General features: G+C 40.3%; 5 protein-coding genes across 14 annotated transcripts; 2 read left to right on the top strand and 3 right to left on the bottom strand.

The window, feature by feature from the left end:
• Nucleotides 1-4,240: 4,240 nt before the first annotated feature.
• mark4b (MAP/microtubule affinity-regulating kinase 4b) lies at nucleotides 4,241-57,871 on the top strand. Of its 7 annotated transcripts, none has more exons than XM_044354798.1 (18): nucleotides 4,241-5,394; nucleotides 23,448-23,645; nucleotides 24,762-24,815; nucleotides 37,108-37,156; nucleotides 37,282-37,347; nucleotides 38,073-38,143; nucleotides 38,520-38,576; nucleotides 39,059-39,295; nucleotides 39,653-39,772; nucleotides 40,142-40,241; nucleotides 40,820-40,929; nucleotides 41,416-41,605; nucleotides 41,777-42,018; nucleotides 42,668-42,771; nucleotides 46,104-46,382; nucleotides 47,463-47,545; nucleotides 52,298-52,342; nucleotides 54,279-54,432. In XM_044354798.1, exons 1-18 carry the CDS (start codon nucleotides 5,347-5,349, stop codon nucleotides 54,341-54,343), a joined length of 2,118 nt encoding a protein of 705 aa, XP_044210733.1. In that variant the 5' UTR covers nucleotides 4,241-5,346; the 3' UTR covers nucleotides 54,344-54,432. The 7 variants fall into 7 exon arrangements, with proteins under 7 accessions (XP_044210733.1, XP_044210736.1, XP_044210731.1 ...); XM_044354800.1 differs by having other exon boundaries at nucleotides 4,244-5,394; nucleotides 41,798-42,018; XM_044354801.1 differs by lacking the exon at nucleotides 47,463-47,545 and having other exon boundaries at nucleotides 4,242-5,394; nucleotides 52,792-54,372.
• Nucleotides 57,872-58,107: 236 nt separating this feature from the next.
• On the bottom strand, nucleotides 58,108-63,537 carry ckmb (creatine kinase, muscle b). Its single transcript, XM_044354804.1, has 9 exons — nucleotides 63,431-63,537; nucleotides 61,703-61,815; nucleotides 61,381-61,477; nucleotides 60,871-61,025; nucleotides 60,372-60,504; nucleotides 60,086-60,257; nucleotides 59,196-59,319; nucleotides 58,877-59,066; nucleotides 58,108-58,647 (listed from the first exon to the last, which is right to left on the bottom strand). The coding sequence occupies exons 2-9, from the start codon at nucleotides 61,793-61,795 to the stop codon at nucleotides 58,469-58,471; spliced, it is 1,143 nt and encodes a 380-aa protein (XP_044210739.1). The 5' UTR covers nucleotides 61,796-61,815; nucleotides 63,431-63,537; the 3' UTR covers nucleotides 58,108-58,468.
• A 9,736-nt stretch (nucleotides 63,538-73,273) lies between these two features.
• On the top strand, nucleotides 73,274-95,742 carry klc3 (kinesin light chain 3). Of its 4 annotated transcripts, XM_044354522.1 has the most exons (17): nucleotides 73,274-73,357; nucleotides 76,984-77,087; nucleotides 77,846-77,931; nucleotides 81,182-81,430; nucleotides 82,571-82,636; nucleotides 83,059-83,223; nucleotides 84,464-84,539; nucleotides 85,308-85,453; nucleotides 85,565-85,647; nucleotides 85,962-86,049; nucleotides 86,391-86,492; nucleotides 87,565-87,738; nucleotides 87,998-88,097; nucleotides 88,907-89,066; nucleotides 89,519-89,585; nucleotides 89,820-89,889; nucleotides 94,346-95,742. In XM_044354522.1, the coding sequence occupies exons 4-17, from the start codon at nucleotides 81,221-81,223 to the stop codon at nucleotides 94,354-94,356; spliced, it is 1,518 nt and encodes a 505-aa protein (XP_044210457.1). In that variant the 5' UTR covers nucleotides 73,274-73,357; nucleotides 76,984-77,087; nucleotides 77,846-77,931; nucleotides 81,182-81,220; the 3' UTR covers nucleotides 94,357-95,742. The 4 variants fall into 4 exon arrangements, with proteins under 4 accessions (XP_044210457.1, XP_044210453.1, XP_044210454.1 ...); XM_044354518.1 differs by lacking the exon at nucleotides 94,346-95,742 and having other exon boundaries at nucleotides 89,820-93,988; XM_044354519.1 differs by lacking the exon at nucleotides 94,346-95,742 and having other exon boundaries at nucleotides 73,281-73,357; nucleotides 76,987-77,087; nucleotides 89,820-93,988.
• A 98-nt stretch (nucleotides 95,743-95,840) lies between these two features.
• On the bottom strand, nucleotides 95,841-106,909 carry ercc2 (excision repair cross-complementation group 2). Its single transcript, XM_044355052.1, has 23 exons — nucleotides 106,749-106,909; nucleotides 106,421-106,520; nucleotides 106,076-106,153; nucleotides 105,895-105,957; nucleotides 105,594-105,707; nucleotides 104,898-105,014; nucleotides 103,270-103,386; nucleotides 102,891-103,014; nucleotides 102,696-102,792; nucleotides 101,760-101,893; nucleotides 101,473-101,641; nucleotides 101,193-101,311; nucleotides 100,666-100,735; nucleotides 100,410-100,479; nucleotides 99,880-99,981; nucleotides 99,610-99,673; nucleotides 99,284-99,405; nucleotides 98,885-98,977; nucleotides 98,556-98,628; nucleotides 98,288-98,358; nucleotides 97,836-97,979; nucleotides 97,451-97,594; nucleotides 95,841-97,030 (listed from the first exon to the last, which is right to left on the bottom strand). Exons 1-23 carry the CDS (start codon nucleotides 106,751-106,753, stop codon nucleotides 96,938-96,940), a joined length of 2,283 nt encoding a protein of 760 aa, XP_044210987.1. The 5' UTR covers nucleotides 106,754-106,909; the 3' UTR covers nucleotides 95,841-96,937.
• Nucleotides 106,910-109,022: 2,113 nt separating this feature from the next.
• Nucleotides 109,023-119,300, bottom strand: zgc:154093 (uncharacterized protein LOC777623 homolog). Its single transcript, XM_044354743.1, has 2 exons — nucleotides 119,108-119,300; nucleotides 109,023-111,787 (listed from the first exon to the last, which is right to left on the bottom strand). Exon 2 carries the CDS (start codon nucleotides 111,216-111,218, stop codon nucleotides 110,280-110,282), a length of 939 nt encoding a protein of 312 aa, XP_044210678.1. The 5' UTR covers nucleotides 111,219-111,787; nucleotides 119,108-119,300; the 3' UTR covers nucleotides 109,023-110,279.
• Between the last annotated feature and the right edge of the window lie 2,596 nt (nucleotides 119,301-121,896).

Below are 121,896 nucleotides of genomic sequence, written 5' to 3'. Positions count from 1 at the left end.
AATAACACGTGATAAAATTACACAACCATTTTTAGTATAACATATAAAAGCGTGAGAAAAAATAGACTGTCCGTTTCTTTTTTGAAGGCCTAAACACAACTGGACTGTTTTAAACTCACAGAGAAATTGCAGCAGAGAGGTCAGTTGCTCGAAAATGTTAGAAAACATCAACATGGAAAATGCTATTTTAATAAGTTGAGAGTTAAAGCCTTGCAGTTCTTTAAAACATGAGTTTAAGATTATGGTTTAGTACAGAATTATAAAGGTAAAAGGCTCAAATGAGGTGTATGATAGTGAAGATATGAATGAATGAAGTTCTTACAAATATATAGTAATAGTAATATTGGTATACGTGTGTGAGTACGTGCTCTTGTACTTCTATACTTTTGAGGACATGCTATACTGAGCTATTTAAGGGTTAAGGCCCACTTTTAGGGTTTAGGTTGAAACTAGGTTGGGTTAACGTTTGGGTAAGGCTGGGGTTATGTATATAGTTGTGTTATGTTTTGGGCCGTGAGAAGACATTATGTCAGCGAGAGTCCTCACAAACATCAAAAGTACAAACATGTGTTTGTGTGCTCATGTCCTCAGGCTGGATCAATTCCTGCTGACGTGCTCAGAGCAGCACAAATCACTAACTGTTGCACACACACACACACACACACACACACACACACACACACACGCACAAACAAATGTGTGTGTTTTCCATAGGCTTTTAGATGTATTGACGATTCCACATCCAGTATTTTTTTCCTCTAATTGGTTTATGCACAGCTGACCGGACAGTGATGCTAATGATGCCAGTGTGGTCTGTAACACTGTGTTCAGTACAGGCTCTGCAATCCATGGAAATATGGACTGCTGCTCTTGGCTGTTCTTTCCAGCATCGATTCTCTCACAGTTTCAGTAGCGCTCTGTTCTCCCGCTAAAGGTTTGTCTCTTTTTCACTGCCTCCGTTCTCTGAGGGATGACAACGACTCTGCCGGCGTTTTGCTCACCTGCTCGTTCCGGTATCAGCCCCTCAAGTCTTTGAGGTTTCAGGTCACTGAAGGTCCCATCAGTCATAACCAGGAAGTAGGAGTGCGAGGGAAGGATGAGGCCCTGGGTTCGTTCCAACAGGTCCAGATCGGTTCAGGTAAGACTTGAGTTTCTGATTTGTGATGAGTCTGCTTTGGATTTTGAAGATAAATCCAACTACTCAAAGATGTTTATACCTGGGATTTTAAGCTTTTTTGGATACCCTGAAATCACAGTAAATAGTGAGTGTGACATAACATCATAATGGTTGCATCTGTGTGTGTGTGTGTGTCTGTTATAGGCTACTTTCAGGGACAAATTTCAGACTCAACACCAGTTAATTGGGGACAGCTTGTCCAACTGGGGACAAAAGCTGTGTCCCCAATTGGTAAAACGCTGAGTTTTGGGTCAGTGGTTAAGGTTAGGGTTAGGGTAAGTCTCCAGGAAATGAATGTAAGTCTATGTAATGTCCCCAGAAGTGACCTAGGACATTGTGTGTGTGTATCAGTTCAGACTCAGCAGACAAAGCTGCTTGACTATGAAAAACAGCTTTTATGTATTTTACAGGTTAAAGGTCAAGAGTTGCATTTACTTTTCATGTCAAGAACCCTAAAATGTCATAAAGTATATAAAGTCCATGTCTGTGATTGTAAACTGTACCTCTGCAGGTAAGGGTTTTGGTTTTGTTGGACAGAATATGTGATAGAAACATCACAACTACACCACAGCTTCTCCTCCACAGAGCAGAGGATCTCATTAGACTCTGAGTCTCTTTGCTGCATAAATGTGCATATTAATGAGGACAACAGATTTTCTCAGAGCTGTGTTATTTTCTTAAAAAGCTTTAAGATTTGGAACCTGTAAGTTACACAATGTCATGGCTTTTAATTCTGCTTTAAACCTTACATGAATGTGTTTGTCTATCTGCCTGAAACTTTCCTGATTATTTCCAATGTGTGTATGAGCTGATTAAGGCAAAATGTCAACACAAAATAATCTAAAAAAAATGGATAGAGTTCATGTTTTAATGCTTAAAAACATGGCAGCAAATATCAAAAAAATGAATGCAATAGTTTGTTTCATTAATGACAATTAATGTAGCACAAGTCTGGCAGTTCAAGTGCTTCTTCTTCATCTGTGTGATTGTGTGTGCGAGTGAATGTCTCTCACAGTGGGTCTGAACCTGAAGTTTAACAGTCAGGATGGTTTCCAGAGCAAATGATCTTTTAAATTATGAATTGATTACTATAATACACTGTGAGCCTACATGTTTTATAGTTGAGCAACTGTGCGCTATAAGCAGAATGTAGTCGAGGGTTCACATTTCATGGATCAGAATTTATAAACTGCACAGTCCATATGTGTAACATCAGAGCTGATAATAATAACATTTTAATTCACTGCACTTGATTGCAATAAAATGATCTTTTAAACAAAAGAAGAACCCAATATGGTGTTTGTAGGTTTAGTTTTTTTTCTTTTTAAATATGTATGGGACTTGAAAAGCCTTTAAACGTAAAAAAAAAAAAAATGGTAACAGGAGCAACAACATGAGATAAATGCCACTTAATGCTTACAATTGTGCTAAAAAGACCTGCTGTTTAATTACTCTTGTAAGTTGTGAATAAGTGCTGGTTGAATTGTCTTTAATATGCTTAATCGTAATCCTAAAACCAAGCAGAGACAGATTTCCTGGTAGGAGGTCTCAGAAAACTTCTGGTAACCTTAATGTCTCTCTCTCCCTCAAACACACACACACACACACACACACACACACACACACACACTGCTGCACTTCTGCATGAATGGGATGATTGTGCCTTTAAGAACATAGGGGGAAGGGTGGGTGAGGGATGCTGCGTTTTGAGGCTATTGGGAATATTGTGTTTTGTTTTATGTTTTTAATTTAAAAAAAACACACATAAAACATAAAAATAGATCTCTATTTATGACTCAAACTGTTCTGAGTTAACATATCAACATGTATGATGACCATCTTGCTACCTCATTCTAAATGACGAATGGAGAAAAGAAAAAAGCACCCAAAGGGGAATATCAAGTGCAAGTTTTAATAGCTTTTATGATTTTTGAGATGTAAAGTATTGAATGAAGTTCTTTTAAAACTCCTATTTCCCAGAAAAATAGCTGATGGAGAGATCACAGATGCTGCACATTTAAAAAACGAATAGTAAAAGTGATGTTTATTTTGAATATACTGTATATTCTGTTTTTACCAAGCTCTGTTCTATGTAATATTGATTCATTGTTCATTAAACTCATAATACTGTAAATAAAAGAATGATCAGTTTCTTTACTTTGCACAGGATACTGATCATTTGGCATATCCCCCCGTAGTTACACATATGGTTCATACACTCATTAGTCTCTACACATGTGTTTCTTCACAGGGTTCGGAGCTTAGGGCCAGTCACACTGCAGTTCCATATATGAAATACCAGCCAACTTCCTGTTGCTAATCTCACAGCTGGAATACACCTGCCTCTCAGAGCAGGGGATCAAACCAGCTACCTTGCTGTTTATTGGAAGAGCTTTATATTCCCATTTCAGAGGACGTGTCCTGGTGAAGGGACACAGTGGCCCCTAAAATTGGCCCGTCCTGCACCAGTGTCCTGCTTCTGTACAAGTGTGGCCTTTTAACTACTTAAGGCTAGAAGAAAGGACCTGGGCCTCCTCCGCCAAGTCTACAGAGGATTCTTCATAGCGCTTTTTTGAGTTCTTGCCAGTAGCCTGGCACTCCACTTTGGGATAGCTAAGATTGCAAATAATAAACTGGTGGTGTCCTTTAAATTTGGGCCAATAATAATAATAATAATAATAATAATAATAATAATAATAATAATAATAATGATAATAATAATAATCCCTTTTTTTGAAATAATGTTGAAATGTCACAATTTTGCCCCTGGGAAAATGAATAGATATAGATTTAGCCACCAGGAGGCGATAAAGATATTAGGAGAAAAAGACGTTGATAAAGACGTTGACCTCCAGAAGGTAAAACTCATGACATTTTGTCATGAAAATAATGAGAAATCTTTATTTATGATTATGTTTATGTACAAAATTTCTAAAAATTAAGTTAGAATTATGTTAATTGTGACTTAAATTCATAAGCAAGTGTTAGCTAAGACCCCCGAAGCTCAGAAGCCTGAGTTTATGAGGAGTACCTGAAGGCAGCATGACCAATAGAGGAGAGAAGCGCGCGTGTGTATATGCGCGTGCGCGGCCACCGACGCAGCAGCCCTGCCTATTATCGCCGCTGACGTCCGTCTGCCTCTTTCTCTTGTCACTGTGTTTTTCGGGAGGTGGAAGGGGGGGGGATCCCGTTTTCTTTCTTCCTTCTTTTACAGAAAACAAATGATATGTTTCCGACACGCAGCGGACAAATCTTCGTGTTCCGCCGCTGCTCCTCCGACGCCGGCGACTTTACGTTCACCGCGACAGCTCTTTCAACCAAACCGAATGAGAGGAGCTAAGGGCGGACTGGACTGAGAGGAAGAACCGGAGGCTGACTGGAAGGCTGTACATCCGCCGCTTTCTTCATAACACCCGCAGTTACCCATTGATTTATCTCCCGCGGCCCCGTTACATCTGTCGGTGTGTTGAAATGTTACCTCAGACGGTTCCTGCTTCTGTTTCCGTGACAGTTTCTCCGCGGGAGTCACCGTTTTGACGTTTGTCATCCAGAAGAAAAATCATATTAGCTAGCTAACAGAGAAACAGAAACTCCCCCCTTTTTTTTCCTCAACTCGACCCGTGGTGGTCGCAGGAGCCCTCGGCTGTGTGTTTTCTCTTTTTAGTCCCTTTCAGTCACTTCAATGGTCGCTTTCCTTTCTCCTCAGAAGACGTCGCAGCTCAAAGTCAATCGGTGACCACCGGGATTGTTTTGTTAACGTGTCCACCGAAATGGTACGGTAATGTCTGGAAAGTGAAAAGCCAAGTGGGGGGGGTTCAGTCTGGGCTATTGTTTTTTGTTTGTTTGTTTGTTTCTCTTGTTTTTTCTCAAATGAGGCCGGGCTGGTACAACATCAGAAAAGACATGAGGTGGATGTAGCTAACCAGTTTTTTTTTTTTTTTACGCATCAATTTAAGCTGGATCACTGTCTTGGGTGATCTGTGCTGCCTTCACGGACTATGACAATGAAGATTGTATGAGAAGAGAGGCTGTTTTTTTTTTCCTTCTCCCTGATACACAGAGTCTGGTGTGACTGACTGCCAGAAGGGGTTTAACCCAGTGTGTTCACACAAACCTACAGCCTGCTTATTGTTTTTCTCCTGGACAGCGAAGCGCACTCAGGGACAAACATGTCTTTACGCACGGCACTGCCTGGGAACGAGCGGAACCCGGACCATGTAAGTAAATAAAAAATTTAAAACAAAACAAAAACACAAGGCCTCTATTTGTCACCTCTAGCAGCAGAAATAGTTAACCAGTAGGTTTTATAGTGCTTTTGAAGAAAAATGGTAAATAATAATAAACCTTTAGGCCCAGAGATTAGTCTGCCATGTGCGAAGAGCAGCTGCAATCAAGCAAGGCCACACAGACAGGCTAATCTCTCCTGGCTCATTTGGGATGGGTTGTAATTGGACACACACACACACACATAGGCTGACCGGGATGGAGATGGGAAAACATGGATGAGAGATAGTGGGATGCAGAGTTGTGTATGTTAACATTCATTACACACTCATGCAAAAAAATGCACAATTTTATTAAAGGAGTTGCCTTAAAAATCCTCCTAGACTTTCACCTCCACCTCCATTAATTAAGGGATATCTTCAGTGCGCATGTTTGTCTGCTCCCAGCTGATCAATAATTAATGCATCTGATGCAAGGCCACCCAGCACTCCGCCCTGGCCTGCACCCATCCCTCCACTCCCTCCCACCCCCCCCTTTCCTCTGTCAGTCTATCACTCCTCCATCACCTTCCTTCTAGCTTTTTATCTTCTCTGTCCCCCCACCACTACCACCACCACCCTTCCACCCAGTCTAGTCTGTCCAGTTTCCCCTTTTAATGAAACTGTGTGACAGGCAGCTCAGTGGGCAGCACAATATTGCAAAATCTGCTGTGTCAGGCTAGCCCGGTTTGTCCTGCTGACGTTTTTCTGTGTCTGTGGCAGCGTCTGGGTTTTGTTATACGAGAGGGGACGGGGCTATGAGTTGATTGGTTTTCTGAAGCATTTTACAGAATTATTTTTATATGTATTGATGCTTCTCTACCAGCTTGTAAGGATGTGAGCTTCTGTCTAACATCCCCCCTTAACCACATATTGACATCAGCAATGCAGCTGTTCAGAGAGTCTCCACCTTTATCTCAAGGGCACCTAGCTTACAGCAAACCAAACACCCCGAAACATCACTGACTCCCTTTAGATTGGAAGTGTTCAATAAAAGATACAACTCACCAAATACAAAATACTTTCCTCCTTTTTATTAAAGGATAGATTGTCACTATCCCAATCCTTGAATGTTTGCTATTTAGATATCTTGCCAATATCTCCTGCCATCATGTGATGTCAGTGACAGCCACCGATAAGTGTTGTTTCACAGAAATTATCCAAAGATTAGCTGGTCTCCTTGGCGATCGCACTGACCTTAAACAGTGTATGGCACACTCTGTTTGGGACGCTCTACTTGAAAGATTGTTTCCCATCCTGACTGTAGACTGTAATAGGAATGGTAGCACGGGAAAATACATGCAATCATACATGAAGATTAGGTTCCTCTGTGCAGGGACATTCACTCTATACATGAGAGATGCCGCCAACCTGCCGTGCTCACTACAGATTGTTACAGATAGGTGTTTATTGCCTGTAGTCCATGCCGGGATCCAGAAGCACGTTTAGAGGTGGCAGAATCCAGGAGGTAGGCTAATTTAATATTTCCATATGAACCTGTTGTGGTTTGTTTGGATAGTTCTTGTCAGGCCACACCCAAATGTAGGACTCTTAAAGATGATGCTGCATTTAGATGTAGCCTTTTTATTCCAATAATAATAATAATAATAATAATAATAATCAGGTTTAAGAAGCTTTATCATAACAACGGTAAACTCACTTAGTCGCAGGAGTGATAAACCAGTTTCTTTCATACAAAGCAACCAATAATAGCGCCTGTTAAGTGTTTGCTACAGTTCCATGTTTGTCTAAAGTTTGCTTGTGGTCGAGTGTATTTGAGTACACATGTGGTGTCCAAGCTTGTAAAAGAGGAATCCTTTTTATAAAAGCAGCGCAAGGGTATAAACTATTTGGCTTTGAGGTGGAGCTAGCAGGATGATGCCTGCGCTCGTTCAGTCACAAGCCACTCTCGTTAGCAACCTTACCATGGCAACAGCGGGGGGTCTTCCATATCCCCATTTACCCCTCCCTGCTCCAAGCCCTCTTCACCCGCCCTTGTCCATTCCAACAAACACAAGTCCTTTTGCTCGCGTGCTTTCTCAGACGGTCTTTTAGTCTGTACTTAATCCATACTCTAACAGTCTCTTGTATTTATCAAAACATTAGCCACAATATAAGTTGTGACCTCCCTTTAGTGCTACTATTCCGCTTTCTGTCATTTCAACTTTTTGCCAAATTAAGACTGTTTGGCGTTAGAATGATGGCTTGTTGTGTTCACTCAAACTCTATATGCACTTTCATGATGCAACCTATAATGTAATATAAATGAATACAACTGCTTTGAACCATTTCCATCCATGAAACCACTTAACTCCTCTCTTATCATTAGCTTAAGAGCTGTTTCATGACCGTGTTTGACAAGAAACAAGCAAATATCTTTCAGATTCTTGTACCTTTGCTAATGGCTTCGCTAAAACTGAACACTGTCTGAAGCTTTGATGTCGATCTTGACATTGAACATCATCACTTCTTGCAGACAGCAATGTTTGCGAGCTGTGTAGAGGTCAGAAGAAAAGCTACCGTAGGAGTGGTATGTGTGACGGCACATAATTAGTTTTTGATGTATGTGTGTTTGTGGGCGTATATTTGTGTTTAAACATGTCTGCGCTTGTATGCGTGTACTATGCATGTGACACAGAAAGTGAATATATTGCTTTTTCATGCTGTTTCATAACCTCCTGCGGAGCGTAGACCATCATAAACACACCGTTACACAACTCGACCCGTGATATTCATCCTCCCGTGGCTTCGCTATCTTCTGAGATCATTATCACTGTGTTGAGTTAAAATTCAGTCACAGCATTCATGACGCGACAGCCAGCACTTTCACACCAGGGTCCACAATTTGCATGTTCGTACTCTCTGTTCCCTCCGTTGACTCACATCTGTTCAATCTTTCTCCTCTCTTCTCGAGTTACCCCACCTTTTTTACTTCTGTCTCCCATCAAGTCCTGGATCCAGAGTCCCTCCATCCTTCTCCTCTTTTCACCCGTTGGACCAGTAAAAATGTTCCAGTAATGATGGGATCCACCTGTGCTAGTGTTTTTTTGACCTTAAATGGAAGGATTACATTCTTCTTCATTGGCTGTAAAGGTGTTAAATCTTCTTTGCTAATAAAATTGTTCAACAGTCTCGTAGATAAAAAGAAAAATGTGTTGTTGTCAGACTAAAACAAACACACATTTTGAAGAAACCAGCTTCTCACCTCATGAGGAAACATTAAGTTTAACCTTTGTGACTTCATGTACAGATATCCAATATTGATTTGTCTACGCCTGTTTCTTTTGGCTTTCTAGCTAGCAAAGAAGCAGCTGAATCTGGCACAAGAAACATCACTGTTGAAACATAGAAACAGGGGGATGGACAGTTTATGTGTAGTTCTTTTAACATGGGTTGACTACTGACAAATGTCCTCATAAAGATATTCAGTCTTAATTAGGACAGCCTTGCCTCTATAAACAGAAATGTGTACCTTGAGTACATCATAGATGACCCACTTTTGCTTAAGAAGTTTTATTGTTTGTGCAAAGTAACATTTTTAGTGGTGTACTTTTCCTTCCTATGAATATTTCCATTCTCTAAGGACCTCGTCCACCTCATACATCGTCTCTTTCCCTCAACACCTTGTGACCTCTAACACATTTTGGTCCACATGAATTACATTAGTCTGGTTTATCTGGTGTTGCCTTGCAAAATAACGTCTTAAATCAACTTCGGATCAGCTGCAGGAATTGTGATAGCGTTTGTCTTCCTCTCTTGTTTCCTCGTTTCCACACAGACGATTACCTAACCTGCTAAACCTGCATCTGTTACAGGCCTGCAAGCGTTTGCATTTAAACTTCTGTTCTTGCTATTTTCTTCTCGGCGTCACATGCATATCAAAGGGGAAATGACCATTTAGGTTTAGGGTTATAGTTGTAGATTCCAATTTAGGTCAGTGTCAATGTGGTGGTGAAGTCCAGAGCTGGGATATAGTTAGCAAAGGTACTCACAAGTGTAATAAACAGGTATCCATTGTGTGTCTGCTGCACTGTGGGAATGGACAAACTATTTTGCTTGGGGCTAGTCATGTGGTTTTATCAGTGTGTGTTAGAGAGAGAAAAGGAAGTCATATAGTAGGTGTGGGTGAGTGCTTGTGCGCACATGTATAGCTGTGTGTGGTTCTCACAAAAAAAAAAAAAAAAAAAAGCCAACATGACTCCCTGTGTGCCACCGCGACGCAGAGCAGGGCTTTTGTGTTCCCTGGACAAGCGAAAGATTCATGAGCTCGCTGTCACGACTTGTTACCCAAAAGCTGGCACCCACTTCTGATTCCCCCCCCCCCCCCCGATGGCATTCATTTCACCTAGAAACACCCCAGATACAGTCATAAACAACTCCAGGCTTTTAATCATCTGGTCTGCTGAGGCCAACTGAACCATGTATGATCGGTATAAAATTAGGCAGGTTGATATTAGATGACCTATATTGGTCACAATGCCTCGCTCACGTGTGCTTTTTTGCACGCCGGCCAGCTAAACCCGACTGAAATGTGTTTCGAGTTACGGGCGCAACAGTAGCCCAAAGGTCAGAGAAGTGGGCCGGTTACAGGGAAACTTCCAGCTTAAACCCCAGAGAGATGATTGAGTTACCATCTGTGTAGTCTTAACAGCCACTACTGCGATGCCCATGAGCAAGTCGCCGCACTTCCAGATGCTCTGCTGACACTTGACAGCGGGCAGCAGCGGCAAACTGCGGTAGCACAGCTATGAAAGAAGTGTATGACTGTAGAAGCAGGGCAGTGCTGGGAAAAGAGCTTAAGTGCTTAGCGGACCTCGCTGTAAAAACGTCTCGCTCAAGAGAACATCAGTGGCAGGTTTTTAAGGGAAATTGGAGTATTCACTTTTCCCCTGCTCAGGATTAGTATTCCTTGCTCAAATATATTTTCTTGGAATTAGTTACCTTCCCTTCAACTTTCCACATTAATTTTCCGATCGATCCGCGCGGCCACTGCGGCGTCTTCTTCCTCGGAGTGTATGTGGATGACGTTTGGGTTTCTGTGGTGCTCATAACTTCCTTTTGTGCTGATCACGCCGACTACCGAGTTCTTTATTTATGCCAAATAAAAGCTGTTACAGCTGTTGGAAAACATTACTTGCTGTTCACCAGATACATTTTGTTTAGAGCAGTGAGTTTTTATTGTGTTGTATCAGTCAGGGATGAGAAGCTGACATTTATGACATTAATGAAAACGTTATTGATTGAATGTAAAAGCAACAAATGCAAATTCATTAAGACACAGCATGTATGATGGGAATATAGACTGTGTAAAATCTACTGTAATACAGTTAATCTGTCAGTAAGGCTTACATTGATGGCCCAACACATTTGTGAAATGAAAAGCATGCAGATACAATTAATTAAGTTAATTGCACGGTTGTGGATCGACACAGCCCCGCCCTCTGATCTTACATAATCTATCTTTAAGCAAGGCTGTTGTGTTTACACAGGTGTAGTATGTATACATGCATATGTGTGTAAAATTGTACTTTAGCAGTTCAGTTTCTAGGAATGTTAGATTTTTTAGCATATAATCCAAATGTGACTGCCATGGCTTTTTGCCATCCCGCCAGCTGTTATATAATTGTGTCATAGGGGTTAAAGTGCTTGTATACTCCACCAGAATTACTTGTCAGATGGTTCAGAAACCCCCCGCCCACCCACCCTCACGCCAGTCCAACATCAAGTTAAGTTGAAGTTTCGCTTCTCAGAAAGTAAACGTCTCTCCCAGCCTACGCAGAGGAGGATGTTTTGGGTAACCGTAGGTCGCAGAGAAGCTGACACGTATATATACACCCTCCGAATCTAAACAATGTGTACGAGAGCCTGACCTCAACCTCAAAACAAACAATGTGACATTCATCTTGCCGTGATTGGCCAGACACACGGAGGGAAGTGAGAAACTCTCTTTCAAGCCCTCCTTTTTTTTCATTCTTTACACAATGATTTTGAACAACTGAGAAACACATTTTATTTCTGACGAGGTTTAACAACGTGTACTTCCTGTCGAGCATAACCCGACTCTTAGTCCACCTGTGCTGAACAGGTGGCGTTTTCTGGAGATCAGATTTCTGTGTGAAGTGCGACACTGTTTGTAGAGTCTCTGTTAACTGTGAAACACACACACTCATGCAGACAAACATATCACACAGATACACACAATTACAAAAATATAGCAGCAAACATAGTAGACACTCTCAGTCACGTCTGTTGTGTTCATTGTGCAACGAGGCTCTTCTGCTGGTGGGCTTTCAGGTGTCGGCTTACCGACTGCCTCATTGTCCGCCCTCAGGCCTGAGCTGCATGCGGATACAATATCTGCTCTTCCTGTTCTCCTAAGTGTGTTTGCATCTGTAGTGTTGAGCTTTATGAAGCTCTACGCCTCGTATGGATTTGTCAGACAGAGATTTAGCATTTAATACAGGATAGATTACATCATTTTAACAGGCGTCGTCTGGGTTTTTCACAAATCTGAAGATGTAAACTTTTAAACTTGTAGTCCATGTGTCTGTATTTCCACACACATTTCCCCCCCCCCCCCCATTCATGCCACCCACGTGTTTCGCTTTCCAGTCACATAAGTAACAGAGTGACAAATCTATATCGTGCATTTTATAAATGTTCATCAGTTTTTTTTTTTTGCATAGTCACTACATGGAAGCTGAGTTGCTTGTGGTGCACTTCTACTTCATGTCTCATGTTGTTTACTCTGAGCTATACGTGATAAAGACCGTATCATCTGATCATCTGGTTTGTGTGTGTGTGTGTGTGTGTGTGTGTGTGTGTGTGTGTGTGTTGTAATGCTCTTGTTGTTAACCAGAGGAAATGCCGCTTTAGAAACAGCTGTCACTGTTTCTGTCCATTAGCTCCTGCAGACAGCAGCAGCTCTGCAACAAGAATATACTTTTAATTGTTGTTCGCAGAAGCACAGAACTTGTGAACAGTCGTTGTCACAATCATTGCATTTCCCCTTTTCAGTTTTTCCTTTTTAGGGTTTTTGGACATTTTTTTGCTTTTTTAAATGGGTAATAGCATTGTGGGTGCTGTATTACTGCTGCGTCATGAGTTCTTAAACAAATACATGAACAAAATCGTCTTGACCAACAGAATATTTCTGGTCTTGATAATTTTCTTTCAAACCAGATAAAAGCTAGTTTCAAACTTTTAAAAAAATACCTTAACTTTGAAATTCCTCGTTTCAACCAATTAGGATCTGCAGTCGTCATATCTGCAGATATTACGAAGCAGGTTATGTCTCTCTGTCTGTTTTGTTTTCACAAAGCTTGTCTCCCCCCCCCCCCCCCCATGGTTGGACTTTACAGATAAATTGCTTTTGGTATGAGTAAGAAGAAGAAGAAGAGTTATTGCGAGAGGTTGTGCAGACCACGTTGTTTTGTGTCAGACCGGAGCAGCAGAAACAACTGTAGAGAAAGGAAAGGGTGGAAGGTGCCTGAACATATGGCATTCAATGAAAAGTTCAGAGAGGATGTGACTCAGAGTTTACAGTCATACAATGTTAGACGGACGGGTATGTGTGAAAACATCAAAACAACTTTTTCAGGTTGACCGAAGTGAGCAACAAATGAAAATCCGGTGAAAGTGTGAAAACCAGCAACAGTAAATGTGTCGGAGGCTACCGGGTGTTTCCACCGATGATGCAGTCATGTGTAGAAACGATGCATGTAATATCCTTTAAAAGAAAAATATGCTGCATACAGTTTTTGTTTTTGTGGTTTCGGCCACCATTCTTCATGGTGATAGTCATAGTTTTACTCATCAAATTAATGGCAGAGATCTGGGAACATAGTGGCATTGCTAAATAGAAGTCTTAAGGGGGTAAAGAACACAAATAGTGATCTTATACACTGTATGCTTCAGCTTTGACCATACTTAGCATGGTTGTGTTTGTGCATATTTTGGTTTAAAGTGGTTTTGATAATCAGGCAAAACTATCAGCTTGTTTACAACCTGTTTCTTTCTTGCCCTGTCAGGCTTCATCTTTAAGAAAATCACATCTTTTTGCATTTGTAGAGACTTAAAAATGTATCTCAGAGCATCCTGCGACACAGGGCAGAGAACAGATCATCATAGACAGAAGAATCAGAGGTCTAGCCGAGGAGTGACTCAGCTCTTTAATCCGCTGGTGTCGATCCAAACAGAATAAATCTGACCCTTACTCGGCCCGGGTCTGATGATGATAACGGCGTTGTGGTGAATGATATGCTGAGTAATGTGGCAGATCTCCCAGAGGCGAACAGAAAGCATGTCTGTCTGTGTGTGTGTGAGCGTTTGCAATCCTGCACTGTACAGACTGAAGAATCCGGTTACACTTTGCATATCGGGGCCGATAATGTCACACAGAGGGAGGGAGGGGGGGGGAGGCCTTTAACCTACAATGCCGGGTATTCGTCCTCTTCATCTTTGTATTCTCTGTCTGATATCGGTTATTGGATTGAGATATCTCTCGGCACGTTAGCCGGAAAAGGTTCATATAATGTTGATGCTTTTAGAGAGAGTCTTTAAATTGGATGTTGAATAGCAGATAGAGCCTCACAGGGTAATTAATATCCTCTAAGTTTGCAGATTCAGGTTAATCTAATGATATATGAAGCCATTAAAACTGAGGAGAGAAGCCTTCATGATTGGTGCTGTCATGAAAAAACTTTACTGTTTCCTGACTCTGACTTTCATGTTTTGTGCCTGAGGACCCCCCCTCGAAAAACAAGATGCAGCATCTCAACGGGTTTTTATCCTTCTTCTAATTAAATTTTGAAATGAATGTACCTTTGCTACCGGTGCTGTATTTGACACACAGAACAGAAGCAATTCAGCCCGCACCAGGGGAAATATACAATAGTTCGTGTCAGAGAGGGGAGCCGTGCAGCCAAATTGGTCTGACTCATAGTCTGGCTAATGGTTATTGGTTGAAATTTGAATGAGTGTGGCAGGAGCCAAAGGATCTCTTATCAGCTATTAGGTTGCTTTTGTTGTCTGCAAATAAGGAAGAAGAAATGTAGGTGATGTTTTGTTTAATTAGCCTATCGGAAGTTGAGATTGTTTAAGAAGGGTGGACTCACATTTAGGTGGAATCATTTTGATTTTGACTCATAAGCTTTTGGGTTACAGTTTGTCGTTTGCCCTCTCTCTCTCTCTCTCTCTATCTCTTAAAGCACTCCTATTAGCAGCCTGTTCACTGTTACTCACGGACGTTTCGATCCAGCGTGACCTTCGTCTATTAAACAAGCACTTCTCTCCCACATTTCCTGCCGCTCTCTTCCGTCTGCTATCTAGTGTTGCCAAAATAGTCGAGAAAAAATACGCTATTGTCTGTTAACGATGATTTCCTGTGACGAAAGTGAAACAAACTCAACGAAAGTGGTTTTCACCGCTAGTGGAAGACTGGAATTATTGTGGTTTAGATCAAGGTTTTATGTGGTCAGTGCTGAAGTGGAAGAAAGCTGAGACATGAGAGCCGCTATCAGGTTTCTATGTGATGATGATGATGGTTTATGATCATGATGCTGGATAATAATAACGGGATAACTCAGTGTTTTCAGATTCATTGTAAGCAGATTTTCATCAGTCAGATTGAATCACAGGAAGAATTTTAGTGATTTTTTTTTTTAAAAACTGGTGCACGTTACTTGGAAAATCTTAAGAGCACACAAACTCTCAGCAGGGTCTCACAAAGCATGTGAAGATTTAATCAAGTAGTAGCGTCGGGCATGAAAACAAATCGATTTGCTTTGTAGATAAATAACATTAAGCTAATAGAATAAGTGTCTTCCAAAAGTAAATATCAACCATTAAAAGAGGAAAAAAGACAACTCAGACATTGGCTGCTATCTAAAGACATCTAATCATGGACATAATCCACATTCTTTTTGCCTAATGAGCAGTTAGTTTCTGCCAAAACGGATCCATTATTTGAAATGAAATGCTTCGTGTTTTAAAAGGGGAAAATCCGATCTGATAATAGTTAAAAGCCGAGCGAGGCCTCGGCCCCCCGAGTGTCAAGACAGCTTGTCTGTCATGGTCGCTGACATGTTTTTCTGGCAGCTCCCTCTTCCTTGTGGGGCCTGCCAGGAAACGCTCACTGCTGAGTGTCGAAGTCCGCTGTCATCACTCTGACATCTGTCTTCAGGACAGGAAGTGACGCAAGTGAAGTTCACGCAACTTTCTGCTGCTCTTGACTCATGACGGATGACTGAGAGATGTGCTTAGCTGTTGACAAATTAGAGATAAGATTTAGCAAAGATGGAAATGGATTATGTAAGGTTGAGAAAGAAAATATGTCAGATATCGGCTCTATTTAACATATATGAGGAGTTTTTTTTACAATCATAATTATATTTTTCATAGTTCAGTCAGACTTAAACCTCAGGTACTGTGGTTGCGTGAGATGAATCTACCAGTCTACTGCAATGCCTAAACTGATCCAGTGGTTTAGATTTTTAAAGAGATGTAATCATTGGCTGGTATGTGCAGTATGTGTAGGGCAGAGTTGTCAGTGTTAAGCCACCTTTTATGACACATTATTACAGGTCTTATCAGTGGTTTAGATACAGTAGGGCTCCATGTTCTTCAAATTAGACATGTTAACCTTTTGATTTGGATCTGCTTTTATCACTTAAACCTTCATATTTCCATATTATATAAGCAATATCAAAAATAACAACATTTCAGAGAGATTGCAACCTCCTTTTTCCCATTTTTACACACATTACCTTTTAGACTGGAAGAAACAATACATGTTGAACTCATGACATCTGAGTAACATGTCATGTAATGTCAACTGAGCCTCTTTTCCAACAGTGTTATCTCTTTGCCGTGTTCTGTTATGTTATGGCGACAGTTTGTCTGCTGTGGCGTGTGATAGAGGAGGTGTGTGTCAGGGCCGGTGACACACCAGTACGAGGCCACAAGGCCGCGAGCCACAGCGGCTAGAGAGAGGAAGAGGAAACTGGACTGTCAGTGCGAGCGCAGCACAGCACAGCACAGCACAGTGCATGTGCGTGTTAGCAAGGGGGCTGAGGACGGGCGGGATCAAGGTTACGCCATTTTTTTTTTTTTTTTCTCTGCTGGGGACCGACGTCACACATCCTGTCTTTACACAATACTTCCCTGCCGACACACAAACACTCAGACGTACTCAGACTAGACAGTGCATCCACACAGCAGCAACAGCAGCAACAGCAGGACACCTCCCTCAGGGCGTGGTCCATTGTTTGGTAACATGTTTGTGCTCATCACACTGTGAGTCTTGACATAGCAGTTATCTGCAGCCCCCCCCCACCCTCCCTTGCACCGCTCCTCCAGCTTCATCTAATACAATGATAACAGAGCGAGGAAGAAGGACAAAATCACATTTACATTATCAGCATCAGAGCTGACACGTGCAGAGTGAGAGCAATAACAGAATAAGCAAAATTGCCTAAATTACTATAAAAAAACTCATAACGACTGCAGATGACATGACGAATAACGACTGTAGCTTGAAATTGTTAATGTATGACAGAGAGGCAGCAAATTTGACAGAGTTTGTCCGCTTAAACGAAGATTATTGTGAGTTTATGACGTACAAAAGATGAGCGGTTCAGTCAAATTAAGCACATATTCAACAGAAGAGAGCCGGATCACAAGTGTTTCCATTCATATGCGTTTGGATTCAGCCGTACGCCCACACAGACCAGCACAGATGGAAGATAGCTGCTGTACTGTAGATTAGCTGAAGGAATGTCAGACATGCAAACATGCGTGCCACCGCAGTGCATGCCACCACATATTTTAGCCAACACTTATTCTTTTATACTCCGAACCGAAGGATGTTAAAAAAAAAAAAAAAAAAATTAAGAGCAGTCTTTCATGATTTGTAAGCGCTCCCTCATGATGTGTCTGTGATATGCCTCAGGGGGGGAGTTCACTTTTAGGGATGCAACTAACAGTTATTTTTATTGTTGGTTTAATATGCAGGTTAATTCTGTGATTAATCGGTTAATTGTTTGGTCAAATCAAACTGAATCAAAATGGAAATTGCTCACAATACTTGTGCACAATGTGACATCTCGATATGTCTGACAAACAGTCCAAAAGCCCCAAAATATCAAACGTAAAAGCAGCAGTTTGTCACATCTGAGAAGCTGGAGCCATAAAGTTTTGCAGATTCTCTGTGAAAATAGACTTGTCAAGTAAATTAAATATATCCCTGCACAGTCTGCTCAGAATCTGTGATGTTTCATACCCAAAAAAAAAAAACTAAACATTAGGGGGGGTCCCGGCTTTTTCCGGACGGAGCTCCGGTTCACTGCTGGTTTGGAGGAAGTTCAAGTTAAACTGTTCGAGAAGAGAAGCAGACACGCTGCACCTAACCGCTGCTTTAATGGCTCGGAGAGTCTTCTCACCTCTTGTACAAGTGTTAACTCTTTTAGAGGAAGTTGACACTCGATACAAAGTGGTTTTAACACAATGTGAACGTGTAAATTAATCGTGTTTAAAGTCGTGATGTGGAGATGATAATGCTGCTGTTGTTGTCAGACTGATTGTTGTCAGGGCCGATCTGACTGTCACACTCACATGTTTGGAGTATTGTTGTTGAAATGACATCAAGCTGTCATTTCTGTTAGTTTCACAAGAATTAAAGGGAATAATTGACTTTATTTAGTCAGTGACAGGAGACAGTTTGGTGTCAGAATTGCATTTATGACTTTAATAGCTTTTTTTATAAAACCACCACAAGTTAACTTGAACCTCCACCCTGGAATAAGCTCCTGCTATCGTTAGCATAATCATGCTAGCAGTAAGGGTCAAAAGAAAGCTGACAAACCTGATGTTTCAGGATAGTTTTGCTTCAAAAAGAACTGAAAATCCATTTTTATCATCCACACAAATCATCATAACAACATTAACCAGGAAATTTAAATTTATCAGGATTTATGTAAAGATTTTCATTAGACTGAGGGGGGGACGCAGCTCAAATAGCAACCAATATTAAAGACAACTTTGATTTTAGCATAATAGCACGGGTTAACTCTCTGTTTCACCAGCAGCAGACCGGCTCAGAGCAGAGAGTTTAGGACAAGAGCGCAAAGCGAGTTAGGAATGCAGGGCTTCGTCTCAAAGAATTGGATTTCTTTCACTTTGCAGGGACAAGGTGCAGCTTGTTTGCTGAATGTGCAAATCACACACACACACACACACACACACACACAACCATCCACCAGCCCTCCACCCATCCTCTATACCAAACGTCACCCTACATGTATATCACACCTCACTCTACCACACACACACACACACACACACACACACTCTGTGAGAGGCCTCCTCCTCCTGAATGAAACTGCGCGGTAATCAGAAGGAGTGGGTGAATCGATGGACCGCGCTCCTTGAAAGGAGAATGTGGGACGGGTGAGGGGGGGGATGGTGGGAGAGGGTGAAGCTCAAATTGATGCGAGGTCGCTGAAAATGAAGATAGCGGCGCGAGACAAAAGAGAGGGCGGGTCCAGGCGGTGGAGAGGAGAATAGAAGGAAGGGAGGCAAATTGATTTGTCTGGGGGATGGGATGAGCCAGGGGAGAGAGAGGAGAAGAAGAAGAAGAAGAAGGGGTGAATTAATGGGGGGGAAGGGTGAAGAGGAGATGAAAATGAAGGTGGAGGAACCTATTCTTCTGGGTGGCTTTAGCAACGCCTTACAGAATCTATGTAATGCACAAAACTCAGTAGAGTTTTAGTCAATAATGGAAAGCACTTCCTCTAAAATCCATGAAAGCCGCTGCGGCTGTCACTTTCAGTCTTATTGTTACGCTTGTGTTGTTCGGTCCGTGTTGCGTGGCGGCCGCTTTTGTGCTTCGTTTCCATTCGGAGCTCAGAAATCACCGAGGTTGGACCCTCGATGACTGACGTGTGTAGTTATCTTCATGTTGAGAGATGCATACTGTAGCTAAACAATGACTCAAACGTAAATATTTGTTACACGCCGTGTCTGGCTGCCAGTGTTGACTTGGTTGTAGTTAGTTTTAGCTCAGCTTTTGTTGGCATGTGTTTTGCACATTTTCCTTTCTAAATAAAATGCACTTTGATGTCACACTGGAGGCTTTTTTTTCTGTTTACTGGAACTTAACTTTACGATTCACGGGGCAACTCTGATGGGCAGTCGCTCCCCACAGAGACAGATTGTTTCCTCTGTCTCTCTGCTCGCCATCCTATAAATAATTTTTCTCACCGCTTACTTAAAATTGTTTAGGGTGTGTGTGTGTTTTGGCAATAGAAAAAGAGATGTAAGACTGAAGGACTGAAGAAGAGATCAAAGAAAGGAGGGGTGATTCCAGCCCTTTCTGTCCCAAATGATGCTGGGAGAGGATCTAGGGCTCGAAAGATGCAGACAGCCAATCAGAAGTCTCCTTGGCGATTGAATGAACGAATGGGAGGGAGGAGAGGATACAGGAGCAGGTCAATGGAGAAAGAGGGAGGGGGGGGGGGGTCATAATTTCACTTGTACAGATGTGTTTACTACTTGAGTTTTAACGTTAATAACATTAATGGTAGTTCTAGTGTTGGTAATATTAGTATTATACTATCAGTGGTCTTGAGTCTGTGTCCTTCTCTGTGTGTCTGTGCTGGAAAATCCTTTGATCTTGTGCTCTGACCTCAGTGTTTACCACATCGGGTGCATCTCAAGGTGATGTGGTTTTATCAGACGTCTGTTCTCTCTCTCTCTTTCTCAGTATTCGTGTAGCTCTCAGACTGTGGAAATAGAGAGTTGTTTGTGCTGAGGGCTTGTCATGAGTTGCACGAGTTTCTCTTAGAGCGCTGTATTTGCCTGTTTTTTTTCCACAATATTACAGTTTTTCACTCTACATGTTTTCACCTGGATACTGTATTAATCTATACGTATCACTATACTGCAACAGTATAATCCCACCGCTGCCTTAGTTTACATACTGATTGTATTGTGGTGAAGCAGGCGATTCCAGGTAACGTCCCTCAGGAATTCTTTCTTCTTTTTTCTTTTGGTTGATTCGGTCCAATGAAAACAATGCCAGTTCTTCTCAGGTTGCACCAAATAACCCAAACCCCAAATGCCACAAACAGGCATCTCTCAGTTCTCATCAGAGACGCAGTGGACTTTAATAGGACTCATTGGAAACCAACACCAAGAAACAACCACTAAATACAAGGTTTTTGAACAGAATATTCTTCTATTTAACAAATTACTCATGAGTCCAGGTACCGTTTACAACCTCGTGGTCACTTCTATTTTGGCAGCGTGAGCCAAAATGAAACTAAGACTTTCACATGTATCCCACAAGGTAAAAATAGTGCGAGTTGTAGAATGAATCTCGCTGACTGACAGCAGTTTTATCAGCCACAAAATACCAAAGTATCACTGCCACAACTCTAGCAGTTCTCAGTTTTAGCTCGCAAAAGTGGGTGGAAATTAAGGCTGCAACTAACGATTTTTTCAATTAGTTGATTATTTTTCTGATGAGTCGATTAATCCATTGGTTAACTTACAACTGAATAATAACGATAACTTCTACCATTAATCTTTCAACCTTTTATTCAAGCATTTTCTCATATAAAAACTTATTTTACAAATAAAAATTTCCCGACATAAAAACAGTAAGATCATATTTTAACATGAAATCTATGAACGAGGAAACCATTTCAAACTTTAACTTTTAACTAATGATATTATTCATCACAACAGTTCAGATTTATGCAGCCTAATTAGGAATGGTGTTGTTTACTTTATTCTGCTATTAATCACCGTAGATAATGTTAAGTATGATTTACTTTGATGGCTAGTGCTGATTGTAATCTGAAATGCACTTGTATTATTTATCTGCAAATGGTTGCTGACACAGACTTACAGCGTTACGTTAATGGAAATCTTCATCATTTAGTTTTATATGTGCATTAACAAACTGCTTACGACGTGAAAATACTCTGGAAAGCGGCGTTGCCACATTAGCCATTAACATCTGCTGTAGGGAGTCTTTGTTGAGTTCTTGTCTGAAACAGATAAGGACTCAACGATGACTCCCAGGTGCACTGGCTACTGACCAACTATCAGCAAAACTCACTGCAGTAGTCCAAATACTCACACTGCTGTCTCACATATAGCAGTTGTGCTGCTGTGGTAGGCCGTTTCAGTTTTACAAAACATGCAGAGCACCATTTTATTAGCTCTCTGTGCAAAGAATTCCCACACTTTTAAAAAATTGGGTCAGGCCTTTTTGGATTAAGTCTCATCCTCAGCATGTCCAGAAGTGGGAGTCGCTATATTTGGGAACGAACATAAACAGTGCGACGCATCGACACATACCACGCAAACTGACGTAATCGAGCCAACATGTGGTTCCAGCCTTTAGTGGGAATCAGCAACCCGAAAGCCAAGAACGGACATTTAAACGATACAGTTAATACAACTCATTTGTTTTAATGACAGTGAGACCCGAAGACGGGAACTGAAGTATGACTCAGATGCTTCTGGTGCTTCCTGTTCGTCCTCGTTTCCTCGCTCCTCATGTCATCCCCACTACAGATGAAAAGTTCAAGCTAGTTTCGTCTCTGTGGGACATTTCTTTTTCCGCTCGGGGGGCTCGCAGGAGTGCAGACGGAGCGATTAGAGTTTGATGTTTATGCTGCGAGACCTCAGAACACACTTGACGTAAAAACAGTTCAGGTGGGGTCAAGCTGAGTTTCTATTTTTGGAAAAAGTGGAGGGTTGAAGGGGGGAAAAAGTATGAAATAACTGTGTTAGTGTTGAAGTTTAATATGGAAACACACATTATTTCAGAAGCAGATTTTCTAATTAAGTAGTTTTTTTATTTGACTGAACTTCATTTCATCAGTGTAACATATTATAACTTGACTGCAGGATATTTGTTTCTCATTCTACCTTAAATATATCACAGATTTTTATTTATTTATTTTTTTTATTTCTCAGGCTTTCCCACTCATCTAGTAATACAGAAATCACTGAAAGCTGCATCCTTTCAGATTCATGGCATTAGGAATATTCATGCTTGTGTAAAACTGTGAATTTGGATGTGCCAGTGATGTAATATTTTAATTTTTCCTCCACTGTTTGTCATTTCTTATTTAAGCTTGTTAATCTGTCACTATCATCCCGATCACCTCTCTTTAGTAGTAAAGATACGGTGATGGTGATTCACAGACTGTTTATGCTCAGCTCCCGGTTAGCGTCGGTGTGAAACCGGAGCTTGTCGTGCGAATCGGTGTCGGGTGTTCCAGGGCAGATCAATGCGCTGCTGCCACCTCACCTTCGTCCGGTCACACCAACACGTGTCTTACAACCGGTGACCTCACTCACAGCCACACATGAATGTGAGGAATGCAGACTATGTGAGGTCAAACCAGATTTCATATGTGGCCTGGGTAACTTTTCACCTTCGGGTGTCTGGTACCAGGCTGCGATCACATGACTATAGGCATAGCATCGAGGTCACGTTGAGTTGTCGGTCACTCAAATTATGTTATATGACTAAGAGGAGGGTGTGCCTCTCTTTTACTCATAACTACCACTAAAACTAACAGATGATGCAACAATAACAACATGAACTTTCAAACTTTCAGTCCGTATCAAGAGTTAAATGATGTAGAGGAGGGACACCATTTGTTTATTTTAAGGGTAAAACTGCTATTATCTGTTTCGTCTATATACATAAGACACTACAGTTTCCTCTTGCTTTAAAATTTGGAGTGAGTGAGTCTTATAATTGCTTCAAGATTATCAGGTAGATATTCTAACTTCCTATAAACATTTTGCGGTTGAGTACGAAGGAAATGATGCGCTTAATTATAGATAATAACACATTTACAAAGGCCAACTAAAACAGACGATGGATGGAAAATGTCTTTATTAAAAAACGACAGGCGCAGTGTTCGGTTGGTTTTGTTATACTGACTCTTCATCTCTCTCTCTCTCTTTCTCTCTCTCCTCAGCATACCTCCCTGTCGGCCAGCCGCTCAGATAAGGGTACCGGCTGGTCAAGCCGCTCGCTCGGAGCCCGATGTCGTAACTCCATCGCCTTGTGTTCAGACGAGCATCCGCACATCGGAAACTACCGGCTGCTCAAAACCATCGGCAAAGGCAACTTTGCTAAGGTCAAACTGGCACGACACATACTGACCGGCAGAGAGGTGAGTGTAGTATACAGACGATGATGACCGCGGTGGTGGTGGTGGTGGTTTCCCCCTCAACATCTTCTACCGTGTTAAATGCAGAAATCTGTCTCTGCTTTTGGAAGCAAGCTAACTTTTCCACCATGAGCAGAGGAAAGTATCAGTAAAGTCCTGCGTACTGGGATTGATGAGGATGAATTTAAAAAAAAAAAAAAAAAGATGAAGTGGACTCCTCGGTGAATACCAGACTTTGGGAGGGAGAACAGAACAGGATCCTGTGACTCAGCCCTACAGATGGGGGTTTTTAAAGGGCTGTTCCACTGAATTCAGAGCACTTTCTGTTAACTTTTTTAGCTAGCCAAGTCTTTCTTGCTTCACAGCACATTGAGGGCCTTAAACCTTTTGAAGAGACACAATCATGTTTTTCTTTTGTGTGGGTTGTAAGTCTGTATTTTTATACACTGTATTCTTTCTTCTCATAAAACTCTGACCTACATCAACACTAGTTGAGTTGATAACTCCTTCGGCTTAGTAGAAACTTCTTGCGTCTGCCGCTGGCTCGGTCATGTGAGAGCTGTTGTGTTTCACCCACATGAAGCAGAAGACAGTCATATATTGGTGGTTTACAGTGTTAGTTTGACGCAGTCTTTGACCTGGTTACCACATCTTGTTAAGCCTATTATGAAGCCTTGTTGGTTTTTGAGGTGGATTTTAGCTTCTGTGCTGCAAAACACTGTATGTTGAACTTTTTGTCTTTTTCTCAGGCAACTTTTACTTAACAGGAAATTAGCACAGTCATGTTTACAGGTTGGATAAGGCTAATGCTAGTGCTAGAAATGAATTTTCTTGTAATACATGGTTTATAAAGTCCAGAAACTGGAGTCTGCACTAGTGCACATTGTTCAGCAGCCACCAACCTCTCTGATAAAGACGAGTTTGGAAACTGAAGTTCATAATAAACAAAACTAGAGCTGAAATGATTAGTTAGTTAATCTATTAAAAAATGAACAGGTGGTATTTTGATAATCAATTAATCATTTTAAGTCAGTTTTCAAGCAAAATTACCAAGATTGTTGCAATAAATTAGCCACTTTTAGTGCAAAATTAATATATTTTTCTATTGTTTCCTCACAGGTTGCAATAAAGATCATCGATAAAACACAACTCAACCCAACCAGCCTACAGAAGGTGAGTGACACATGGGACTGTGTGTGTGTGTGTGTGTGTGTGTGTGTGTGTGTGTGTGTGTGTGTGTGTAGACTTTGGTGTGTCTCAGTTGCAGGTGAATGTAGAAGATGAATACAAAGTTTGGATTTTTTATTTTTTTTTTTGGTTTCTTTTTTGTCATCATTGTGTTGACATCCCAGCTGATGGGATTTTCAGCCTAATTACATCAAACCAATGAGTTGATCCCCTAATTTTCTTTTAAGCAGAAATAAACTACCTACAAGTTTTTTTTTTCTTGCATTACAAAAGCAACATTATCTTACTTCTTTATTGTGCTTTATTACTTCTTTATCTACTTAACCTCTATAGCTGCTTGACCCCTGTAGATAAGACCTCAAAGATTAGGTGCGTTTATTTGCATTTGTGTTGCATCAGGACCGCACTCAGCCAGCACAGTAGCGTCTTCACGTGTTGTTTTGCCTCAGGTCGTAACTCTCAAATGACCCTCGCGTGCAGCGGCCGTCTGAACTTTGACCATTTAGTTGTTATGTGAAACTCAGTGTTGAGGAAGCGGTTACCAACAGCTGTAAAAAAAACTTGTCGGTTCAGTGAGGATTTAAGTGTTGAGACAACAAAACGTGTTAACTAGAAGTGGGTGCAGTGAAAATCCCTCTTATCAGCTTAGCGCTTCTGTTTGATAAAGGGCATTATGGTTTCATGCAGACAGTCCGGACATCTCCAGGAAGTGAAGTCACAGTTTTTCATTGTATGGCTTTGAATGAAGCATTGTATATAATATGACCAGCGTTTGTCCTCTGGAACTAACTAGGTTAAAGGGGTTAAGTTAACGTACGTCACTGTGTGCTTGTCTTATGAGATCTGGGGTCATGTATTAACTCCTGTCTGAACTTGGCCTGCTGAGGCTGTGTGTGTGTGTGTGTGTGTGTGTGTGTGTGTGTGTGTGTGTGTGTGTGTGTGTGTGTGTGTGTGTGTGTGTGTGTGTGTGTGTGTGTGTGTTCATTGAGAGTGATCTAATGAAACAAAATTGAGTGAGAAACATAGCCTCAGGCCTGCGGACTGTTTTCAAGTGTTTTTCCATCCAGCTTTGTCGGTTGGAATATTCACCTCCAGAAAAATAAATGCTTTAAAAAAAGTGTGAGAATATTCTGTGAAAATGAAAAAAAAAAAAAAATGACTGAAACTGTTTTCTCACAGGAAAAAAAACCACACATCTTACATCATTCACTGGAGAACACTGTAATGTCATTCAGTGTCACAGCAGCTTTGGTTCAGCCAGCGTTGACATGAAACATGGACGCTCGATCGGGTGTTGAGACTGAAATCTCCAGAACTCAAATGTTGTTTTTTTTTTTTAAAGAACAAAGCCAGATTTAGTCACTCTCACATTAGCTAAAAGACAGATCTGTGTGTGTGCAGAGTGAACGGTGTAGGAACTAAAACAGTTGAGACACAGCTGCACATGAAGCGCTTCAACATTTCTGTCAGTTCAGATATTGGTCACATCTTATGCATGATTATCAGAATGACAAATAATATATATAATATATTTTGCTAGCATGCTAAAACTCATATTTTGATTTCAAAAGAAACAGTCTTTCTGATCCAAGTAATATTCAAATCACTAATCTCTTAAATTTTGATAAATATTGAGTATTTAGCAAAAATAGGAGTAGAAATATGCAAAAAAATGTTATTTTCTGAGGCTACCAAAATCAGTTTTTTTGCACACATATGCTTCCATAACTCAATACTGACAAATCCGATTGACTCACAATAAAAAGTGTCATTTCTGGAACAAGCAGCTTCATTGGAAGAAACATCAAACAGCAAAAAAATATGATGAATTTTTTTAAATTTGACTCAGAAGTTGCAAGTGGGCGTAATAGGGAAGTTAACCATAATATTTTGTTCCTTTCATGGATAAAATGCTAATGATGTAATGTTGCCTTGTGAAATTTTTCACTTTTGTATCTCAGGTGGGATTTTTGGTACGAATGACATCATTTCTCTGACGTCTTTGCTCTTTGTCATTAGGGATAGTTCTTATCTAGTGTGTGTGTGTGTGTGTGTGTGTTAAGCTCCGCTCTCACAGTTCATACAAGTCGCCTCTTTGTTCAGAGTTTACTTTGTTTCAGAGTTTATCACCGTGCGCACACACACACACACACACACACACACACACACACACATACACACACACGCACGCACGCAGCCAGTCAGCCTATTGATGAATACTCAGCTGGTTAGCTAACCAGTCAGGGCTTGACTCTATTGATATCATAGAGTTGGGTTATTGATGGTGTCTGGCTCTGTGCGATAGTTGGTCCACCTGACCTAGATACAGAACAGGACAGCAGGTTTATCACTCCGCTGCTCTCACTGTTAACTTCAAAATAACAACAACAAAACACACTTTATTAGCCGAATCTTAATATCACAATGTAGTTTCTCATTCTGCTGTCAAAATCCCATTTCTTTTAGTTCCTGGTTTCACTTCTAACCCTTATCCACTTTAACAATTCTTAAGTCAGGCAAAGCATTGAGTCACTTCCCATAAACTACGTCTGTTATGGTCCATAGACTCTTTAAACTCCTCTGCTCTGTTTTATGACCCTTCCTGGCATCCTGTTTCACCTGGAAATAACATCAGATAACAGCGTGAACTCCACATTTCTGCGCAACAATTTTTAAACTTAATTTAGCCACAAAAGGAGTCGTTTTCCACCCCACCCTGTGTCATATTCATACGATGACGCACAGGGAGATTCTGGCACATATTTACTTAACGGGTCAGTTAAAAACCAGAAGATACAGAAGGAGAAACAAATATTTGATTATTTTGATTAAGGATTGGATAAATGTTCAGATTGCATCCAACAGCAGCTGTGAAATCTAAACTTATAACGTATTTAAGAATATTAAGTGTTCATTGCCAAAAGATTACATATAGCTTAAAGCAGCCGTTGAGCCATTAAGCATTTTGTATCTCAGAAAAACACATAAAACCAGGCTTTAAAGATGTCTTTATTGAGTCATCTTTTATAAAGTACCATCATAATGTCCCTGAAGTTATTTTGGAGTTAAAGTCTACAAAAACACACTTTTACAGCACAGTTAACATTCAGCCAGAGGGTTATCACCACCTGATAAACTATTGACTCTTTTTAACAGAGGTGAAACTGGGGTGATGGATGGTTTGTCGGTGTATTTGTGCATGCTTTGTGTGTGTGATTATCCTGCTGTGGGAACACAGACCTGCTTGTGCCAAACAGCAGCTGTGAGATTTACCTTTTTTTTTTTTTTGTCCCAGAGCATCATTTTCCGTCTGTTCCAACCGCGAGATGCCTACTTAACTACAACACCAATCAGCTCTTGATATCTTTAAGCTGAAACCTTGGTTTTAACAAGGCTGCTACAGTGCTGTATGTGTGTGTGTGTGTGTGTGTGTTCTGCAGCAGCAGCGTGGTAGTGGTCTAGTGCTGCATAGCGCAGGGCTGGGGCTGCCAGTTGCACCCTGTCCAGTCAGCATTTTGTTGTAGTTAGTGTAGGACACTGCACATGCTGCCAGGTGACACTTCCTGTCATTCACAAACCCTCTCTCTCCCCGTCTGTCTCTTTTTCCTGACGTCCTTCTCTATAATTTAGAAACTAGGGCTGAAGCTAATGTTTATATTTATTATTCATCAATTTCTCAATCATTTTTGGATTCGTCAGTTCTTTGTTTAGTCTATAAATCATCATAAGATGATTGAGACTTTCTGCCTCTTTTTATATGAGGAGTCAGTTTCCCAGTCATTAGTGTAGCTAATTAATCAGTTAATTGTTTTAGTTAGTTAGTAAAATGTGAAGGAATAGTTTAAAATGACCATCGCAAGTCTTGATAACCCTGATCAGCAATATAAAACCCCCCAAAATATACATTTTTCCAATAAATGACACAGAAAAGCAGCAAATCCTCACATTTCAAATGCTTGAAGATCGATCGATTAGCAAAATTGGTATTAATTTTCTATCGGTCAATTACATAATTAATCGACCTGCTCTGCCACCATCCATGCCAACAAAAGCTGAGTTAAAAAAAACCAAGTGAAGAAGTTATTATGCAATAAATTGAAATGCATTTGCTGATTAAATGATAATAAACTACTGGATTTCACGGGAGATTGATTATTTATTTGTTTCTACGTACCTGATGGAAATGTACATAATTAACATTTTGATTTTCACAACATTAATATTCAGAAGATGTACACACAGATATTCACAGTCGGGTTGAAACAGAAACACACACTTCTCTACACAGACGCTCTCTGCTTCCTCTCCTTCTCACGCTCTCTCTCTTCACACTGTCTCACTTCTCAGCATAAAACTCAACTTCTCCTCTCTACTGTAGCTTTATGCTCCATTTTTTTTTTCCTTCTCTACTCCCCACTGCTCCCTTTTTGTTTTCTCTTTATTAACTCTTTATTATGTTCTCTTTACTCGAGCTCAGTGTCCCACTTTTCTCTCCTCTCTTCCCGGGCGTAGCGTTGCGGTAGTAGCTTCGCTGTAATCACAGCTGTGCTCTCTGCCGTCTCTGCAGCGCCGCATACAGTACGTCTCCTGAAACTATTTCACAGATTTAGGGACTGTAAGGATCAAGAGTGCCACTGTGCAAGCTCCTTGCTTCATCCAAGTACCAGTCAGCTTACAGTGCAGAATTAAGCTATGTGCAATAGGCCTTGAGATAAAATGTAAACCATGCATGTGCAGTCGTACATATTGTTGATATATAACAGTAACTCTGCTGAGAAATGTTCCAAATTGCAAAGCTGCACCTTCTATAATCATTTTACTCTTGTTTATGATTTGCTTTGTGGGGGTGATTGTCTCAGAAAAGTGTATATAAATGTTTGTGAGCAGTGCTGGAATTCCTGACTTTTCTACTTGCACCTGAATGCAGCAAAAGAGTTGCACATATTTGGTTTGTGCTTTTTGTTTTTGCAGCGAGTTTCTTTAATTGGTTTTGTTTTCAAACTTCTATTTTTTTTATCTAAATGTTGCACAAACATTTTTCCTTTTGTTTTGTCTTTTTGCATGTTGTTTTCTAAGTTGCAGTGTGTTGAGCCCTCAAGGCCACTGTAGAAATCAGATCTCTGCAACAACCGAAAATCAAGTACACCAAAACTGAAAAAGGTCTGTTGAGGGTGATCAGGATTTTTTGGCAGTATGACACATTGCATTGCGTATATTTATGTTGTTTTCCTGTTTCATATCTTAAAGCTTCACGGCTGTAATAGAAACATAAAGGACCACGTGTTTTTGTGCACTCTTCCCCCTGCGTTTGTGTGTTGTCGGATAATCTGCCAGACTATGCAGGGCCCCATCAAAAGCCCGGTGTTACTTTGAGAACAGGAGAATTTGGTAGGCAGCCATCCAGTGTTGTGTGTGTATGTGTGTGTATGTGTGTGTGCATGGAAGACAGTGTTAGCGCCACCATCTAATGCTGTAAAAGTGTGTTTTTGTCCCTCGCACAGGCCCCCTAAACCCGGAGCTGAATTCCAGACAGGCAAACAAAAGGGATGGCCGAGGTGGGGTGGGGGGTGTTATGGGGCTTTTGGCACAAGAGCAGGGACCCCGAGAAAGACAAGATACAGAGCAGAACTGAAGAGAACAGACAGTTTGTGTGTGTGTGTGTGTGTGTGTGTGTGTGTGTGTGTAGGCCTATGTGTATGACAACAGGCGGATAAGCTCACAACCTTGCATGGATCTCTGCTCTTCCATTGTCTGCACGTGTAATGCAATTATCTGCATTGCTATTGTATGCGAGCGTATTGTCCTTGCGTGGGTGTCTGTGCATAATCATATTGTTTCTGCTGCATGCATTGTTGTTATTGTGCGAGTGCGTAAAGGGAATAATTAGACAATAAAGGGAACAAGAGGGCGGACAGAGCGAGAGCAGAAGGTTTTCCCACAAGCTCATCTTCAAAGCAACGTGAATAGAACAGTAGAAGAAGAGCCCTGTCTTGATCTTTCACTCACGCTCTTCTTCTATCTCTCTATCATCCTCACTTAACCGCTCCTCGTTTAACCAACATCTACAAAACTATATTTAATAGTCATTATTTTAGCATGCTGAGTCAGGCTTCTTGACGATCTGGGTCAAACAGGCAGCAATACGAGGCCTGAATTATACTCCAGCTACTCTTCATTAATGATTCAGCTCCTCTCATCGACTGGCCTCGGAGCTCCGGTTACCGCTGTACATTAAGGGAACGGAGGGACCCGGGAGGAGGTGTTCATATAGCAGGCTTTTTTTTATTGCCATAATGTAGAAGGGCAGCGCTCCCGGCAACAGGCAACAAAGGGAAACGCAGGGTCAGAAGCCTATTCAGATGTTCCCCGGCGACAGGCGAAAGAGTGGAGGCAAATCCATGAGTAATGTTGCTCATTAGTGTCCCAAAACATTCGGCAGGACACCGACAGTTTGGTTCATCGCTGTTTGCCTTCTCCCCCCCCCCCCCCCCCTGCCAGAGAGGCAGCGACATGTGCTGAAAAGGGGGGGGGCTCAGAAAACAGAAACTACAGGATTTTCATCAGATCTGAAATGTCTCTGGCTAGAAGTAGAACGTTGTTTTTTTCTATTCCATGATTCAGATTGTTTGGCAGGCTAGATTTTGTAATGAGCTCGTAATAAGGTAAACCATTGTTTTCGTTTTGGCTTCACTTGTTGGATTTATTTGTACTTCAGATTTGCTCTTTGTTTCTAGATGAAATATAGAAACAGGGCATGCCAAATGTTTGGTCATTCCCACTGTTTACCTTGATTGCAAGATCTGTGCTCTAATTAAAACTGTTGCTCAGGTTTCTAACTGTCGAGCAAAGTATTATTTTGTATTTTAGGATTTGATTCATAGTTCAGCTTTGAATTTCACACAACACTGACTGGATGTGTCATATATTATCAGGCCTTATTGTGCTTTATTTATATAGTCAAAGTCATCATGTTTACACTCTTCCATTCACTCTGTGATAAACAGTAGAGTCACACTGTGAAGGTTTGACCTGTCTCTTTACTGGAAAGAAGACGACTGCTGTGCAATCATCAAAGTCTCTGGAAATTTGGCTCGAAATAGTAAAAATGCAAATATGATATCAAAGTGTCTCGTTAAGCATCCGCAAAAAATCTGAGTGAAAATAAACATTCATAACTATTAGAAACACTGGTTTAAAAAAACTTCTCCAGACTGTGTAGGCCTGGCAGGAAATGTTTTGATTGACACCCACACCAGCTAACTGGCTAACTACAGTAGCTAACGACTGGGTTTCCATGGTGCAGAGCCGTGCTTCTAACTCAACTGAGCTTCACCTCCATCATGGTAAATATATTACATATATTACATTAGTACCATTATCACTAAAGGAGGCAGAGAAATAGCTAAACATGACATGACACACAGAGCAGGAGAGGGAGAGAGAGAAGCCATCGCTAACTGCTAAGCTAAAGTAACTATTTGAAGTAGTTGGATTGACATTCCTACATTCACTTTGTTTGTGGCTTTGCTAAATTACAGAACATGTCTTTGAAAAAATGATGAGCTTTTCTCAACAATCTCTACAGGCATCGGAAACATGTAGAAGAAAACACTTGAAGTCCAAACTGACCAATCACAGTGTTTGCAGAGTCTCCATGTGGTATCTCCATAGATGCCTTGAGGAGTTGTTTTGAGGTTCACCTTCACTCCGGTGTAGCCTATGCACATGTAGCATCTGTAAATACTGCACATGACAACCCCTCATTAAAATTATACTTATTATAACTCCTGTATTAATTTAGGTTTAAACTATCAGGCTAACATTACATGTTTATCAGAACTACAGTTAGCAGCCACAGTATTTTAGCTAACTGTGGCTAACATAACACATTAGGAACACTAATGATCTCTTTGTCCAAATGTGACTGGCTTTATTCAGCGATGTGTTCATGAGGAGGTGCTGTTATTATGTGGAACTTACACCTACAGATGCAACAGAAAACACAGTTGCAGTAAGTAGTTGTCATATACTGACTGAAGTGGTGTAACATGTTTCATCTAAACCGCCATCAGTAATGGACAGAGAGTTGGACTGTGTCTCATTCAGCATTTACACACACACACACACACACACACACAAACAGAGGGTCGTTTGATGTGGGAGTAGATAGAGGCCTGTGTATCAATTCTGTCGTTCTTTGTCTTTCACTCTCTTTCCCCTTTTCCTCTGAATTTCTCTGGTCTTGTGATTGGCTGCGGCTGATAAGAGGAAGTGAGTTTCAGATTCTGTCAGGCACCGTAGTGTGTTGGACTATGTAACACACAGTAGAGATGTGAAGGCGCTGGCTATTTGAATATAAGAGTTAGAGAAGTATTATCAGTTCCTCGTTCCTCTATTTCAACATCTTTGCTATTCTTCATGGCCCCTCTCTTTCTCTCTTTGTGTGCAAAGGAGAGGAAAAACACGGATCCACAGCGGCCTGGATAAACAGGTCAGAGGTCAACAGACTGGCAGGCCAGACACATGAATCAAACAGAGTGCTTTGCAGCAGCACTCGCAAAGTGAGAAAAAGAAAAGTGGAAAAAAAAAAAACGCGACAGTCGGTCATTAAGTTGCTTTGTGTTAATCCTTGTAGAAAAGCAGCGAGAGCTCAGACTTATTAGTTGATTAATAATTCCTGGCAAGAGAGAGACAGAGAGGATGCAAAGGCTCAGAGGCTGATTAACGACGTCTGAAAGCAGGGAGGAGAGAGAGTAGAGGAGATAAAGAGGTGGCAGGAAGAGAGGAAAAAGTTAAAGTAAACACCGCTGTCAGGTAATGACATCTTTTCTGGAACTGAGGAAAAAACGGCTCGTAAATATTTAATTTGTCCAGAAGAGAGCCTGAGAGTCGAACACACAAGTATAAACTCAGGTACACGTGATTCTTTTAAAACATAAAAATCAACTTTTTTTTTTTTTTTTTTTTTATACAAAGACCACTCGTGACAGCAGCTGTGTGTGCAGCTCCTGCCCATGTGCTTGTCGTTCCATGACTTCCCACACTACCCCGGGGGAGCAGGAGTTTCAGGCCTGGGGATTAATACCTAGGTCGGCATGACAACTGTGACGCGGGGCCATCGCCATGGGAAAGAACCAGGAAGTGAATTTAAACAGAGGGTGAATATAAAAAAAAAGGCCAGAGAGTGGAGATATTCTGGTGGCTCAGTGGGGAAAAATGTTGCATTTAAGACATGATGGGAAAAAGTCAAGACATTTTTTTTTGGTTTTTTTGAGAAATATGTCATGTTAGTAATAATTTAAAAAGTAACCGCCCCACAGCACAACGTTACATCAATGTATGAGCTGAGGATTGATCGGACTGTTGATCAATACCAGTGACTCAGCAATTTCCTGACCAGCTGCTGAGGTTTTCCGGTTCTCAAGCGTCTCTCTTGTCATCTCCTGAGCTCTGATTAGGAAACGTTTCTCAGAATTTTTTATCTACATCTCTAAATATTTAACGGCGTCGGTCGCAGATTTGTGGATTTGTGGACCGAGTAGGCAGAAAAAAAAAAGAGTGAAAGAGGTGAGTGAGTGTAGGAGAGAGAGAGAGAGAGAGAGAGGGAGGTGAATGGGTGTATAAGAGAGAGAGAGAGAGAGAGAGAGAGCTGAAGGAGGAGAGGCTTATCCGATAATTCTTCTTAAAGCTCAGATGAAGAGCTGATGCACCGTGCACTTAATTCAATTACACACACTCCCGTCGGACATGTGTGTATGTTTGCAAAGATGCCGCTTCTAGTACTGAACATAGGAACTCATGTTTATAACACATTAACAGCCGCAGTGCTTCTTATGCGTGAATGATTTTCCAAAATAACGTCGTTTTTCTACATAGAAATTCACATCAGGTGCTACTAAATCATTGCAGCGGTGCACGTTCGACTTCTCATATGAGTAATTAATTTCCCAAACATATATAAATCAATTGAGGGCTGCCGACCAACAGTTTAAAACCCCAAAATTATAAAAATTTAGTTTTGAATTATAAAATAAAACAGCAGACTAATGAATGAATCAGCAGTACATTAATAATAAAACAAAAATGACAAGTTCATCATATATAGCAGTTCTTGTTCATTATTATAAGTCACCTTTTTAAGGTAGTCAGTGTTTTATTACATTGCATTACAGTAAGGCCGAGTCAGTGTGTGTGTGTGTGTGTGTGTGTGTGTGTGTGTGTGTGTGTGTGTGTGTGTGTGTGTGTGTGTGTGTGTGTGTGTGTGTGTGTGTGTGTGTGTGTGTATGTGTGTGTGAGGATGTGTGTGAACTAAACCGGTCTTTTCCTCCGGGTCCATCGAATACCAGGAATCAGTCTCCGATGATGTCGGTGAAAACATGCACACAGGCAGGCATACGCAGTACACGCATCGCCCCGGGCGACGGTAAAGTTATGTCATCGCTGAAGTGCTGGTGCTTCGCCGGGAGAAAGCAAATCCCTCGAACACGTGGCTCGAGGGAAAAACTCAAGATTTTGTTTAAAACAAACAGAGATTGACAAACAAATGAAGCGGAAAGAAAAGAAAAAAAAAAGTTTTCTCATGTGAGGTACAGCTTCCGTGTCTTTGATGGGTCGTACCCAGCAGCTTCTAGGTCTGAACTGGGAGGAATTTAAATCAATATGAATGTGAAGCAGGACATAGAGTATACATGCACTCAGTCAACCCTGTGTTATTTAACTGTTCAGTAGCCGTCACTCTCTTATTATGACATAGTTTACCCTCTTTATAAGCATCTTTTCTCTTTATTTAAATAACAAATTCCTTCATTGTCTTTATACTTTTCTTTCTTACTTTCTTTCTTTCTCGTTGTTTGTTCTCTTTTCCTCCCTCTATGCTCCTCATCTCCTGTGCATTGTCAAGTCCACCTCATTTTTCTATTTCTGTTTTTGCGGTTTCCTGCCGACACACTCCCTTTTAACACACTCAATTTGTCTTTCATCATACGGTCCACATACACACACACACACACACACACACACACACACACACACACACACACACACACACACACACACACACACACACACACACACTCTTCCCAGTAAATTCACATTTCCCCTCCAGGGTCAGATTGACTCACTTTGTCACAAATAACCAAACCAAAACAACTAATGATGGATGAATGGATTCGTTAATTGCATTTGTTAAAACACTATACACAGTTGCTATATGCAGACCCTTCAAAAAAAAACAAAAACCCCAAACTGTTTCCAGGATTTTCTTCAAACTGACTTAAGGTTTCGACCCTAATTCCTCATATTTTTTCATTCATTTCTGTGGTGAAATTATTCAATGCACTGTAGTTCCATCCGTCTTAAATTTGGCCGTCAGCATTTTCCACCGTGATGCATCTAGTCCTGGCACTTTTCCTTTGTAATCTTTTAAAATGGAGTTTGCAGAGAAAATACATTACTTTAATTAGACAGACTGCATTAGAGAGGCTGCATCAAAGTGGCAGGATGAGACAGCAGTCTGGAGCTCAGTGATGGATGTTGGGGAGGGGGGGGATGGGAGGGGAGAGGGAGGGAGGGTCTGAATGAGAGCACACCCAGGGGAGGAGGCCCACTGTCAGCCCAACACCAGTGAGACGCTCCCTTGGGTGGCCCGAGGTCTGGGGGTGGTCGGAAAGATGAGTGTGAGGAGGAACTTGTGTGTATGTGTGTGTGGAGGGATATGATGGATGAAGGGGGATGATGTCTATACCCCAGCTGTGGATTGTATGAATTAACACAAGTAATTTAATGAATAAATGAGAAATAACGACGAGGAGAGAAGCCTGTCTTTCTTTTCAAAAACTCTACTCAAGCAGAAAAAAAAGCTGCTTCTTTAAAAACTGACACAGATGTTTGTTTTTTTTATTACAAAATTCAGTTTATTATATTGTATTATTGGTTATTGTGTCTTCATATATTGTCACCAGACGTATTGTGACAAATATCTCAGGTTGTGATGTCATGGTTCACAGTTCTTGTGTGTAAAGAGATGAAATAAAAAGTTAAACCTCACAAAATCTACTATTTTTTTTCATTAGAGGATTTTGTTATAATGAAACACTTGACTTAAGGAAATAAACATTAGTTGAACTTAACCGATTGATTTTGAATATTTGAGCATGTATCAGCATATTGATGTCATGACCTTATTGTATCCTATTTTAGGCAACACATCTGTGAGATATTGTGTTAAGTATAGACCTCAGTCTGATGATTTATTCTCTCCTTTTTCATTTTTTTTCAGCTGTTTCGAGAGGTACGCATCATGAAAACTCTCAACCATCCTAATATAGGTGAGTTACACTCAGGAGAAGTGTGTGTGTGTATCTGGAGAGTGTGAACTGAACCTGAATGTGTTTTGTTTTTTTTTTACATGCTTTACTCCGTGCTGACATCTTTCCCTCTGTGTGTTTTACAGTGCAGTTGTTTGAGGTCATCGAGACGGAGAAGACTCTTTACCTGATAATGGAGTACGCCAGCGGAGGTGAGTGACATCACCCCCCCCCACCCTCATCATCATCATCATCATCATCATCATCATCATCATTGCCAAGTATTGAATGGTGCCAATACTGAATTATAAAGTACAGCTGATGAACCCATTAACTGGTATAAACTGTCGAGTTTCGTTCCCTTTTTCTCCGTTTTCCATAAATGAGAAATCAAGTCTGTCTTTGTAAAAAAGACAAATCAGTTCGCTTTGCTTTTCGTTGTCTGTCTCTTTTTTTTTTTTTTTTTTTTGCGCTCTTCTCTCCCACTCGCTCTGTAACGTTGTTCAGCTGCTTCCCATGCACCCCCCTCTATTTTTGCAGCTTCTGTATTTTTCTTTCTTCTCCCCTCATGATCCCTTAATCTCTCTCCGCTGCTCTCTCTCTGTATGCTGTGTGATCTTTTATACTTCTCTAATACCTAATAAGGAGGCAGCAGCTCACCAGCTGTCATGCTGCTCTGTTCAACTCAACCTTAGCTTCTTTTTTTTTTTCATTGTTTAGGATCTCTACGGTCAAATGTTTGGCTGGAGGGCGCAAACACACACACACATATGCACACACAATATATATATATGTACAGAGTCTTGCACATAAAAACAAAACATGTTCAAGAGGGTTCAGTTTGTGGTCATTTTATAATCTTATGGTGTATGAAACATGTGATTATTAAACATGAACTTACAGCAAGCATCCATACTGTTTTTTCTTTTTCTTGCAGGCGAAGTGTTCGACTACCTCGTGGCTCACGGCAGAATGAAGGAGAAAGAGGCCAGAGCCAAGTTCAGACAGGTCGGTTCAACTCCATACCTTACTTCAGGGACAGATGAGATCTTCACGTTTACTAAAAATTAAAGGATATCTGAGCTACTCGAGAGCTGATGTGCCTTATTTTATATTGTCCCTGCTTTTTGTATAACTGGGCAGCGAGTCCCTAAACCAGACCAGTATAGACAGTGCAGTAAACTTTTCCACTGCGGCTCAGACCAAATAAAACAAACCGTAGGTGCGATCACACAAAAAGAAATAAAGTCATTTGCTTTTATTGGTAATGTTGCATTATATTGTGCGTCAACGAGGGCATGTACGGAGCTCCTAGTTTAGCTAGCAGTTACATAATGTGAGTGCATTTCTCTACTGCTGTTTGATGTCTTTCTCCTCTCCTCAGATTGTCTCAGCGGTGCACTACTGTCATCAGAAGAACATTGTTCATAGAGACTTGAAGGTGATTACACATTGTCAGAATAAAAAGAATGAAAAGGGATCCATAAACCGTCTTCAGATAACAAAAACAATCAGTACAAAATACTGTTTGTCTCAATCAGTTATTAAACAGACTGCATGTGTTGTTTTTGACATTTTAATGAATGAGAAGAGACGTTTACTTAAAGCTGGTATCTGTAACTCCTCTATGGCAGCAAGAGGTACAGTACCTCGAATGGTGTTTAAACTACATCTACTATTTATTTATATTCACCATTGCAGAGGTTGAATACACACCAGCCAAAGTATATTAACAATAACACACATGTAGAAACCACATCACTTCCTGTATGACATGACTGAAAGAAATTATGGACACCAGTTTTAAGTTAATCTTTTTTTATATAACAAAAATATTGTTTTAATATTAATCAACAACAGTTTATGATGATAGTTTTTCTGTTGTGTGTTCTTATGTGTTCCATCGTTCATGTTTCCCTGCAGGCGGAGAACCTGCTACTAGATGCCAACTCCAACATCAAAATAGCCGACTTTGGCTTCAGTAATGAGTTCACTGCTGGCAGCAAACTAGACACGTTCTGCGGCTCCCCGCCCTACGCCGCCCCGGAGCTCTTCCAAGGGAAGAAGTACGATGGTCCAGAGGTGGACATCTGGAGCCTGGGTGTCATCCTGTACACGCTGGTCAGCGGGTCCCTGCCCTTCGACGGACAGAACCTAAAGGTGGGGCGACGTTGTGTTGATCTAGTCATGATTGTTATTTGAAGTTACTAAAAGATTCAGTTCTGACTAATGACTGCACTGAAAATGGGTGCAGTGTTAGTGGTTGTTTTCCTTCACTCACTTTGGATATTATAATCTGACTCCTCACTGTTGTGCAACATGGTTAAAATAAGTCGGTATTGATCACAAATGCTTAAACATCCAGAATTAACATCCTGCATATTGAATTTAATGGTAGTGTTAGCGTTTTCAAATGAGTTTTTGAGATTTTCATACCATATTTTATTTGTTTTTTTTATTTAATTTGCTTAATCACACAATTATCTAACTCATGGTGTGAATGCGCTTTGTGTTCAGGAGCTGCGGGAGCGCGTGTTGAGAGGGAAATATCGTGTTCCCTTCTACATGTCTACAGACTGCGAGGGAATCCTTCGCCGCTTCCTGGTCCTCAACCCCGCCAAGCGCTGCTCGCTGGAGGTGAGAAAGGAAACTTTACTAACAGCGTTATGAGGAGCAACATACAGAACGTACCAGCATCTTAATATCAAGCCGTACAATGCAGTCAGTTTGATTGTTAGACAGTCAGTTGACGCCTTTCTTGTCCGATGTTGACAGCCGTAAGTGATTTTGTCTTTTTTCAAAGACAACAACAACAAATAAAACCCACAGATTGATTTGTTACTAAGTACGAGATGAGACACAACAATGAACAAACATACAAAAAAAACAAAACATCTGTCACTCTTCCAAACATTTTCACTACTTTTATATCCTTTTATAGAAGATTTCAGTTTTTTATTATTGTATTTATAAAAGCGTCTCTCTCTTTGTGTCTTTTCTTATCAGCAAATAATGAAAGATAAGTGGTTGAATGTCAGCTACGAGGGAGAAGAGCTGAAGCCCCACACAGAACCTGTGGAGGACTTCAATGACACCAGCCGCATCGGTGAGTAAAACCATAATGTCTCTTCATCCGGCCCATTTAAAAGGTTTTTATTGATAGTCATCACTCATTTATATACTTAATCATTGATAATGTTACTGATTACTATCTGCTAATGAGTCAGATGATGTGGCAGCTGACAGACAGTCAAGGTTAACAGTAATGTGCAGTGATTGTAAACTGGGATTGTCTGGCCCTTAACTGGTGACATGTAATCTGAGCGCGCCACGATCAAAGCCTCCGATGCGGAGACAACCGTCTGGAGCCGCGGCCACAAAGTCATCAGTGTCTGTCAAGGCAACTATTGGTTTGGATTAAAGGCGTTTTGCCGCTCTGCTCAAGACTCCCAAAAGAAAGCTTATACCAGAGTGCTGGTATATTATATCACATTAAGCTTTCCTACACATGTCCTATGGGATAATTGCCATTTAGTAACAATAAAAGCTGGCTCACATGTTTTACTTGCACTGAGCTCTCGACGGGTGTTCGGGTCCTGCATATGCATCAAGCATTGAAGATAGACACCAAATACCTGTCGTAGAAGTTGTGGACTGTTTCTAATTAAATATCATCCATTCCAGATGTGATGGTCGGGATGGGCTTCACCAGAGAAGAGATCAGAGATTCTCTGGTCAGTCAAAAGTATAATGAGGTCACCGCCACATACCTGCTGCTGGGACGCAAGAATGAGGTGAGTGTATCAGCTTTTATTTTTTCTCTCTCTTTCTCTTTGGTTTGTTTGTTTATCTTTCTTTCTGAAATCTGAATGACAATGCAAAATGGTAAAACTTTATTTGACAGTGTGTTACAGGATATCTCTCGCCAGATAAGCGTCTATAGTTAATTAAGTTTAAAATAAAATGGGGGAATGTGAGATTGAGCATGGAGCGGGTGGTAAAAGATGTGCCGTGTAGGTCATTTAGTAGTAATCACAATCAAAAATATCTGTTTTACTCAATGTATGAATATGAATGTATGATGTGAATGTGTTGGTCCCAACCTAACTGGACTTGTGTTTGGAATAAACTCAGACTGGGCTAACGTGATCATGATTATAGCGCTGGGTTTGTGGCAACGTCAAGCCAGAGAAGTCATAATCAACCTACCTCTATCCAGCCGTATTGTAAATTGTAAATCTTCTTCTTCTTCTCTCTGTGTCTGTTTGTCTTTCTCTCAGGCGGAGAGCACTGAGTCTCGTACGGGCAGCAGTCTGAGTCTAGCTCGAGTCCGGCCCGGCGCCATCACCAATGGAACCAGCAAACACTCCACTTCCTCTTCCTCCTCTGGTGCTCCTTCTTCCTCTTCTGGCCACAAGGCACAGCGCAGTGCCTCCACTTACCACCGCCAGAGACGGCACTCTGATTTCTGTAAGGGGAAAATCAATGACATAGCGGAGTTACATTTAAACCTTATACTCCATCTTGAGCTCTTTTTTCTCTGCTATACAGATTGTAAACCCCCCCCTTAGGCAAATATGTGGTTTGAGATATCAGGCTATACAAATAAAATTGACTTGACGTTTTCCTGTGGTTGGTTAGATGAGAACTCCTCTGTTTCAGGTGGTCCGGCAGTTCCAGGGTCGACAAATCCCAAACGCAGTCCCAGCGGCGTAGGTGAAGGAGCGGGGCCTAAGGAGGAGCGGCTGTCAATCCGCAAGCCGAGCACCAACGCCGTCGGCTCCCGTAGCATCCCAGCCCCCTCCAGTCCCATGGTTAGCTCCGCTCACAACCCAAATAAGTCCGAGATACCCGACCGGCGCAAGGAGGTTAACACAACCATGGTGAGGCTAACGTGATACTTTTTTAGAGAACTTTTCTTTTGGGTGGGATGAATTGTCCGGTGTAACCGATCTGTCACATTTAAACCTTTTATAAATACAACAGATACTGTACAGATGGCAGTCTCCTAATCCAATTCTCTCAGATTACAGCACATTGAGGCTACACTGACATAGATATTATGGAGACCGTAAACAGAAACGTCCAACCACAGATTAGAGAGGAACCGAAGAGTAAACCACACACATCCTGAGATGAATAACATACTGCTGCAGATCCACTCAGCGGGGGGAAATACAGCAGTTGTTTAGTCAGAATAGGAAGTGAGAGAGAGAGAGAGAGTTTAAGGAATGTAAAGAGTTGAGGACAGCAGTCAGATTAACCTGAGATTAACCCTTTAATGTTCTGCATGGTACATACAAGCAGAGCTCATGGTTGTCTCAGGTCAAACAGTCAAAGCAGAGAAATCTTTGGGGTTTTTTTTTCCGCTTGTCTGTTTTGTGTTATTGAAGAAGACCACATAGTATCATATAAACTGTAAGGCATTGTGATTGTCTCATCCACCACATTCGAATGAAACAGACCATTTACAAATAGTCAGGAAATTTCAGTAAATTCATATACTGTTTGGATTTGTGATTCTTTCTCCAGAATAACATCCCTGCTAGTGCCATGACTCGAAGAAATACATACGTGTGTACCGACCGATCCAACACTGATAGACACTCACTGCTGCAAAACGGCAAGGAAAACAGGTGAGAGGAGCATAAATGTGTGTGTGTGGCTGTCTCTGTTCATCTTTTACTTTACATACGATGGAAAAATTCCCTCATAAGGCTAGCACAGTTAGAGGTATTGTTCAAAGTGTGGACAATTTGGTGCTTCCTCATTTCTGTACATTGTGTTCAAACCCAACATAAGGCAGTTTGTTTTCTCTTTGGACCATAGCCAATGACCATAAAGCATATATATTATGAGTGGTAGGTTTCAGCACCTTTGCCATCGCTGTCCTCCCAAAGCCAGAAGATTCAGGATTCACTTAACTGCATGATGAAAATTTCCAGCTCAGGTTGAAACTGGGGCGGACACAAATTCACCTCAGTTCATCTAGAGCTCATTTGAGTCTGTTAGCCTCCATTTTTGACTCTGTGCGAGCTCTAAATTTCACCTCATCTTGTATATAAACTCCCTGACGGACCTTGAAGGTTCAGAGTTGAGATCCTTTTTTAACCCACTGTTAAAAATGCATTCATATTCATAGTTGATACAGTGTGTGAAGGGTTATTTTTGTCGGGGGCTGGTTTACAAAGACTGGTTCCGCTGGTATTGCTCGTCTCTTTTTTTGCGCAGAGCTCAGAGAGCGTTCGGCCGAGGGTGTTTGTCTCACATATATTTTTTTTTCTCTTCAAGAAAGGATAAAGAGCTTAAACCGTGCATGAGTAGATTGGTGTGGGTGTGTTTGTGTTGGTGTTAATGTACTCAGTATGAACTGTCTGTTGTTGTGACAGATGGTTTGTCTGCTTGTCAGTCTCAGAGGATGGCAGGCACCATCTCTCTCTCTCTCTCTCTCTCTCTCTCTCTCTCTCCCTTTCTCTTCTTATGGTCACTCTCTCACTTTCTCACTCTCGTCCTAGCTGTCCCGTTTTCCCCTCCTCTTCGTTTTATCACTCTGTAATTTCGCCTCTCTGAAGGAGAGCCAGAAGTCTGTTGTCTGACCTCCCCAGTAACGTTTTCCTGCCCAGATGGGTAGATCAGACAGAGAGATTTAAAGATAGTTAATAAATCTAAGACCATGTGAACACAACTAACGTGGACGTGTATTATGAGTGACACATTAAATGATGCCAGTAAAACTGCACAAATCATGCACATGTTTACCAGCCATGATGCTTTTTAAGATGCCAAACAGACAAGACAAGAAAAAAAAAAAAAACGGTGCACAGGATGACTCACTGCTGCTTAGGAGACGGTTTGGATTTCACGCCTCGGTTTTGATTTGACTCCCCTTTTGTGCAGAGAAGACAAACCCGACACTATTACAATCAGGCAGTTATTTCAGCTCCATTTTGTGATTTAACAGGTGGTGGTGGTGGTTGTGGTGGTGGTGGTGGGGAGGGATGGAAGGAAAGAGTAAAATGAGGGAGGGATGATAGGATGAGGAAAAGAGTTAGAGGGGGGTAGAGGGGGGGAGAGGAAGAGATGGGAGGTGGGAGATAACAGGAGGTGAGCAGGAGAGAGCAGCAGGATGAAGTGAGAGCGCTGGCATCGCGCCAAAATAACCCTCCACTTGCCTCAGAGGCCTTGTCAATGTGATGACATGCCAGAGTGGTTGATGGGACAAACACGTGCATGGACACACACACACACACACACTTTTACATTTAGTCGATAAAAATTAATATAATAAAATAAATAAATATAATTCTGTGCAGACAAAAACACTAATTATATACACAACAGCGTGTGTCCGACTGACCATATTCTGTTTATATACAGTGCACATATGCAGACGCTTTCATCACAAACATTATTGTTTATATGCATCATGCACACAGACACTAATCTATTATGACACCGGACGATAAGTCATCTGATAGCAGGACATGGCGTCGATGTAAACAGGAAAACACATCGTAAACATGGAGCGCGCTTAATTTAGACGAAACAAACCTACACTCTCCTGTCCAGAGGCCAGAATATCCTGCTGAGGGGGTTTTTCTAAAAGTAACTGAAGAGTTAAGAAAGAAAAATCTTGGTAAAGAGCCACAAATAAATTAGGATTTTTAATAATAACATACGCTTTGGTTTGAACGGAGGATCCTGAGGGAGTTATTACTGAAGAGAGAAGTTTTAATTGATCTACAGCTTTTCATGGCATTTTGTGAACTGTTATCAACGTGTCAGTCTCTGTTGATTTGTATTAGAAACTGTACAGAATAATCGGTTTCACAGGATTTAACCAGCAGGTCTGGCGTGTGTAATTGTGCCTCGATAATGCGCAACATCACTTAACAGATACCTGCCAACATAAACGCCATTATCGGAATAAAACCACACGTCAGCTGGTTAAAGAACACTGAATGAAAGTGAAAAGATGAGCAAAACGAGAGGTTTATATGTGTGTGCCTTCACCAGACACACTGACCATATTTTGTGAAAATATTATGGAAAAGCACTCGTTGAGCTTTAGACCTCCGGATGGTGAACCGTGAGAGATGCACTTCCACCAGGGGCGCGCCGCGAGTCAACAAGATGCCTGACCGGTGCAGTCGAGGAAATAACCTCAGCACACCCCTGGAAAATGCCAGTTCACTAGTGCGGAGCTGCATTGTGCACCGTTTCCCCCCCCCCCCACACACACACACACACACTAAAATAGAGCCTTTCATCTAACCCTCTCCTCCCTTCTCTCTCCTCCGCTCTTCCCTCCATCCCCGGTGTGCAACCCTGCAGGGAGCTGCAGTAGCCCGCTAGTTCACATTGACGTTAAACGATTTTGCTCTGCAACGGCTGTGCTTCAACTTAAGCCGTCTAATGGTTCTGCCCCACTTGAACCCTGTGTGTGGGTGCTATCTAGAGCGTTATGAAAAGCAGCCTCAGGCCACCAGCCAGCCAGAGAGTCAGGGGTGTGTGTTTGTGTGTGTGTGTTGGTGTGTGTTGGTGTGTGTTGGTGGGTAGGTGTGACAAAGTGTTGGATGAAGAGAAGGGAATTGGGAAAGAGGTAGAGGGGGCATGCAGAAAGATGAGAGCGGCCCAGTGAAGAGAGAGAGAGAGAGAGAGAGCATTTTAGGTCAATTTTCAGAGATTAGAGAATGACTGGTGGTCTCTCTCTCTCTCTCTCTCTCTTTGTCTCTTTTTCTCTGTCTCTCTGTTTATTCTTTACATACACACAAATATATTCTGCCTTCTATAATTCAGGGACATATTGCAGAGGCATAATAAATGAGAAATACAGTATGTAAATCATCTTTTATGTCTTAATTCTGGTTTTCCGTGAACGTAAAAGGATGCACATTGTTGTTTTTTTTATGAGATTTGTACAAATAAAACCATCTTTTTTTCTCCCCCCACTCTCCCCTCCCTCCAGTACCGCATCCCACCGCCTTCCCCCCGCCTCCCCTTCTACCCACAGCATCGCTGGGGCGTCCGGTGTCTCCTCCACGTCCTCGACGCCCTCCTCCCGTCTCTCGAGGGGGTCCACGGTGAGGAGCACTTTCCACGGAGGGCAGATCAGAGACCGCAGGCCTCCCTCCCATGCTCCCCCGGCTTCCCCTACGCCGTCCCACGATGCCAGCCCACTGCCGCATGCCAGGACCAGGGCCACAACCAACCTGTTGAGCAAACTCACCTCCAAGTTGACCCGCAGGTAAGGGGAGAGGCTGGGAGAAGGAGAGGGGGGGGGGCATAGAAGGCTTTCATTGATGGTTAAGCACAAAAGAGACAGTTGAAACGTGGGAGAGGGAGAATGATATTTCAAGTTAACCATTAAATATAAGCTGTATTGCTCATTTGTATATGTGCAAGTATGTTTATAAGGGTTGTATGTGTTTGATTAATAATGCTAACATGGTGTAGTGATAGCAGACAGCCTGAACAGGCCTGTATGCATCCAGGAAGTGCAGCTCTTTTGCTATAAATCTGTACATGAAGATCATTTAAGCTAATCTCGCTGCCTCTCATCGTCTTTTCCTTAACCAGTACTAACCTCTACCAGCCTTCCTTCTCTAATGATAAAGCTTTTACAGGCTTCAGGATTATTTGTCCTCCTTAATCTCAGACCTGGGTCTAATAGTTTCTAATCATTATCCTTATAGTTTGTTTTACCTGCTTAAAACTGAGGTCTTGTTTTTGTTCTCAGTCAGCGTCTTTTCTGCTCATTACCGCGTGCTGTTGGTGCTGCAGGACGACATGTTGCACAATCCTGTTTATGCAGTTGGACAGTATGTTAAGAAAACTGTTCAAATTCAACTGCACAACCTGCATTTGTCTTCAAGTGTTATCTTTATGTAGTTAACACTACTGTAAGCTGGTAAAACAAACGATCACCTATTGACCCAGGTCTGCTGGTTAGGTGGACATACATTATGTCTTTCACAGTCAATTCTTCTGGGCTGCTTATTGTTGCTTTATCTGTTTGTTTGTTTGTTTGTTTCTTTGACTCTTTAACTACTTTTTGCTTTTCCTTGCCAGTCACCTGCCAGTCTTCTATCCTTTCTTTTTCCTGAACAGTACACACAGTTTAATTTGTACTCTTCTGCCTCCTCTACCTGTGCTTCTTACTGTCCGTCATCTCTATGTTGTTGTTGTTTGTTTTTTTTTCCCGTCACTTGCTTTCTCTTTTCATTCGATGTCTCTCGGACTCTGCTGTTATTTTTTTTCCACTTTTTTTTTTCCATTCCTACGATCCTCTGTACATCTTCTTCTCTTTCTTCCTCTCTCCTCCTAGGGTCACTCTTGACCCTACTAAACGTCAGAGCTCAAACAAATCCATGTCGGGCTGCACCCTCCCACAGGGGACAAAAACAGTTAGTAAGTCTTCCTTTCCCGTGTTTTCTGGCTGCTTCTGTCTGTCTGTCTGTCTGACTGTCTGACTGTCTGCCTGCCTGCCAGTGACCTGTCATCCCCTCTACCCCTCATTCGCCGTCTGTTGCAGGTTGGAGTTTAGTTATACAAACATTTATCTGAGGCGAATCTTCTCTACAGGCGGAGATTTAATCTGTGTTTGAGTTGCTCCAAGATACCTACTGATGTGCAGTGGAAACAATAAACATTAGATCATCGTTCAGATTTTCCACATGAAGTGTATTTCTCAGTAGTTATTTTCACTTCACATGTATGAAAGGTGAAAAATATCATAATATATGTAATTCTATATCACACTTGTATTGATTTGTGATATTTATGTCATGATATAGTTAATTAAAACGGAGAAACTGTTATTTGATAAAATGACCTGATGAAATGACTGTTTTCGGCTAATCCAGTAATATTACATTAAATTAGATGCACAAAATACTTGAATCACAACACTTAAAATCCAATATTACCATAAATCAGTCCTATTTCATCACCAGTGATATTGAAGAGATGGTTACCTCAGATATATTGTCACATATCTAATCCTTTATAGCTCAGCTTTAGTTATTTTAGCTGCAGTAACTGACAGAGGTTGGTTAAGATTAGAAAATCCAGACTTCAGCTGTAACTGAGGACGTTTAGGAGACGAGACATCATCTTATTCTGTGATCATCCAGAAATTCCTGGACCTGTGCCCATCAACTCAGCTTCATGTAGGGCAGCTCTATCTCAAAAAACGTTATGTTTGCGTGACTCAAACTCTAATCAGCAGCTGTCTGCCTGAATGTCTGTCTGTCTGTCTGTCTGTCTGTCTGTCTGTCTGTCTGGACTGCTTGTGTCTGCCGGCTGGACTTTGTGCTGTAGCGCTCACTAGAGGCTGTAGGCGGCACAGCAGCATTACCCGCTTCCGACGACACAGATAGCTGTGTCTGGAACAACGAGGGGTAATGTTGGTTTATTGTTTGATTTTTAGACGTGGGTGTTGGAGTTTGCCTCTATTAGTAGACAATAGTTTTGAGTGTCAGCATGAAGTATAATGGAACGGTTGTTTGTTAGCTTATGTATGCAGAAATCCACAATCACACACACACACACACACACACACACACACACACACACACACACACACACAGACTTACTTACAGTCGCACGTGTTTGTAGAGTGTTTGTGTGTTACTCGAGGTACGGGGGTTTATTGCAACTCAACTGTACTAGTCTGAGTCATGCAATTAAACCCGCAACCTGCAGTGCGGAACTTTTACAATAAAATAAACATCCGTTACATTCAACCTCTTACCAAACGAGTTCACACACAATGCTGATGAAGCCCATCAGCGCCACAGATAAATCTCTCCGTATTTCACAGTACGCTGAGTTTTTAAATCTGATGTTTACGGGCGACTTTCCTGCGCCGGCGCACCGGAAATGCAGGAAGTTGAGATTTCTGTGGCGGAAAATTGGCTGCAAATTACTAATTACCTCATCTGGGGATGGGGATCACCCGTATGCGGACGCCCACAGCGTCTGCAGTGTTTTTGTAATTACTCGCAATTCCAGAAGGGGGACACAAAAAGTCCCGCACTCCAGCTTTAACACCATATGTTTGCCTGTGTTATTAACAAATCAGCAGTCCTGCAGCGGGGCTGTGGGGTCTCTGGAAGCAGAAGATCTAGAAGAGACAGGAAGAGAAGAGGGGGGATGGTGGTTTATATAACTCGGAGATAGTAGTGGTGATCAAGAGAGAGAGAGAGAGGCTCATTCACTGTCTTTAACGTAAAATCAGCTACTGGTAATGTAGTGTGTAGTGTATAATTGGACAAGTACAAACACTGTGACACCAGTTTTACAAACCAGGTAGAAAACGTTTTATTGATCTAAAACCTTCAAAAGTAGTTCTAGTCTCAGTCATCAAGAAGGCACGAAGCTCCGTGTTTTATTGACCTAAGGGACCAGAATGCAGTGTGAGCGCATGACACTGTGTTTTGATTTAGCTCGTGCGAGGCTGGTGACGTTGTTGTCAAGTGTCATTCTGAGAAATAAAGGAAACTGATAACTGCAGGTTGAGGGAATGTGGAAACAGCAAAAAAAAGGAAATTATAACAATTAATCACAAAATACTTCCTGTCTTAAGTGCTCTGTACATTTCTCTTGAGATTTTCTCGGCTGGTCTGAGGTTAATGTTTCACACTTATATCACATAGATAACCTTCACAGTGTAAAGAGTAGGGATATGGTGGTAAGGCAGGTAAACTATGAATGTCAGTTGGTAATAATAACAAGGGGACTACTGTACTTGTAATACAGAAAAAAACTGTGGAGGGGAAAAACACTCTTAAACGACCCTGTCTTCACATTTTTCGGTTTAGCGTAGCTCAGGTTGTAAAGATTCATGTCTGGGTAAGAAGGTGCAGTGAGTAAACGCTTGTGCAAGAACAGATGCTTGTAAGGAGTCTCAGCCTGCACCAGTCATCCTGACTGACTGGCCCAGCGTCACTGCCGTTTTAAATCAGGATTAGTTATGTAACCAGGATTTATCCTTCTCTTAAACAGGGATCTTACACAGCTCTCTCCCCCAAGATACAAGCAGATTGTTCCGTTACACTGCTGCTAGCTCCTCTCTGTCTGTCTCTTTTTTTTTTTTTTTTTTTTACATTTCTTCTCCTGCTCTCTTCCTCACTCTTCGTCACTTTCTGCTTTTCTTCTTCTCTCTCATTCCCTCACTTTCAACCCTTCCTGTCTCTCTCTCTCTCTCTCCGTCTCTCTCTCTCTCAGCTCTCAGCCGTTGTACAGATTGCAGAATCTGGTTCACATAATGTAGTTGTCACACTGGCTCACAGTGCAGTCTCTATCCGGTCTCGCCCCCCCCCCCCCCCCCCCCCCCCCCCTTACTCTTCATCCACAAAATGCTTAGATTGATTTTTCCCACTTTTTTATTTTTCCATAAGGATGCGATGCCACGTGTCTTGCTTAAGAGCACCTTGGCACCAGTCGCTGAGGGAGCAGCAAAGTGTTACTGACTCACTTTCTTTACCCAGACAAAGGAAGGCAAGGTCATACATGACACCTCCAATTATTCAGTCACAAAACATTTACATAATTACTGCTTCACAGGCCTGACTTGATGCAACATTGCAAAAGATGGCCTTAAGAAAGAAAAATATAGAAAAACAATTGTACAGCTACCTTTTTTTTTTTTTTTTTTTTTTAAGACTCAGAGGTTTAGTGTTCTTTATCCAACAGGAATTCCCCTCAAGATATTTGCTGGATAATTATCTGGATAATATTCCTTCATGAATGCCGAAGCATTTACCAGTGATTATCTGCGTGGATTATCTGTACTTTAAGAGAAGTGACACATTAAACTGTAGAAGTCAAGACAGGAGTGAGAAACAGTCTAAAAATGTATTTAGATCTGATTAAAGCCACAGTGCTGCTACAGAGCCGGTGTCGTATTAGAGTAAGGTTTTATTTCCAGTAATAAAAAAAAAAAAATATCTATCAATGAAATCTCACTACTGCTCCTTCAGGCCACCCCCAGTTCCTGGAATAGAAATCAGGTTGCCAGGTTGGTGGGAAGTCGGCCGTCAGTCTAGACTGAAAATAGCAACAGTAACCCCTGGTGGCCGTGAGAGGGAAGTGCACCTCCAGTCTCAAACAGTATCATCATCTGGAGGCCTTTTGGGTGGAGCGTACATCGTTTTTAAAGCACCCCTGTATCACCCATGAGCTCGTTTCGAATGTATGTGTTTGTGACATTTTAAATAGAAGATGAGAAATGTCACAATCTACTGATAACAATAGCAAAATACATGAGTTTAATATCAAACAGAAACTACATTCAGCCAAACCTGAGGTGTAGGAAGGGATGTTAGCAACATTAGAGGTGAACGAATAAGTGGGAAATGATCTGTGGAAGCAGAAAACCAACATAACCAAACCTAACAAACCCAATAGTTACCGGGAGAGGCAGAAAACTGACATTAACACCAGTTTATAGAGAATAGTTGCCCTTCTTATGTCATCATAAACTAAATATCTTTGGGTCAAAACAAGCAAGTTGATAACATCACCTTGGACTTACATTTTTCACTCTTTTCTGACGTTTCATAGACAAATGCTTCATTGATTAAACAGGAAATAATTGCCACATTAATCATTAAGGAAAATAATCTTAAGCTGCCTTTATAAATGTTATTCTCATATCAATCCCAGACAAAAATAAAAAGGCCTTTTCTCTAAATAAAGCCGTTGTTGTCTTTAAACTCACTAATTTGTGCTTTAACCAGCATTTGATTTGTATGTGTGTGAGTCTGGTCTGGTCACCACTGTCACACACACACACACACACATTGTATCTGCTGTCTGTTGAAACCCGGGGGCCTCCTCTCTGGATTCACCTCCACCACATTCGTTTATCCTTCTCATTTCGTTTTGTCGGTGACTTCGAACATTTCACATCCATCCAGTGTTCCAGTCTAGTGGATGTAAGTTGGTTATGATCCATCTGTGATTTTTTTTTTTGAAAATGAGCTGTCGTGTTCTGTGTCGTGATTGGTGCATTGATTGATTGATTGACATAGCCCCGCCCGCTGCTCATTGGTGCATTTTAAAACAGGAAGTGGTGGGGAGGGGAGGGGAGGGGAGGGGAGAGAATGTGTCATTGGCCGATTGATTCCTAACGGATACGTTTGTCTTCTTCTTGAGGGTCACAGACGAACCTGAGAGAATCAGCAGATCTCCGGTCACAAGGTGAGCACACGTTTCCCTTTTTTTTCTCCACATTGATCATCGAGATGCAACAGTAGAATAATAATAATTTCATATATCAGAAGCATCACAAGCAGCCAGATTTCCATAATTTATCCATATGTTAGTTTACTCCACGATGTGACACATGAATGAAGACTTACTAGTCAGCACTTTAATCGCTAAGTAAAAGGATTTATTGAATGCTGCATGCACAGAGTTTAACATTACATAATGAAATACATGGTATTTATGCAGTATAACATATAACTTACATTTCAAACAGAAACATTGTGTTCACACTGCAGCTGTTTTCATTCTCATGTGTGACCGAGACCAGATTTTTTCCTTCTGAACATCAGAAGTTCGGAGTCGCACTTACAGCACAGATCCTGAAGCAGAGCACACACATGATTTAATGATGATTTTTTTTGTTTGTTTGTTTTTTTCAGTTTGCTTTTTCATGTGGCGAGGACACAAGGACATAAAATAAAAGATTTCAAAGTGTTAATAAAGAGAATTGTGTAGTCAATTACCTTCATATATATTCTCATTAAAACCCGAAAGCATGCATAGATCCTGTAAAGCAGCAACAGTTGATCAAAATTAAGAAGCTATAATTGTTATAACTGTAACCTCATGGCTGTAGGAAGGTAGATTTCTATATTTTTTGCTATTTTTTCTATTTTTGATCTGGGACAACTGTCATCATTTTGGTGCACAAGGAAGCCTGGATGTGCACTTTAAATGGAGGACAACAACAAGTCAAGTATCCAACTTTCATCATAATTGAGAAACTTTAATAAGATCGAAGGTTAAAGGTTCAAACTGTAACAGAAATTAACAATGAAAGGCGCATACATCTTAATAAAGACCCAAAATATTCATGACAAAAGCATTTTAACAGTTGAACCCTAGATTATAGAAGTGGTATTGATATCTTGTACTCTCATGGTGTATATATACTGTATTATTTCAGGGTTATCAGTAGGTCATCGGTATGTCACTAAAGGTCTTGTGTACTTCCTCTCGGCCTCAGCTGCTTCAGCCCAGTCTCAGTCTCAGGTTAAAACCAGCAGGTAAAACCAGCAGCACCAGGTTAAATATCAGCTGTGGTGTGGCTCCTTGTGGTAGATGATCCCCTGCTGGTAGAAACCTTGACATTTAATTGATAGAAATAACAGTTTTGATTGTGTCTAACAACAACGTAGAATCTCTTCACCCTCAGTCTTCTCCCACAGTAGCAGGTTGACGTTTCCAGATGTGATGTTTGGTGTTTATGTGTCATTCTAGTGAAATGATGACCAGAGTGAAAAGCAAATTCTAAATAAAACTAAAAATTAATACATTTGGACAGTATGTATGTCATTATGAACTCATATTAAAGAGTAAAGTACATGTTTTATGAATGGAGGTGGGTTTGATCTGCATTTTCTCTTTGGTGTTTACATCTGCTGTATAGTATGAAGAATAGAGATGTTATTAAACTACAAAATACACATTTACCTTTAGTCTGTGACCTAGATAGCGATGTAGAAATGTAAAAATCCAATAATGTATGATATTAATTATTTTTTTTGTCCCCCCTCCCCCCCTTCCCTAAACACTCATACACTGACAACCATACATCAACTTGACATCCATCTCATTTAAACTCATACATTCACTCCCATTTATCCTTAAATTTGTTTATTCATGTGCCCACATTCACCCAAACCCATCTCACCTACATTATACTCTCCCACCCTGACGCCTGACCACCTCCTCCTCCTCCTCCTCCTCCGTCATGCTTATTTTTGCCATTTCAACCTTTAACCTTCCCACCTCTCCCCCTGTAAACATCCCATATCAACCCTGTCCTCTCTGTGCTGAACTTTTTTTCATTTCCACCCCTATTCTCTCTCTCTGCATCGCCCGTATACCCTCCCTCTCCTTCCAGTCGCCATCTATCTGGGCATCAGAAAGCGGCCGAGCCCCGGACCCCCCGATGCGGCTGGGATGTGAGGGTGCGGAGCCCTCGCGACCCGGCCGAGGTGGTGCTAGCACTGCGTGAAGCGGCACAGGGCTGCGGCTGCCAGGTCCACCTTGCCGGGCCTTTCCTCCTGTCCTGCACCCACGGAGCAGCCGGCGCCCGCGTTGCCTTCGAGGCTGAGGTCTGCCAGCTGCCCAGCGGGCTGGGCCAAAGCAGTGGTGTGAGGTTCAAGCGCCTGTGGGGGGCACCGTTAGCCTTTAGAGACATCGCCACCAAAGTGTCCAAGGAGCTAGAGCTCTGAGGGCGACAGGAGGCGGGGCAGACTGTGGACGGACAGGACAGGCTGATGAATGAGGAGGGATGAGGAGGAGGAACAGTGAGGCAGAGACCGTCACCCTCCTCCTCATCCTCCCTTGGCCCCACCTAATCTGATGCGGCTAGCGATGCCTCGCCTCCGCCAAAGACCCTCATCTTCTGATGCCACCAATCACAGCCAGACAAAATGGATGCACAGACACGGATAGACCACCATCTGCAGATTTATGATGACCCTTGACCTTGGAACTGTCAGTGACCTACGAACTGCTTAAAACACGCCACCACCTCCATATTCTGCGAGCCCATGGAGTCAAACTGTTAGTATTTTTTTTTTTTTTTTCATGATGATAAGGATGGTGTTGCTGAGAATGGTCGCGATTGATAATTTGTCGTTGTCGTCATTGTTATTCCTATTGTATCATATTTGTCATCATTCCTTTTTAAAGAGCTGCTATTTAAAGAAATGTTTTAAATTTTTTTGTGTATTAAGTTTATTCTCTTTTTCTTTAATGCTTTTAAAAATGGGCAGAAGTTTGACATCTGTTGTCATTCTCTGAAGCGGACGTCACATATTTAAGAAACGAGGGCGCAGTCTGACCTCCGGCCTCTAGAGGGAGACATGCAGAAATGCAGAGACTTGTATCAGACTGATTGAAGCATCACGGCCTTTCTGCCCACTCACGGACAAAGCCCATTTTACTGCTCAGTTGGGATTCTGATGTGTGTTTGCAGCATTTCTGGTTAAAAAAAAAAAAAAAAAAAACCAACGTTGGCTCCTCTGCCTGCTATCCTCTAGTTCTCTACAGTGTATCGATAGCTGGCAGGTGAGCCGCTTCCACACAAGCAGAGCTGCCTGAATATGTTGGACCCAAGCTGATCTGTTGTACTTGATGACCTGATCATTTTTTTAATTTATCCTCTTTTTTTTTTCAAATGCTCAACTTTGCCCTCAAATGTTTTTGTCCCTTGCTACCGTTATTAACATGCCAAAGTCCTTTTCAGATTGAAGACTTTACTGGTTTTAAAATGTCAAAGTAGAATTTATTCCTCCAACTGGAGTCATGATATGTTTTCACTCACCTATTTCACTACAGGAAGTCTCAGCTGGCTCTAGGTTTATGTTAACAGAGTTTCTGGTCTGGAGTTGGATGTACAATTGACATTATTTTTTATGTGAAATGCCTCCACGCAGCAGGTTTATTTTATTAAAATTAGAAAAGCAAGTTTTGTCAGCCAATCAGGATCCAGTATTGACACCAATGCACCATTTAAATAACATTAGTTCAAGTAAATAAAGTCAATTTAACATTTCACTTCACTAAGATTTAAACATAAAAGGAAAACTTAATGTTTTTCAGCACATATCTTATGTTTTCACTGAGTGCCCAGACAATTATTAAGATTAGATATGTGCCACAAATTGTTAAAAAATCTCTTTTTCTGGCCAAATGGATCAGCTTTTTAGTTTTTATCTGAGGAAATTTAACTTGTTATGACACAAAGAATACAGATGTTCACTTTTCCCACCAGGCCAGTGCAGAAAGACCGGCTGTAGACGCCCAGTAAAGGCTTAATATGTATTTCTTCAAGTTTTTTTCATTATAATTTACTCTCTTCTTCATCATTTCCCCACACACATGATGACCGGTTTAGAGTAAATTAAAGAATGGGAGTTTTTTTACTGATATACAGTAGTTATTCTGGTAGCACTTTGGCATCATCTGTCAGAAGGCCATCTCTTTCCTTAAGTGTAGTGCAATACAGCCACAAAGCCAAGAATCAAGACTTGAATAATAGGGCTCTTTGTTTGATCTTTTTTTTATATATAGATATATATATCTATATCTATATATATATATATATATATATTGCTGATTTGTTGTTAAAATTCGTTGAGCACTTTTATGCTTTCTAGCCAGGATTTCGTTGCACCGCACTGGCAGAGTTTTTAATTAATCTGTATTTTTCTTTTTGGTAAATTTTGTAAAACATCATATTGTCTCATATGTTTTAAAGCCCAGTGAAGTGAATAATTGACATTCTGAATGTCTTTCCTTCCTTTTTACCGTCATGTACCTACCTACAAAGGCTTCTCGGCATCATTCACTTTTTAAACCGCAGTGAAACTAGCGAGTGATGTCACAGATGAAACCTCAGTTTTCCAGATAGATGTGCCACATGGTTTCAACGATGCCACAACGTCATATTAGGGAAACTGAGGTACAAACGGTTCATTTTCTACCAAATATCTGACAAACTACAATTCAAAATGGCAATCTGTCTCCATAACGTTCTGTCATATTTAATATTACATTTTGTGTTCTTAACCTCAGCGACGCTTGTGATGTATAGAAACTGTAGACTCCCCCCCACCCCCACCCCCTCCTCTGTTGACCAATAAGGTTGCAGCACTGCTGAGAGGTGTACGACTGTTTTGACCAATCAGATTCCATTATTGCTGTAAAGAGGTGTATGACTGTTAACCAATCAAGACTCCCGCCTCGTCGAGCCACTGTATAATTTCAAAGCATGCAATGTGCGCAGTGATGAGGCGGGGGGTTTAAGATGAGAATGTGACCTTAAATTTTGTTTGCATAATAATAATAATAATAAATTAAAAAAACACTTCTGCTCATTATAGAACACAGCTACAAAACAAAGATTTGACAAAAAAAAAAAAAAAAAATCATACAGTCCAAGTGCTACATTGATCATATATTGCTGCATTAACACTGACTGCTCCAAAATCAAAAAAAGTCATTGTACTTATATTGTAACTCTCTATAAAACCACACAATTATAACTTGTACTTTTTTTGAAGTATTCAGCATCTAACAAAACACTGATTATGGAAAAAGAAAATGTTAATGTTACAGCAGACTTTGTGATCTTTTGACGACTCTTGAGGGTTACAGGAATCAGTTTCATGGGAGATTTCAGCCACAGCAGGTGGCCACCACTGTCTGAAAAATGTGAAGCTGTGATTTAGGGCTAGTTTTTGCAGACCTTTTTTTTTTTGTATACAACTGGGACTCACCCTTACGAATCTGTTCTCTAGATACTGTTAGAGCCACGCTTTAAGGCTACAGTTCTGTTGTATAGTGTGTTTGAAGCTGTCGCTGTTATCAACAAAAACTTAACTTATGGGCTTAACTTATGGACGGAAATGATCGACCTGCAATCCTGCATGTCTCCTAGGAAATAATGTGTGACACAAAAATAAAGACTTTCAACCTCTTTTATATTTTTGGTCTGTTTTTTTTTTTTCTCAGATATGGATTTAATGACTTTAATGTGGCATCCCTCCAGTTTATTTGTGTTATGCTTGAATTGTTGTATGATGTGTGTATTACTTTTTAAGGGTTTGTGTACTTCTTCATGCTTCAATCTCTTCGAGTTACTGCTCATAGATCCTTTTAAATCTGGTGTAATTGAAAAGAACTCCGCATTTCCCATAAAGAAAACATGAGAGAGAAGGTTTGATTGTTACATGGGGCATTGTTTAATTGTCCAGTTATAATTTACAACCAAACAAATACTTTCTTTAGGTGCATATACATAGCCATGACCAGACTATGCATACATTGATCCCAGGATGTTACAGAGAAGGTGGGGAGAGAGGTGATTAAAGTGACAGCAAATAAGAATGAAGAACAAGCAGGAAAGGAAAGTAAGAAAGAAAAGTGGAGTGTCATCTTGACGGAAAGAAGTAAGCAGAAAGTAGCCAGATGGTCGGAACCAGTAAAATAACTTTACACCAAGGCTACTTGTTCATTTTTTTATAATATATAAAAAAAACAAACACAGACAGTCATTCAGTCATTGGGTGTCTGTCCACTTTACTTCTGGGCGGGGATCATGCCATCGATGGACTCTCCCTTTTCAAGCTTCTTCTCCATCTCGACCATCAGCTTGACACCATCAACCACCAGCTGGACCTGGTACACCTCGGAGGAGCCCAGACGGTCAGCGTTGGAGATGTCGAACACGCCACCAACGGAGGCTGTGTCCACACCACCTGGAAGGGGAGAAGAAGAAGGGAAGGAGAATAAGTCTACTGTCTGAGTAGTTGGAGAAACATCTACTGTGACCTCCGTCCACCATCCCAGAGCTGCTCCAAAGGCTAAAATTATCACATTGGTTTAATTAAGGAAACTGCACCCCTTTAACCCCTTGAGGCTCCTCTGAAAGTACTAACTTATCACCATCTTTGAGACCGATCTATCTTATTGAATTGTTTTCAGTACCTGTGCCACGCTTCTGCAGACGCAGCCTGGTCAGGATCTCCTCGAACTTGGGGTGTGTGCTCAGCTTGGGCAGCTTGACGTGCACGCCACCACGCAGGCCAGTTCCCAGGTTGGAGGGGCAGGTCAGGACGTAGCCCAGATGCTCGTTCCACATGAAGCCATGTTTGTGCTTCTTGAAGATCTCCTCAATCTGTCCAGTGTGGAGGAAAGTGAGATAAATTATGCATAATGATTACAGTATAACTAGAAAAGGTTTAATATTTACACATAATTAAAATGTGCAACTGTGCAAATATGCATGCATGTTTTTATACGTTACCTTCTGCAGACCAGTGCAGAAGCGTCTGAAGACCTCCTTCATGTTGCCTCCCTTCTGCATGGAGATGACACGCAGATGATCCTCCTCGTTCACCCAGACCAGGAAGGTCTTGTTGTCGTTGTGCCTGGAAGAAAGAAAATCCAGCTCAGTTTCACTTGATCCGCATACGTGACAAAATGTTAGAGAGCCAGTAATTTGAACACCACCAGTGTTGCATGAATACACTTTGCCATTTGGTAGAGATGTTTCTACAAAGTGCCTTAAGGAAACATGAGTCTATACACATCTAGTATATCACTAACCCCGATAATATGAATGATCTGACCCACGATAAGGGGAATTGCAGGCGGCAGCTGTACACGCCGTGCAGTAGAATTCATGATACATTTAAGCAGATGTTTGAAAATAGAAATAATAAGGATTTTGCTGTTAGGCTGTGGGGGGAAAATGACAGATGGTGAAAGTTTTAAAGGTTGGGCTTGGGAGGGACAGATGGGAGGTTTTAGCTTAGTGGGGGGTTGTTTGTTTACTGAGTGTGTGTATTTTTTGTGTTTACACAGGCACACAAACTCAGGTTTTACAGCCCATTATATGTCTTACATGTCAAGGACCCCTAAACTGACCCCCCATCTGATAAGATTTTTGTTTTTAGATGTTTTATTACAGAAAGGGTATGAAATCCAGGACCAAAATATTCAAACATTTTGTCCTTGTGTTACATATGGATGGAATTATAGTGATAATAAATTAATCCCCTTTTTGCTGGGCACCACCTAGAACCCCCTCAATGACCCCTTGGGGTCCCCAGACCCCACTTTGAGAACCAGTACATTATAGCATGTATCTGGTCATCTTTTATTTTCTAAACAGAATCTGTCTGTGTGTCTCACCAGATGCCTCTGCCATCGGGCCAGTCACGGGCCATGCCAGCGCAGGTCAGCAGGGGAGACACGGGCTTGTCAAACAGGAAGTGATCAGCGATCAGCTGGTCCTGCTCGGCATCGGTCATGCCAGTCAGGGGGTAGTACTTTCCCTTGAACTCACCCTCCAGGCTGGACAGGGCTAATGGGAAAGATGGACAGAAGGGGAGGGGGTTACTTCGAGTCTCAGAAAATGATACGCTGCTTTCAACAAAGAGTTAGATTGATGAGTTATTGTCATTAGTTTGATATTCACCCTCAATGGACAGCTTCTCAATGGTTCTGCGCTCTCCACGGCTGTTGTGGGGGGGCAGGGTGAATCCCTTGATGCTGCGGCCGGTACGCACACGGCTGGACAGCACGTAGTTGGGGTCCAGGTCATCACCACCCTGAGAGAAGAAGGCAGGACAGAGAATCACAACATTATTATTGTATTGTAGCCGTTGTTGGTAATTTTTCCTCCATTGTCTCTTCACGATCTCTTCTCAAATTTAAGTGTATGATTGACTGCATTTCCTGTCTGGCTAAAATTACTCAACACATAAATGTACTGTAGCTTTTTGCTTCAGAAAATCAATTTAAAGATTGTGTAAAAATTTTGGGACATTGCCCAGTTGGTCAACTTGGTCAACCGTGAAGTGATGACACCATAAATTTAACCAGTAATTTAACCAAATTAAATGGATTAAGGGTTACCAATGATCCAATATCTCTCCTGCCTTTAACCTGTTCTTAACCGTCTATTCGCTACTCACCTTCAGGTTCTCGAAGTTCAGGTCGGTCTTGTGCTTGTCGGTGGGCTTGTATCCACCATGACGGTCAGAGATGACTGGGTCCAGCAGATCCTTGAAGACCTCATAGGACTCCTCGTCACCAGCGACGCAACCCACGGTCATGATGAAGGGGTGGCCTTGGGGACACAAGGGACGATAAGAAAGTTGATAAAACTACTGGCTAGTTTAACTCTGAAGAATGTTACATCTGTTTGTGTAGAGACTGATATGTATTGAATATGAGTGCCTGTTGTCCCTGTGCCACCATGTGACAAGAAAATCCTGCATTTAATTATTAAAAACAGAAAACTTGCAGGATCTTTAACTTGGATGCCAAACATTGATAAATAGTCAGCTTGTGTTGATGTTTTCAGATAATAATAATCATCGTACAGTGTTTGCTTCAGTTGATTAATGTCCTAAACCTCACAAAAGTGTCTTATTGCAAGTGTGTGTGTGTGTGTTATACGCTGATGACTCGCTCCTTCTTACCAGGGTTGTCAACACCAGTCTGGATGACGTCATCCAGGGTGAAACCACTGGGGGTGGACTTGCTCCTCAGCTTGCCATAGATCTCCTTGGTCAGCACCTACAGCATACGACACACAGTGCAGGTTAGTGATTATACAGTCACAGTTGAACCAATCATGCCTCACTGATTAGCTAAATGTCAGAGTTGTAATAAGGTGATTTTAAGAAAATAATAATGTGCTGAAAGGTATCGGTGTCTGTGCGAGATGTGTGATTTGTGGTTGATGGCCATGGATAGACAACGCCCGACCAAATTGCACAATGTCAGGGCAGGGATTTGTACCTTGGCCATGTGGTTGTTGTGCTTGGACAGATCAGGGAACTCATCGTCCAAGGAGAACTTCATCTTGTAGTCGTTGTGGCAGTTCTTTGCCATGGCTGCAATTCTTACTCCGCCTGAGAGGAGAGAAGAAAAAAGGGGAGAGACAATGAGTTTTTCAGAATCTGCAAAACTTGTAGTCATTTGGTGAGACTTCAAGAGAGGAGAATTTGGACTCCATGCAGTTTTCATTCACTTTTAGTGCTTATTGTTATAGCTCAGAACAATATTATAGAAGGATATTATAGTTTTACTGGCTACAAGAATATTTGAAAAATGTCATGAGGTCTTGTTGCAGTGGTGCAACAAAGCAACTTGAAACTCAACATAGTGATCTGGGGAATACCATTGTTCTTGTCTGACTTCTCTCCAAGTGTTTCAAGCGCTCTGTCTATGAGTCTTCTGGTGAAGAGGAGACACCGTCTCATTCTGTCTCTCTTTTTTTTTTTCTTTCACTCTCCTTTCACTACCTCTTTCTCCCTTGTCTTCCCCTCTCCTCATCTGTCTGCAAACAGATCTTTCTGTCAGCTGTGCTGCCCACATACTTTTACGCAGCTTTCTTACCACCTGTTTCCCTCTTACAGCAAAGATTATTAATAGTTTGGCTGTGCCCCCTCTTGCCCTGCACCCCTCCCATCTCTGCAGGGAGCTACAGTCTCCATGACATTATGAGAAGTGATTTTTCTCTCCTCTCTCACTCCTTTCAGCTTCAGGCTAACACAGACTTTGTGGCTGACCTACTCTGCAACACAGAGGCAGCAGAAAAAGTACTTTCATACCAGAATAAAGATTTGAAGTAGCATAAAAAATGCTAAAACTGCAAGTGGTTAATCTAATAATATTCTGCAATCTCTCATTTTGTCTTGAGACATATTTTTGTTTTTAATGTTTCTTGTACAATTTGAAAAAGCCTCTTGAAGAAATATTTTTGCATATTCTTACTCAAACACTCACTTATCTTCTGTTACATACATTTAATGGTCTAGTTCTTTAACACAAATACACAATAAAAAAAATCAGAAATGCAGAAATCAACAGAGCTGCAGCTGCAGATTAAATGCATGAAGTCATGAATCGATTAAACACCGGTAGCTATCATTTTGTTTCTATTCTCAAGCCGATCACACTCTGCGTCAGACAGAGGTCAAAACTTTGTCAAATGCTTGAGGTGCAGCTGATTGATGACACCTGCTACACTTAAAGGTCAAAGCATGCATGCCTCACAGATGGCTCCACATGTTCCATGACTAAATCAAGCGCTCCTAAACTATTCGAAGACGCACTTCAGGCATGTCCTGCTGGCGTCAGCAACAGCTGATAGATAGTCACAACTGTTTCACTGCTGTATACATAACTATACTTTCATCAGCAGACTAGTGCCACAATCAAACAATCAATCAAACAAAAAGAGCGTCAGTCTTTTAAAAAAATAGTTTCAGGCTATGAATGATCAAAGTAGATTTTAGTGGTTTCCATATCAGGAAAAAATGAAAAGCTTCAGAGGAATCCAAGACAAAAATGCAAGAAGACAATAAAAATGTCATAGCTCCAGAGGTCACCAATGGAGGAATCTGTCTGACAGAATTAAAAATGTTTTGTTTTCAGGTTTGTCCATATTTATATGTAAAATCCCCACAATCTGTCCCGTGGATTTATCAAAACGGCTGACTAAAGTATCGTTTTGTTTTTTACCTGCTTAGGAGAAAAGAAAGAGGTAACAGATCCTGGGATCAGATCCTGTCCACCAAATGTAGGGGTTGCCCAACTCTGCCAGGTGATGGACTTACGGATTTATACCCAGACCTCTGTTCCTATTGGCTGACTGGACTTGGGGTCTCCTCATTTGATTGGACACAGGGGGTCTTCTGTGTCTGTGTGAGTTTCTAAAAGGCAAGAATGAACATCACACAACACTCGAGACGAGAGACAAGGCAACAGCTGCAGCTGCCCGGTCCAACCTTTCACCTTCTGCCTGCCTATAGCTGCTTGATAGAAGCCTGCAGGAAAGAACAGTGGTGGGCAGGAGTGTAGAAACATAGCAGCACATATATAACATACATATATTAAATGCATGCACTGTCAGGATCGCCATGTGGCGCAATTAGATTTAGAATAACTCAACCAAACCATCAAAATCCAAAAAGCAAATCAAATATGGTGGAAAAAAAACATTTTAAACATTTAATGACACTTTTGATTCTTTTAAATCATCATCTTCACTATAGTTTAAGTATGCTTTTAATTATTTCCAATGGAGAGGATGAGAGTGTGCAGAAAAGTGAAGTATTTCAGCTTTATTGCGATAAGGGATCAATGGTTTAATGAGTGTCTCTTATGAGTCGATGAGGCAGAGTAACGACTTCTGTCTGCCATCTAATCTGAGTGTTAACATCACCACTTTGTCTTAAATTACATAATCATAACATTCAAGATTACAGATTGGATTTCAATAAGCTGTGTCCCTCTCACCTACCAATTGGCCAAGTGTAGTCTGCATGTGTGACTTTAAGATATATGTTATTGCTTCCTGCATGAAATGTCATGTAGTGGTGCTTAGTGACAGGTTGTCTCAAACTCAAGATGTTTGGCAAGTCAGACGAGGCAAAACGTAAATGCCAATGTCTCTTTATATATCTGTATCATAACATCTAATTAATTTGAAGTGTAGGCTGCATCTTTCTCAGCATATGTCTCAAGTATTTTTTATTGTGCATGTGTGGTTGTCTTGTGCTGCCCTCAGAAGTTTAATCAATCATATTCAATACCCTGCTTGACATATTTCAGGTTGCTTTGTATGCAATGTTAAAAAACGTAACTGACACACTCAGAGTCAGATCTGACTCTCACTGTAAAAGCTCCAGTTCAGCTCTCTAAGAGTGCCACCGTCATAACCCCTCACTGGTAATATGATAGACCTCAGTTAGTAATCCACCTGCAGATAGATATTAAATCACACTTATACCATGTGGAAATTGTGGGGTGGAGCTCAGAGACACTATGACGCAGAGAGCTGACGCACATACACTCTACATTTTCTCAAAACATAACAGAGAACTCCAGTCAGATGTGTCATATTACACAGATATCACGACAGCTTTTCTTGTTGTTTTGCAAAATATAGATAGATTTTTTTGTTTGTTTTTTTTGTGTGTGTGTGCAGATAAGAGGGCATGGCTTGTGACAAACAACACTAAACTAATGCATGAAGCTTCCTCAAAACATACAAGCCATTAAAATAATTATGGCACCCGTTTACAATCACTGATGTGTCCCCAGATGGTTTCATTTCATTTCATTTCAATGCTCAGTGCTATTTCGGAGTACCACAAGGCTCTGTTCTAGGTCCCCTCTGCACACATGATATCTCACAGAAATTTGGAAATAAGGGATTTATTTGCTATGCTGATGACAAGCAACTCTATCTGCCCATAAGATCACTCCAAGTTGCTAAACTTAGACATGCATATTCAAAGTCAAACGATGGATATTGATATATGATACATTTGCTAAACAAATATCTTGTCAGTACTTCAATTTACCAAATAATCAATATACACAAATATGTTTAATTGTCTTAGGTGCAGAAATATTTACTTTCATGCACTCAGCACACACTGGCACATAGCACACACACTACAGGTTTGTGTGTACATTTCTGTTTGCATCTGTGTGTTCAGCTTGCTTCTGTAACTGCAGATTTGCAGATGATGATGATGATGTTGTGTTCGTGAGTGCCGGGACCTCAGAGTCACTCTGAGTCTCAGCTACTCTACTCTGTATCAACACTCAGGCTCCAGTTTCACAGCTATGCTCTGACCATCCACAGATATGACTTTCCAAATTAGTCTTTCTCCATGTCACTGCATGTTGCTAACCTACTGTGAACACAGTCACATACGAACAGACACTACTTATTACCATAACAACCAGTCACACTGTCAATGCAGTACCCAAAATGTCATATGCAAACACACGCACATAACCTTGCAATCAGTGAACAGACTATGAAATCTATTTATGATCACTATTAAGTAAAACCCCTCAAGTATGAATAATAAAATGGCACAGAATTTAGCTTTTTCCTCAGAATATTTGTACTTTTCATGTTTGACATGAGAGCAGATGCATTGAATTAGCATAATTGACTTGCAGCAGTCTGAAAGGGTGTAATTGAATGTATGTGTTCTTTTTCACATATAAAATTGGGGTTTTACTGTCCACTACACCCTTTAAACTCCTGTCAATAAAACTTAAAGATCATGCTGACTGACGTGCGATATGTGCTGTGTGTGTCTTCTGCTCATTCAGACCAGTTAGTTCTTTAGGTTGTATGCCACCGTGGTACAGATCCAGTATCCCAGTTTAGACTGTCACTGTATCCCCCAGGCACTCCCCACAAACACGCCCATACCACCCCCACGACCACCACCACCAACCCCCCAGCAGAGCGAAACAGCCTTAGAAGCCTGCTGCTGCCCCGGGGCAACAGGCACCAAGGACAGTTATGTAACCAGGAACACTGTGTGAATCATTTATTATGATTCTAATCTACATCTAATGAGCACAATGTGCAAAAAATCAAGACAGTTGATTACTTTTACGGGCTTAGTGCAAACATAGTGACATGATATCGAATGGGATACATTTTCTAGTGTTTGTTTTCTCACATCTGTGTGAGGATTTTGTGGTTAGAAAATATGTAATGTAGTTCGGATCCATATGAGATTGCAGGATGAAGGAGGAAATGGTTTGCACAGCTTGAACTGTGTTACAGGCGCATATGAGATTGTAGGTTTGGTGCAGTTTGTGTGTGCATGAATGCATGCATACAGGTGGTTGGTTACAGTCCATTGCAAGAGCCTTGCATTAAACACAACGTCTGTGAAGCTGAAGTGTCGATTCATCTGTTTGGTATTTTTTGACATAGTAGATTATGATGTATTGTTGGATTCATGAAGTTAATATACATGTAGTATGTGTTTCTGTCAATGTATTTAGATGCTCTGTGTGTATGAGGAAGCATAGGAAAAAGATCTTATGATATTTAAGAAGTGTATATTGTTTTGCCAAGTTGTTTTCTGTTGTATGTGTTTTAATGCTGGTTTGTATGACCTTTGCACCCTGATTGCTTGATAACATTGTAAGTAGTAAGGCAGGAATCAGTGAGAAATACACAGAAAACACAGTATTTTATAAACCTTTGATTTAGCTGGTGTGCAGACTGATACTAGATTCTTATTCACAGCAAAGGCCTCAGGGAGCAGTTTAGAGCTACATGCATTCACACATTCACACATGGGTGTTGCCAGGAACAACTGGTCGTCTACCGCTGAAGCATATTTGGGATGTTTCTATCTACATCTACAGCGTCTTATAGTGACATAATTTGTCCTTGTGATGCCTGGACTCAGAGAGAGAGAGAGGGCAATGGAAGAACACCGGTTTCAGCTTTGCGGTGATGTGAAATCTGAGGATGTGACAAGAAACTGGCTTGAGTTCAATGTGTTACATCAGTGTTTTAAACCCCTCCGATTCTGTATAAGACATAACTTCCTAAACTTAAGGCTGCATAAGTAGTTCTCTTGCGATAGATATCGTAGACCTCAGGAAGCAGCGGCAGTCATAATCCAGGACGCTCATGCCCTCTTTGCATTCCTCAGATGACCTGGACTAACAGTTTCAGACATATAGTCCTGAGCCTGAGCAGGAAAAAAAAATCATGTTAGCAGTTGAGGATCCCACAAATAGACATAGGCATTTGTAAGACGACTCTGTCGACATGTGTGCATGTTAGGTCTGTCACACGGGGAAAAGTGCTATAACGGAATGAGCAGGGCTGAATGAGTAGGAGTGAGCGAGTTCTGGACAATGAGATGAGATGAGTGAGTGTGTTTGGTGCACACATGAACTCTGTAAATCATCAGTGATGTAAAATGGCCGACAGACTATTTTCTTTGTTTCATTGCAACGTTATCTATCTTGTAGGGAAAACAATGAAATGACAGTAAATGTTTTGATCTGTTCAGTATGAATATTTTGTGTTTTTGGATACATTCATTATGAAAGTTTCTTCCTTGTTATGTTGATAAAAATGTAATCTGCTCGGTTCTCTACAAAATATTCTTGCTAATGCAAATAAATTATATATCAACATAATTTTCAAGAGCAGATTGTCTATTGTGTCAAAAAAATGTGAAAATGTACTGTTTACTCAACTCATGTGAACACGTTTTCTACTGAGACTTTCAGCTAACTTTCAACTGTATTAAACCAAAAATTAAACATAAATAAGGATGGAGGGAAAGTCTTCTGACTCTGGTGGAGAAATGTAATATTCACATTATTTATGTACACGAGATGTAATCTGTATCTTTGTTGAGATTATTCCCTCTGGACAGAAAAAAACAGTAATATAAAATGGATATAACTTTTCAGAAAGTCTTTTTGGGAAATCTGAGACAAGCTGGTGCTTGACTGATACTGACAATAATAAAACATACCGTGAATGCAAACATTAACTATATGACTGACTGGATTATCACTTCATTTGTGATAATGGATTAGTAATCTCTACAAACAGCATGGCTCTTCACACTTATCTCCATGAAATTGAGTTAGATCTCATAATATGGCTCGTTAAGTGACTCACATGTTGGAAATGTCACTCAGTGGTGCAGCGCTGACTCTGTTTTAGTGGAACAGCTCGCAGACAGAACAGCTAACATATGCAGGAGCCTCATTGGCTCTATTTCATTCATGTCATTCCAGGGCCCTATATATACTGAGTGTCATACTGTATATCATTTTGAATGTAAAAAAGATGTGCTATGTGCAGTTTAGAAAAGGTGATCATCTCTTGGTAGCTCAAAAACTAAGCTGGATCCCTGCAGGATGAATAGTCTATGGCTATGACTCTATGACACTGTTTGGTTCCTCGAGGGGTTAAGTTTGAACTTTAAAGGGGACATATTCTGCACATTTCCAGGTGTGTTTTTATTCTGGGGCTCTACTGGAATATCTTTGCATGATTTACAGTTTTGAAAAACTTCTTATATATTGTTTACTGTTCCTTTATGCAGCCCCTCAGTCTGAAACAGGCCGTTTTAGCCCCTGTCTCTTTAAGGCCCGCCTCCTGATGAGCCCAATCTGTTCTGATTGGTCAGCTCCTGGAATGCTATGCTACACACACACACACTATGTAAACAAGCAATAGTAGTAGAATTTCACTTATTTTTCTTGTTCTTTACTCAAAATATCAACTTCTCAAATACATTTGTACATTTTCAAGCCAAAATCTGATCAGAAAAAGGCAAGTGAAAAACAAAAACAACCGGTGGAACAACCTTAGCAACAAAAACTACAGAATGGACGGCTGTTTGTGGGCATGTGCGAACAATCTGACGTCAGTTCTCGATGGGGAGGTAACAGAGCAGGCTGAAGCCCTGAGCAGCATTTTTACCTATATTCACCTCAAGTTTTGGAACTTTGACCGTGTTTAACATCCGACATCCAACATTATAACAGTATATAAATTTCGGAAAATCGCAAAAAGCATGTTATGTCCACTTTAATGCTGCGTAGCACTAAATTGGTCAACACTTGTAACATTAATTTCCTCACCAGGTGCTACATTTTCTCACAGCACCAACCATTTCTATTCTTGACCTTTTAACATCCACTGGGTCGCCGGCAACCCGCTTAAGCCAGTTGTAAGTGGTAGCATCACGCAGTAATGAGTCAAAGCAATTGGCACAATTGGAGATCATTGGAGAGGTTTGGGGACTCCTTAGCTCCCATAAGGTTAGGCCTGGAGGTCTGGAATATTATACAGGTTGACAAGATGTAGAAGGTATAAGGTGATACGTCTGCATAGTTCTGGCATAAAGCATGTCCTAATTATTGTTATTCAAATATGACTCGTTATAGACGAGGACCAAAAACACTTTTTTGAGCCTTATTTGAACTGATGTAGTTTTGTTTGTGTTTTAGCCACATGCTAAACAAACACATTTCCAGAAACCAGAAGATGTCACTTGTCAAATGAAGTCTAATACATGCATCCTGGCCTTACAGTTCTTCTTATAAGCTTTTCCATTTGGGTATGCCAAATAGACGAAAATTCTATAAAAATGGTGGATGTTAAGGGGTTAATTGAGTGACTCATATAACACCTACTTCTTATTGTGATTGAATATGTGCACCAATCTGCTAATTACTCCTCCTTATTGTCAAAATATCGTTATTGTTTATGTCCTTTGTGATTTTGTTTTGTTGCAACTCACAGTTTAACAACAGATCTCAATGAAAGTTGCAGATTACTTGTTTCATTATTGAACTGATCAAACTTTGCACAAAACCTGATTGGAAAATGATCACGCTTATCACAGCAACCTTCAACATTCATATTGATCAGTAAGTAACTATAAATAGGACCAGGGATAATAGAAAGATTACAGATCATCACAGGGTACAAACACAGCTTTAAATGTTTTCATAGTGGTGAAATAAACTAGATGTTTGTGTGCACGGTGGCTGAAACGCCTTCAGGAGTCAAACTTTTGATTTTTTTACCTGTCTGCATCTAGAAACATAACTAAGTTTTTGAATTTAAAGTGTCGTATTGTGTAAGTACGTTAGCTCACTTTTGGATGATAGTTTTGAATTACAAAGATTTTTTTTTTTTTTTTTTTTGAAGGTGACGGTGGAGGGCCTACGTTGAAACATGAGCTTCTTGACTAACTCATGAGAGAGAGGGAGGTGGACACGAGGGGCTGAACTGTGGATTTCTATCTTTAGTGTCGCCTCACCAGGTCCTCCCATCTCCAATGCCAGTTCTCCCGATTGAATTGCATCGACTCAGCTGTCAGTCTGTGCGTACCTCCTTCATCCATTCATCTGGTCGTTCACCCTCATAGATTGACAACATTTCTTAAACAAAACTGCAAAGAAAAAAGACAGAATAATGGACACAGAACAGTTACTAGCTGTGTAGAGCATGCAAATTATACCCGGGATTAACTTGCACTATCTGTGATGTATAATTTAGTGTGTAGCTCTTCACATATGTATGATTTCATAACTCCTCCCTTCCCTTCTGTCACATGTAAAAATGACCCACAAAAACTCTAGAAGAAGTCTTTTATTATTAACGAAAAGATTCCCAGAACAATATTCACGTGTGCCTTTTAATTCTTAGATTGTTGTTTATTTTACATACAGTCTATTATGACAGTTCAGCATATGCTTTATTTTTTTTGGCCATGTGATACTGGTGATATTCTGTGCATGTGTGTGTGTGTCATTGTTTCCATTTATTCTTACAGTCATTTCTAATTTTACATCAATAGGACGTTGGTGAAGACAGCTTTCACATTTTAACTCTGCTGAACTCTCCTCTGTTGTGTACGTGTGTGTGTGTGTGTGTGTGTGTGTGTGTGTGTGTGTGTGTGCGTGCTCGTGCATGTGTGTTGCATAATTCTTCGATCACGTGTCTGAATGCATAATATCCATGCAGTTATGTCTACCATGCACACCTGTGCAGCTTCTTTTTCTTTTCCATACTTATCCATGTCCATGTCTATGTGCATATGCAGTATACACACACACACAAACACACACACACACACACACACACACACACACATCTGACCACAGGCCTGGACTGTCAGTCTTTCTTGCTGTTGGCTGTCTGTTAGGCGTCAGCAGCAGCAGTGTGAAGTCCCACCACTTCTCTTATCTCAGCGTTGATCTCATTTTTTGTGCTTAGCAGTTTCTAACCCAACACACACACACACACACACACACACACACACACACACACACACACACACACACAGAAAAAAAACATAACAAATGAACAGTAAAAATATAATATCATTAATTCTTTCTCTGAAGCCCTCCTTTCGTCACGTATCTGATATTTAAAATAGAGGGTGCGGATAAATATTTAACTCTGAATGCTGTTATTATTTTTAGTATTGCTATTGATGTAAGAAGATACTCACTGTGAGGTGACAGCAAATGAAAACAGTGCAATATATTCAATCATGACAGTCAGCTGTCTCATTAGACAGGTGTGTATGTGTGCGCTGCTGCACTTGATAAAGTATTGTAATAACTTTCACAGACAAACACTTTGCAGAAGAAAAGGAGTCGAAACATTAGTTTACGTTAAATCGAGTCAGTAGTTGGTGGGTCAACAATACTGTACTTAAGAAGAGAAACTTAACAGTTATTATAAAGGTCAGTTGGGTTTATAAAGAGATTTAAAGGGCTGAAGTGATTTGTTGAGGCTTAGCTTTTCACTCAAGAGGTTTCACATTACAGCAGCGTTTGTCTCCTCTTGTCTTCAGTCTAGACTGTTTAAGTAACAACACTTGTTCCAGCGCGGTCATCATAATGACAGACGGTGAAACACAAAATGAATGAAAATGAATGTGATACTGACAATTATGTTGATGTCTATGTTCCCGGCTGAAGATCTGGTATTTTAACACTTTAACACTGGTGAAACTGGGACGGGATGTTAGTCCAGAAGAAGGATTTGTTCACTGTTCTTTTCACTGGGAACTGCGCAATACTTTGTTTTGTAAGATATAAATAGATTTGGATGATACACAAGGACTAAGTTGGTGAGTTGGATGTTCACATATGAGACGTATAATAAACCAGTTACTCTGAGAAAAAAACAGTTCTTTTCTGTCAACAGTTCACTTTGGATTTTTTGTTTTTTTATTGTGTCTTTTCTTTTTCCACTTGTTTTTGTATATATGCCAGATGTTTGTCATGACACAGAAATATAAATAAAAGCCAAACAAAGAAGATAATGAGAAAATGTACATCTGTAAAGTATGCACAGGGGAGGTGATGGAGAGGTGTCTAATACTGACTCTGATAGTGATAAACAGTATATTTCTATAACTACTTTATATAGGGGAATCTACATATTATAACCACAACAGATGAACAGATGAAGTGGTTCCTATTTTCTGCAGCGAGGTCAGAGGTCGAGGAAAGAATGAACCTTGACTCACAGAGGTTAATGGGGAATATTTGGTGGCCGTGCGGAGCTTAATGAAACATGAAAAAAAAGTGAGGAGTTCAATTTTCACAAAGAGTTCACACTAATACTGCAAAGTGTTTAAGTACAATTTGTACCATTTATAAGTCACAGACATTTCTTCTTTTTAGGGTCATGTGCACACAGAACCAGATCTCACAAAGCAAAGCCAAGTCAATCATAAAAAGAATATTAAGAATATAAAAAGAGTATTTAGTATTTTTCTCATAGCCTGTGTCATGAAATATACAGAATGACAAACTTTGTGTGCTGCCGGCTCCAAAATGAGATGAGCTGTATTTTTATGTAAAATCTGGTCTATTACAGCTTTAAATTAATAAACTTACACTTTATGTTGTCGCATTGAAAAACAGGCTCGTGTAGAAAGGAATCACTCACCCTAAAAACTCACTTTCCCACAATCCCCTTCTCCCCTCCCTTTGCCACTACACTGACTCCGCAGCCTCAGCTGTGCATGATTAACACTGATGGACTCAGTTAGTCCTGATGTCAGCTGTGTGTTTCAGCTGCCAGCAGCCCCCCGCTGGGTTTTGACAAATGTAAGTAACCGTTAACAGTTTGAATTACGTCCATCATTAACGCAGATTAGTATTTTAAATTTTAATATATGGATGTGATTGCTGTTATCAGCCAGAGGCCTATACTTTTTTTTTTTTTTTTTTTTTTTACATTTGGCCACATTTTACAGTGGAAAGACTGCAGCACAAAACAACCTGTTGTCCATTTATTGTACAACTTAAGACTAAAAGAATTTTGTTGTATCAAAAAGTCAACAAACGTTGGAGCCCAGTAATTCATCAAATTCTTGCTTGTATTTTCTTAAATTTTTCATCAGATATTTTCTGATTTAAATCATTATTTTGTAATTTCACTACAAAGTCCTTTCTTTAATTTTGTTACAACAACAAACACTACAGAAAACTCATAATACATACAAAAAACATGTTTATGATCATGCAAAGTAAGGTGTCAAATCCTGGTGTCATTGTAGTATTTGTATTGAAACTGTTATTGAACGATCAGAGATAATATCCAGTCTATCATGGTTCGAGCATCTTTTGGTCTCAGCGCTCTTTCTCCCAGTAACACATTTTATTTGTCAGTATCAGCTGTATTCAGTTGATCTATAATAATGTTTAGAGCACATCTGTCCATCCTGGAGGAGGGAATCACTCCTCTGTCACTCTCTCTGAGGTTTCTTCCATTTTTGGGGGAGTTTTTCCTAATCTGAGAGGATGTTGTCTGCTGTACAGATTGTAAAGCCCACTGAGGCAAATTTGCAAAATTGGACCACACAAATAAAAATTAACTTGAGGAGAGAGAAGAAGCTGCAACCATCTTACTTCCTGCACCTTTTAGTACATCATCCATGCTGTCATTGGTGTCATGTTCAGGCTGCTCTGATTTGGATAGCAACTTTTTTTTCCAACCTTCAAGTTCAAATTTCACAAAAACCGGATCTGTTGCGACCCCCTGACCCCGATGACCTCTGCAGGTGAATATGTGGTGAGCAGCAGGTATCGGAGGGTTGATCGAACAGAGCGCAGAAGCCTGGAAGAGTTTCTCCAGGGACCGGTGGCCTTATATGGCCGGGCCCTGCCTGCATGCACGCCCACCAGTCAGTTGCTGGTGCTTCTCTGCCTACCTGACAGCTGAGCCGTAAATCAACCCGCTCATATAACTGTCACACAAGTGGCACATGCAGCTGAACACACACACACACACGCACACTTGGCTGTGCAGCTCTGTGTCTCCCTGCCTCTTAAATTTCATTTCACTTGGTTTAAAAGTGACTTTTGTGGCTTCAAAAGAAGTGACGTATCTCTATTTTCTGGACACCAACTCCCTCTGGTTTTAGTTCAGCTTTACCTCATTAACATGAGCAGTAATGCTAACACCAGGACTGAATGGACAAGAGAGAGAGAAGAGCGCCACCCATAGAAACACTAGAGAAACTTCACCAACAGAAAATCCAAAGTAACAGTGATCCTGAGGCTGTTTGGCTTCAGGAAGTCAAATTATGCAAATATGATGGTATTTTATATATCTCTCAGTCAAAATACAATCTGACAGCAAATGTCGCTGTCCTCCTCTTTGCCAAGAAGTACACTCTCTCTCTACATACACATACACACACACACATACATACACACACGTGATCTTTAGGTCTTACAGTATTTGTTTTCAGTCACTTCATGTTAAGCTGCTGAGCCTCGGCCTCACTGACTCCCACTAATTACTAATGAAGTCTTAATGTAACTTAAATTGATTGTTCCTCCACCAGTTTAACTAATCTGACATAAATAAGACTAATACTGGCTCCACACTGTGACCTCTGGGTCACACACACACACACACACACACACACACACACACACACACACACACACACACACACACACACACAAACGGACCACCGGTTAATCTGACTGAATGGACGCACTCATTTGTGACGTGGCAGCAACAACACAAGATGAGAAAACAAAGTGCAAATACTGAAAATAAGAAGCAAAAAACAGGAACAAAGACAAATCAGCTCAAACTGAAAACAATATTTATGAACACAGAATATAAATATAGTAATATAATATATTTATGTAATACTGGGGCCAACACTAAACGACTAAACAACTAATACTAAATAATGAATGTTTTCTGATGTTTAAGGTTTATTTACATCAGTAATATTTGTTAAAACAGGAGGAAAACATGCCTGTATTTTAAATTATGATAAATGGAGGAACATCAGAATGTATGTTATGATTGTAGACAATATAAATCTGATATATGTGATTATACCTGATGATAAAATAATGTTGGCAGCTTTTTAAGTGCACGTTTTTCATTACTTACAGCAGGATGTTGTGTAGGACATAAAACAGAGAAGTGACTAAAACTAAAGAGAGGCAGCTTAATTTAATCACAATTACATCATTATCACATCTATTATTCTATTTTATATATATCATAAATATATGTGATATATTTTATTGTCTGCATATCCATTTAAAGATGTTTTCTAGGAAGAGATGTGATGACATTTGGATATTATGATAGACAGTAAGAATTATACTGGATTTTTTGTTTGTTTGTTTGTTTACATGGAAAAATACTTTGACTTGAAATTAATCAGCAACTATTTTGTTAATCGATTACTTGTTGAAGTCATTTTTAATGATTTTCTTTTTAAACTTCTGAAATGTGTAAATATGCTTTTTGTTCTTGTCTTAACATGATAGAAAACTGAATATTTTGGGTTTTGGACTGTTGGGGTTGAACAAAGCCGTCATCTGAGGCTCTTATGGATGTTGCAATGGATTTTTAATTAATTTATTTATCTTTTCTTTCTTTCTTTCTTTTTTTTTCTTTTCTTTTTTTTTTTTTTTTTTTTTTACTGTTTTCTCATGTTATACAGGCCAAAAAATAAATCAATCAAGGGGCAGATGAATAGATTTTGAAATTAATTGATAGTGGCAGCCAATAAAAAATATATATAAAATTCAGTATTGTCATATACTTATATTATGAAATTCTTAGAACCAACTCAACTTTACATAATAAGTTAAATAAGTCAAATAGTTATTAAGAAACCAAAAAGGCATATATGTATAAAAAAAAAAAAAAAAAAAAAAAAAAAGAAAGAAAGTAAAGAACAGTAAGTGAAAAGTGGGAATAGTTGATAGTGATTAAAATAAAAACAGTATTTGGTTGGTAATTATCAGGACAGCAGTGTAGTGTGATTAATATGAGTATTTACCTAAAGAAAAATAATATAAAACAACAGGAATAATAATAGTGTTTGTCAATTAAATAGTAGTATCTTAAATAGTCGTGGGAAAACAGGTATGCAGTGAATTAATAAATTAAAGTGACTAGTAGTAAACAACGTAAACAGTAGTTATTTAAACAGTAGTTATTCTTAGTTCTCAGTTATTCTTGTATGAAGCAAGGGTCAAATCTCATTTATGTGTACTAAAATAGAATAAATGTTTGTGTCACACACACACACACACACAGACACAGACACACACACACACACACAGATACAGACACAGACACAGACACACACACAGACACACACACAGCGGTATAGATTAATGTTCTTGTGGCTCAGACACGAACTGTCGCAGTAAATCGTCAATAATCTGCGTCTCTTCTCCTCCAGCAGGCAGTTCTCGTCTCCGGCAGATAGGCGGCCTTGTCCCGGGCAGGACATCCCGGACAGCCCGGCCCCGGTGCCGCAGTGTATGGTGGGAAACATGGGATCAGGTAAGCTCCTCAGCCGCGTCAAGTGACGCAGATGTAACCGGACAAATCCAGGAAGTCATCAGACTTTTGCCTTCAGAATTAAAGCGCTGTTTTTTTTTTTTTTTGTTTTGTTTTTTTTTTCCTCTGATTTATTTTAAGATGGGAAAGTTGACATATCCATCAGGTTATTGATAAGGATATTTTAGTATTGCCTTTTGTGATATTATCTCATACTGTTGTTGTAGGCTATTGTAAGATAATTGCATTAATTGCTAATTTTATCGATTGTGACTGTCATTGCTTTTAATTTCTTTAAATTGTTTTTATTGTTTTGTTTATTGCCTTGTTGTCAATTCCTACATTTTAACTTTTTAGCTTTATTCATTTTACCTTGTTTTTAATTGATGTAGCCATGTTTTCCTCTTTTATTGCTATTTGATTTTAGTTCGTTTGTTCATTCATTCATACATTTGTTTGTTCATTCATTCATCCTCTCATTTGTTCAGTTATTCGATTATTTATTTCTTTGTTCGTTCATACATTTGTTCATTCATTCCTTCATTCATTCGTTTGTTATTCATTCATTCCTTCATTTGTTTATTCATTAATTTGTTCATTCGTTGGTTTGTTATTCATTCATTCCTTCATTCATTCATTTGTTCAATCATTCATGCGTTCGTTCTTTAATTACTTTATTAATTCGTTCATTTATTCATTCGTTTGTTATTCATTCATTCATTTATTCATGTGTTCGTTCAGTCATCTCTTTTACGTTGAAGGTTTGAACCGGAAGCTGAACGTGCTGCTGACGTCGGCTTGACGCAGCAGGATCCGTGATGACAGCAGCGAGCGGAGGAGGCAGCAGGTGATTGATTTACAGCTTCCACTTTTTATTGTCTCACCTGTTCAACAGTGAACAAACGGAAGCAGTTTGTGAGCGGAAATGTTCCGCCGTGCCTGACTGAATCCTCCGTCCGGAATAACAACAACAACAACAATAATAATAATAACACATTTTAGCGCAGAGTAAACAAAAAGACCAAACCACGCCGGAGCCCGGAATTAGCAGGTAGGCTATAAATAACTTTTTGTAGATGTGGATGTGAGATGAAGCAGCATCTGTCTGTGTGTGTTTACATGCTGTTGTGCAGCGTGATTATTAACCGCAGGGAAACGCAAATGTGTTGCACCGCAGCCGGTATGTTTGCGCTCAGATCAGCGGAAACGTTTCATTTGCATTAAAACTAAGAAGAAACGTCCCACAGTGTGACGCAGACGTCATTATATCAGCTGAGAGGTTTGTGTTGCGTTAAAATCAGGGAGGGAAAAAAACTCAGTATTCCTGACATGTTGGAAAACTGACGCTGAGGCCTGTTGCGCCGCCCACAGTAAACAAAGCGCATAGTCCCTGTGTGTGTGTGTGTGTGTGTGTGTGTGTGTGTGTGTGTGTGTGTGTGTGTGTGTGTGTGTGGTCATAGGCTACTTTCGGGGACAAATTTCAGACTAAAGACCAGTTAATTGGGGACGGCTTGTCCAATTGCGGACAAAAGCCGGTAAAAGGCTGATTTTTGGGTCAGTAGTTATGGTTAAGGGTTAGGATAAGTCTCCAGGAAATGAATGGAAGTCTATGTGTTGTCCTCAAAAATGTGTGGGGTCTGGCCTCCCATATGGAGACAAAAAGCAAGTCCCTTTAACGTAAATCAGTCATTTTTAGGGTTAAGACTTGGTTTAAAGTTAAGGTTAGTTTAGGGTTAGACATGGTCGTTCTGGTTAAAGATAGGAAATTAATGTAAGTCAATGTAATGTCCTCTGAAGTGATGGAAACACGACTCTGTATGTATGTGTGTGTGTGTGTATGTGTGTGTGTGTTGACACTGTGTTCAGTTGTATCTTCAGGGCTGCAACAGTCAGTCTCTGGTTTCTCTTTTTTTCTTTATTTTAACTAGAACTAGTCGGTGTCACCCTTACATAGTTTGTCCAGCAGAGAAATGTAAAATGTCCCAGTCAGTCACTCAGTGTGTATTGTGGACACGACTCTGAAAGGGTGATATTCTATATTTTCCTTATTGTCAACAAATCTCATGAGCAGACAATGAGCAGATCTACTTACATGTATTGTGTGTGTATCTAAAGCCTGATATATCTTATTCCTCTGGGCCGTAGACCTCTGTTATTGTCCAAAAACTATTGAAACCACATCAATGAGTCGCGCTGATGCACTGGGTGACACGCTCCTTTGTTCATGTGATTATGAGAGTGTGATTATGACTCCAGAGACTAATAATAAAAATGACTATAGGCTGATATATCGTTATTGGATTTTGTAAACTCCTCTATACTCTAGTATCAGTCAGGCTGTAATTTGAACTTCGGCATATCCAAACAATCAATTGTTTTAGTTTTTATTCTGTGGTTTAAAATGAAACAAAACTTTTCTGTTACTCCTCATAAATGTAGGATAGATAGACCGAAGCATGATTCAGTTTTATCAACATTACAAGCTTTTATGTTTTATTTTGTTCCAGTTTCTGTATGTCTGTGTTACATGTTCTTCTTCTTCCTCTCTCGTTGTTTATGTTGTGAATATATGGACATGTGTGTAATGTTGAAGTTGTTTATGACTATGAATTATTATTATTATGAATCAAACCAAACTAGATACAAAGATACAGCAGATGGTTACAGTTCAACTGCATGATAATGAAAAGACAAGACAGCCCGTATTTATATATCTGTTTAGAAGTCTGAAGCACAACAAACAAATTGGATTAAACTTTATGATGTTAAAAAAAGTCACAAATCAATTATAGTGATGAACAACATAAAACACGTTTCTCACATCAAGTTTTTTTCTTAAAACTCAAAACTGTCTTAAACCAACAGAACGTATAAACCTGATTCAGCTCACAAAACATGTGCACGTTGATTCAGGGTAATCAACACTTTTAGTTTCATGTGCCCACTTCTTCTCTCTGACTCTGCTCAGATCAGAACAGAAAAGAGGAAACTGAAAACCATGAAATGTTTCAGTGTGTAGTAAAAGTTGCTCACAGCTGTGAACAGTTTCTGTATTTTTTCACCGTGTTCTTGTTGTTGTCTTCACTGCTGAATATTCAAAACTTCTTCACATCGTTTAACTCGCAGCTCTTCTCCAAGTACACCGTGCTTTATTGACCACGAACACATTGTCAGCTAGTTTCAGTGAGAGGAATACAGCATGTCGTACTGGAGAAGAGTTGTGTGATGTGTTATAATTTTAATGGCATTGAAGCTGGTTTGCACTTTGTTTCAAAGTTAGAAATGTGAATTTCAATACTTGAGTAAAAGGTTTGTCTTCAACACCAGGAGGACATCTTTATCCCGCCTCTTAACCTTCATAATCGGCTCCACTCCATGACGGAAGTTCATTTAATAAATGAAAAGAAAAAAACAACAACTTTCATCTAGATTCTCAGAGTCTCAGGTGACTCCTCAGTGAATGTATGTTATCCAGTCCACATCTAAACATCTTTTCTCTTCTTCTCTTACGGTTTTCATTATCATGAATATATACAGTATATTGAATGTCATGACACTGCTGAATATCAGACACATGACCAGCTTCACCAGGACAGCTGATATACAGTTGCTAAGGAAGAATACTGACTGAACAAACAATTCATACTGACTTTTAAAGTCTACTTGCATGTTAATAATTGTTTGACTAATTGTTTTGTCCATAAGATGCCAGAAAACAGAAAAAAAATGCCCGTTATAATATCTTAAAGCCCAAGATGATGCCTTCAAGTGTCTTATTTTGTCTGATCAACAGTCCAGAATAAAAAAATATTCAGTCAACATTCCTGTAAGATACATAAAAACTTCACATCCTCACATTCAAGAATCTGCAACCAGTGAATGTTTATCATTTTTCCTTAAAAAAATGACTAAAAATAGTTGCTGATTAATTTTCTGTTGATGTGCTAATTGATTAATTGACTCATCGCTGCAGATCTAACCACTGCTGCTGACTCTGTTACTGCTGCCTCCTCCACCTCTCCTGCTCCTCTCAGTAGTACTACGAGTACTACTTCAACGACTGATTCTACACTTGTGCATCTCTGTGCTGTTCTCAGGTCAGTCGTAGTCAGAGGAGGAACCTCAGAGTTGGAGCCATGTTGTCGGCGGAGGAGATCCTGTGCAGCACGCAGCAGGTGATTGCGGGGCTGGAGGCCTTGAAAGGAGAGAACCGCAGTCTGCTGGAGACCCTGCAGGAAACGACGGACAGCCGGCCCACGTCGGAGAGTGGCAGCGTGGAGCAGGAGAAGAGCGGCATCATCCGCCAATCACTGGAGAGGATAGAGCTGGGGCTGAGCGAGGCGCAGGTACACACACAAGGACAGATTTCTCTCATGTGCTGCCTCTACTTTGTGGGATCTAGCAGCTATAATCAATATTTTTATATTAACAACGGATCACACTTGTATGTGAACCAAGAAGCTTATAGTGACGAACCTACAGAGAATTATCACAGATTTTGCAGTTTCCCACAGATCCACAGAGAGTTTTATTGTCTTTCAGCTTATTTTTTTGGTTTTACAGCCTGCAGCTTTAGCGCTTTGGTTCGATCAGTGCTGTTTTTGGCTGCAGCAGGCTTTAAACCCATTGTACACTACCTGCTCAGCACCAAATGACAGACAGGCAAAGTTAGCGACTAGCTGGTGAACATAGTGGAGCATTTAGCAGCAATATTTCCCTCAAGATTCACTGGGAGATTAAAACCAGAGCTAAAGGAGAGTGGATATTGGACTTACATTCAGCAGTGGACAGAAACACGACTCCAGATGAATGATAATGTTGCTTCGTGTCTGTTGGTTGTATAAATAAGCAACTGTTTTCTATCATCTTAAAAGCCAAGTGTTGTTTACAACTTGTCTCTGTTGCTCAAGAGTCCAATAAATCAGATTATATTGCAGGTTTAACTTGTTTTTTTATCTGTTTTGTGTCTTCAAAATGTTACTAAAGTTTAGGTTTATTGACACTCTAACATATTATAAAATACAAGATATCAGACTTTGTCAGGGATAGACTGATAAAATCCTGGACTGACGGTAATATGATGAAACTTACTTAAAACTTATTCATCCTAAAGAAAAGTTTTGTTCCAAGTATTGTTCAAGCAATTCAGAGTAGAAGAAGGTGCATTAAAAGCACAACAGTGCAAAAGTACAAATAAAACTGGTCAAGACCAGGAAGAGTAAATGCAGAGTTCAACATGAAAGATGCATTTAAAAGCAAAGAGTAAAGAAATTACAGCATGTAAGAGATTCAATATTAGATGATAATAATAATATAATTATAATAATAATTCTTTTGTATAGTAAAATAATGGGTGTCCAGTGTTCAATGTTTGGTTTATAGGTTGTAATTGATCATCAATTAAAGTTATAATCTTTATGTTTGTTGTATATCAGAGGTGTTTTTCCTCTGTGCATGGTGTTTCATGTTGTCTCTGGTCTCTCCAGGTGATGATGGCGTTGTCGGCTCATCTGGGTTCACTGGAGGCCGAGAAACAGAAGCTTCGAGCTCAGGTGAGACTCTGAGCTGTTTGGACGTACAGCGTGATAATCGACTCCGCAGTCCAACAGTTAAATCCTTCAGTGTTTTTTCATGTGTGGAGAGTTAAAAACTTTGTTTCACTTAAACGTTTGTGTGTTTTGTGACATTAAAGAAAATTGAAATCTCTCTTCTTAATCCTCCTTTCACTCCTACCTCCTTTTTTACTCTTGCGTCTTCCTTCATCTCTTCTCCTCGTCTGTTCATCTTCCCTGTCCTCCTCTTTTATGTCATTTTACCTTTTGTCCCTCTTTCTTCTACCTTATTTTGTTTTGCTCCAACATCCATCCTCTCAACCCTCTCCTCTTTCCTTTCCCTTTACTCCTCTTCCTTCATCTGCTTTCCTCATTTCTCCCCCCATCTTCCTCCTCCTCCTCCTCCTCCTCCTCCTCCTCAGGTACGTCGTCTCTGTCAGGAGAACCAGTGGTTGAGGGACGAGCTTGCCGGGGCTCAGCAGCGGCTGCAGGACAGGGAGCAGGAAGTGGTCACCCTGGAGGAGCAGAACAGACACCTGCAGTTCATGTCCTCCATACGCAAATACGACCAGGAGGAGCCGCTGCTGGTGAGGAGACGACAAACACAAGTCTGGCAAAACTATCTCACTTACTGGAAGAGTCTGCTCTTTATTTAACTGATGTGTTTGGGAATAAAGGTCTTTAGGGTGTTTTTATGTGTATATTCAGGGAAACCAGGCTGGATTTTAAATGTTTGACTAAAATCTGAGAAAGTTTTGAACCTGCAAAAGCTTTTGTGAGATAAAGACAAAGGGCCTCTTGTAAGAACAGCTTGTATGAACAGATTGGTTCTTAAGACTCGTATGAACATTAATTTTCTCATACGAATATGAATTTTCTCTACAAACAAAGTTCATAACTTTTGCTTTACTGACAAACTAAACTTGTTATGTTTTTGTCTGCTGGTTTCTGACAGCAGCATTTGAAGCTTCGCCGTGTGAAATGGTTGTTTTTACTCTTTGGGAACAGTTTTTGTGGATGAAATTTGTTCACAAACGGAGCAGAACAGGCTGCTCTATATGGACATTTTAGGGGTGTTGATTACTCCCTAAATCAACCAATCTGAAACGAGCGATTTACAATAAGTTTGGGTATTTAAGAGAGTTTGTTGAATCAGGAACACTTGTATGAACAAACCTCACAGAAAAAAGTCAGAGTTTACAAAAATGTTCTTGCATGAGGCCCATTGAAAGTGATTCTTGTATCTGGCTTCTCTGCAGCAGAAGATTTCCACAACAAGCTGACAGACACACAGCTGTGACACATTATCACCTTATAAAGTTGTTCTGGCTGACATGTCAGCAAATGTTTTGCCTATTTAAACACCCAGCAGACACGGAGAACCATTATCATTCATTTGGAGTCGTGTTTGTGTCCAGCTGATAAACTGTAAGTCAGATATTCACTCTCCTTTTAGCTCTGGTTTGGTCTCCACCAGCTCCTGAGAAAAATATCTGGCTCTTGAGCTGCTAAATGTTACACTTTCTTCATCAGTTAGTCAACAATTTTGTCTGTCTGCCGCTTGGTGCAGAAAACAGTTTACTGCTGCAGCTGGAAACGAGGTGGATGAAAGTACTCGGACTGAACTATACTGTAAATGTGCTGTAAAACCAAAACTATGAGCGTCAAAGGCTGAAAAAGCTCTGTTAAGCTGCAGAGTTGAACCTTATTCACATCTACAGCATATCATACATATAAGTAAATATTGAGAACATGATGCAACTTCATCTTTGCTTGAAGTATCATCCTCTGACTCGTGTGTGTGTGTGTTTCTGTTTCTCCCTTCAGGACGACAAAGAGACGTCTTCCACCAAGGAGTCTCTGGACGACCTCTTTCCTGCCGAGGACGAGGAGCAGTCACAGAGTAAGGCTCTGATTGGGTAATGTGATGTGATGTGTGCTTTAGAATAATCCACAGCAGAGACGTAACGTTCTCATGTTTGTCCAAAGAAAACAAGTACAAATATTAAAGGGTTAGTTCACCAAAATATTTTATTTGCTGAATTTTTGAGATGCTCTTCTAATATAATGGAGGTTTTAAAGGAATGTCTGAAATCACTAAGACACCCTTTAATGTCATGAAGTCACGATGAGCTCAACATTAAACATGTTGCTTGTGTGAAAATACAACAAATTTATTAGTAATCGTTTGTTTGTCTCCATACATGTGCTCAGTGTAACTGTTTTACTGCTGTTTAAGATATTTTGACTCTTCACATACAGAAAAGACATTTCGAGCTCTGATGTCACATTTTGAGCGTCTACATTACAGGCAGTGATAATGAGTTTTCATAGGGTGTGAGGGATAATCAATTTCAGCCGAGCACGTTGAGAGGATTGACGTGTTAATCTCGTTTAACACGAGTGCGGGGTCGCCATGGCTACAGAGACGGGACCGTTTTATTGCAGCTACACAGCATGAGATCATTTTAAAGCTGCAATGACAACAAACCCTGAAAAATTCAATTAATCTATCTGATTTAAGTAATTTACTTACTTTAATTAAAAGTAATTAATGAAATTTGATTGATTATGCTCTCAGTCGTATCTAATTTCAAGCCTTCAGTCTTTGTAGAAGTGAAAAGTCTCGGTTTGTATCAAATTCTTCTTCGTGTGTTTTGCCGCTGTTCAGTTTCCCAGCCTCACCACAGCAGCGCAGCGGCCGCAGCCCAGCAGGGAGGCTACGAAATTCCCGCCCGCCTTCGAACGCTCCACAACCTGGTCATCCAGTACGCATCACAGGGACGATACGAGGTCGCTGTACCGCTCTGCAAACAGGTGAGAGGGGCGTCTGAGGAGAGATTAATGTTCCCCCAAAATCCAGTTTCCAGCCTGTTTCTGGACTGGGAACAAACTGGATCTTGTACTTATATGATCATGTCTCAACAGGCCTTGGAAGACCTGGAGAAGTCGTCAGGCCACACCCACCCAGATGTAGCCACCATGCTGAATATCCTGGCGCTGGTGTACAGGTGAGACCACAACACACACTTACAGGAAAGATGATCTCCCCCAAAACTGATGAAGTCCTCTGATTACATGTTGCACCCAGTCATCACCTTCTGAGACAGGAGTCACTGTCACACCCTCACAACGACAGAGTTAACAGGAAAAAATATGTATCTGGTGTTGTGATGACATCATGTAGCAAAATAATGGATTTACTCCATAACAATTAGTTTTTACAACCTGGTTAACTGAGGTGAGGTTGTGTTTAAAACCAAGTGATTTATGCAAAAGTTCAGATCTGATGTGATGAACAGTGTGACCTGTTTGTTCTCTACAGAGACCAGAACAAATACAAAGAAGCAGCAAACCTGCTGAACGACGCGCTGGCGATCAGGGAGAAAACTCTTGGAATGGATCATCCAGCCGTAAGTTTCCCTCCTCTCGTATACCAGCATCAGTGTTTATTAACGCCTGACACACTCTGAATCTAACCAGGACAATATGTTGTTTGTTTTAATGTGTTTGGTTGTATTTATGTCACTTGATTTTTACTCACTATTCAGTTTTATTGCTGTGTAAATAAACTTAAAACATACGTTGTTTTGGCAGATGCAGCAGTGTTTCGTTTTCATAGTTTATTACCTAAAAATGTTTGCATTGTTCCTTTTTTATTTTACTGTGTGTGTGTGTGTGTGTGTGTGTGTGTGTGTGTGCGTGTGTGTGTGTGTGTGTGTGTGCGTGTGTGTGTGTGTGTGTGTGTGCGCAGGTGGCAGCAACACTCAATAACCTGGCAGTGCTTTATGGGAAAAGGGGAAAATACAAGGAAGCAGAACCGCTGTGTAAAAGAGCTCTGGAGATCAGAGAGAAGGTGAGAAAACACACACACGCACACACACACACACACACACACACACACACACACACACACACACACACACATTTGTATTATTTAAATAGGTTCCTAAGTTTCACTACTACATAATTTAATGCTAATCTAATTCAACCTCAAACTCAAGTCTTAATTTAAACTGTTGTAACTTTAATTTTAAAACATCATCGTAACCTTTAATGACCCTTTTTGAAGAAGTGAGAGACACTAAAATCTCACTTTGGGGGATTTTCCTTAAATTTTTTAAGGCTTTAATGATGTTAAACCATTATGTCTCCATAAAACTCAATTTCTGATTTTTTTTAAAAATCTTTTATCTATGTTGGTGCAACTCTGTAATGTCTTTGTAACATTTTGAAAACTGCTATATAAATCAAATTGTGTAAATAATTCCAAATATATTAATACAAGAAGACAAACTAACCATTTCTTGGCTATTCTCTGAATATTTTATCAACATGTGACTGAATTTGAAATAAAACTTTACATGACTCTTTTTTAAAAAGATACTCTACCTGTGAGTATGTTAAGAGACCTCCTGTAGACCTGAAAGGAGGCTGTGAAACGTTTATAGTTTGCTCCTTCACTGGGAAACCAGTTTGAATTCCCAGTTATAGTAGATCCCAGTGGTTTTCATGGCAAGTAAAAAGGATCAAAACTTAAAACATATTTTCCCAAAATATGGCTAAATACACAGCATCCCTCTCAACTGTAACTAAGTACATTTATTCTCACCTACATATAGTTGACATGATTTAAATCTCACATTCAAAACACAAAACATCTGTAAAAATAACATAATAAATGATAATAGAACATCAATCTTTCTGCATAATGTGTAGCTTTGCTTTAGATGCTTAAAGTATATTTTCCTGCCGATACTTTTAAGTAAGATTTTGAGCGCAGGACTTATTTTACAGTGTAGTATCGCTACTTTTATGTAATTAATGAGTCCATCTTCCACCACTGACTCACACACACACATATAAACCCTGAGTAATCACTAAACATCAGGATTTTGCGTGGGGTGTTGTGTGTTTTTCTCTCTCAGGTTCTGGGTACAGACCACCCAGATGTGGCGAAGCAGCTGAACAACCTGGCTCTGCTGTGTCAGAACCAGGGGAAGTACCAGGAAGTGGAGCAGTACTACGAACGCGCTCTGCATATCTACCAGAGCAAACTGGGACCAGATGACGCCAACGTGGCCAAGACCAAGAACAACCTGGTGAGACGGGAGGAAAACTCTGGCGTACTGGGAATATTCTGTCTTTCCATGTTTTCCTCAATGAGTTTATCATTTAAAAGTGTATAAAATCACACATCATTACTGTTAAGGAAACCTTCTTATACAGTAGAGTCGTTGTTTCATCGACGCCTGGAGCGAATTTTACATTTTATTTCTCTCTGGATGAAATTTCCCGTCATTCAAACCTTCTTTCAAGACTCATCCCTCTGCTTTTCCTGTTTCTCTCTCTCTTTCTCAGGCTTCCTGTTATCTCAAGCAGGGGAAATACAGACAAGCTGAAGCTCTTTATAAAGAGATCCTAACCAGAGCGCATGAAAAGGAGTTTGGATCTGTAGAAGGTACAAAACAGTGATTTAAGGACTCGGTCGCTCATCTTGGTTTATGACATGTCTACCATGATGTGCTGTATCAACAATTTGGATCTTTTTCTTGTTCTTTTAACCTTCCATCTTATTAGTCATGGTGACATTTGTACCTGGAGGGATCTGTCATGTTATCTAAAACCACTTTTTTAATAGTGAAAACAAACTAAATGAGATACTTCCTGGTTCAACTTGTGTTCTGTTGAGATACCGCTATCTTTAAAAGTTTGGATTAAAGGCTAAATCTACAAAAAGTCTTGGTTGTAAAGACTTAATTCAATCAGTCATGGGTGGAAAATTAATTTTATAATGTTTAAGTACACAAGAATATGTAAGAAACTTACTATAATTGAATCCAAATACGCTCTTGTTCCTGTTAGAGCAGGTCTTTGCTACAGCACGGGGAACATCCTGTCCTCTGACTTCATTTTAACGCCCTCAGGCTGCTTCTGAAGACAAATCGTCTCTCAAAATCCTTCATTCCTTCTGCCGTCAGGCTGTTAAACCATGATAGCAGTATGTGGAAAGAATAATATTTCCATACTCGTTGAGTTATTGTCTTGGATGGATCTGTTTATTGTTCTTTATTTACATGTCTGTGAGTACCTGTGTACTGACTGTCTCTGGCATAGATCTGTCTGTTATTTGTTTGTTTGTTGTTTGTTTCTTATGCATGGTCTGGGTGCCTTTTCGGGATAAATAAAGTTGTCTGAGACTGTTGAGCGTTGGGATGTGATGAATATGTTGAACTGGTTTGTCTTTTCGTCGGTCCGATCGTCGTCCAGGTGACGGTCGTCCCAGCTGGTCCGCTGCTGAGGACGGCAGCAACCTGAAGCGCAGCGGCTCCTTCACCAAACTCAGAGAGTCGATACGACGAAGCAGCGAGAAACTGGTCCGCAAGCTGAGAGGAGTGGAAATGGAGGAAACGACCCCGAGGAATGCTGGGTAATATTCTGTTACGAAGGTGTTAAACCCCAACTGTAAGTCTTAATGTAGTCGAAACTAGATCCTGCCAGAACAGGATCTGATGTCATGAGAGTTTACTGGTAAAAGTTAAACAAATATCCTCACAAACACAAATGAAGCTAATGTGAGAATTACAAAGAGAAGCTTTTTTATTTCAAATGGTGGTTATCTGATTTTTTTAAAGAAATTCTTTTATATGTTATGTTTTTTCAGATTAAATGTCACAAGATTCAAAGACTTACAGAGAAGTTGATGTTGATTTTACTGCAAATTGGTTAAAATAGTTTGTAACAGAAGTTTTGGTTTAGCTTTTAAAAAAAGAATATTTTAGGTTTTGACCTAATAAACTGAATATGTAGTTTTGTGTGTTTTTAGTGACATTAGGCTCCCTTTGTGAGGATTAAGAGTTCATTATTATTTCCTGTTTTCAGGATGAAAAGGGCAAACTCTCTGAATGTGTTGAATGTTGGAGCCAGAGACAATCAGGACGGCACTCAGGTGAGCAAACTGTTGGTGATTCATCAAAACATTTAACTTTTAGTAAATCTACATGTGTTTTTTGGTGCTAAATTACAGTTGCTGTGGTGTTTCTGCTCACCACAACGGTTATTTACTTCCTTGACATGTGCACGTCCTCATTAAGTGATTAAAAATCCTTTGACTCAGCTGAATATCTTCTCACAGAAATGTGTAACTTAAAACCCGTCATGTGTTTTTTGTTTTGTTCCTCAGTCGAGTCGCCTGAGAGATAATCGAGCTCTGAGCTCCAGCACGCAGAACCTGACGAGACGAGGTTCACTTGGTGGGACCAGCTAACACACACACTAACACACACACACACACACACACACCTACACACAAACCCTCTACAGGATAGTTAGACAAACGTTCACAACCCACTGACCTGTATCGATTGTTCTTATCAGATGTCAAACACCGTAGTGGATTTAAACACCTTCAAGAAAAACAAGATAAATGTCACAACTGGAGACTTTTTCAAATCTTACTCGCTGGGTGATTCTCATGAACGCAATACAACTCAGAGGGAAAATCAAAGACCACTGTATACATTGTATTGTATATATTTTTCCCTTTATATCAAATAGGATCTAATTTCACTTTTCAGTTTGAAATTATGATCTATGTGCACATTTTTTAGATGTTTTAAGACATTTTTAGAGCGACTGAGGACAAAAATTCATTCCCGTAACACATTTTTAATAAGAAATATGAAACATTACTAATTTTTTCTCTTTTTTTTCCGACGGCAAGCACTTCAATATGCTCAAAGTTAGTGGGTATCACCCAAAATGTGTATTATTAACATATACACATTTTAAAGCAAAATATAATTTCATCACCTTATTCATGTAAACAGTTTTTCACATCAATTTTCATTATGTTTTTGTTTTAAAGCATTATATTGAAAAATACAGTTCAAACACAGTATAAAAGGTCTAAAACATTTTAAGAGATTAAACATTAGGGGTAATTTATTCATGTAATTTCAATAAATCATCTAATACTATACATTACGGTAATGAAAAAAGCATATTGGTAATCAATAACAACACTTCAATAAATAACAAGACAATAACGATCAAAACAGAACAACGTTTGTATGTGAAAGTTTAGGAATCCCTCGTCAATTTCATATAAAAATGATAATCAATTTTTCTTCTCACCCACACAACCCCAAAGCATAAACCCACCTGCTTTTTCTCTAAATGTATCCATCATGTCCAGAGGAAACTTTTCCTAAGATCTCATCACATAAATTAATGTCTGAAGTATAAAAAACCAACACTCAGATAAACCAGAGACTAATAAAGTTCTGCGGACTGATGAAACAAAAACTGACCTTTTTTTTTTGGCCAAAACCACAAAAGATACGTCTGGAGAAAAACATGTGAATAAGTTTCTTTCTGTCTCAGAGCTGCCGACCCTGGACGGATCTTTTAAGCAGCACTTCGATGACCTAGATGCGTCGGATGCAAATCACTGCTGTTCACACAATGAATTACTGTATATAATTTGCATACATACGCATGACAGTACGTCATTTGCATAAATGAAGCAGTCAAAGAGACAAAAGAGTGAGAAGCACTGATATGAAAATTCTTGATACCAATAATAGATTGTTTACAAAAAATATATCTGCAGATGCCTGTTACTGTTTGTCCATTTGTGTTTCACTCAGATTACACGCTTACCTGCCACTATTTCTATTGTTTACACCACAATAATCAAACTTTAAGCTAATTTGATAAGATAATGAGTAGCTGTAAAACCCAAACCTAAACAGACTATTTTGTGGCTCTGGTGAAATTAATATTTTAGAGCTGGTTAATACAACTGTTCTCATTATAGGAAGGCTGTTACTTAATCAGATGATGACCTAATAACAATACAGGCTGAATATAAACATGGTTGTTGAAACTGTAGAAGTCATCACATCCCTCCTTACATATTGTGCTTAATTTGCAACGTGAGGGTGTTTCCTTTCCTTGAAATGTTCCTGGAGTAGGCAAAGTTATAGACAACACACACATCTACCTCCCAGCAACTTTCTAGGTAACGTTATTTCTGCGGCACATGCACTCACTTTATTATACTCTTTATACAAGACAGGGGGGAAAGAATCTGGCGTTACGATCTGTCGAACTTTTTGTGCGTTTCGACAGGCTAGATGCTGCTGCCTGTTGCTGTTAGACTCGAGTACTGCAGAGTGACAAATCGTACCAGCTTACTTTGATGTTAAAGTACATAGAGGTCAGCAGGTCTGCTATAGTGAGTCCAGATCTCTTGCACCACACTGAAGAGCCTGGCAGAAGATGTTACAAGCAGCGGTTTCTTTGATGTTCTCCAAATAGTACGAAACCTTGTCGCCGGGGAATTTTACGGCGGGGATGTAGAATCGGTTGTCACCAGTACAGCTCATGGTGTCGACTTCATACTGACAATCTGGATTAATGAATAAAAACTAAATAAAAGCATGCCCAGCATACTTTGCTTTGAATATTATGAAGTGGTTATGACCTCCACCTTTGGCATCACATCCCTGCAAGCTGTTTTAAATCTAGCCATGTTACTGAGGTCTCCGTCATATTCTGACCTTGATGGTCTCCTTCATCTCTATGGGTGAGGATAAACTCCTTTACAGTCACAAGATCGGCTACAGAATCAAGAGACTTCTCTAAATTTGATCCTCCCTGACTCTGCTGCAACAAGCTGAGCAGAAATAAGCAAAAAACATGAAAATAAATGACCTTAAATTATAATTTTCACTCAAGTTAATAATGCAAATGGAAAAAAAAATCTCAAAAAAGTTAAAAACAGCAGAGAGGAAAGGCGATAAGGGGCAGGGAGCTCACTTGATGTACTTTCATAGTCTCTTGTACTGGTTTAAGGGACGGAGCAACCAGTTCCCCACATTTTTAAATGTTCTCCTCTGTCACCTCAAAAAAAAAAAGCCTCACAGATGATTACTTTGACAGATTTTCCAGCAAACCACCAGCATTCTGGGATTTTTCTGTGCCACAGGCCACCAAACGATCCGCCAGGTTTTTAAGTGCAGCTCCTTCTCCCATCGTTGGGCTCCTTTCCTACGAGAGGCCCCAGTGAAGTTCCAGTTACTGTTACTTTCATAAAAGCCACTGTGGAAGTTTGGTAGAACGCTACTTTAATCCTCTACTGTGACGTCGGCCCATCTGAGAGGAAGTAGATGGGTTTTTTTGCCCCGGGGGCGGGGGGGGCGACTGGCTCTAATATGATCCAGGACTGGATCCAGATGTGCCCATGTGGCAGCAGCAGCATCATGTCGTAGGCTACCAGATGATTCAGCTTGTCTCACCCCTGTGTGCAGTTTTTTTAAAACTTTGCTGCTGAAATTTTCATGTATTTTACAGACGTGTTTCTCAGTCTCCTGGTTTCACAATCCAGAAGGGCTTAAAAACACTGGGAGACCTTCAGGCAGAGAGGGTTCTCTCTCTCTCTCTGAGGAATTTCTTGTGGAGGTTTTTCATTTTATCCGTGAGGAACCTCTTCCTGTAAATCCGCCCCGGCCTTCCTGACCTTGCCCAGTTTCACCATTAATAACTGTGGAGACATCTTCTCTGTGCAGGAAGACTTTGACATGATCATCCATCCTCCTTCTTCTGTTTCTCACTCAGTTTCAAACGGTTCTCTCTCCTCTTTTTGGCTCGACTTGCAAGCAGCGTAACAGTTCCTTTTTTTTGTCTACGTGGATCATAAACCCTTGAATATAAAAACGACTCATTGAAATCAGTTAATAATTATAAATGTTTCAGTGCTTTTTATCCTGAAAAACTGCAGCTCCTCCGTTTACTTCAGGTCAGTCCTGCCGGGTCCAATATAACAGCAACGAGCTGAAGCAGTCGATGCGTCATTTATGTTTATACGTCTATGATCTTTTGTCTCTTCGTCGTCGTGCTTTATGGATCAAAAAACAGCACAACAGTAATGAAAGCTGCATGTTCAGACACTCTGTTTTCCTCAAATATTTTTTAAAGCATTATATCTGTTAAATGATACAGTTTTAAACAAATTTATATTATTTTCATAAAATTGCTTGAATATTTATTATGCTAAATTGACATTTTTGTCACATTACAGTAATGAATTTGTGACTCAAAAATCAGTTAAAAAACATATAAAATTCTATTTTGGTACCAAATAATCAACTGTGCCACATAATAAACATGTCGTACTTTAAAATAAAAGTTAAATATTTTAAGTTTTCATGAGTTTGTCCCAAAAATCTTCACAGATACACCTTTAGGATCGGCTTCATGAGAATCACCCAGCTGTTTTCACTACCTTCCTCTGAACAAGTAACAGCAAATTAATGTTTACGCTCTTTTTTTTTTTTTGCCCAGTAAGCACAATAAAATGACACGTTTGTCTCCAGTAATGACGTTAGTTCACATATCGACTGTACCTTGAGACATTTCTACATTGCACTATAACCACTGATGTAACTTTCCTTTCCTTCCTGTTCACTTGAAATTTAACGTCACTCTTTCCTGATCACAAGTTAATTATTAACTTAAAACACAAACTGTTCATATTAGACTCCTTATAAAACATCACCAGCATTTACAATGTAGGAAAACTTCAGTTTTCACTATATTGGTATAAACCAGACCAAATCCTTTGCAGGTTAACAGAAAATCTGTAACACAATTAACTTTACGTTTGCATTATTAGGGTTTCCTTTTCCTTCCTTTTTTTTTTAGATCTTTTGTAAAACAAATTAATTCTCTTTTGAGAAGCACAGGGATGAAAAGTCGTTTGCACAATCATTAATACGTGTGATGTGTTTGTCGAACTGTAAATGTTACATTTGGTTTACGAGGGAGAAGTTTATACTGTTAAAAATGTTTACGATGTGCAGGCGGTTGAAATTATATTTTCATATCAGAGCTGATAATAAGTTCTGAGAATAAGGACCAACTTTTTATTTTTGACTGAATTTAAGTTTAAAGAATCTAAAAATGTCATTTAAATCATTTGAAAACTGCTAGAAAACGAAGGTGAAGATGGTACTTTTAAAGGATTGTGGATGCGTTTTGCACAGTCAGTTAATATATTAATAATCAAACACTTAACTGTGGCATATTGATCAATAATTGAATATTAATCATCCCAAGTATTCATCAAATTAACAGATTTATTTATTGGATTATGAGGCTTAAGCTTTTTAGATACTCAAAGTTGTAATTTTGATGACTTTCACTTTAATTAAGACTTTATAGATCTGAAGGTTTAGATCATTTCTGACGTCTGTGCTCCTCTGCAACAGTATAAAAACAGACACAATGACAGACAGCGAACGCAACAACTAATAATAATCTAACATTATGACGTCTAGGCTGTCTGTACACACAGTGGTGAAAATAGCAAATCACAGCATGAACAATTTTTATTGTAATTTAACTTCCACTCTTATTCACTGAAATGCCTGAGAACTACTGTACAACTTACCACGAGTCACTGTAATAAACGATAAACCAGCTTTTAATAGCTTTTAATGTAGTTTTTGGTTTTTTTTTTGTGCTTTTTCAAATTTTTGTTGTAGCAAAGAAATACTTGAACTAGTTACTTGAACTTGAGATTCAAACTCAAGATTTGGCAAAACAAAAACTAAATCTTCCATTTTATATTAATACAATCATTTTATACAAACTAAACACTCAGGAACATTTAATAAATAAAAGATACTTATGCAAAAAAACAAGATTGGAAGGAGTGCTGCTACGAAATCTTGGCTCCCTTTAAAAAAAAAACATGTTACGACCACCGTTACCACTGAATTTCATTTCATAAAACTCCTCTTAGGGCTCTGATCAAGCTTTTTTTTCCTGTAAAAGTATATATCCTGTTTTTCCATGGCGGAGAACTACTGATTGTACGTCTGCTGTTTGTTTAAAGGGCTGAAATTGTTAGTTATTATAGAAACTACAGTCTGTTATACAAGCTTACTGAAGCGTTGTAAAGATGTTACGTACAAAAAAAAATGGAAAACAATTATTTCATCTGCTTGTTCTGTGCTTATTCTGGTAAATATGAATGTTTGTATTTTATATCTGCAAACTTGAGCTGAAATGTAAAAATAAAAGTACAATAAGATGTAAAAAAACCCTTCAATTTCAGTGTGTGATGTTTGTTTTGTCTTTTAGGGCTGGTACCTGTAAAGATTAAAGATTAAAAACACAAGAAAAACAAGTCAGGAGCCTTTAAATACAAACATTTATATTCCAACTTTCTCAATGAAAAACAGATACAAATATTTCTATGTACAGTTGCAGTAGAAAAAGGACACTAACAGTCGTCTTGTCTGTATGACAGACACTATATGGACCGATGTTACACCCGCACATGGAATAACATTTTTTGTAGTTAATGCAACATTTTCTTATCTTAAACACATCTGTTTGTCTCGTTTTTAAGCAAAAATGTTCTCAAAACGATACAAGTTAAAAACAGCGCACAGTGTGATAATAACTATTGGTCTTTAAAGCAACAAATGTTTTGTGTCACAACCCTACAGTAGCTCTGGAGTGCCTAAAAACAGCTCACATTTTTTTTTTAGGATTTCAAGTAAAAGTTTTCATTATAATAGAACTATTGTTGGTATTTCTGTAATATCGTCTCTTAGTGCATCTGTGAGTTATCTGTAATACTTGAAAATGTTCACTGAGTCTACAAAACGTTAGGACCTTCTTCCATGTTTAATGTTGTGTTCTTTAGTTACATTATCTTGTAGATCTCCATCACTGCCTTGTGTTGGTTTGGTACAAGAGGATGTAGGATCAACATGTAAACCAGCTATTAAAGTTTGCACAAAAGTGTGTCAACTAATTATGAAAAAATAAATCCTGTCACACACTCTTGAGGTCTATCGGTTGGACTAGTGAGGCTAAATCTGATAAAATGTGTTTGCATTTCAACACTACAGTATATATGCTGATTGACACAGAGCACTATGTAAAGGCAGGGTGATAATATTCAGTAGACTCAGTGTGTGTGGCTCAAAATACTGAATACTGAGTGTTTAGTTTTGTTTTTAAAATAGGTCCAGACTGGTGGTGTTTAACACTGACAGAGCCAGAGTGTGTTTTTAAATATGTCTCATGTTTGTTATTGTACATCTGAACTGTCCTGATGTGGTAAACCTCAAACATCTGGCACTCCACGTAGGTAAAAAATAAACTCTTTAGTTGCATCTGCTATCTGATCCAGTTCTAAACATTTTAAACAGCCGATGACGACCCCCCCACCATCATGGGCGTTGCCACGGTGATGACATTATGCAGTGTATGTCACCTTCAGGTCTGGTGAGCGATCTGAGTGATTTTCTGCAGCATTTCCTCCGACTCCAGCTGCTCGAGAGTCAACAGAGACAGACCCAACTGGTCCTCCTGGAGAGAGAGAGATTGTGAGGAACGGGTAAAAAAATAAAGATAAAGTTGGAAGAAAGGTGAATAATAGTGATCACAGAGAGCCTCGTCAACTGTTTGCAGTGTCTTGCTATATGACAGTTGTTCCTGCACACCTCTGGTTAATCGTCCTTTTCACTATGTAGATCTGTGTCACTAATAAGATTAAATACAAGAAAGCTGCTAGATGCTAAAAGATGCTAAGAAAACAGGAAGTGAAGTGAAAGCAGAGCCTGTTGTGTGTGTGTGAGCTCACTCGGTGAGTCAAAGTGGATGTAAAATAAATAAAAACTAACTAAACTTTCAATCTAGAAGTTTCCCGCTCTTCCGTTTCTATGTAGAAAGGAACAATCTGAAGCACAGATTTACACTTGCGTGCTGCTCGGCAGGTTTGAGTCGTACCTGTCTGAACGGCTGAGCCATCTGACGCAGGAAGTGCTTGGAGAGCTGGACCGCCTCGTCCACGGTGAGGTTCAGACTGCCGTCGTTGATGTGCTCCTGGATCCAGCGAGGAAGCTTCCCACGCTTGTCTGCTCGGGCGTAACGCTGCGGAGGAAGAAGAGGAGGAGGAAGTGATTCATCTTTACTCAAGGCAATAAAGGGATGCTACCAGCAGTGAATGTGAGTAACTGTGAAGCAGGGTGATGCTGAGAAACTGGGTCATGTGTTTGTAGGCATCTTGTATTATGGGAAATACTGTATATTAAATAAAATTGGCAGTGGTGCAACAAAAAGTGAGATCAGAAGACAAACGTAGGCCGATTAGCAAACACACACACATACACACCTTGTCAGCAAATATCATGAGTCCGTAGTCCGTCTTGCCTCTGATGGCTCTGCCCACACACTGGGCCGCGTGACGCATAGCATCAAATGTGAGGAAGTCATTCTCTCTGATCTGGAACTGATCCCGAAGGTACTCCAGACGAGCCTGAAACATGTGTGTCAGTGAGGAAAAGTTAAAAATGTGAGAATGACAGTAAAACTGCCAACTGAGAGAAAAGTTTATACTAAAACATCCAACCATGTAAATATTTTGTTTGGGGTATGTTTAAAAACACACATCTTCAACAAAAACTTATTTTTATATGAATAAATCCTGAGTAAAATACAACCAACATTACAGTTTACCATATCAGATATGTAGTTGCATGTATGTCGGCACTGATTTATTCATTTATTTAACTGAATGATATAAAACGAGATGTTGACATGAAGACGTAGTGACATCGTTCTGACCTTCAGGATGCGGCTCTGTGTGTAAACATACGGGACTCCAAACATGATGACTGCCCGGCCGAAGTGATGCACTGAACAGAAAACACAACAAGATTCATAATTATGTTGAAAAACTTAACATAGCCACACGTTTGCTGCATCATTACATTGTATGTAACCATAAAGAAATCTGTTGAATTGCTTTCATTCTTTATTTTATATGACTATAAAATATAAGGAAGTTTCCTGTTAAGTCTTTCCAGTAACCTGCAGGAATCTGATCATTTACCGAAATCTATTCCCTCAGACACCTTCCCTCTGGCCACAGACAGCAGGATGGCTCCTCTGCCGTTCTCACACGCCTGAAGACAAGACACAGACAGGAAAGGTCAAAGGTCAAAAGTCTGAGACCCACCAGGAGAACAAGAAGATAAAACATCACCATGAGTCTGCTGTTATTTTCTACAACGCTGCTAATGCTTAATGGAATAAATGATAAGCACTGACTCATCTGTTTTTAACCAACATGATCTTTGAATACAACCTTTTTTTGTACAGATATTTGTGACTTGTTTCATTATAATAAGTGTGAAGTAAGATGTCGGGCGACTCTCTGACCTCCTGGTATTTCTCCAGGGCCATGCTGGTTTCTGCAGCATCCGGAGTCTCAATGAAGATCAGCTTGTTTCTCTGAATATTCTCCAGGATTCCCTGCAAACACACATGAACAGAAACACACACCATTACAGAACGGTGCTTCTTTTCCATATATGAAGATATTAAACATTAATAATAGTAAAATAAATGAATAAAACAATCCTGTTCTTTAAGAACAAAACACCTACTTACACCTAATGACTGCTGCTACTATTATTTTGTTTCAATAATGCAAATATTGACAGTTTTATTATTATCAGCGTCACCATTTTACTGTAATTATTAAGAATAACGAGAAGTGAGAAGATAAATAAGACATCACAGTCTCTCAGGTGTGTGTGTGTGTGTGCTGTGTCTGACCTGTTCATACCAAGACGCAACTATGTTCTCCATGTAGACGTAGCTGGTGAAAAATGCCACAATGCCGTCAGGAACAATGGCAGACATCTCCAGAAGTAGGTTGCCATAGTTACGAATCACAGCTGGAAAAAGGAAAAAAAAAAAAAAAAAAAAAAGTCATCCTGTTATCAAAGTTTGGTCTGTTTTGAGATATTATGTGCTGAAAAAGACACAGATATATACATATAGATGTATATTTATGTCCCAGCTGCAATTGTAAACAAATATTTTATCATTTGATTCTACGTTTGGGACGCGTCACGCTCTAATAAATAACGACTACTAACCAAAGTCCTCTCTGGTCTCAAACTTTGAGCTGAGGGCCACCTGGTCGTTTCCCCTGCCGACAATCTATGAAAACAAACAGAAGAAGAGAAAAAGACATAAACAGGCAATCAGGGGAGAAAAAAAGGAGTTTGATAGGCTCCAATAATTCAGTAATACAATTTTAAGTGATGACATAATGTGATTAAAGGTTTGTGGTGTTTCAAAAAGTCCTCGTCTAGTTCAAGAATTATTCTCACAATCCACCAAAGTGAACGAGTGTGTTTACACACCAGAGGACAGAGGCAGGTCCGAGCCAGCGTCATGGTGAAGGACGCCATGGTAACGGGGCGGAAGTCAAGGATTCTGGGATAGATGTCCAGCGGTGAGAGAGTCTGAGGAGGACAAAACAGAAGGACGAGAGAGAATCTGAATTAGAGCAGACGTTCGTTTATCAGTGTCGTTTGTTTGAGGAAACACAGACTTCATACATTAAATCCATTAAATAAATGTTAACAAATTAACAAAGAGGAGGCACACAGTAAAACAACATATGACAGAAGATGCAAGATTATATTTCAAGAAGCAAAATGATAGTGAAAGTCTCCAGCTGAAGGAGGCGTTCAGTATAATCGGTGCAAGTAGGTTAACCTGAGAAAACTATTTTTACTCTCAGTCTTCATCATTCTGCACACAGCCTGAGACATGCGGGTTACAAATAGACATCATACTGAGGTAAAAAATCTCAAGCACTAATAAAACAGTGCCAGTTACAGGACTAAACTGAGCAGAGAGGAAGGAGACAGAGTCGTATCTAACTCACCCCCGAGGTGATGATGACCGACTGAAATCTTTGAAAAACAGGTTTGATGGCGATAGACGGATCCATGCAGCTGGAAGAGGAACAAAGACAAAAAGTCACATATTGACCTGTTTAGTCCTGCATCATCTCACATATCTGATCAATCTACTGGAACCTGTCATCAACCAATTAGAGCCTCGATCCACCTGAAATGCCTAATGACGATCGTCAGCATGTAATGTTTCCTGATTTTAAACACTTCTCAATTTCCTCCCACCTGAAGTGCAGCACAGGGTTGGCAATAGTTGGAGTTCTGTCATCAAACGGCTCGATGATTATAGTAAAACCTTGACAGACGGAGAAGGACACAGAGAGAGAGAAAGAAGTGCTTCATGAGGTTAAAGTTAAAAAAAAAAAAATACAGCCGAGAGGTTTTCAAAGCGACACCATTTAAACAAACAAACAAAAAAATGCCTTTGGGATTTGTTTTTTTTTACAAAATATGTTGAAACAAATGAGCTGCTCTATGAAAAAAAAGCCATCATGAGAATGTTTCCATTCTTTTTAGACAACAGAAGCAGTAAAAACAAAAGAAAAAGTCATAAACTGAATATTTGGGAGATATCGAAAGCTAAAATCTTTCAACCACAACAATCAGTATCACAGACTAGAATCTGACTTCTATCCCACACCTTACTGCAACAGTATCTGCCAGAGTAATATATTTATATATATATATATATGTTAACAGTGTCTGTACATCTTTAAATACTGCAAGCAGAGTCATTAAGTGTCATCTAGTACCTTGGCTGTAGGTGCTGACCAGAGTAGCAAAGTTAGAGATGAGAGTAACGGCCGAGAAGTCTGCGATGTCGGCGATCTCCAGAGTTCGTAGCAACGACTGCAAACGCTCTGCACAAAACCTGGAGAGACACAAAGGTAAACGAGGAAATGAGCTGAGAGCGCATGAGAGAGGTGAATTATTGAGTAAGAAAGATGATAAAGACGTGAGATGAGAGAACGAATGAGGAACGGACAGAGTGAGCCGGATGCTGCTAAAGAAACGAGGGAGGCCGACACCGACCTGAGAGGTTTGCGGTCGATGCAGACTTTGTCGAAGATGTCTTTGAGGAACTGCGGGGTGCTCTCCTGTATGACGTGTTGGACTCTCAGACGGGCCTTCAGATACTCCAGGAAACGCCTCAAGAAACCAACAAAGTGTTCTGCTGTGCGAATGGTGCCGGGGACCGCCTCTGAGAGAGACAGGAGCAAGACGGAAAAAATTAAGTATTGTGTTTGTCTGAAACATCTATTCTGGAAAAAAAGAAAGAATAAAACTAAAATGATATCCAGTCCTGTTGATGGTCTTACCTTGAAGAATTTCATCTGGCAACACTGGATTTGCGAGGTAGACGTCTGTTTCCCTGGCAACGTTGGCTTCCTTCAACCCTTCCACCAGTCGCCTGTACTCCTGCTTCAGTTTAGCAGCATCTGTCTCCTTTATCCTGTCAGACAGCAGGTGAGGCGGGGAAGAGGTAACAACAGGAAGTTGATAAGATGCATTCTGAAATATGGCGCCCATCCCAATACCCACATAACATCTGACAGATTCTGGTTACTGCAAACAGAGCCAGGTAAGACCACCATGTGTGGAGATTTATCAGAGCTCACTGAAACACGCTGGTATAACGAGGACATGCTGGTATAACGAGGACATGCTGGTATAACGAGGACATCCCATGACTTATGGAAATACAGGGTTCAATGGCGCTCGGACGCTTTGTTGGTTTTATTTTCACACAAGTCACAGATCAGAAGGATCAATTAATACAGTATTATAGTATTAAAATAAATGCACGTTCAGGAGCTGAGGAGAAAAATTCAATTAATAAAGCAATTGAATCGAGTTATTTAGAAGCCGTTAAGTTTACTGTAACATAAAAAAATGAGTGTTGTGATATTATTTTGAATTTGAGGAAGGAACGCAGGTCTCAAAATCATTGATAGTATCTATTTTTACAGATATGCAATACCATTTTTATAAGTCTTGTCAAGAAGAACTAATTTTTGATATTGAGATTGAGCCACAACTGTGTCGTGTTTGGACATAAACTTCAGTCTCTTCGCGTTTATCGATGACTGTCTGTCTTACAAGGCAGATTATAGACGGATACTGAAAACTGTGGGTTAAGTGTGCTGTATGTTGGCAATTTTCAGATGCAGGACACACTTGTCTACTGATGACAAACTCTAATGAGTTTTATGTCCAAACACGCTTGCTGCTGCTGCTGCTGCTGCTGCTCTTACTTCTGTATGGTGTTCTGCAGCGTGTCCACGTTGTTCTGGCATCGGTCCAGCGTTCGTCTGGTGATGTTCACACTCATGGAGTCGATACACACGTTGTCTGAGGAGGAAGGGAAAGATCATATCTCATATCATATTTTTGTGATACCTAGAATTTGATAATAAATGTTTAGGATGACACTCAGTTTATCTTTTCACCTATATTATGAGCCTCATCAAACACCACCACAGAGCTCTTGGCCAGTTCTTTGGACACCAGGTCGGCTATCTTGGGGTCCAGCAGGTAGTGGTAACTGTACACCACGATGTTAGCATGCAGGATCTGACAGGAAATAAAGGCCCAAGAGATAAGAGCACAAATTAAGAGATACTCCCAATCATTGTGCAACAGCTTGAAATATTACAACATTATTCAGTAAAGAGTGAGAGCGGTATTGTCAGGTTGTTTTTCTCTACTAAATTGCATTTTTTTTCTGTCATGCTGTTAATTAAATATAAAATGATCTTTCCTAAAATACTAGAAGAGCATTTTTTCACACCAGGCTTTATGTCTGTAGAAGTCTGTGAAGGAACGTACCGAGTAGCGTGCCAGATAGTAAGGACACCAGCCTTTCCTCCTGCCAAAGTCCTTCAGGTCGTCGAGGTTGTAGATGCCAGCGGGAAGAGGAACCTGCCGGCCGACCGCATCAAACTCCTGCAGGCAAAAACCAGAGCGATGAGGGAAGTTCAAGCAAACACGAGTGACAGACAGTAAGAGAGACATAAAATAATACACAGCAAGATGAATGAAGTTACAAATGGCTGGATTAAAGAGACAATTAGCAAAGAATCCTGAACTTATAACTGGAAACGTATGAGCCACGTTAGTGAAAGTGTAACAGATTACGCCTGGCAGGATGGTTTTAGAGTGAACAGACAATTTAATGTTATTTTTCTCAGTCAGTCGGAGCTTTATTAAGAGTCAGAAGTGTCACAGCTCCATCTTCAAACATACTCTATCACCGATGTTTTCATGACCTCAGTATGACACAAGCTGCCGCACCTGGAATAGCAACATGAGTTCATTCAGGGGACAACCCGAAACCAGATACCAACTCTGGTCTCAGTACTTTTCATTGGTTGTTTTAGTTTAGTTAGAGGTCGCCACAGGAGGGTAACACTACGTCACACAACGGATGGATATCAGTTTCATTATTTCCATGATCCTACAGACTGCTGCAGTGAGCTATCTCTGGTAAATGTTGGTCATACACACAAATTTTATGCAAAGAAAGATTCCAGTAAGTCACAGATGAGGTCATGCCAAAGTTCAAAAAGTTAAAGGAAGTTGAGTACTGGGTAATTAAGTTTTTATCAGTCCAATAGAGCTGCCCTTCATCAGATACTGACTCGCTGCTACCTGACTCACAGGTCAGTCTGTAAACGCTTCACTCATAGAGACTGAAGACAATCTCCCACGTTTCATTATTAAAACTGGGTGGAAACAAGAGAGTTTAAAAAAAAAACCTGCATCCTTCACACTGGGGCGGTGACATGCAGTTCACTACGGAGGAGAATGAGGGAAGAGTGTCCTTGATTAAATGTAAGGGGTGAAGGTTTGTTACTGGCCGTTTAAGCAACTACTGTACATTTAGAAATCACCAGACTTCAGCAGAGATCTACGATTGTCTGGTATCGAGAGATTAAACACAATTTCACAAACTATATCCTCAAAAATAAAAAAGTTAAAAGGTTTAAACCACTGCTTATTTATCATTATAAGCATACTAAAGCTAAAATGTGTTATAAGGCTGTAATGAATTTTATTAAATTGTTCAGATGTTTATGGTTCTGAGTCAACCACCTCTACATCTTCAGGTACAAAGAAATGTACTTAAAACAAAATGTATAACTCCACCCTCAGACACTCAACATTGTTAGGTGTAATATATTGATGTGTTATTTATTTATTTTATTTGTAAAGGACCATATACACAAACATAGATCTAATCTTTGATTTTTATCAGCGTTAAAGCTAATTTTTTATCTGCAGATCCCAAAATAAAACACACACACAGTGACAGAACAGGACGACGTACTAATCATAACAACTGTGATCAGGTGCTGTTATTCATAATATTTTTTGCACAAACTTTCCTTCAAGCTGCCTCTTGTACTTCCACTTAAGTTGATAAATGAAATAAATGAATTCAGGCAACTTCTTACCTCATAGAAGCGACACATAGGCAGGTTGGGGTTGCTGTGTCGTTGTGCGCGAATGTACGATGCCGTCAGACTGTGACACTTTCCGTCAACTTCCTTACCGAAGCGCAGAGAGCTCACCTGGATATAAACAGAGGATACATGTTATGGCCAAGGGAGACAAGCAGTTCTTTAATCTTTTAGACATATAAGCAAACATTGAATAGAGCACAGTGCTGGTTGCTGTTGGCAACCCTAAAGATGGTTTATTATAGTTTGGGGGGTTTTTTGTTGGGTTTTTTATGTAAAGTTGAACATTTTTTCCTGTGTTTACTTGTGTGTTGTTGTTTTATTAAAGAACTTTTCAATAAAGAGTTGTTACATAAGCAAACAAAAAAGAAAAGAAAGCCTGCTTCTGTATCTAAAAGAAAGTGTAGCGGCTATTAGCTTTAAATGTTTATATTAGTGTGTTCATGCTTTGACTGTACTGTATGTCAGGTCTTGATTTGTCCTGGATAAAGTAATGTATGTCCACACTACACTTTTCCTCTCTTGCAGTGAGTCAGCATCAACTACCTGATCCAAAAATTCTTGTATATTCTTCTACTTCAGGAGTTAAAACAATTCAAATTCTGATTCACCAACAGAAAACTAAAAAATATGATTTATGTAACTACAGATGTTTGCTTTTAAAACACCTGTTTTAAAAGGTGCTCTTACCTCGGGGTGGATGCAGAGGTTTTTCCTGGAGGAAAGGGCCAGAGCCAGGAAGTTGTTGCTCTCTCCGGTTTCCTTGGAATAAAACTCCATCAGCTTCCTGAGCTCCTCCACGACCTAATCAGACAGACGATCAGATGTACGATATTAACTCTGATCACTTCTAAAGCAGCTTCTTCCTACTGTTATGAATGTTCTTCTTATGTGTGGCTTGACAGGATGAATTGTTGATAGTGGGATTAAACTTATATGGACTATGAATTACACTTTATGCTGAGTATAGGTTTTTTTGATACTGACTCACCTTCTCAATCTCTGGAACTGTTCTGGAGCAGTATATTAGCTTGGTCACATCCAAAGGAAAGGCCTGAGAGCGAGAGAGAATCTCACTTATTTAAGGTGTTCATGTGGCATTTTCTGGTGGGAAGCCACAGTAGACCATAGCTAAAAACACACAGAAAGTCTGAACACACAGCTAAACTCACCCTTTGATAGGCAATGATGAGAGACAGCAGGGAGATGGTCTTCCCTGTTCCTGAAGGCATTTCCAAGACTCCATGACCCTGAAAACACACATACTCACAGTTAATACTATGACTGTTCTCCAAATGACGCAGCGGGGAACAAAAAGCAAGGACTTGAGATTCATCAGTCACTAAGGGAGAAATAAGGAAGGAAGGAAGGATTACAGCGAGGAAAACCTCTGTCACTGTTCATATGGACACCTGAATGGTGTTTTAAGAGAGACTTGAAACACTGTGAGCCTGTCCTTTAATCTACTTCATTATTAACCTGTAGAATAACCTGAGAAACGCATAAACACCACCCACCTTCGCATCCAGCGTCCTCTTCAGCTCCAGCATGTAGGAGTACTGCTCAGGATAGATGTAGTCATATGGAAAATACACCAACAGACCGTCGATGTTGAGCCTTGAATAAAATAATATGTGTAAATGACAACAAACTGGATTTACTGAATTAAAAATGTGTATGAAGCTAAGCTAATGTGGACGCTAGCTTTATGATTCAAAGTTATTTACATGAACACACAGATTCTGACTTATGAAAGATAACCTGAATGCTATTAGCTTAAATATGTCAGCTAGGTGTCGTTCAAACATAAGTTTTTTGCTCTTCTTTCTCAACAGAAACACTCACTTCATTTTTGCAAAATTTGTAACAGCCTCTCCTCTTCTTTATCAGTCACTTTCGGTACTTTGAAACAGTTACTGATGACTGTTTTATGAAAAAACACCAGACACACTGAGGTGCTGCGATGCTGCAAACATGCTACTGCTATTGTTCTTCTTCTACGGTTCATTTGTCAGTTGGAACGTTCCTCGGTGCGTGGGGTTACCGCCCTCCACCGGCGGAAGAGTGAATTACATGAGTCTCCATTCACACAGTAATCTAGTAACTCAGTAAATGGTGGAAGAAATACTCAGATCCTTTACTTAAGTAAAAGTACCGATACAGGAACATAAAAAATACTTCATTACAAATAAAAGTCCTGCATGAAAAATCCTACTTAAGTAAAAGTACATAAGTATTATGAGCTTGATGTAGTTAAAGTATTGCAGTAAAAGTAGTGGTTTGGTCCCTCTGACTAATATATTATTATATATGACATCATTAGATTATTAATAGTGAAGCATCAGTGTTAGAGCAGCATGTTACTGTTGTAGCTGCTGGAGGTGGAGCTAGTTTCAACTACTTTATATACAGTTAGCTAGTTTCGTCCAGTGGTTCCCAACATAGGGGTCGAGCTCCTCCGAAGGGTCATCAGATAAATCTGAGGGGTCGTGAGATGATTAATGGGAGAGGAAAGAAGAAAAAACAAAGTTCTGATACACAAATCTGTTTTCAGTTTTTGGACTTTTTCTCTAATCTTTGATTTTTGGTGAAATATTGGATCATTTAAACATTTATTGAAATGAAAGCATGTGAGAAGTTTAGAGGGAAAAATCACTGTTTGGTGGAGCTGTTAACAACTCATAGACATCTGAAATGTGACCCCGACTACACACTGCTTTTTGTAAGACGTCAAAAGCCAAAAAGGTTGGAAACCTCATCTTTAACAATGTGTTGTATTTTAAAAGCTTGTTATATTATCCATTGTGTCAAATCTTCATCTGAAAAGTAACTAAAGCTGTCAAAGCATCACATGGAAATACTCAAGTAAAGTACAAGTACCTCAAAATTGTACTTAAGTACAGTGCTTGAATAAATGTACTTATAAATTTGAATACATTTCCACCACTGTGAATTACAACCTCTTTTATTAGTTTGTAGTTCTTATATTGGCCAAACCTTATTTTGAAAGTATTCACCGGAAGCGTCTGCTGTCATGGCGGCATTGATGCTATTTCCCCCCCCCCCCAATTTATTAGTTTACAGTTCCCCATTTTAACCACTAGAGGACGCTAAAACCCCATAATTCTAGATGTCAGTTTCACGGTGTATTAGGTGTTTACCGCCCTCCGGTGGTCACTGTGTGCAACTGCAAGACGTTACTTTAGTAAAGTCAGCGTCATTGCAGACATGATAGTACACTACAGCATCCGGTAATTATTTTCAATGTGAAGTCATAAAACTAAAGCTGAAACAAACGAGCTTTCTCTGTGAGAGATGAGGCAACTCCATTTACCACTTACCTCATTATTCAGTGAGAATAATACAGATATTCATTCAGATTGTCTGTATTAATGAACACTTTGTTATCAAACAACATGAAGTCCTGCAGTGCAATATATAGAAGACAGTGATGTAAATATAAGTTTTATTCTTTGTAAAAGTATTGTGTTTACAACTTACTGATAAACATTGTTTTTTATTTTAAATAATCAGTTAAGGAGTATTATGTCTGTGTTTGCTCTCTGTACTGTGTGTGTGTGTCTAAGAGAGAGAGTTTGGGTTTGACTTAAGTCACTTTCAGGGACACACACCAGACTTAAGACCAGTTAATTGGGGACAGCTTGTGCAATTGGGGACCAAAGCCATGTCCCTAAATGGTAAAATGCAGATTTTTGGGTCAGTGGTTAAGGTCAGGGTTAGGTAATTAGTAGTTATGGTTAGGGTTTGGGTAAGTCTCCATGAAATTAATGTAAATACAATAAAAGTGACTCAAGTAAACCTGTGTGTGTGCACCCATGTTTTTGTTACCTCATTTTACCTCACTGGGGCCTTTTCTGGTATAAACACCGACCTTGTCAGGACCAGTAGTCCTCATGGGGACCAAAGCCCGGTCCTAATGAGGCAAAACATCATTTCTGAGGTCTTGGTTAAGGTCAGGGGTTAGGTGTGAATTAGGTATTGTTAAGGAAATCAATGCAATGTCCTAACAAAGATAGCTGTGCAAACATTTTTAACATCTCAACATGCAGCTCATATGTTTTTGTGTGTGTTTGCGAAGAACTGACCTCGAATCCAGAGTTGTTGTTTTTTTAATAGGAACATTTTATTCATACATTTACAGAGATATGCATAAATGACTTTTTGAATAATAGGCTACTGTGATAATGCAGACAGTGAATGTTAGGGAGGCCGACAGTGAGCCACAACATGGAAGATGAGTGTTTTTATTTTTGTTTTGTTTTGTTTTTTTTTTCTTAAAAAAAGACCAGTATCTGAAAATGATCTACGAAGCAGCACTTTTCTTACACTTTTACACCATTTTATTAGTTAAACAACAAGAATAAGCATCACTTGTTTCCCTCTGATCAAAAGAATCAAATCTGCTACTGAAACGTCCGCACCGCTGTTCTCTAAAGCAACACTAGATGGCAAGTAGAAACCATTTCAGCTTTTCATCTGTTACAGTATGTGAGGAAAATGAACCGATCTGCACATCTCATCTGGATATGAAACATTACAGTTAAAGAGAGAAAATATTCAGTCTTCTGAAACCTTTTCATGGCTGAAACTGATATTTTAGGCAGCAGAAGTGAATTAGGACAGAATATGGCCTATAGCGTCATACTATTTATGTTCAGCTTAGTTGGACTGAGCACGTGTCGTCTGAAATCTACTGCGGAAAAAAAATTCACATTTTGTAAACAAAAGCATAATCTAGTGACACCGTTGTACAAAGTTGTGAGAAATATTAGCAGCTGACGTTTTCCTCTCGACGGATAAGCGAGTCTTGCTGCCGCTCCTGAAATTTGTTCACAGCTGGCGATTTCTCTCCCGTTTTCCCTCCAGGTTAGTCTACAGACATTTATATCTGGCTTAGTTTGCAGTTTGTTAACCATTAACAAGCAGAAAAAAGTGGACAGAAGTCTGATTAAAAGACAATGCATTGTGGATAATGGCTGATATTTTGTTCAAAGAAGAAAAAAAAGGGGGGAATGTATAGCTAAAGTTTGTGATAACAACTGTTATCTTACAGTTTGAATGTTTATGAGGTTCAGCTTTGATAAAGGCTCCTAAGGACCAGCCTGTTGCCTTGGCTGCTGTCATGCAGGGCAGCAACGTCCCAGCACTATAAAGTCCACATGTATCTCACCTTTCTTCAGTCTTTCACTACCTTTAAACCCAGCTGCTGGCAAGTTCTCTTGAAAAAAGGCATTTTCTCAACCCTCCAGTCCTTCATCCCTTGTCCTCTTTTACTCTGTTCACAGAGTTTTTTAAGGATATTTTTATCATCATGTATAAAAAAATATATGTATGTCTCATTAATCTCTCCGTTCTTCACAGCTCACAGCGGTCGTCCACGCCCTTGTAGCGGTCCATGATGCTCAGCACATCCTCCAGGATGGAGGGCCCAAGATCCAGGTCTAGCCCGGCCATCGAGTCTGACCGCGACACATTGGACGGGGCTGTGAGACCGGCGAGATGGAAGGGAGCGCATGGCGACTCGCTGCGTTCGCTCCTCAGATCCTCGTTGCTCAGGCCGGCGTCAGAGTCGAGGCTGAGGCCCCGGTGAGCGTCCAGGGGCCCGCAGGTCTCCGACATGGAGTCCTCGGAGGAGGCCTCCGAGAAGGAGCTAGAAGAAGGGACGAGCCTGCGGATGGCGGGGGAGAGGGAGATGTCACGGCAGGGCTCCGACGCCAAACGGCCTACCACGCCGTTCCCGCAGAGCGACAGCGTGGGGTGCTGCTGGCTGTGGGTGCCGTCTGTGTGACTGTAGCCGTTGCTCTGCGTCTGGTTGTAGCTGGTCTCTGTAGGCTGCTGATGGTGGTGGAAGTGGTTTTGCTGGGAAGGCGAGGGGTCGTCCAGGTGGAGGCGCGGGGGTTTGGGCGGAGCTTGTTCGTGGGCGATGAACACAGGCATGGAGATGGTGGTCTTCAGCAGGCCTGGGGAGGAGTGCTGGTAATGGTAACCGTTGTAGGCGTAGCTGTGCGAGTCCTGTTTCGGGGTGACGCCTTCATCCAGGTGTCTCTCCACGCTGTGAGAGCGCGCGTGCCCGTTCTGCACCCGGCTCAGGGACGGCAGCATGTCCATCTTGCCCTGAAGGAAACCCACGTCTCCAAACATGTCACCCTCCCCTTCAGGCCCCACATGGGCGCTGTGACGTACATCGCCCAGCGGCGGGCTGATCATGTCACCTGAGAGGACATCACGGAGCTTCAACTTCTTCCCCTTCTTGGGAGTCGTAGTTTTTAGGTAAATGGGCGTCTTTGCTGGCATTTTGCCTCTGAAAGGTCGATTCAGTCTCTCCACAGAAAACTCTGTGTGCTCCTGTATCTGAGAGAAGCGGCTCCTTAGGTCCACTCGCTGGATTAGTCTGTAGATTTGGGTGGCAGTCAGTTTCTCAGGGTGACTGAAACCAGCAGGAGAAACGAAGCTGAAGTGTAAACAGCTCACAAAGCAAACTCAGTTGATAAGAAGCTCTCTCTTGGCTCTTTCCACTCCCAACTGAAAACTCCGGTCTGTGCTGCTTCTCCTAGTGAGTATTCAAGTATTTAGGTCGGTCAGTGTAGCAATAGCAACCCCGGGGGTTGTGCTTCACACTGACATGTGACTCCGGGGGGGGGGGGGGGGGGGACGGAGAGGAGAGAGAGGAGGAAGGCCTTGACCTTAGATCAGCTCACTCTTTCTCTGTCTCATACACAGAAATGCCATATCCAAGCAAACACTGGGACCTCTCCTCTTTATCCCTCCAACAGACAAAGAGGGTGAAGGGTATAATCTCCGGCGGGCTCGCTGTCGGTCGTCCGAGGTCTTCAGAAACTTCAGGAATGTGACATCAAGAAACGCTGTGAAGAGAAACAAGAGAGAAAAAAGTCAGTAAAGAGGCTGAAATAGATGAAGAGAGAGGGAGGAAAAGCAAAAAGGGGGAGATAGATGGAGCTGGGGGAGAGAGGAATGAAGGCGGGAGGAGATTTACAACCTTCTTTTCAGCGAGCCAGAGGACTTATGATGGAAAACACTCCAAGAATCCTGAGTGTTTGCTAAGAGGGGTCTGCCTGCCCCAAATTACGTGAAAATGTGTGTGTGTGTGTGTGTGTGTGTGTGACTCGAGGTCTTGTGTGTGCGTTTAGGTCGTTTTCTTACAGTGAGTCAGTCAGTGAGTCAGTCAGTCCAGAAAATTGGTCACGCATTCCCGAGGACCCCTCAGCTCAGTTAGCGGTAACACAAATTACCGCATGGAAATTGTTGGGTTTTAAAAAAGCTTTAGGCCTCGCGACTCTACGTCCGCGTCTCGTGTGGCGGGCCTGTTATCGGTGAAAAAAATCTAACAGTCTCTTTTCCTGAGAGGAACTGTGTGAATTGCGGTCACGCCTGAGGGCCGCCGTGATCTTGTGATCCCATCAGCATCCTTAATGTTCCTTTTGTGTATAAAATAAAGACGTACACTGTTCTGCGGTCGGGGAAATCTTACTGTTATTAGGAAATGTTTTGTCACAGAATCAGATTTTCTTTTTTTTTACCATGTGAAGAAGGAAAAGCTGACTTAAGATAAAGATCTAAAAGAGTTAAAATCGCCTGTTTTCTCAACAGAGAGGAGAAGCCCGAGAGAAAGTCTGAGATAAACTTCATAAGTCGAGTGTATTTTATTTGTGTCTTACGGATCTTGTGACTCACAGTATGTCCGGACGCATCCTTAATCTAATAAAGAAAAGTGTTTTAGTCATTGATGTATGCTCGCCATTGTTTAAAAATAAAGACAATCAGAGCTTTGAACGGAGCGTTAAAAATCACCGTGTAACTTATCTTGTGACCCTCTCTGATGAGATGCACTGAGGAATGTGTGGATTGTCGTGTGAATGACAGTAAGAATCCCAAAACTGCTATTTTTAACTAGTAAAACTTTTCAAAAATATGTGTCTTGCGTGTTTTAGGAGTTTGTTCCCTCTTGAGAGTCATGAGTTTGAGACTGATGACTATTTTTCAGCAACTTTGCATGAAGCAGAACAACTGTAAAAATAGAGATATATCTAATATGACAGCATCGGGCTTTTATTTTTTAAATCCAGTGTCTTGTATGTGTCTTATTCTGAAAGGATAACAGTTTTACTTGCAAAAGTTCTGTATGGTTAAAATGAAATTATTTTAAGAGGATGGAAATCAACCTCAGCTCCTTGTTTTAAGTGGCTCAATGATATGATTTCCTGTTTATTTGGAGGGAGATAATGTAATCCCATCTCATCTGACTCCTACAGTACATTTATTAAGATCTGGAGTTCCTTTATTGATTATATCAGAGAGCAAATGGACACAGCTGCAGCTAAGTAGTGCATAGAGTTTATTTGATCTACCTTAGTCAGTTTCAGCCTGTATGGACACTGAGAATACAACATATCCAGGCTTGCATGGACAGTTTTTTGCTACTCTGACAACGTTTTTTGTTTGTTTGTGTTTATGTTTGTTCTCTTGTACGTCTCTAGGTGTGTCAGGATGGAGGCTTTCAACCTGTGTGCAGCCGTCTCTTGAATAAACTTGTTATCAGTGAAAAAATACTGAAAAATCACCAAAACTGAGTTTTCAACCGACAGTAACAAAAACATCCTCGTCTGCATCGTGTCATCATCACAGTGGCATCTGAAATGTTGGTGTGAATGTTCACACCGGGTTCACATGTAGGTCGCTGTGAATGATGAGTTAAGGAGTATAAAATAGATCATGAGTTGTTTTTCTTTCCTTTCGTGATTACAGCCTTATAAAAAAATTTAATCAAAACTTTCCCCCTCTCTCTCTCTCTCTCTCTCTCTCTCTCTCTCTCTATCTATCTCTTTCTCTCTTTTTGCACAAGTTGTTCCGCTCCAACTCATCTGAAAAACCCTAAAATCCTCTGTGATTGTGTTTTGGGACAAACTCCCATCAGCTCTGAAGTGATCTCACTCACATTTAATTTCGCAGCTCTTTGGAAACTCAAAGCACAAACTGTCACTGACTTCCTCTGAAGCCATATTTCATTTCTGGTGGAGTCTTTTCACGTCGCAGCATGTACAGCTCGACAGAACGTGTAGCTCCTGTGTGACGTTATAGCTGCTGCCCCCGAGGATACGTTTCATTACCGGCTATTAGGTTTCACCCTTTTTTTTTGTTGCTAATATTCCTACAAGGTTGAAGAATTTACTCCAGGAAACAAGCAGAAATTATATAACTTAAGCCTAATTGGTCACGTTGCAAAACGTTTGTTAGACACAGGACTGGTTGTGTGTCCGTCTACCTTGTATTGACAAAGACGTTGCATAACCGAAAAAGACTTAACAAAAAACTCATGACTAGAATAATCTTGTTTTCATAGCAGCAGTAGATGGTCATATTTAATTAGTTTGGATAAAAAAAAAATGAAGGAAGGGAAGTCAAACACTGCTACTACTGCTCTTAACAATGTTTATAATAGATGTTGGGCTTATCAGTCGCTAAAAACTGAGAGCAAAGGAAAGATAAAAACAGAACTGATGACTATAAAGTTTACATTTCAGGTACTTTTGATGCTTTTAATCAACCCGGTGGAGAAAGTGGAACATTCAATGAGTCGGACACACAAGAGACGTTTACTGTACGTCTGCGTCTTTTATAATCAGCTCAGTGCTGACTCGCACTCAGATAAAGAGTGAAGATAGATGAACAGTCTGACTGCCCCCCCCGCCGCCGCCGCCATTGTTCCTCTAATCTCAGATGATGCAACTCGGAAAGTTTCAGTATCCCTTATCAAGATGAACTCATCCACTTCTCTACACACTACAGCTACCGGTGATACACCTTGAATTCCTGGATTCATTCATCTTTTTGTTGGTATCTCTTTTATTCATGTGGAGAAAAACACAGATGAAGCAACGTCAAGATTTTCCCAGGATGATTAATCAGATTTGATGATAGAAAAAAGTTTCAGCAGCTAAAAACAAATCTTGTGTCGTCATTGAGTTTTGGCAAAGAAATCGCTTAGAATAAAGAGAAGATGAGACGAAAGATAAAGGATCCTGTGAAGGGCCTGAAAACCTGGATGTTTGGAGGTTTATGTATAAACTGTTGCACTGACATCCTTTTCTTAAGTAAACATAATAAAACTACAATGTAAAGTACTCTGTTAGAAGTAAAAGTACTGCATTAATAATTAGACTTAAGTGAAAGTATTGACCCTTGAAATATTATTATTGATGCATTAATGTCTAAGTATAATAGCTGGTTGAGATGAACAACCATCTGTAACAGTGAATTATATTTTCTATACTGATATCTGGAACTGAAAGGTAAACTCTGAATCTGCAGCAGATGTAACTGTCAGATATAAAAGTACCAGTCGAAAGTTTTCCCAGTCACTTGAATGGAAAAGTGCCTCCAAACTTTTTACTGGAGCTGTATGTAGAAGTAAAAAGTACAATATGTCCATCTGACATGTTGTAGAGTAGAAGTATGATTGGAAATACTCAGTTAAGTACCTCAAAAATGTTCAGTACTTGAGTAAATGTACTTTCTGGGCATCAGATTCAAATGTTTACATGTAGACGTGAGCCTCGACATGGTTCAGTTTAGGTGGAAAGTAGAAGATGTTTAGGTTTTGGTTAAATTAGAGATTAGTTGGGGTTAAATAAAGTATTAGTGTGGATGAGTTGAGAGGTTTGATCTGTTAAAAAAATGCAGTTTAAAGGAAACTCATCCAAACTAAATCATATCTCTTTGGAAAAATGAACTTCTGCTGCTCACTGAACATCAGTTTGACACATAAAAACAAGATTATCTGAGGACAGAACAGTCCTTCACTCAGAAATCCAACTTTTAAACGTGAGAAACTTTACTCTGTCTTTCCACTCATTTCTTCCTCTCTCTCTCTCTCTGTGTGTTTCTTTCTCCAACACCACCATCCAAATCCATCCATCAACCACAAATGAGAAGGAAAACAGAGCAGTTATTCTCTCCATCTGACCGTAAGAACATCTAAACCACAAATATATCAGATGAGATCTTAAACAGCTCAACAGCTCAGTTCTAAATTAAGGCACAAAGGGTCATAAAGAAACGAGACTTTAACTTGTCAACAGTATGAACTGGATGTATGCAGCACAAGTCTGAGCAAAGAAGGGAAAAAACAAACGGATCAAACGATTTTTGCTAGCAAACCATCAAGTCTAATGAGGGGAGGACATGCAATGTTGAGTTTATTAAAGCCCACAAAAACAACCAGACTGTGAACTGTGAACAGCAGTTTGACCACAATGATGAATAAAAACCACACTAACAGAGGAGAACTGAAGACGAAACTGGATCAGAAGGGTGGAGACGCTGGAAGTATGACACAACAGTATCTCGTGTGTTTCTGTGGTATTTCCCACTGATGACTTATTGTATTTGACTCAGAAGGGCAACCTGCCCCCTCCAGCTGTTCCTTTAAAGGGAAAGTGTCTCAGTCATAAATCTGTTTCTCTTGAAACTCTGTTGAAATCTGTAAAAAAAAACTCAAACATATACTAACATTTCAACACTCCCCCAACTATTTAATGTTAACTGGAACGTCTATTTACAGCTCCAATCATCCCGCTGCTTCATGGACAAACAACTGCACTAATCACATTTACCCTATTTTTATCCCCTGACTTTATCTCAATGGTTACATAAAGGTATTTGAGGAAAATATGGGAGATATACGTATATATTTCACTTTATGACTGTTCTTTTAGCTTAAAAAAAGCAGAAAATGTCTGCACCAGACGTCATAAAACACACATCTTTAGAAAAAAATCGAATTAGTGAGGAAATTCAATCTATAAAAAGTCATCCAAACACACTGACACACTCATGTTCAGAGGTTGCTCAGACTGAAATATAGTTACTTAAAATATACAAACTAGATCACAACATTACACAATTTTACAGAAGTCATCTAATTGTAACCATTCAGCACTTTGTGAATACTTTCAGATAACTAAACAATTAGATAAAAAGAATCAAATCCACATTTTTACATCCAGAAATGTTACTTTAGTGGCACCAACTGTTCATCCAACTGTGTTTTCAATAAAAGTAAACGACTCCAACCTTTAAGATATTAAATATTCAAACGGAAGTAGTGATCACACACTGCATGAAAAGTAATTATAATCAACACACACACACACACACATTGATAGACATAAGGGAGGAAGAAGTTCAGACAGTTAGCTAGTGTTTCTTTCCTCCACGCATCACCTTTCTTGGAAGCAGGAATTTGGGACACTGCTGATGATGCAATCAGCCGCAGCGGAGGCTGATTTGACATCTGTTTCTTCTCTCAGGCCCCATTTGCTGCCCGTCTCCTCTAAAACAGGACAGAGAACCAGTGAACCACCCCTGAGCTCTGTCATCTTCTAGGACAAACACACACAAACACACGGACGGACACTCCTGAACGCACTACGGCACCGCTCCTTTGATCATTTGTTATCCTCCGCAGACGCTTGCGTCATGCGTAATTGCGCACAGCAGGCAATTGTTGACAAAAAAATCCCTTTGCTGGTCTGCTAATTCGTTTGTTTTTTACCATAATAAGTAAAGCTGATTTTGCATGTCATCTAGTTTATATGGTTGTTTTCCCCAATGAGGTTTCACTATAAAATACCAATGTGTCTGCTATAGTGAGTTAATGGTGACTAACACAAAGGAGCTCAGACTTGACGCTCAGTAAAAGTAGGAATACGTTCAAAACACTGGAGAAGCAATTTGTACATGTGTATTTGTGATTAATCTGTCACAGGGTGTTGAAAAAAAACATTACATCTACGTCTATCTCTCTCTCTCTCTCTCTCTCTCTCTCTCTATCTCTCTCTCTCTCTGCCAGAAAGAGTGTAACCACTAATCAAAAGCAAAACAAAACTAATCAACAACTGATTCTAACATTGCTGAAGCGCAAACATTAAAGATAAAAGATGGAGAGAATAAAGCCAATCTCTCTCTCCCTCTCTCTCTCTCTCTCTCTCTGTATGTGTGTGTGTGTGTGTGTGTGTGTGTGTGTGTGTGTGTGTGTGTGTGTGTGTGTGTGTTATGCAACTGCAGCCTCTGAGATCATCTCTGTCCTCCTGTAGACGCTGCCGCTGGTTGACTGATTGGTACCAGTGGAACAAATCTGTCTCTAGTCTAATCCACACAGACAGTCACAGATCCAGCACAGCTATTTTCAATCAGGCTAATATACGTGTATGCTGCTGCTGCTGCTGCGGCTCTGATTGGCTGGGACCAAAAAACGCTCACTGTAGAATTAAACACTGAAAACAACTGTAACAAACCGTGTTTACCATCCTGCTTAAGGAAATATACCTTCTCCTTCTCAATATATCTAAGTGTGCAACTAGAGCGCATTGCGCATTAATAGCAGCGGGACACTGGCTCCCTGCCGATTGCTGTGACCTCCTCTTGGCAAGAGTGAAGAGTTTATTATTGGAGCACTGTATTCAGGTAGCCTGTGATTACCAGCCTGTGTCACTGGATGCGTTTTAACATTGTGTAATATCTCCCCATCACTGATTAGCGCTCCCTTTTTTGGTGATTGTTGCACAGGAGCAGCTATTGGACGCAACATATCTGACTGTAATCTGCTTAGAAATAAGATCATCATAACCTAGATTGAGTGAGATTTGAGCACTACGGTCTGAACTGTGGCCGTGGTGACTGATGGGTGAAACAATAAAAGCCTTTAGGCTGAAGGCAGAAATTCCTTGCGTTACCAGAAACGCCTAAAAACGCCGCGCTCATGTTACCTAACAAGGCTAAAACAGTTGATAATGCGTGGAAAAAACCTCAAGTTATAACCACGCAAGTCTAAAGAGATGTTTAAATAGGTTATAAAAGGTGCATATTTGTTTTTTTAATCTCCACTACATCTCCAGTTATGACAAACTATACGCACGTTGCGCACTTGAAACCAAAGGGAGTGTCACACGCTGGAGCCGAGTCTATTATGTTGACAAATAAAATGTTACACTAGTCAGTTTTTGCTCTTTTTGTTATTCACATAATAGAGAAACAATAGGTCTATTCAACAGGTAGGCAGCGGCCACCGACCGACCACTGCCCATATTTAACCCCATGAGAAAAGTACCATAAAAGAAATCCACAATAATCTGATTTTTTTTGTTGTTGTTGTCAGTAGGACTCACCTATTAAACTGAAGCGTCGTTCCGTCAATCTCAGGAAAAGAATAATGTCTGTAGTTCAGTCGTACAATCCACCCACACAGGCTTCAGCTCCGGGTTCAGGTAAACCTCTTAACGGGCGGGTTATGAGTGTCTGTGGCGCTCTGGAGGGAGAAAGTGAGGGAGATCTGGACGCCTGTCACACAAGGAGCTGCGTCAAACCGGCCGAAATGAGATCAGAGGACTTCCGGTTAGGGATTTTAAATTAAGATCTTCATCAGTTTGGAAATTTTTATGAGGGAGTCTCAGCCTCGGGGGTCAGGATCCATGAGTTGGGGAATTTTTTTGTTTGTTTTTACAGGACAGAAATAAAAACACAGTTAATTTAAGTTATTGCTTTGTACTTTTTCCTTGATTTTCTTCACATCTATTAACCTAAAAGAAACGACAGAAAGGATTAAACAGCCTTAGATAAAGATGTAGCTGACTATTTATTAAATTAAAAGTAGAGAATAAACCTCTAAAATCATCTAATCTTTATTTAATCTTTATTCTGTTTTATTGTATTTATTTTCTACTTTTAACTCCGTCTTTCCTGCTGCTCTGTTGTCGTTGTTGTAACTTCTATGTAGCATCTTTAAGTGACCTTAAAATCACTGCAAATAAAATGTATTATTATTATTAATATCTTATTTAATATGCATCTCAAATGAGAAAAAAACACGTATTATCTCGCCAAACACAAACAAGATGTGCTTAGTTTTATTCTTAAAGGTACATCTCTCAGCTTCCGGTAGTGCTTGTATGGACTTGACGTAACGGCCAAGAATAACCTGCTAAACAGGTCTTAAAATCAATTCACGATATCAAGAGCTGTATTGATAAAGAGGATTAGTAAGAGATGAGACAACGTTATTGATCAAATTCGCCATCAAACACGTGTGAAACTGTGTGAGAAACGCTGGTGATGGAGTGTTTACAGCAGGCTCTTTGATCAACTGGTGTGAAGCCAGTGGAGGTCAAAGGTCATCGTTTGAGAAATAAAGTCAGGATGTAGTCGAGTCTTCTCAGAGTTTAACCTACAGTTGAAATGAGTCATATGGCTCCTCATAGCGGAAAGTCTTTCAGATAATAATTTATTTAAAACACAACCAGATTCCTACTTTTTTTATAAACAATTTCCCCAGATGTTGCTACGACACTTTTATTTGTGAGTCAGCTGCAAGTGAAACCTGATTAAGTCCCAGTTTTCTCACCACCTGTCCCTTCATCCGGCCAATTAGAGAGCTCAGTTGCACAGTTGATCTCCTGCTGTGACAGAGGGCGTGGAGGTGATGAAGGCTCTGTTCTTTAATTTCATTAGCAGCAGGCAGAAACCAGCGTCCAACAGCTAAAAACCAGTGCTGCCAATTAAAAAAAAAAAGCAGATCTCTCATCAGGGTTTGCTCACACATACAGGCATCTGGTCAGTTGATAGTTGAATGTTTGGTCAGTTGTTGGTTAATAATTGTCAGGCTGCATTAGAAATATCAGCCTCTGAAATCTGCAGCTTATTTTAATGCTTTTTTTTAAAGCTGTACTAGTTACGTGCATGATTTTGTATGTTTTATGAGGCTTAATCTCAAAGTGGGGCTGCAACAGAAGAACAGAAACTTTTTTTTTTTTTTAATTAATGAGGCTTACGTGTTATTCTGCTGTTAGGAAAGAGCAGTGCAGGGATTATTTCTGGCTCGCAGGACGTGATGAAATAAAACATGACACCGCTTGTCTCATCATCAGTGCTGAGCGAGCACACGTTCTCCAGAATGACACACTACTTTTAATACGTTTCACCTTTCTCATCAATTTAGTATAAAGTGACCACAGGAGCGTGCATTGACGTCATGTGCCGGAGTTTTGAAATACCAAAGTTTAAATCTGAAGATACCTGATGTTTGGTCACGTATCCGTCTACAGCTACAGCAGCAATATCTGGGTCAGTCTACCAACAATTGTCTTGTTTTCTCCTTCCCTGCGAGTAATTAGACATTTAAATGGGCCTTCAAATTATTTTTTTTTTTACTGCTGGCTCAGTTGAGACGTGCTGGTGCATAAAGTTTGGAGGCACATTCTGGTGGCCTCGGCAGGGCTGGCACTGAGCATAATTACAACGAGTTAATGAGGATTTAGCGAATGGAGAATGCAGACGTTTGCTGTTCGTGGGTCAGTCTGCAGACACATCTTGTTTACAGCTCCTGCGGGATGCCTGCGAGGCAAATTAAACCCTCTTTAGGCATCCACTGGTGTGTGCTTTGTGCTCGTCTGCAAAGGAAGACGAGGGTCTTTTCCGCTGAAGCAGCATCACGCTGTAAAAATGCACACGAGCAGAACGGCCTCCAAACAATCTGAGATGTTGCTTTCTCTGGGTTTTTGGCACGGGGGGACGTTAAACCTTGAAGTTGCCGGTGGAATTTCTTAAAACAAGACAAACATTAGCAGAACACACACACTCTTTATCTGTCTCTGTATTGCTCTCAGTCTTTGTAAGTGTTTGAAGCAGACTGGAATGTGTAAACTAGATAAGCAGAGACTCTGAATGATGTGGTTATATCACACAGTGTTAAACAACGTGTAGTCACACACACGCAGACACACACACACACACACACACACACACACACACACAGAGATATGACATCACCTAAGTAAATCAAGATGTAATCAGTGCAGTATGGGGTGGGTCCACACAAGGATCTATGAGATCATTATCATCTTTCTCTCTCTTTCTCTTAAACACACACACACACACACACACACACACATACCCTCCACTA

Source organism: Thunnus albacares, chromosome 6 (assembly GCF_914725855.1).
Source record: "Thunnus albacares chromosome 6, fThuAlb1.1, whole genome shotgun sequence".
Lineage (NCBI taxonomy): Eukaryota > Metazoa > Chordata > Actinopteri > Scombriformes > Scombridae > Thunnus > Thunnus albacares.
Note: the sequence above shows the minus strand (reverse complement) of the source record. Positions and strands in the feature narration are given on the sequence as shown.

Coding starts and splice junctions, on each gene's coding strand:
- mark4b (XM_044354796.1), top strand. CDS start 5,347: ATGTCTTTACGCACGGCACTGCCTGGGAACGAGCGGAACCCGGACCAT. Junction 40,242..40,819: donor CAATGACACCAGCCGCATCG/GTGAGTAAAACC, acceptor CATCCATTCCAG/ATGTGATGGTCGGGATGGGC. Junction 46,383..52,297: donor ACCTCCAAGTTGACCCGCAG/GTAAGGGGAGAG, acceptor CTTCTTCTTGAG/GGTCACAGACGAACCTGAGA.
- ckmb (XM_044354804.1), bottom strand. CDS start 61,795: ATGGCAAAGAACTGCCACAACGACTACAAGATGAAGTTCTCCTTGGAC. Junction 61,478..61,702: donor ACAACAACCACATGGCCAAG/GTACAAATCCCT, acceptor CGTATGCTGTAG/GTGCTGACCAAGGAGATCTA. Junction 60,505..60,870: donor TGAACTTCGAGAACCTGAAG/GTGAGTAGCGAA, acceptor TTCTTCTCTCAG/GGTGGTGATGACCTGGACCC.
- klc3 (XM_044354518.1), top strand. CDS start 81,221: ATGTTGTCGGCGGAGGAGATCCTGTGCAGCACGCAGCAGGTGATTGCG. Junction 83,224..84,463: donor ACCAGGAGGAGCCGCTGCTG/GTGAGGAGACGA, acceptor TTCTCCCTTCAG/GACGACAAAGAGACGTCTTC. Junction 86,050..86,390: donor TTGGAATGGATCATCCAGCC/GTAAGTTTCCCT, acceptor GTGTGTGCGCAG/GTGGCAGCAACACTCAATAA.
- ercc2 (XM_044355052.1), bottom strand. Junction 99,982..100,409: donor CGGTCATCATCACCTCGGGG/GTGAGTTAGATA, acceptor TGTCCTCCTCAG/ACTCTCTCACCGCTGGACAT. Junction 97,980..98,287: donor CACAGAGCCGCATCCTGAAG/GTCAGAACGATG, acceptor CACATGTTTCAG/GCTCGTCTGGAGTACCTTCG.
- zgc:154093 (XM_044354743.1), bottom strand. CDS start 111,218: ATGCCAGCAAAGACGCCCATTTACCTAAAAACTACGACTCCCAAGAAG.